Here is a 121,896-nt window from a genome sequence, read left to right on the forward strand (position 1 = left end):
AGCCAACAACAATAAATGTTAAGGGATCATAATAAGGATCAAAGTTTAAAAAATGTGACCTCTGCGGTCTCTACCAAATTATTCAGACAATTTCTGGTCTAAACATTTGAAATTTTACATAAAGGGTATTCAGAGATAGGACAAGCTTTTTAATCGGTTTGGGTCGAAAATTTGAGCTATCAATATATAAAAATATGTATGTATGTTTGTATGTTTGCCTAAAACTTTCGACAGAGGCGACGGGTTTTCACAAGATCAATATCGTTTGAAGCTCGACCCTTCAAACGACAAATACCGAAAAATTGGCTAAAACCATTAATTTCTTCACCCTCAACTGGGCACTTTTCTACAGGGGGGAGGTCGCTTTTTTTCGCCGATATTTTCGAAAGTCATCCCCTCTTTTCGATTATATAGCCTTAATTAAAACCTACGTCACTCCCGGTTTGATGGTGGTCGTAACAGTAAAGACGTCATGTTTTTTTCCCGTTCTTTTCCTCCTTCACGGTACGGGTTCGAGCCTGCCTTCCTACTACAACTTTTTTTTTTTTTGCTCAATATACACCTCTAAACACCCGGGCAACGCCGGGCTGAAATGCTAGTAGATATATAGATTTAATAATATATCCATGCTTAATATTGTTGTGGTGCGTTAAGGCGATGTTTCTAAGTTAACAATTTCAGTATTTGATCATATAGCAAAATAAATTCTATTCAGAATGATCTTAAAGAGAACCATCGCTTAAAAATATCCCAACATCTGGCGAATTAAATCTTAAATTAATAAAAAAATATTAAATAATGAAAATCAAAAACGCAAAAATCCAGATAAAATTTCAGCTGTATCAGCTCAGAAGTTTCCTGGAAAAACTAAGAGTAAATGTGGTATTCTGGTGACTAATCGCTACCATAATACTTAGTTCGTCGCACCTTATCATTATAAAGAGCCAAGCAAAATTTCAGACAGATCGGCAAAATGGAACGGACAGACAGACAAACTAACCGAAATATATGTGTGTGTAGACCAAAAGAAGATCTCGTAAATGAACGAAATTCTTTATATACATACACAAAGGCTATGTAAAATGAAAATATATTTTTATGAATGAAATATATGAGTAAATAATTATTACTGTTGATTATTTTATCTACAGTGATAGTTTTATATTGTAAATCCTTTATTATTTTACAGGTAATAATTGTTATGCAATTATAATGGAGCTGAACATGATATTTTTGTCTGTGTTCGATTAAACAATTATATTTGTGCATGCGTGGGTGCGTACGTAGGTGAGTGCACTTTGTTTATATATATATATATATATATATATATATATATATATATATATATATATATAGAGAGAGAGAGAGAGAGAGAGAGAGAGAGAGAGAGAAAATCAGAGAAAGAGAGAAAGAAAGAAACACCAGAAAAAAAAGAAATATAAATAAATACTAAGAAAGAGGGAGTAAAACAAAAAGAGTGTGATAAAATGTGAAACGGCCGAGAGAGGGAAAGATAGTTCGTTTGTGAGAAAGGGGGTGCATATAATAAGAGAGAGGGTGGGGATAGGAAGAATAAAGAGGGGGAAGTGAATGACAAACAACGCCAACGCTCAATGAAGTGCACATTTATTTCTCGGTCATTCCCTAATCGATAAAAGCAATTAACTGTGGCATTAAAGGCGGCCATACAATCGTCCGATGGGAAGCGAAACTTGGACGACCGGCAAAATAGCCTTCTTCTTATGCCAGTACTCATGCCGCGACCCAGCTTACTAAAAAAAATGGCGTAATGTTTTTTGTTGGTTTGCTTTATTTGTATGGTAAATATACAACGACATTTCTTGGATATATATATATATATATATATATATATATATATATATATATATATATATATATATATATCGAAATAAAAACTGACAAGGTCGACAAAACTGATTACAAGAGATTAGTAAGCGAAACTCTAACAAAAAATACAGAAATCGAGGAATCGTGATTTCGTTGATGAATTTAACATAGATCTGCATCCAGTTTGTTATAATGAAGTATTACCGTTCCATTACAAAGGAACTACTTCATAATTCATAATATTTTGTAACATTACATATGTATATTACCAGTGCAAAAGTGGATATTATCTGCAAGTGCCATAAGACAGTATTAATTTGCAACGACGAATAATGGACCAAACATATTCTACACACTGATTTGATGTAGCCATGGGATCACTAGATTCTGTTTTGTTGCATTTGGTGAGTCTTTGTATTTTATATAAGCTTTTGGAATCAGGTGTGATTAACATTAACAATATAGCACTCTATAGGGATGACGGACTGGCTATAATTAGACATAAAACTAACTCCAAAACTGAATGAATTAAAAATTGAGACCACATCAGAAATTAAAATTACTAATTTCTTATATGTTATAATTAACCTTAACTATGGCATATATAAATAAGAAAATTATGACTCAACATATGTTATTCCAATCAAATCACCTTAATCAATTATTAAACATGACCCAGTACTAATTAGCAGTAATTCATATACTGAAGAAATTTACAATAATGATAATTACACATGCAGCAATGCTTTAAAAACAATGGTTATGTTGACCACTAAAATTGAGTATAACAGCAGAAAAAATAAAAGCGATAGAAGCCATAAAAGTGTCTGAATTATCCCTCATTTAACTTACAAAATTGGACATACGTTTTTTAATCTTTTACTGCCGTATTTTTCGCTAAATTATCCTTTATATAAAATATTTGATAAAAAATACTTAAAAAAAACTTAAGTATAATTGTACAAATAATTTGGAGGAAGTAGTTAAGAATCATGAAAGCTAGATATAAAAGCTTAATAGTAGAATACACAATACAACAATAACGACAGTGATGAATGAGTGCCCGCTACAAAAAAAAAAATGCTTAACAAAACGTATAGTCAATTTGGGAAATACCACCAGCAAATAGTTCTAGTCTATAAAAATATTACATAGGAATTACTTGTACTGATTTTTAGGCTAGATATAGAACCATAAAAATCATTCATTAATCCAGAGAAGAGTAGGGCGTCATATGTATTGTCTCTTAGGAAAAATAATATAGTATCTGTAATAAGATGGAGCGTCTTGAAGAAATCCACCTGTTTTCTTTGTCTTCCTGAACAGTTAACAATTATTAAATTCCCATTTACTGATGCATTACTGAATCAAAAAGATTATATATATATATATATATATATATATATATATATATATATATATATATATATATATATATATATATATATATAAAGCTGAATGTGTGTGTGGGGGTTACGAATAGGCTCCTATATGGTTGACTATTTTGATTACTGATTACATATAATGAGGGAAGATGTATCGAGGATCAGGAATGAGTATGTTTTATCTGGCAGAACGGTTGTTCATAAAAATTGTGGGGTCTGCGTTCGTGCCTGCCCCCAAAGTATAGAAATAAAATATTAAAAAAAAACGTTTACAAGGGTTTTTGATATAGATGTACATAAGGATACTTTGATAAGTATGTTTCAACTTAAATAGGGATGGTATAATAAAATTATGGGGTCTGCGTTCGCGCCTGTACTCCATGGAAATATGGCACCAACTTTAACAAAGACTTTTCAGATCTATTTGCGTAAGTATACTTTGATAATTATGTTTCAGTTTGAAGAAATATGGTATAATAAAATTATTGGGTGTTCGTTCGCGCCTTACCTCCATAGAATGTAAATATGTCACAAAGTTTAATAAAGTTTTTTAATAGGAGTGAGGGTCAACAATAACACCTTAACTTTAATCTTAATTCACGTTAGCTTTTATTTATTTTTTTGAGTTGAATCATATTGTGTCGAATAAATTCACCTCATAAATTCACGTTCTTATTAAAGTGAAAGCCAAAAAGAAAAGTCGGAACTTTAGACAATTCTCGACACAAATTTTGCATAACTCTGTTTTTTTCCTTCCTCACTTGCACGTGGTACTCTTTCGAAAGTAGATAAATAATAAAAAATAAGAACGTTACTTGTTATCGTGTCAAAAGAAGGAAAAATCCTGCTCACGTGATTACATGTATTTTTAAAAACTTTTACATAACCTTTTTATTTTTATTTATATGCCTGTTTGAGCTTTTTTTGTCAATGTACTAGAAGGAATTCAGTTGATTATACCCCTTCTGCGTGTTCTTCACATTACAATAGTACAACCCTGAATCCGACGGCGCAATACTACACCGTTCAATACTGTAAAACTGAAACGAAGTTGTTCTGCTTGAAAATGATATCGTTTGGGGGCACTGAACCCATGGGCCAGAGGGCAGAACTGCCGATTATCAACTAGATGGTTCTCTGGTTCGGGATGAGTGCTAGTTTATCTGTACTGAAGAACTGTGATAAAGCGAAACAGTTTGTCTGTGAATAACAATTTTAAGCTGCCTTTCTTGTCGTAAATGATTTCACCCGCTGCTTGCTTAGCATAATGTGAAACTCATTGTTTGTAAAAGAAAAAAAAATCGAGCACTGTAAAAGCGGCGGCCACATGTTTATATATAGAGACATTTGATGATATCTTTCGTGGACCCCCATATCAAAGGGTAGAACCTGCCGACTACAAACTAGATGGTTGCAGGTTTGATCCCTGCTTCGGTATGGGAGCTGTCAAACTGCACTGAAGGACTGTGATGCAGCAAAACAATCTGTCTGTTGATGATTAATATATATATATATATATATATATATATATATATATATATTCTCTACAATTATAAGCAGAAATTGATACAATATTGCACATTGAAAGAAACGTTAACTCCACTCTCTGATTTAAAATGTTCAAAGTGCAAGTTTCTTAAACTGGGAGATATATAGTAACTTCTCTACAGTGCAATCTAGACTACAATGTATTGTACACTAAGTCGGTATATGGAGGCATGTAAAGCTTCTTCCCGGTACATCGTGGTGAGTCCCCAAGTAGAGCAGGCAATCAAACGAATGGGTTGAAAAATGGGCAATTTCACCGATTTTAACAGAAATAAAATATTCGTTGGTCCTAATTTAGTCCCGGGCAACGTCAGGTTTCTATGCTAGTGTTATATATATATATATATATATATATATATATATATATATATATATATATATATATATATATATATATATTGCCGTAGTCTCCCTCCAAAATGTGCGTAGGAGTTTCTGTGTTTTCTAATTTTCCCAGGAAATGCCGGGACACGGGTTTTGCTAGTTTAATATATTCGGGTCAAAGTACAAATTATATTTGAAAGCTGTTTCAGTTTAACGAATGCATTTTTTTTTCTTTTACAGAGCCAACCACAACGATTTTTTATGAAGTAATATGCGAATCGATACAATACAAAAATGTCCGAACCAATTTACGTTCCTGTGTCAGTCGACCGCTACCAATACTCAGCTGTCATTTTACAGACACCTTCTTCGGCGACAATCAAATTATTTGGCAATATGTGTATATAAGCTATAGGAACTCACCTCTAAGACGGTAACACATATCTTTCTCTCTCCCTCCCTCCCTCTCTTTCCTCCATCTCTCTTCTTTATTTATTTTATTTATTTTTGAAAAATTTAATCACCCCCAAACAAGGCACATTGCTACTAAGACGCAAGGGACTACTGTGAATTAAGTGACATAGTTGTAAGTATACATCCTAAGTAGGAAGTTACACGTAAAATGTTTGTTTGCATTTTATTTAAAATTCTGGTTTTGGGTAGTCCTAGAAGGTTCACTCTTCCAGGTCGTTGCCTTCTGGCAAACGTTGGTTTGTCGCACTAATCTGAATGAATAGACGAAATACAATTGTTTATAGTTATTTACTTTTTTTCCGACCGCAGGAAGATAGGTCGGAAGATGGGGAAAGTCAAGCCAGCACACATAAGAAAGGAGCAATCTATCATTTTTAAAATTGCTTGGGCAGCCCTGTTTGGAAGAAAATTTCTGTTTTTTTTATGATGAGGATTATATATAAGGAAAAATTAATATATCCATATTTTATATGAGGAAAAATTCATATTTATGCATATATATATATATATATATATATATATATATATATATATATATGCATAAATATATATATATATATATATATATATATATATATATATATATATATATATATTTAATTTGTCTTTACATAAGCAGTAATTTGTTGCTACACAGTCAGACAAATTGAAAATGCAACTTGCTCTACTTCCGTATTGAGCACTCTTGTATTAACCTCGTTATATTTCGTTAGAAAAATAGCAACCTCAAATTATATATATATATACACACACACACACATACATACATATATATATATATATATATATATATATATATATATATATATATATATATATATATATATATATATATATATATATATTTAGTCATCTTATAAGTTCTCCTCGGATATTAATTCTGTGCAATTAATTCCGATGAGAATGTCTAATGAAACTAAATATTTTACTGAAGATTGACTCTCCTTCTCAACACCAACATATTTCCATTTCACGCCTTCGGATAGCTTTCTAATACTCTATACTTATTACCAGGGTTGCGGAGTCGGAGTCGGAGTCGGAGGTTTTAGCTGGAGTCGGAGTCGGAGTCGGATTTCTAAATGTACTAAGAGTCGAAGTCGGAGTTGGAGTCGGAATTTTTTATCCGACTCCGACTCCTTAAGCCCCCCCCCCAATTTTTTTTTAATGGTTTTCCTGTTTGGTTTTACCAGTTGCACAATTTAGCAGTTTTTATAATGTCTTGTTCTTATTTTTTTAGATATATCATATTTTGTACTGTCCTGCAATGCTTCTACTTCATCAAGATATTTTGGTTTATCGGGTCACTGCAAATCTTGTCTGGACAGCTTTTTTCGCTTTGGTTGTGACGTCACACATGATCAATGAAAAGTCTGTCTTTGAGTGAGATCACTGTGGATAACAATCAGATTGTAATCCGAAAGTTATCCAGTTCCTGAATGGAATTTGGCAATTTGATTAGTCCAGGATCGACCCGGAATTACAATCTTATCCAAAAAAAAAAAAAAAAATGGGTATAAATCAATTTGTGTTGCCACCATGTGACAACATTGTATATGATTAACTAATCTAAACAAAAATAGCTGATTGTCGCTGAAACAGTGTATCCTAGTGATTTTTCTTTTCCTTCATTTTCGGTAGTTTATCACATTTTTCGTTAATAGAAATATGCTAGATTTTTGTTTTTGTTTTTGTTTTTCTTACAAATAAGTTTTAACATTTAAACATTTCCGTTCTCTTATTCTCTATTCTGCATCATGTTCGCTTTTTTTGTTGTTTTGTTTGTTTTTCCGATTTAAAAAAAAGTTATATTTAAACAGGGTTATTACGTTCGCATATTCTTTATTTTCTATTTTGTTTTGATTTACCCCCCCCCCCCCACCTCTAAACACCCGGGCAGTGCTGGGTACCCTCGCTAGTTAAACATAATTCTATGTTATTTATTAGTAAAAATGAATGCCTGAAAATTTTCTGACTTCAATAAATAGCTGATGTTTATAGCCTCAGCGCAGTCAACATAAAAGATCAGAATTTAAATATTTTTTTTTTTTTGTAGTTTAGGGTGTTGTCGTTTAGAAAAACATAACAATGTTAGAAAATATCGGATTCAAAATTCTTTAATTTTGGACCACTTTCCATGCAATGAGCCGAATATACAACTTTCCCGAGTCTAGGCAAGTTGATTTAAAATCGACCTACCCTAATACTGGTATGTGGAAGAATCTCAAAAACCCTACATATGTATTTATTTACGTTTTTATAGGTTTACAGAAATTGATTACTGAAATAAAGCAAACAATTTTTACATTTTGAATTAAACATCTTTTTTATTTGACAGATTTACAGAAATATATAATTTTGAAAATTAGTTACAAAACTTGATGCACCCACAAGATGGCTTCAAAACGTAAATCTGCCGTATTTGACCATTTTAACTTAACCAGTGATTTCAAGCATTATATATGTCAGTGCATAACAACCCGAGACGATGAAGAAACAACTTGTGGTGTTGAAATTAGTGCTTCTGGTGGTGGTACTATCAAAGGCCATGCTCCTACTCGTGCTTCTAACTTAAAAAGACATTTGGAGCGCTGCCATCCTAGCATCTTTAAACTTGTTCAACAGAAAGACAAAGGCTCATCTAATACACCAACCACATCAAAATCTAAAACTTTGATTACTGAAAAGAACCCTACCACAGCATCTCTTACAAGTTGTTTTGTTAGTAATAAAGTGACAATCTCAATGGCTCCAGCTGAATTAAAAAGGAACATCGTTAAGATTATTGCTCTCAACAGCATTCCCTTGAGATTCTTTTCTCGGCCTGAAGTGTTAGCACTGGTTGGTGAAGTGGCACGAAAATTAGGAGTGGCTCTAAACAGAGATTCCATAAAGAAATTAATTATTGGTGAATATGAGAGCAAAAAAAAAAAAAAACAGCTAAAGAGAAAACTAAGCAATAAGTTTGTATACTTGAAAATGGATGCATGCACACACCATCGTGTTAATTATTTTGCTGTTTATGTTAGGTATGTGGATTAAGGGAAAAATATGACTAAAACCTTGGCCATTAAAGACACTGAAGTCCAACATTCCAGTAACTTCTTAAAGGAATTGGTAAAAGAAGTGTTGCAAGACTTTGGCATTCAGAAAGACCATGTATTATGCATCTAACATGCTGAGTATGGTAAAAAAAACTGAATGAAAGAGAAGATTCTAGTGTTACAGAAGAATGTGCAGCAGAAATTCAGGAAGAACAACCTGAGCCAAGTCACAGTAGACAGCCAATTGACTGGGATGACTTAACAGAGAAGCAAGAGAATTTTAATTTCTTTGAAGGATTTGAGGAGGCACCAAATTCATTGGATGCATTTGGTGATGTAGCAGCCTGCATTTCAAAAATGAACACCAGCGTTGCTGTGTTCATACACACCAACTTGCAGTAAACGATGCTCTTAAAGAGTATCATTCCAGTTATCTGATGGCAAAAGTCAGAAGAGTTGCTATTTCAGCAAGAACTCCGAAGATTGATGACATTCTTAAAGGAAGAGCTGGAAAAGGAGCCATATTAGACCAAGTAACTCGCTGGGGTAGTACTTACAACATGGTAAAACGGTTTGTTGAATTGAAGCTTATTCTTATCGATATGGCAAACCCAGATGTCAGTTTTTCAGAAGCACAATGGATTCAACTTGAAGAACTGGAAGACCTTCTTAAGCTTCCTTTTCAAGTGACAAAAAAGCTTCAAGAAGAGGACCTCACTCCAGGAATGTTCTTGAAAGAATGGAAAATGTTAGAACATTCCTTATCCAGGCGTGATGCTTTGCTAGCAAGAATAATGTGCGAGTCAATGCGTCAAAAAGAAATACAACTGCTTCATAATAAAATCCTACTGGCTGGAGTATATATAGACCCAATGAATAGAGTGTTGTTATCTGACACTCAGAAAGATAAAGCGAAATCGGCACTTTGTGATCTTGCTGTGAAGATTTCAGGCTTAAATTCAAAGGCATCTACTGAAGATCCAGGCACTATTTCAACCACAGACTCAGAGGGAACCTGCGATGAAGAGGATTTTGAAAAGCTTTTGGATCAATAAGATCATAAAGCAAGGTCAAAGCGGCGTAAGCTACAGGAAACAGCTAAAACGTTATCTTCAGTGAATAAAGCCTTAGCAAGTTTCAAGCTAGACTTTCATGCTGCATTACAGCAAGTAGAACAACTAGATAGAAAGTCTAAGTTAAATGTTCATGAAGCTATAAAGCATTACTCTGCGATAGTGAAAGAATCTGCAATGTTGGCAGCAGCACTTCCTCCAACACAAGTGAGTGTTGAACGTTTGTTTTCAGCGCTAAGGCTAATCAGGACAGACCAAAGAGCTGCAATGAAAGAGAAGCTCACTGAAGTCATCTGGTTTTTGAGAGTAAATTATTAAATTCTTATTTACAACTTTCAATTCTATAATTATAAACAAAGCCTATTTTTTATGTTTACAAATAAGACGTTTTTATAGATTGATTTTTTTCCTAATATTGTGATAGAAGATTTATGAGAATGGACAAATGCAATAACAGATGAGTTTTTTCGGGAGAGGGTACAAAGGAAAAAGAAAATATATAGCTTGAAGTGCAACTCCGCTATTATAGATTTGAATATGCTGATAGGCTGGTAAATGATCATGAACATAAATAATACCATTGTGTATTATATATATATATATATATATATATATATATATATATATATATATATATATATATATATATATGTATATATATGTATATGTATATATGTATATGTATATATATATGTATATGTATATATGTATATATATATGTATATGTATATATATATGTATATATATGTATATATATATGTATATGCATATATATATGTATATATATATGTATATACATATATATGTATATGTATGTATATGTATATATATGTATATGTATGTACATGTATATATATGTATATGTATATATATATGTATGTGTATGTGTATATGTGTATATATATGTGTGTATATATATGTGCATATAGTTTGGTGAGGAGGGCGGCTAGTCTCCCTGGAGGATTAAAAACAAGACCTGCCAAAGGACGAATGAACTCTTTTTCTGGGTCAACGGCCAACTAGCACCGTGTATATTTGTGTGTGTGTATATGTGTATTGGGGTGGAGAGGGCTCCCGTAAGCCGTGGTGAAGGCAACCTTTCTAGGAGAAGCAAATCTCTGATTTAAAAAAGCATAAAGCGGAAGACCAGTACCCGCATTAAGCTGGTCTACAGTTTAATTTGTTGCTGGCTATCTTGCTCTTGCTTGTTGCTGGATCTCAACATTTTGAACCGAGAGAGAGACTTAGCTGTCGTACAAAGCTAAGACTCTGTAACATCATATTTGTATAGATACTCCCCCAGAAATTTGGGCTCATGGATTTTAAATGTCTGAGGGAGTGGCACTCGTCTGACAAGACGTTGCAATCATCATATATATATATGTATATGTATGTATAAATATATATGTATGTACGTATATATATATATGTATATATATGTATATGATATTTCAATAATAAACAATCTATGCTACTATAGCCCTTTATGGCTTTTTCCTGTTTTACCTTTGATCCTCATTCCATAAAGGCAATATTATCTTTTAAAATATTATTCTCTGTATAATGTCTTTATCCCCCTCTTCTGATGAAAAGCGTTTCGCTTCGAAATGCCATAGCCTAAAGAGGTTTCCCTATCCCTAAATGTTGTATTCTACTTTGAACTGATAGCATAATAAAATTTAATTGTAAACTTTTTATCCCTTTGTTATCTAAACTTATTCTATAAAGCTGGTTGAGTTTATATGTGAGTATATTTATCATGCAAGTGAATGTTAAACGTCGAAAATGATATACATGAAAAGTAATTATAAAATGCATGCTGAATCGATGTGGGAGGCTGGTATATGGATCTGCAAAATAGATTTTCACATAGGGTCAAGGAGTCGGGAGTCGGAGTCGGGAGTCAGAGTCGGAGTCGGGAGTCGGAGTCGGAGTTGAAGATATTAAAGGAGTCGGAGTCGGAGTCGGAGTCGGCATCCTAGTAATTCTAGGAGTCGGAGTCAGAGTCGGAGTCGGACTTTTACCATCCGACTCCGCAACCCTGCTTATTACATGCAAAACTACATTTCTTTATAAAATATTTCATAATTTATATCTCTACTTATATATAAAAGACACTTTTTGTGTGTATGTCTGTGTGTGTTCGTCCCCTATGGACTCCGAAACAACTGAGCCGATTTTATTTTCTAAATTTCCCACAAATGTAGTTCATGTGTCTGGGAACGTTTTTAGCTAGGTTTTATGCCAGAATGTTTCCGATAAGTATCGAAAATCGATCATCGAAAAAATTCGTTTAAAGAAGGAACAATCCGATTTTGACCCAATTTAACTCATCGCATCCGAAATGAATGTTTCTGTTTAGAATTGAAGCATGATAATTTACTTTTGTATTTTAAGCTTTTATTCAAGCCATCATATGTGAAAAATAATTTTATAAAATCAACAGTAGATTTTCTACAGTGCAATGTAGATTAAAATATATTGTAGACTAAATCACTACAATGAGGCATGTGGAGTTTTCCCAGTGCAGCACAGTGTGTCCCTGACTAGATCAGGCAATCAATCGATTTGATTGAAAAATTGACGATTTCATCGATTTCGATGCAAATAAAAGTATTGGAAGTGTGAAACATTAATCGATCCTTATTCTATCTTGGGCAACGCCAGGTCTCCCTACTAGTATCATATATATGCATTTAAGCTCATTTGATTTTTTATTTGATTTTATTGTGAAAATGAATTAAAATTTCGTCGTAAAACATGATAATATTCAAGGGGCATTTATAAAATGATTTGTGATTTTAAAAAGTTAATTATTCAGTCAAAGAAGATGGAAATAATCACTTGTCAGCTTATGGACAAGAATGTTTGAATGAAAGAATGTGTAGAGGATGGTTTATAAAGAATACAGAGATGGAAATTTCGACATGGAACATGACCGATCCAAACGTTCAGTTGCAGATTTCAACTCACTATTTACGGCTGCCTCACAATAATTCATGAGGTACTCATTTCTCATGCGTCATTGATCCCCATTCAAGTCCTGGCAACGTTGGGTCTTTCTGCTAATATATTATATTTCTATTAGTGTGTGTGTGTCAGTCTGTCTGTCTGTTCCACTTTTTCTCCAATCTGGTTGAAATTTTGTATGGACCTTTGTTATGATAAGGCGATGTGAACTTTTTATTATCGTATTCGTTTGATGCACAATAAGAGATTAAAATGTGCACAAATTTAACCAATTTATACAATTATCAATTTGGAATAGAGTACTCATTCAATCCTATGACTTTTGCTCGATTTTAACGGAGTAAAAAGTTTTGTATATATGTGTGTGTGTGTGTGTGTGTGTGTGTGTGTGTGTGTGTGTGTGTGTGTGTTTGTGTGTTTAGATAAAATAATAGTTTGATAGGTCAATAGTTCAGGGCAAATGATGCGTAAATATGATATGCGTAATTGATTTCCTCGTTCAAGTGTTGAATAAGATAAAATGTAAATCGAACAGATGAAAATAGCTAGAACTAAAAACGATGGGGAAATGGGCGATCAGTCAATCGAAAGCGACACATTCAATGATTAACTACTGTTGATGTATGGAAGCACCAACATGCAATAACAAAAAGTAATCGATTGCTGAAACCAATGTGAATTATAAAATAGCTTTTTTTCTTTTTCACTTTATTCATCTCTTCACAGGGCCAAAACCCATTCGAGTATCAAGATTAATGAAATAGAAAGATCGTCAATTAAAAGATGTAGAATCCAATGAGAAGACTGAGAAGCATAAATGGAATGAATTAAGTTTGATTATGAGAACGGTTTGTGACAAGAATCTGTTGATAATCAATTTGAAGATGATCTTGTTATAATTTGCATGGAAGCAGTTTAATAATGTGTTCCATGGATGAGAAGCCATTGCAAAGAAATTTGGACTCTCAGCACATAGAGGAAGAAACGGACTTTTTTTTTTTTCTTGCTTAGTTCATGCTTGTAGTTCTATGCTCGCAAATCTTTACTGGCATTTTCTGAAACAATGCGCTCAGTTGGTGGCGACCATTTTATCTTCAAGGACGAAATGTTCTTCACTCATTTGCATTAGAAGATTGGAATTGGTAAAGAAAGATTCTGCTAGAAATTTATTTGAAATAGAGGATAATTTCGCATTCATTTTATACTTTATTTCAAATATTATGTAATAATAATTATAATATGTAATAATAATTATAATATGTAATAATAATAGAAATAAAGTAATAGTAATAATAATTATAATATGTAATAATAATAATTATAATATGTAATAATAGAAATAAAGTAAGAGTAACATTAATTATATTATGTAATAATAAAAGAAATAAAGTAATAGTAATAATAATTATAATATGTAATAATTATAGAAATAAAGAAATAGTAATAATAATTATAATATGTAATAATAATAGAAATAAGGAATAGTAATAATAATAATAATATGTAATAATAATTAAAATATGTAAGAATAATTATAATATGTAATAATAACAGAAATAAAGTAATAGTAATAATAATAATAATATGTAATAATAATAATAGAAATAAAGCACTAGTAATAATAATAAGAATAGAAATAAAGTATTAGTAATACTAATTATATTATGCAATAAAATTATATTATATAGCAATAATAGAAAAAATTAATAGTAATAATAATAATAATATGTAAAAATAATTATATTATGTAATAATAATACAAATAAAGAAATAGTAATAATAATTTGAATATGCAATAATAATGGAAATAAAGTATTAGTAATAATAATTATAATATATAATAATAATAATATCATATATTATAAATAGAAATAAAGTAATAGTAATAATAATAATAATATATGTAATAATAATAGAAATAAAGTAATATAATAATTATTATAATATGTAATAACAATAGAACTAAAGAAATACTAATAATAATTATATTATGTAATAATAATAGAAATACAGAATTAGTATTAATAATTTTATTATGTAATAATAATAGAAATAAAGAATTAGTATTAATAATTATATTATGTAATAATAATAGACATAAAGTAATAGTAATAATAATAATGATATTATGTAATAATATTAGAAATCAAAAAATAGTAATAATAATTATAATACGTAATAATAATAGAACTAATGAAATAGTAATAATGATTATAATATGTAATTATTATAGAAATAAAGTATTAGTAATAATAATTATAATGTGAAATAATGATTATATAATGTAATAATAATTATAATATGTAATAATAATAGAAATAAAGTAATAGTGACGATACTTATATTATGTAATAATAGCAGAAATAAAGCAATGGTAATAATAACTATAATATATAATAATAGAAATAAAGAAATAGTAATAATAATTAAAACATGTAATAATACTCGAAATAAATTATTAGTAATAATAATTATGATATGTAATTAAAATAGAAATAAAGAAATAGTAATAATAATTATAATATGTAATAATAATAGAAATAAAAGGAAGTAATTAGAATTATAATATGTAATAATAATAATACAAATAAAGGAATAGTAATATTGATTATAATTCGATATAATTATAGAAATAATTTAACAGTAATAATAATAACATTATGTAATAATAATAGAAATAAAGATATAGTAATAATAATTATAATATGTAATAATAATAGAAATAAAGATATAGTAATAAAAATTATAGTATGTAATAATAATAGAAATAAAGATATAGTAATAATAATTATAGTATGTAATAATAATAGAAATAAAGAGATAGTAATAAAAATTATAATATGTAATAATAATAGAAATAAAAGGTAGTAATAATAGAAATGCAGTAATAGTAATAATAATTATAATATGTCATAATAATAGAAATAAATAATAGTTATGATAATCATAATATGTAATAATAATAGAAATAAAATAATAGTAATAATAATTATAATATGTTATAATAATAATAGAAATAAAGTTATAGTAATAATAATTATAGTATGTAATAATAATAATAGAAATAAAGTTATAGTAATAATAATTACATTATGTAATAATAATAGAAATAAAGTAATAGTGATAATGATTAAAATATGTAATAATAATAGACATAAATGGTAATAATAATTATATTATGTAATAATAATAAAAATAAAGAAATATTAATAATCATTATAATATGTAATAATAAATATAATATGTAATTATAATAGATATGAAGTAATAGTAGTAATAATAATTATATCATGTTATAATAATAGAAATAATTTATTAATAATAATTATAATATGTTATAATAATTATAATATGCAATAATAATAGAAATAAAGTAATAGTAATAATAATTATAATATGTTATAACAATGAAAATAAAATAATAGTAATAATAATTATAATATGTAATAATAGAAATAAAGTAATAGTAATAATAATTATAATTTGTAATAATAATGTAAATAAAGTAATAGTAATAATAATTATAATATGTAATAATTATTATAATATGTAATAAATATAGATATAGTAATAATGCAGTGTGAACAGGGAATGGGCTTCAAAGTATTGTTCTTTCTTTTTTGCCAGCGCTTTTCTGCGGCAACTTTCTTGTCACTTTCATTTTAGTACGTTCTGTCTGCCATTTGGTTCTCTCTGAAGCTGTCTGTTCCCATGATGATGGATCAATGTTGAAGGTATTGATGCTGAAATCTTTTTCTAAAACTCTGGCAGAATGCTTTGAACCTATTCCAATAGACAGTGAAGACATGGAAGAAGCACAGGGAGCAATCCGTGAGACCGCCTACAACAGTGATGGAGTGGCTTGGGCCAAAACAGGGACTCGTTTGATCAGAACTGCCGAGAGATTATGCAGTTGCGAGATGAGAAATGCATACAAAGCCCATATTGAAGATCCATCCTCCAAACCAACGAAGGACACATGGAAAATTTTGTGTAGCAGTTTTGTGTTGCTCTGTTGAAGCTTAGACTGATGCATGATTCTGCACTTAGCAAGAAAGCAGAAATTAAAATCCGTACAAATACAACCGATTTGAAGAAATTTTATGGTTGTCTCAGGGAAATTTATTGTCCAACCTCATCTGTATTATCACCGTGCAGACAGATCCACTATCCTCACTGACAAAGACATGATCCCGTGAAGATGGAAAAAGCATTTTAAAAGTGTATTAAACCGTCTTTCTATCACCAATAATGAGGCTATTGACCACCTCCCCCAAATGACTATAAACGATTAAATGGATGAACTCCCAACTCTCAAAGAGACTGAGAAAGCAATTCACCTGTTATCCACTGGGAAAGCACCCAGCTAAGATTCTATTCCAGATAAGACATACAAAGAGGGTGGAAGTACCCTGACTAAAAAACTCCATCAATTTTGCCATCTAATCTGGCAGGAATAGGTACTGCTCCAAAACTTTAAAGATGCCTCCATCATACATCTATACAAGCATAAAAGAAACCCCCAGGCCTGCTATAACCATTGGAGAATATCACTGCCATTCGATTGCAAGTTACTGGCCAGACTACTGCTGAATAGGCTCATAGTTCATCTGGAAAAAGACCTCTTGCCAAAGAACTGTGGACTCTACAAGGATCGTGATACTACTGATATGGTATTTGCCGCCAAGCAGCTCCAAGAAAAGTGCCAAGAACAAAACGTGGATCTATATTCCACCTATGTTGATCTGACCAAAGCCTTTGACAATGTAAGCAGAGAAGACCACTGGAAAATCATGACAAAGTATCAGTGTCCTAGAAAATTCATCATCATCATATGTCAGTTTCATGATGGTATGCTGAAAAGAATACAAGATGGTGGGGAATTCTTAAGTTCCCAGAAAAAATACTCGATCAAACCCAGATCTCCAACTTCCAACATAGACCCTCACTACAATGTCTCCTTCTCTAACATCAGGGGACTACGTTCCAACCTCCCAGAGGTTCAAACTCTATTACAGGAGACTAAACCTGATCTATTATTCTTAAGCGAGACCGGCATTGGACCGATTACTTCCATAGATGAGTTCATAATTAAAGGGTACTCTAACTTAACTTCTAAACCCGACACCCAAGATCGCCATGGGCATGGAGTATGTGCCTACATTAAAGATGACTTTCCATGTGGCAGGGACATCTCCAGAAAAGATCCTAATTTACTCTATATGTGCTTCAGGTTGCACTTACTCACACTACTGCACTTATATTTGCACTCTATCGCCCCTACAAGAGTGAAGTTACTATCTTTAAAAGTATATCTGAGAAAATTCACGTCTATAGAGATTTCAATGTACACAATGTGGAATAGTTAACTCACTCAAACAAAACCGATGACGAAGTGAGGTTCTGTCACAATTTCTCCATTGCTTATGACCTCACTGAGATTGTTCATGAACCCACCCTTGTCCCCGACACTGACGGCCTGTATGCAAGTCTCCTAGACCTTTTTCTCACAACTTGCCCTGAGCTATGTTCATCCTCCATTCTGTCTCCACTGGGATCTTCCGACCACTCTGTTGTATCAGTTAAGATATAAACGAAATATAATAGGTCCTCAGATGTATCTCTCCATAGTACAGTATATCAATACTCAATGGCTGACTGGGATAGCTTTTGCACTTATATCAGATCTACCTTTGCGTTTCATGTTTAAAAAGGATATGTCCTCTATAGTATCAGACCTGACGGAATGGTAAATTGTAGGTATAGACCGTTTCATACACTCGAAAAAATTCCAGCAAAAACCTAACAGCTAGCCGGGGTTCTCTCCAGAATGTGCTGCTGCTATTGCACACAGAAATCACTTTTTCCATTGCTTCCAATGTGATAAATATACTGAGACTAAAGCCGACATTAGGTCCGCCAGCAGCCACTGTAAAAAAGAAATAAAGAATGCGAGAGAGTTGCATGCTCAGTCCGTCACGTCCAAAGTAGGTGAGCAGCAGTTTGGTTCCCATCAGTTTTGGCAAATAGCAAACAAAATCCTGAACAGAAGCGTGTGCTCTATCCCAACTATCATCAATGGACCTGAGTTAATCTCGTCAGCATCAGACAAAGCCAAACTCTTTGCCAAGAACTTTGCAGCTAATTCTACACCCAATATTTCCTCCCATACTTACAAAACTGTTTAAACGTTGTTTTAAGGAGAATTGCTTCCCATCACCCTGGAAAATCTCATCAGTATGCCCTGTATTTAAGAATTAAGGTGATCGCTCATCTCCCTCTCAATACAGCATCAGACGAAGCCAAACTCTTTGCCAAGATTTTTACAGCTAATTCTACTCTTTATGACCACGACTGACAACCCTCAGTATTTCCTCGTGTATCTGAAAACACAATATGCGACATACAAATATCTGTACATGATGTTGTCAAGCTAATCAAACCTTGATTCCAGTAAAGCAACCAGCACTGATGCCATTCCAATTACAATGCTCAAAAAGCTTCAACCGGAACTAGCTCCCATACTTACAAAGTTATTTAAGCATTGTCTTAAGGAGAAATACTTCCCAACACCTTGGAAAATCTCATCAGTATGCTCTGTATTTAAGAATTCAGGTGATCGGTCATTGATTTCAACCATTACCACTGCATGATTGGCGTTCCCAAGTGGACTGTGGGCATTCGTTACACAGTCATCAGGAACTGTGGTCAGAAACAGATCTAGAAGTGATGCGTGTTGTTCTTGCTGGTCTGGGAAACGGGTTGGAAATGTAACCATTTGTGATAGGGAATGAGATATAGAGAAGTTATGTGTTGTGGTACCAGCTGCGTCTGTGTGAGTAGAAAATCCAAGCCAGTTGCTGTGAAGTCACCAAATACATGCACTTGTGCGCTAGTGTCAAGGAAAAGTGCTGTATCTATGCTGTCAGAGACTTTGTTTATTACGGTACAGTCCTGGGTTGAGGGAGAGCGGTAGAGAAAATAAAAGTAGCTAATGTTATGTTTCATGTTAAGTCTAAAGCACATAAAGGCTTGATCGTCCGATTCTAGTTTTCTTTCTCTAGTTAAGGGGAGGGTGTTTTAGACTCCAAGCCCGTGCATATGCCTGTCAGAGTCCTTACGGCAGAGTGGGAGATATCCAGGCATGTTAAAGTAGTTAGAGGGGATGGAGGAATGTAGGTTAGTCTCACTTAGTGCTAAGATATCCGGAGTGTTTGTTAGGAGAAATGCTTCAACATCATTTAAATTAGTTCTAAGCCCACGGATGTTCGTAAATGCAAGCCTCAAGGGAGGAAGCAGGTTGGTTTTGTTTGAGTTTTGGCCTGGTTTTAGCATAATTTTTTTTATTGTACTGTCATTTTTTTTTTTTTTTTAAGAGTTTCAGTTTAGGTAAGGAGTGCTGAACAAGTGGTTATGCAGAATACCAGACATGCAACACAAGCAGACCATCAGTTGACCTTCCTGCTTTACTGGAATCAAGGTTTTGATTAGCTTGGCAACATCACGTACAAAGGGTAGAATTAGCTGCAAAGTTCTTGGCAAAGAGTTTGGCTTTGTTTGATGCTGACGAAATTACCTCAGGTCCATTTATGATAGTTGGGATAGAGCACACGCTTGTGTTCTGTTTGCTAACTAATGGGAACCAAGCCGCTGCTCAGCTACTTTGGACCTGACGGACTGAACATACAACTCTTTCACATTCTTTATTACTTTTTTACAGTGGTTGTTGGCAATCCTAAAAGCAGTTTTAATCTGAGTACATTTGTTATGTTGAAGGCAATGGAAAAAGTGATTTCTGTGCGCAGTGGCAGCAGTACATTCACGGCTAGCTGTTAGGTTTTTGCTGGAACTTTTTCGAGGGTATGAAACGGTCTATTCCTACAATTAACCATTCTGTCAGGTCTGATACTATGGAGATCATATTCTTTTTAAACATGGAATGCAGAGGTAGATCTGATATAAATGTACGGAAGCTATCCCAGTCAGCCATAGAGTATCGATATACTGTACGATGAAGAGGTACATCTGAGGACCTATTACATTTCATTTTTATCTTAATTGATACAACAGGTCGAAAAATCCAAGTGGAGACAGAACGGAAACTAAACATAGTTTAGGGCAAGTTGTGAGAAAAAGGTCTGGGAGACTCGCATACTGGCCGTCAGTGTATAAGAATTAGATCCATTCTAAGATAGATCATTGCTGTTATATCTGGGGAAGTTCCACTCAGAGCACTCACTCTTAGCTTGCCAAAGTACAAAACTTTGCAATCCAGTGGTGGATGATCGCTTCCCTACAACCTTTCACAAATGTTGTTAGCCTCTCTCTATTCTCTTCTTATGTTCTCAACTAAGCTCCAGCTCCTGGTCAAACATTCACAATAAGAACCCGCCTGGCTACAACAAATACAGAGAACTTTTGTTTCTCTCCATATACCAAACACCAAGTTAAACTTCCATGAACAAAGTTTCTCTCCTAAAATGATTTTAAAAACGACAAAATTAAATAAAAAAAACATGAATAAAAATAGAAGTAAAAAGACTCCCGAACAAAACCGAGCAAAAACAGCTAGTAAATAAATAAAAAATGTACTGCAATAGTCATTTGAAACGTTTTAACAATATTAGAAAAATCCACCATTGCACGTGTACTGTTGTGTGAGTTAAGAGTTAAGCGATAATCTTATTTTATCAGTCGTATTTAATACTGAGGTAGGGGGGGGACACTTAACACAGCGTTAATCCAGCATCGATGAAACGATTAAATGACAACATATCCGATACATATGCTGCAGCCATGTGCAAATGAAAGTGCTCTAGGTCGTCGGTAATTGGATAAATATACTTGTCAATTTTTGAGACTCTACACCTTTTGGGACCTCATGGAATGTTATCTATTTATATCACGACTAAAATTAAAATCTGTTAAAGTGACCAATCCTTTGAAGAGCGTATCGTCTAGCATTGGAGTAAGAATCTGTGTCATGCTGATGGGTAGGTGATCCATTCATAAGCCTCAGAGACTAAGTTCCATTATAGAATGTGCATCCAGGTGGCTCTTCATAAAGCAAGAAATTGGAATAAAGTTCTGTCGCCTCTGGTTACATTTGCAACTAAGGTCATCATAAAGTTATAGAGGCTGTACCATCTTCGTAAGTTTCGTCCGTTTGGTTGGTCACTTTTTCAGTAGGAAGATCGTCTCAAATTGAATGAACCAACTCTTAGTGTTGATGAAAATGTAAAGTAGCAGATGTACTAGTGAGGTTAATAAAGAGATTGCCGGTTTGTCTCTCTACCATGTTCTCCGACCAATTGATGTGGAGATCACTTGTTGGATGAGCCTATGTACGTTGATTGGTCTTTCAAATTATTGAATCAAATGAGGTATATGTTGTTTAAAAACGTGATAGGGTGGTGGGCAAAGAAAGACGACAAGGAATTGAGTGGACTGTAAAAATATCGAAATCTTATTTAGCCATAAAGCACCATTACTGTTATTGGTCAGTCTTTGACATTGTAGTAATGTTGATGCTAAGAAGCTGGTCACTTAGCTTCTTCAACGATGAACATAACATAACATAAACAGCTGCTCGAGTCAATGGCTGGACCAATAATGTTAGTCATCAGCTGGACAATGTCACTGGTAGGGTTGACCATTGCAGTTGATCAAATCGCAACAAGTGTCCTGTTGCTCGAAAAAATAAATGGGATTGGTAATTTGTTACCAATCTGCTTAAACAAGGAATCAGATATAAGCTGATATCTGAAATGCAATATACAGGGTTTCTGAGAGTTGGAACAGGTCAAGAACAGATACTACACTTTCAATTATTTATTTGCAAATAAAAATAAAGTACATAGCTACTCTACACAACACATATAGACATATTCGTTGAAGCGGTGTTCTTTTATTTCATCATTTGTCTATCGTTTTCATTTTAGTAGTCACAACAATACCACATTTACTCTATGGGCTACCCTACATAAATTTTTCTTTTACACAGGAATCACCACTTATCAAGGCCAGAAGGCCACTCGAGGATAAGGGTTAATGGGTATACATTAGTCAATGTGATTATAGCATAATAATCATAAGTAGTGGATATTTTGTAAATTGGATTACTTGGGTGGTCGGTTCATCAAGCACTTGTTTATGTTGGACTTGAAGACAACCATATTGTAGTCAGCTGGAAAGCAGGCTAAAGGAAGAGAGTTCCACAGGCGTGTAGTTCTAAGATAGAAGCTTTGTTCATAGAATCTACATTTAGGTTTAGGCACAGATAAAAAATGTGGGAAATGATTGATAGTGGTTTTAGCTAGATGAGTGTTTTTTGTGAAAGTTTGGCAAGGGGAGACCATAGATTGAAGCTCAAATGAGCACTTGCCATGGAAATAATGAGAAAGCAGAGACAGGCCCGCAACATCTTTTCTGTGGAAAAGAGATTGCATGGAAGAGAAAAAGGGCATCCCTCACTAAGCTACAAAGTCTATTTTGAACTCTGTCAAGGCAGGTTAAGCTGCTTCTAGCAGCTCCTGCCCAGATGTGGCAACAGTACTCCATCCTTGGACATACTTGGCTTTTATATAGGAAGAGAATTGCATCAGGAGTGATATATCTACTGGAGCGGTAAAAGGATCCTACCATTTTTTCCAGCAGCCTTGGCAACGGATTTAATGTATGTGTTGCATTTCAGATCAGGAGTAAAAGTCAAGCCCAGAAGTTTGTCAAAAGATGAGGCTTTCCCAAGACGAGAGCCATTCATTTCAATTGATGCCAGATTCCCCATCTGGCATCAATTGAAATGAATGGCTCTCGTCAGAACGTTGATGATTTAAAGATAGAAGCTTTGTTTTAGATGCATTAAAAGTAACAAGCAACCTCTTTCTCCATTTTACCACATGCTCAATATAAGAGGAGAGATATGCTACCATAGATGGTAGTGTCATCAACATAAATGTCTACGAATGATGTAAGGATGTGATTTGGAAGATCATTAACGTAGATCAGGAAGAGAGTTGGTCCCAGTATGGACCCCTGAGGGACTCCAGCATTAATACTGTGAGCTTCTGATATTAGCCCATCAACTACTACTCTTATGAACCTATCAGAGAGAAATGATTTAATAATTGAGAAGGCATTTCCAGCTATACCATAGCTGGAGATCTTGTGAAGTAGACCTTTATGCCATACCTTTTCAAAGGCCTTTGATATGTCAAGAGTAGGAAACCTTCGTCGAGAGATTCGCTAATCCTATGAGATATAACTGTAAGCACATCTGCAGTAGATCTAGCAGAATAGAAACCATATTGCATGTCACTAAAAAGGTTATTTTCGCTGAGGTGGTTACCTACTTCGCTATTTAACACAGATTCCAGTAACTTATTCATGGCGCACAGGAGACTTATTGGCCTGTACTGAGTGGAAGATGAACAATCATCTGAATTCTTAATGATGAAATTTTCCAAGGTGCTGAGAAACATTTCTCCTTAAAACAATGCTTAAATAAACTTGTAAGTATGGGCGCTAGTTCTGGTTGAAGCTTTTTGAGCACTGTAATTGGAAAGCCGACTAGGCTAGTTGCTTTACTGGAATCAATGTTTTTGATTAACTTGACAACATCGCACACAGATATTTGTATGTTTCATAGTGTGTTTTCAGATACACAAGGAAATACTGGGGGTTGGCGACCTTGATCGCAAAGGGTAGAATTAGTTGCAAAGTTCTTGGCAAAGAGTTTGACTTTGTCTGATGCTGACGAAATTACCTCAGGTCTATTGATGATAGTTGGGATAGAGCACATGCTTATGTTCAGGATTCTGTTTGCTATTTGCCGAAACTGATGGGAACCAAGCTGTTGCTCAGCTACTTTGGATTTGACGGACTGAGCATACACCACTCTTGCATTCTTTATTACTTTTTTACAGTGGTTGCTGGCAGCCCTGAAAGCGGCTTTAGAAACATCTATTAGGTTGAAAGCAATGGAAAAAGTGATTTCTGTGCGTAATGGCAGCAGTACATTCTGACGAGAACCATGGCTGGCTGTTAGGTTTTTGCTGAAACTTTTTTTCCCAATTGTTTGAATTTAATGAAGAAGAAAACACATTAGAAAATCATCTGAACACTTTCTATGTCACTCATTGATTTCTAGTTTGTTTAGAATTGAAAATAAGCAAATTGATCTCTAAATAGTAGTGGAACAATAGTAAGGAAATAAAATTAAGGAGAAGTTAGAGATAGATGTATTCTTCCAATATAAGAAACAATTTAAGGAGACTGCAGTAAAAATTGGAGAATTGGTATCTTGTGTAATTCTATTACCAAAAAATGAAACTGAGGACAGAACTTTTTCACTCCAAGTAGCTATCTTAACTAGATTAGAATTTAACAGGAATGAAGCATGTTTCCCATACTCAGACAGGAAACTCGTATTCATACCTGGTTCTCTTTTGTATGCACAAGCTTATGTTGAATTTGTAGGATGTAATCTCTTTTTTAAAACTGGCGCTTAAAAAATGAAATTAGATCCTGATCAGAAAAAATTTGACCCCTGACAATCTCCTCAGATGCATTATTCCCACCAGTATTCTAGCTGTGGTCAGAATCGCGAGAAACATCATTTCCATCTATCTACATTATAATATATGTCATTGAGAGGTGAGACATTCCAAACCAATGAAAAGTACTGAAAATTGTAAAGATATTCCGAATCAGGTGCTCAACTGAAAATGAATCACACCCAATGATCATTCTAACAACTTCCTAAGTTGACCCTAAACAGAAACCTCCATTAAATTCTTGCATAGTTCATTTGTTTAAAAGCTCATTGGACCAAGGAAACTTTCTGAGCATCGTGTGACGCTCAGCAAAGAACAGTGATTACTTCTAGATTGAGCCAATTTTTATTTTCATCCTAATTCAGAGTATTTTGCCATGACGAATGTTGCTTTTTTAAAGTCTCACACCGTCAATATCTGCAACACAGAGATGAAACATCCAGGTCATGAAGTTCACAGATCATATCAATTCAGTTTGCAATCCCCTTTGATTCATTCAGATGGAATAAAAAATAGGAGGCATTACCTTTGGGACACCCCTAATACGTAAAAATATATAAACACATGACATACCTAACTTTATATGCATGTATATGTGTGTGTGTGTGTGTGTGTGTGTGTGTGTGTGTGTGTGTGTGTGTGTGTGTGTGTGCATATATATTTTCCATATACAGTGGTGCCAAAAAGAAAGTCTACATTTTTCAAAACTGCAAATTTAAGCTAAATTGAATGTAACTGTTTAAGCAACATGTACCTCATTTGATTCGCCTTTTATTTCTCTATAATTTATTTCTTTATATATTATAACACACACACACACACACACACACACACACATGTATATATATATATATATATATATATATATATATATATATATATATATATAATCAAAAACCTTGATTCCAGTAAAGCAACTGGCCCTGGCGGTATTCCAATTATAGTACTCAAAAAACTTCAACCAGAACTAGCGCCCATACTTACAAAACTGTTTAAACGTTGTTTTAAGGAGAATTGCTTCCCATCACCCTGGAAAATCTCATTAGTATGACTGTATTTAAGAATTCAGGTGATCGTTCATCCCCTCTCAGAATAGGTCAATAAGTCTCCTGTGCGTCATGAGTAAGTTGCTGGAATCCATGTTAAATAGAGAAGTAATCAACCATCTCAGCAAAAACAACTTTCTTAGTGACACACAATATGGTTTCCGTTTTGCTAAATCTACAGCAGATGTGCTTACAGTTATATATCATAGAATTAGCGAATCTCTCGACAAAGGCATCCTTTCTAGGGCAATTGCTCTTGACATATCAAAGGCCTTTGATAGGGTATAGTATAAAGGTTTACTTCTTAAGATCTCCAGCTACGGTATAGCTAGAAATGTCTTCTCAATTATTAAATCATTTCTCTCTGATAGGTTCATAAGAGTAGTGGTTGATGGGCCAATATCCGAAGCTCACAGTATTAATGCTGGAGTCCCTCAGGGGTCCATACTGGGACCAACTCTCTTCCTGATCTACGTTAATGATCTTCCAAATCACATCCTTACATCATTCGTAGACATTTATGCTGATTACACTACCATCTATGGTAGCACATCTCTTCTCTTATATTGAGCATGTGGTAAAATGGAGAAAGAGGTTGCTTGTTACTTTTAATGCATCTAAAACAAAGCTTCTATCTTTAAATCATCAACGTTCTGATCCTTATCTGGCATCAATTGAAATGAATGGCTCTCGTCTTGGGAAAGCCTCATCTTTTGACAAACTTCTGGGCTTGACTTTTACTCCTGATCTGAAATGCAACACATACATTAAATCCGTTGCCAAGGCTGCTGGAAAAAATGGTAGGATCCTTCTACCGCTCCAGTAGATATATCACTCCTGATGCAATTCTTTTCCTATATAGAAGCCAAGTATGTCCAAGGATGGAGTACTGTTGCCACATCTGGGCAGGAGCTGTTAGAAGCAGCTTAACCTGCCTTGACAGAGTTCAAAATAGACTTTGTAGCTTAGTGGGGGATGCCCTTTTTCTCTTCCATGCAATCTCTTTTCCACAGAAGAGACGTTGCGGGCCTGTCTCTGCTTTCTCATTATTTCCATGGCAAGTGCTCATTTGAGCTTCAATCTATGGTCTCCCCTTGCCAAACTTTCACAAAAAACACTCATCTAGCTAAAAACCACTATCAATCATTTCCTACATTTTTTATCTGTGCCTAAACCTAAATGTAGATTCTATGAACAAAGCTTCTATCTTAGAAATCCACGCCTGTGGAACTCTCTTCCTTTAGCTTGCTTTCCAGCTGACTACAATATGGTTGTCTTCATGTCTAACGTAAACAAGTTTTTGATGAGCCTTTCGACTTAAGTTAACAAATTTACCGAATTTCCATTACTAACAATTACTATATTGTCCAAATGTCTGTTGTACACTCTTTAACCCTTATCCTCGAGTGGCCTTTTGGCCTTGATAAATGGTGATGCCTATGTAATATATATATATATATATATATATATATATATATATATATATATATATATTTATATATATGAACCAAACGTTTAAGACCAATAAAAAATGTATTAGCCAAGTAAAGAAGATTATGAGTTAATCCGCACTTCTTTTAATGCAGTCGAGGATAATAATGCTTAATCTGTGTTAGTTCACATGTCTGAACCCGTGTCTGATCTTCTCAGAAGACAATTTACCTAATACAAAGTTTTTAGCCTATATAGTAAAGTTCTGAACTTATCAATAATCATGTTTATATGCATATAACAAAATTTTACAATAAATAAAATATTTGAATATGATCAGCTTAGGTATATATATATATATTAGTGTTGGGACGATTAATCGGAATCAGAATTGGGAATCGGAATCGGGAATCGGAAAAAGCGGAACTTTTTGGGGTATTGGGTTTTTTTTTGTTTTTTTTTTAATAAAAAATGAAACAAGCACAAATTGTTTTTTTTTTTATTAGAAGGTCTTTACAACATAAGACTGAGAAGGTCTACACAATGGGTAATAAATCTCATTTACAGATTTAACATAGATTTGCAGAGTTTATTTTATTTCATTTATTGATCATTTATGTAGGGATAACTTGCCTATTCCTTTGAAAACTTTTCACATCTATTCGCTAAGTGCCTATATGCCCCCATCCGAGGGAGGTCACTTGGTTATTAAAAGGTTTTAAATGCTCTGGACAGGGTGTTTACATTTCGTTGGTGCCAGCTGTACATTGGCAGTCTCTGTCATCGGCTTCTTCTGAAATAACTAAAGTTTTATGGCGCTTCTCTTTTGATGCAAGTGAAAAATATAGATGAAAATCTCCCGTTGAATAAAATACATAAAGAGAAAACGTTCTGAAGATTTTCTTAATTAAAAAGGAAATTATATCTACATTTAAACTCCCCAAAAAGAAGAATGGGATTGAGGCATTTATTACTTTAATTAACAGAGAAAAAAAGAAATGATAAACAAATGTTATATAGTGTTTCATTATTATTATTATTATTATTATTATTATTATTATTATTATTATTATTATTATTATTATTGTTATTGTTGTTGTTGTTGTTGTTAGGAAGTCTTATTAAAAGTGAGTCTTAGAGAGTCTTATTAAGAGAGATGTTGCGTTCTGTGTTCGTGTTATGAAGAGATTCATATATATAAAATGTTCATACTTAGAAGTGTAGTAGAAGCTCTTAGAGTGAGGAGACAGTGTTGAGACAGTCTTAGTGTTCACATTGTAGATATGAGATGTAGAGACATTGTATGTGAAGACATTTTAAAACACAGGATATATAAGACATATAATGACAATTTCACTTTACCTTTTGGTAGAATTACAACACAAAGACGACGTTTATAAAAACACATGATGATACGTTTATTTCTTCTTCGACCGGTCGGTGGTTTTCTTAGTCAGGAATTCAAAGTTTTACATTCTATGTTTCAAAGGTGACCGTCTCGCTTCCAGAAGTTCGACTGTCCATCTCTGGACTCCAGACTGTCGTCTCAGACTCTCTCTGCTTTACTCTAAAGTTTCTAACTATATCGAGAACTTCCCATTTTCCATGACGTCATACACATGTTAAAACATGTATCTTCTTTCACGTATTCTGGAAATGCGTGTCCAAAACATTTTCCTTTGTTTACAAAAGGAATTTTAACCTATATTTCCAGTAACCTATATTTCCAATATGTTAAAAACATGTTTATTAAATTATCCTATAGTTGCATTCCTCAATTCAATTTCATAACAGAATTGACAAACGCACATTCCTTTTCTTAAAACTATTTTATCTCTAAGCTAAACAATGATTTGTTTTTGCATTCCATTTTCTAATTCTCTCTCGTAATCTATTTCTAAACCTAAATTACGAGGTTCGAATTTCGTCTATTCTGTTTCATATTTACATTTAACTAATTCCCTATTTTTATACTTACATGAAAAGGGGACAGCCCTTATCATGTAACACAAATATGCAACAAATAAATGTAACCAAAAGCAAGACTCTTCTACATACCTGCATAATTTTTTGTTGTTGTTGTTTAAACTTCTTTTAAAGTGTGTTTTTAGTTTAAATCAAACTTAGTGTTTCCTCTTTAAGTTAGAATTTAAAAAATGGCTGCCCAGTAACCCCGGCAGAGTGACCTTCTATAACTGCTCAAAATTGAAAATTAAACAACCGCTGATGGAAACATAAATAAATGTTAACAATCGATCGAAAATGTTATGCTGTACAAGTATTTTGTTTAATTTTTATTTTCCAGTGATTAAACAAGAATGAAATGAGTATCGTTTTACGTTAATTTTATGTGCGAAACCGTTTTACTACACGAAATTTTAAAATACTTGTTTTTTTTTTCACCACATAATCATTTAAAAATATAGAATCCCATTTTGAGGAAGTGATTTAGCTAAAGGGTTAATATATTTGCTGTTATTGCTGTTGCTATCATTATTATTATTAGTAGTAGTAGTAATAGTAGTAGTAGTAGTAGTAGTAGTAGTAGTATCTGTAATTTGTTTTTCTTTTACACAAGTCAATCTAATAATGCATATAATTGTGAGAAAAAAATATGAACATTTTTTTCAAAGAGCGAAGGTACAGAATAATTAACAGAAATCCCTCCTAATCTTAAGAATGATTTTCTAAATAGTATGTTATTATGTAGAAACGCATTCTTAACATGGTACAGGCTTTATTAACTATTCTCTCCCTACACTGTTTTCTTATTTTGCATACCAATCGTGCATATGCATAAAAATGAATAAAATTTATTTTTACAAGAATCTTTATACATGTTCTAGCCAATAAACATAAAATTTTATATGAAAAACCATGTTTATTATTTAAAAAAAACTTATGCAACGAAGCTGAAGTTGATGCTTTCAATTCTAAAATAGACTAACTTTTTGATAGATCCATGTGCTGGTACGGAGTCACCAATTAATAGAAAAGGTAAGTGACCAGACTATATGTAGAAATCTTCCTATAATAAAAATAAAGAAAATACAATGACAACAGTAAATAGCAATCAACTCGTACACAACGTTTGTTTATTAAAATAACAATTTTTTATTTAAACCAAAATAGTTTTATGGGATGTTGATTACATTTTTTCATTACTTGTGATCTCCTGTGGCCATGAAATTAAATTCAATTAAAAGCATTTTGTATATTTTAAGCAGTATAGTTCATAGAGTAAATATGGTGTTGTGGTGATTTCTGAGGTGAAAATGATGGAAAAATTGTGAAAGAATTAAAAAAAATTAGTCAAGTTAAAACAGGATAGACAAGATGACTACAAAAGTAATGGCTGGAAATCCTTCACGACTGTGGCAATTGTTATTCCAAGCATATTTAACGAAGAAAACTTTGAATAAAATGTTTTCCAATCCCAGATGTCGTATTGACTCTCCAAGCTTAATTTACTTTGTTTTTATTAGTTTTTATAGTAAGCAAAATAAATATTTTAGAGTTCACTTGATTATTCAATATTACAGATTTTAAAAAGCTTTTTGCGCCTATTTTATAAACAACCATATGGTGCCTATTAGAGACTTCACAATTTAATATCAAAAGATTTTAAATTCTTGGACATTTTTCTGGCGCTACTTTGACCTTGATCTTGTCTGATCACCACGTCCTCTGAAATATTTCATGTTTCCTTATATTTTGTTTGGTTTTGGCACAAGTGAAAAATATAGATGAAAATCTTACAAGTCGATTAAAACCTTGGATAGAATATATAACGAGCAAACATTTATAAGTTTGTTAACTTACAAAAAAAAACTTCTATTTACATTTAAAATACCCTCAAACATATGAGATTGTACTTTTTTCGGCGATTATATGTAAACACACCGAAAAGTTTATTTAGAATTTTGAATGGGGGTTCAGTTGTGCATATAAATATAATATAAAATGATCCCATTTCTGCTACATTCCAACTTTTTAAGCAGTTAAGTAAATTTTACCACTAATTCTAAGTCCCATCAGCAAAATCATAAAATCACATGTAATTGCTATATTTTTCATATTACCAGACTTAGGGTTAATAGTAGGAAAGGAGCGTGGCTTTTATGACTTTTAACAATTACATATTTTATACTAAAGTTTGATTGGAACATTAATATTCCCAAGATTTAAAACAAATAAAATATTGTTTGATCAACAAGGTGTGATCATTTTGCATTAAAATTATATACGAAACTTATTGTTTGATGTTTTATTGTATTTTTACCACTAAATTTTTCAAGCTGTTTCTATGTAATCGCCTAAAAATGGAGAATCGTGTTTTCTTTTTCATGTGTATTGCAATATAAGTTGGATTTTTAAAAATAAACATGGTTTTTCATACATAATTTTATGTTTATTAGCTAGATAAATGGATAAGGATTCTTGTAAAAATTGATTTTTATTCTTTAGAAAAAAATATTTTCCTGGTATGCTAACAGAGATCTATCAAAAATGTTCATTTTGTTTTAGAAGCAAAACATCGACTTCAGCCGTTGTTGGACTTAAAAAATAATAAACGTGATTTTTTATGTGTACTTTTGTGTTTATTTGCTAGATAAAAATGTACAAATATTTTTTTCTGTAGAAATTTGTTTTTATGGCGGAATAAAATTTGGTGCACTGGTGTACATTTTGGCATACTTTTTGGCGTACCAAAATGGCAGATTAAAATCTGGCGTCCTGGTGTCCCAAAAGAGAATTACTGATTATTTTATGTTAAATATATATTTCAAACTGATCTTCCACTCTAAATACTAAAATGATTGCTTTTCTTTCCGTCAAGATTTTAAAGGGTTTCACACGTAATCATCTATAAAAGTAATATTTCTTCAAGAAGTGAACATTTTAACACGCTGGAAGAAAAAACGGGAAGACAGACAGCATCTTGAAATTTGAAATATAGACTTTTTGTCGTTTATTTTATATGCTCTGTAGTTATATCAAGCTTCATAAATTAAAAGATTGGTATAAATAAAGGGTGAAGTATAACTGAAAAAAAAAACATATCTTTCTCATATATATATATATATATATATATATATATATATATATATATATATATATATATATATATAGTTAATAAAATTGGTAGAAGTTCTTAAAGCATCATTTATAAAAATAAAAATTTTAAATGAACAGATAAACTGTTTTAAAAACGCCTTGAAGGTGAAAACTTTAACTGAATTTTACCAAGTACTTTATCCACTACGCCAGGACCCGAAACACTAAAAATACAATTGCAAATTACGTAGGACTTTTACCCAGTAATGGTTTATGGAACGAGAACATGATACTATTTCTGTTAGAAATTCCGTACAGATTCTCGAGTTCGACTGAAAGATTCCTGAGTTCAACAAGGTACACATGAAGAAGGTCGGAGATTACATGGACCGTAACGTTGTGTGATAATAGTAGTCGGCATAAAACAAATAATACGAATCATCAATCTTCATCTAAAACTTCAAAAATTATAAAATGTCTTTTTATGTTTTTCTATGAGTTGTTGTTCACCGAAACATTCTTTCCATTAATCAGATTCTTTTGATTTTACAACTAAATTAATGCGAGATAAATTAGTTTTTCAGTTTTATAGCATAATAAATTTTAACACCATTTAATGCTGAAACAAAATATTCATTATAAATGCTTCATTGTATACAAATAACTGAACACATCGTTAAGCGTGTTCATGCCTCACCCAATGGTATTTGTACATCGATACAAGAGATAAAAGCCAGTAACGAAAACCAATAAGTATTACATGAAAAGGAAATATTGATTTCTTGGGAGTAAGTATTAACTATTGTCAAATCTCAAAGGGAAAAGAAGTACAAGGATGAACTCAGATTGTAAATCGATTCAGAATAACATTAGTTGAACCCATTTTTTTTTTTTTTTTTGCTTTACCTTATTCTCACCAATGATATTAGTTTAACTCTCATACCTTACCTTCTTCCGTTTAGACAAGGTAAGGAATGAGAATCTGAGACTATAAAGAAACTTCACGTCAGCAATTTAAGAAACAAAGATTTTATTTGATACTCCACTCATCTAATTTGTGTGTTTTTCTTTTCATCAGAGTGTTCTATGCTGATAACTAGTCAGGAGAATATACAGGATAGAGCAAGATTTTCCAATCAAATTCTCTTAGGAGATCCTTGGTCAGTAGTGCTGTATAAGGACGAGCATTATCATGATGGAAGATAACTTTCTTTCTGTTGATTAAAGGTCGTTTTTGGCTCAACATGAGTGGGAATATTGCAGCAAAATATGACTGATGCTTTAATGATTTGAAAAGAAAAAGTTATAAATTAATCATGGTGATATGTTGAAGTAATAACAATATGCATAAAATAAATTACAATGCCACTTCTACAAAAACTTCTTGCACCAACCTAATAAATGTGCTAATATTTAAATGCAAAGTAAAAAAGGAGACAGTCTGGTTCATCTTCTGTTGCCAAAAAGAGGAAAGCGCTGTCAGTGTAGTCTTCAATGTAAACTTGTTAATTCCCCATTAAACCAAAGCATATTTGTAAGGTTTGACTTTGAAATAGTACATATTACGTTGTATCATAATATTGATTGGCCCAACAAAATTATGTGTGAGTGGAAAAAAGACAAACATCTGGGTGAGTGTGCTGCCAGGTGGCTATTTGATATTGTTTTAATGTATAGTTTTAAATAAAGTCAGGTGAGTCGGTTTGGAAAATTTCCAGGCTTGAAAGCACCTCAAATACATTATCATCTAATAACGGCATTGTATTGGAAAATTCAGAAAATTTATTGCTGATATGAAAGTATGTATAAATTTATGGCAGTTTCCATGTGTACATTATTATCACTAAAAATCTCACCAATGAAATTGTTAATAAAATTCAGTCTTTTCCGTAATTGTCGGATCTATTCTTTGCTTTCTTTGCCCTTGTTTGCTTTACTGGTTGGTCGAATGCTCTTCATCAATTCACTGTACATCTTTTTATTCCCATTGCTTTTTTCCAAGAACCGCAAACTTGTGAAACTCTCTTACCTATATTCTTGGTCTTTTTAAAACTAAGATCAATAGGAATTTCATGTATTTGTGTTAATCATCTTTCATTTTTTTTAGTTACTTACATCAAGTGGCTTCATGTCTTGTCTAGAGCGATTTCCATAATTAAAAGATAAATAAATAAATCCAGCTATATTTTGCACAAATAAATACAAGATAGACAACATCTAACTTATTTAGTCATGAAGATGAAGAAGAGTCTTTGTTTTATTACGGTTCAATAATATGGGGGAACACTTTGGTGGTCGTCTCATCAAGAAGATGTGTAATCCAAAATCGGCTTCAAACTCACCAAACCTTAACCTTAGATTTCTATTTTTATATCAAAGATAATGTCTATCAAAACAATCCTCAGATATTCCCTAAATTAAGGAACGTTATCACATTCCAAATCCAGTGTTAAAAGAGGTGGATGTCAGAATTATTGATAATCTTGCACGTTATAAGCAGGTGTGATTATCATTGGATGGAAATAAAAATGAGACGATTACCAAAGTGCCCCAACCGCCATTCCAACATTTAAGTGTGGGGAATTGCCTTATCATGTTGGAACTACTGTTCATCTTTCACAGCATTTATTTGTCTGCTCAAAGCTGTGCAAAACTTCTTAACAACTGTGGGTGTAATTTTTGCAGAGATCATCCTGTATGTGTCACCTATTTAGAGGCACTGCTTTTAGTACCTTGCAAAGTTAGTACATTGCTATAGGTATCTCTTTGTATGTTTATCTTTCTATATATAGCATCAATATTTGTTCAGATAGATATCTATTTTGTTTTGTTTGGATTATTCCAACTAATATTCTCACAACGTTTTTCCAATGTAACCTTCGACCTTCTTCAAGTGTATCTTGTTGAACCTTTTTGTTAAACTTGCGAATCTGTATGAAATTTCAAATGAAATTCCTTATTTAATCCACACAAGGACCCGTAGTGTAATGGATAAAGTGCTGAGTAATATAATCAGTTCTAAGAGACAGTCTTCTGAAGGTTGAAAGTTCGATTTTCAGTGTCAGTGATTTTAAGAATATGATTAAGAATTGCTTAAGACTTCATGGCTAATGGAATGAAAGCAAGTTACCTCCATGAATTAAATAGAGAGTGCCGTTTAAACTTCCAGAGACATTCACGAGTTTGACAGAAAGACTCCCAAGTTGGGCAAAATACTTTTGAAGAAGGTCAGAGGTTACATCAGCCGGAACAAACATTGTAAGAATAGCATACATGAAAACAATAAATAATCCAAATAATCCAAATTATCAATTCTCATCTAAAAAAAATTCTGGAACAAAATATTTGTATACTAAATAAATAAATTGTTTAAGAGTGATTCGATACTTTGTTGAAGACCAATAAAAATGTATTAGATTATCCGTCAATCCAGTCTTCTTTTAATCTGATTCATTCGAAGATAATAATGTATAATCCATGTTTGGTTCACGTCTCATCACAAGCGATCCTTTTCTCAGAAGACGCATCTACTTATTTGACCTATTTTTAAAATTGTTCTTGTTTTTCTTATACTCTCCTAAGATTACTTTATGTTTGTGGATGAACAGCGTGTATAACAACGTGTATTACTGCTAGGCTAGGATCACAGTGTAGTATATGTTCTGCCTAAGGAGGTCATCTTCCCAGGTATTGCCTTCTCTTTTTGAAAGCTAGGTGGCAAAGAGTTTATAGCCTTTCATCTCCTCTTTCTGAGGGGAAGTGTGTTCATTATGTGTCATGACAGACGACAGGCAATAAACTCATCCTTCCAGGGAAGGATGGCCTCTTGAAACTGAACAGACACTACACTATAATTCTTGTGACAAGGTTAGACAAAATTCAGTTTATAGTAGGAATCCAACTCCCTGTTTCAGATGCAAAAACAGACTTGTCAGTTCTAACACAGATGAAGAGACATCAAATGACAGATAATAAACAAACTTCCCCTTTGAAAATGACGAGATGAACCTTTTGTCAAATATCTTCCAAAATAAAGGAGTAATGCATGGGAAGAAAATATTTTGGAACAGAAAATATATTAAACTTTGATCCTAGCCACAAGACTGGATAAGAAATTCAGTTGAGAACTCTAATTACAAAATGTGAAACGTTCTCTTTATTTTCTTAATCGTTTTCTTGACTCTGCAAACTAGTTTCTGGGTCTCTTGTGTCAACTTCACTAACATCGATAAGTTAAGGCTTCCATCTGTATGACTTAATTAGAGGCAATTGGAAGAATCTATGTTTTTAAGATATATGTGTGTATGGGATGAAAGTGAGATGCTATGTTAATATGTGGGAAAGAGGGAGATTAGATGCTAAAGATCCTAGATTTGGAAATTTATTCTTTATCTTCAATCCAGCTCTTCAAATCGTCATTGGGGTGTTATTATTCTGCACACAATTTAAATAGTATTACTATGCAGAAACATTTGATTGGTTGAAAAACAACCAAATCTCATCTATATAATTATTATATGACCGAAGGAAAATAGATACCAAATACAATGTTAATCCCTTCTACAAATCTATCACCATTTTACATTTTGAGTGCTCTCAGATACGGTGTCATGCTAAAGTCATTCTTTTCATAGGTTATCAGAAATGAGTGTCGAATTTTCTATGTAATTGTCATCTTGAACTGAAACTTAGCTAAAACTGATACAACACTTTGTTCACAACCAATAAAAACAGATTAGCAAAGTAAAGAAGATTATCGGTTCATCTTTTAAATTCGATGTTAATAATGTTAATTCACATGTTTTAACTCGTGCCAAATATTACATATCTTCCTTTTTTAACATTAATATCATTTTATGTAAATATATATATATTTTATGTAAATATATATATTTTATGTAAATATATATATATTTTATGTAAATATATATATTTTATGTAAATATATATATTTTATGTAAAAATATATATTTTATGTAAATATATATATTTTATGTAGATATATATATATTATGTAAATATATATATGAGGGTTGTTCCAAAAGTAAAGTCTCCTATATTTTTTCACTGAAAAAGTTGAAGAGTTATGAAGGCGAGAGTAATGCTTGTAAAACGGGCAACCTTTTGTGTTCAAGAATTTATTTTTCAGCATAGTTGCAACCATTTTCAATGCACTTTTGCCAGTAATTTAATGACGTATCTCTGCTTCTGATTCACGTCCATGACAAGAGTTTTTTTCTTATTTTTATTTATTTTTTTTTATTACATTTTCACCCTAAACAAAGCAAATTGCCACTTTGGTGTACTATCAGGGGCAACAACAACTGGGGTACTATGTAGGGATTTGGGCAGCAAGATTTCAGTTCACGTTACACTTGAACTTCTGCACGTCAGTACTATTGGGGAAGCAGGGAGCTGGAATGGAATTCCAAAGTCTAGCGGTTCTGGGGAAGAACATATTGGAGTAGAAAGATCTTTTACATCTACGGATCTCTACAGTGTGGGGGTGTGATTTAGCAGCCTGTTGGGTTTGTCGAGGGTGCTCCCGTCATGGGGGCACAAGTGATTGCAGTTCGTCAGAGCATTCACCACTAAAATACTTGTAGAACAGGCAGAGGGATGCTACATTTCGTCGATGGCACAGAGGCTGAAACTTAGATGCCAATTTAGGGCCTATCAGGTTTGCAACTCTCTTTTGAACCTTGTCAAGGAGCGAGAGACTAGTAGCAGATGCACCAGCCCAAATGTGACAGCAATACTCCATACATTGGCGAATGGTGGCCTTATAGAGGTACAGGATACTTTCGGGTGTTAGTAGTTTTCTAGCACGGTAGAAAGAACCCACCTTTCTTGCAGTGGCCCTGGCAATGCCTTCAATGTAATTGTTCCAACTCATGTTTCCTGTGAATGTTAGGCCAAGCGGTTTGAAAGACATACTCTCAGATAAAGAGTCACTGGCCATTGCTATAGGTGGTAGAGAGGATTTCTTATAATTATTGAATGAAACTAGTTTAGTTTTGGTGGCATTAAATGTGACCATCTATTTTTGTCCCCATTCCACTACAGATTGGAGGTCATCCTCTACTGTTTCTGCCATTTCTTTAGAAATGTGTTCATTTGTCTTCCTGTCGTGCCTGTTATAGAGTGTAGTGTCATCAGCATCTCAGAGGCAATTTTGTCGGGGAGGTCATTTATGAATATTAGGAACAATAGAGGTCCAAGGATAGACCCCTGGGGCACTCCCGCATTTATATCATATTGTTTAGATGTACAACCGTCGAGGACAACCTGGATTTTTCTCTTATCTAAGAAGGATTTAATTATGTTAAGTATTCTACCAGTGATACCGTATGATCTAATTTTCCTGAGGAGACCCTCATGCTATACCCTGTCAAAAGCCTTAGATATATCTAGAGCTACCGCTCTGCCCTCTCCCGCTTTGTCCAGTGAATGGTATATGCGTTCAGAGATTACAGTGAGGATGTCTGTCGTGGAACAGGCTTGTCTAAATCCATATTGATGGTCGGTCAGAAGTTTAGCATCTGTAAGGTGCTGGACTAGAGCATGGTTAATTAAGGTCTCAAATATTTTGGCAAAAAGTTGGAGGAGGCTAATAGGGCGATAATTTGATGTGTCAGTCCTTTCGCCAGAATTCTTGAATACTGGTACCACAGAAGCAGTTTTCCAACAGCCCGGAAAGCAAGCTTCATTAAGGCATTTGTTGTAGCGTTTGGAGAGAACTGGAGCTACTTCGGCTATGCATTTTTTTAATAGCACAGCTGGGATGAGATCGGGTCCACATGCTTTTGAAGTGTCAAGGTTTTTATGATAGCATGCACCTGAGCAGGGGTGATTTTCAGATTGTCTAGCATAGCGTCTGTCCGCATAGGAAAGTCAGGTAGGGGGTGGTTGGAAGGGTCCAGTGTGGAGTTTGAGGCAAACCGACTGGCAAGCATATTAGCCTTCTCGGTTGCTGAGGAGACAACCTCGTGATTGTTGGTTAGTGGGGGAATTGTTGATTGCCCATTATTTGCTACACTGTTGTAAATTTTCCAGAAGTCTCGAGTTCCTAGTTTTTGTGCTTTGATGCGTTTTTTAGTGGTTTCCGTAAATTCTCTCTTAGCTGTCGCTATTTCTTTCTTAACATTATTTCTAGCTTCTATATACTTCAGTCTGTTTGAACTGGACTTATTTCGGTTAAATCTGTGGTATGCATGCTGCTTTTGAGCAATGGCAGTTTCACAAGTCAAACTAAACCATTGGGGAGAGTGGGGCTTACTATAAAATTTCCGCATGGGAACATGCGCTTCGATTGCAGTTTTGAACCAGTCAGTGGTCTCGTTTGCACACTGTTCAGCAGGGAGAGAAAAAATATTTCCCCATGGGGCATCTCTGATTAGTTCCCTGGTGGCTTACTAGTCAGCCTTTTTATAATATCTCGTTGTTTTGAGCACTGGCTCTTCAGTTTTGGCACTAGAGTTTAGGGCGATTTTAACCATTATCACTGCATGATCAGCATTCCTGAGTGGACTGTCGGCCTTCGTTATGCAATCATCGGAAACTGTGGTCAGAAACAGATCTAGAAGTTGTGATGTGTGTTGTTCTTCCTGGTCAGGGAAACGGGTTGGAAACGTAACAATTTGTGATAGGGACTGAGATATAGTGAAGCTATAAGCTGTGCTGCCCGCTGTATCTGTGTAAGTAGAGAATCCAAGCCAGTTTTTGTGGTGGACATTAAAGTCACCAAATACATATACTTGTGCGCTAGTGTCGAGGGAGAGTGTCGTGTTTATGCTGTCAGAGACTTTTTTTTTATTATGGTGCAATCCTGGGTCGAAGGAGAGTGGTAGAGAAAATAAAAGTAGCTAATGTTGTGTCGCATATTTAGTCTAAAGCACATAGAGGCTTGATCATCCGATTCTAGGTTTGTTTCTCTAGTCAAGGGAAGGGTATTACGAATGTAAACTCCAAGTCCGTGCACGTGTCTGTCAGAGTCTTTACGGCAGAGTGAGAGATATCCAGACATGTTAAAGTAGTTAGAGGGGATGGAGGAGTGTAGGTTAGTCTCACTTAGTGCTAAGATATCCGGGGTATTTGTTAAGAGAAATGCTTCAACATCAGCTAAATTAGTTCTAAGCCCACGGATATTTGTGAATGCAAGCCTCAAAGGAGGAGGCAAGTTGAATTTGTTTGTCCCTAAGCCTGGTTTAAGCTTATTTTTTAGATTGTACTGTCGTTATATTTTTTAAAGTGTTTCGGTTTAGGTAAGGGGGAGCTAAACAAGAGGTTATGCAGAGCTTCAGACATGCATCACAAGTAGACCATCAGCTGACCTTTCTCCAATTAGGATTGTGGCCTCAGGAAAGCCCACCGGGGATGAGTGCAGGGTCCTTTTCCATGCGCAACATGGCACTACAAACAACCCGATAATCTCACACTGTCAGTACATGCAGCAGATTTCCATATTTTTCATCATCATATATATATATATATATATATATATATATATATATATATATATATATATATATATAAAATATATAAATGTGATTTTGTGTGCCCGTGCATACCAAACTACTCTGTCAATTTTTAAAAACTACCAAACTACTCTGTCAATTTTTAATCAACAGACTTGAAACTTTATATATAAGGGATTTGAAACTGTGGAATAAAACATAATCGATTTGGTTTTTAGCCAGTGAAAATAGCTGCTAAAGGGTCAAAATTGAAAAAATTGGAGCTTGGTAAGTGTAAGTTGATTAAATGCGTATTCTATATGTGTGTTCAAATATACATTTATATGTTAAACTGCATTAATTTTTAACGTTCTGATATCTATATGACCTTATGTTGTATGGTAGCAAATATGCTGTGGCGCTAAATGTTTTGGTTTCAATTCTAGCTGATGGCACTCATTAACTTCTAAAATCATTACTATATATTGGGTACAATATAATATGCATATGAAATATGCATAAATTAAAATATCATATTAAAATGTATTCTGTGACCGGGCAACAGCGGCTGACCTGCTAGTATATATCAGAAATGATGAAGATATATATATATATATATATATATATATATATATATATACTAGTTGAATATACCAAGCATTGCCAAGTCGGAACATATTGCCAGATTGCCAGGCGATGGGCTTTGTTATATACTATTTATGATACACTGAATATCTTAACTCCTCTAACGATTTTCCTGAAAGTGGACTGCATATTGGATTAATGGAAGCATCGAATGGGAAATAACTCTCATTGCAAATAACATGTGATTATAGCCATCACATAAATAAGTCAGAATGCCCACTTAAATGCAATTGTTTGATCACATCTGTATAAAGCAACAATCACCACTAAAGAAAACAGAAATATAAATAAATATTATATTGGCATTGCTGGTAACACCTTCAAGAGGAGATTCTTCGATTATAAATGTTCTTTCAATAATCCCAAATATAAAAATAGAACATCGCTCACTACATACTATAAAAATTTAAAAGAGCAAAACCTGATACCAGTTGTGGAATGGGATATCTTTCAGAAAACAAGCACGTGAAAATCTCTGAACTCACCTTGTTACTTGTGTTTAAGTGAAGAACTCTTTATTACTAGGTTCATGGACAAAGACAAGCTCCTAAATAAAAAAATTAAACCTCAATTAGCTTTGAGTACTACAGATCCCACCTTCTTAGTAATTTTAATGCTGTCCTATAAAACTTATTTTAGCTATAACCATTGTACATCACTATGAACTGTTGAAAGAGCCAAGTTGTGTTTTTACGGTTGATCACAAATGCTTTTATTATACTACCTCCTAGTACCCCTGCACCTTCTGATAGACTCATATGAACTCCCTACAATCTCTGATCTCCCTACTAAATTTAAATTTTGTATCTCATTAATTGAATTGGATGCATACCTGACTTGTTCTTATATAAATTGTTTATAATAACGTTCTACCTATAACCTTATCTATTCTCATTTATTAATGTTACATATGTTACAAAGAAGCCCTATCACACATATTTCTACCCGACCTTCATTATTTATTCTAACCATCCTATATGCTTTTTTTCTATCCTTTATACTTAGTTATAAACTTTTTATCATTAATGTTATTTTTAATATTATCTTATTTATTTTTATTATTATTACAATTCCTGTTATTTTTATTATTGGCCCACAAAGAGCTTTCACACAGGCCATAAAGGATTTCGCTTTGAAACCAACTTATGGTATTCCCTGGAAGCTGAGTAACAACTAATCTCCCCAGATTTTCAGTACTCTCTACCTCTTTCGATAAAATTTGCAAATGAATTTGCATTATTGCAACAGCCGCTTACCATTGATTTCTCGCTAGCAGCAGCCATTTGTCTCCACTGAAGTTTGAGTGGCAATAAGCCTCCCCAAGGTATCAGTTCTCTTGGCATTTGTCCAGCAGAGGTTTGGTCAGCGCTCTCTCCTCAGTCTTTCCATCCTCCTTGAGCCTTCTTGACTATTTTTTGAGGGGAGGGGGGATTGGGTAATGGGAATGGGGATGGAGAACTCCAATATTCTTGGTTCCATGTGACCTACGTGTTTTGTTTCTGCAGTAGCTCGTCTGGCCTGCGCATGTGGCTCATGTATTAGTCTCTGCATTCAAGGGGTTTCCTTAATATTTCAGCTGTTTTCATTACTGTTGTCCGTTGTTGTTGTTGTTGTTATTATTATAATTATTATTATTATTATTATTATTTCTGTAAGTAATGGCGATGGAAAAATTAAATGCAAAACTAATTTTCCTATCTGAATTTCATTTGGTATCTTTATAACCTAACTCTTAAGGAAAATAGCTAATAACCTCCGCATACTAATATTTTTGTCTTTAAAATTATACTGCATTATATATGCTTTTGAATTCTCCACTTACTCCTAACGAATAAGTTTCTAGTTTTCATCTTTCACGTCTATTTCTTAACGAGCATGTCTGATTTATTCCTGGCTACTATTTCTCCACTTCGCCCACCGATATCTCCAACCCTTCCACGATCTAATTCTTTTTTTGTTTCTATAGACCTTCCTCCTTCCCTTCTGTGAGTCACTTACCTCCTTTTATCTCTTCCTAGTACCCCCCCCCACACACACACTGATGAGACTACGCCTTAGCAGTCCCCCTTTTTTACTTTTCTTTTTTCTTTCTTCTTCTACCTTTATTTTTAAGGTCTGGGTATATATACCACATGACACCTTTCTTCCTTTATAATATTTCATTTCAAGTATATAGAAATTTTTTTTTCTCTATTTGAGGACTGGTTTATTCTGTGGAAAACCCCCATTTATTAAGTCGCCTGACGAGGACTTATGGTTTTAAACGACTATCTTTTCGAAACATAAGCATATTCAGTGTTGTAATAATGTAAATTTATATATATATATATATATATATATATATATATATATATATATATATATATATATATATATATATATATATATATATATATAAGGAGATTTATTATCCTTTATCTTTATGCAAGAAGAATATTTAAACAAATATGTCATTATAATTTTTTTATTGACATTAAGTTTGCAGTGATCGTGACCCAAATGCTTATTGGCAATTTAGTGTGTATATATATATATATATATATATATATATATATATATATATATATATATATATATATATATATATACACACACATTTCATCTGTCATCCGGCCATTCACTAGCTCACCTGGTTGCAACCCTCTAGATAGAGACAATGGCGAAAGCCTGCAGTTGGTTTCAAGATCGTTCTGAGGCTGTCATTATCACCAAAGTCAGGTTCACAAATAAAATCGACAGAACAAATCATGAAGACAACTTGACCCAAGTTAGATGAATAAATCTCAAAAATGAAACTACTGTGTTATTTCTCCGCACCGTGTACATATGCTAAATAAAACGTGTATTTCGTTGAAGACCAATAAAAATTGGATTTGTGAAGTAAAGAAGATTATCAATTAATCTGCGCTATTTTTGATGCGGCGCAGTCGAGGATGATAATGCATCATCTTTGTTGGTTCACATGTCTCAACTCGTGTCGAATTCAACAGCTTAGAAGATCTTTTGCATCTCGTGAATTTTGTCGGATGTCGACGTCCTCTTCTACACAAACAGTAAACACACGGTTAGGATCAAACTCACCTTTGATCCAGGTAGTCTGCTTTCTAGTTGAAATGCTGATATGGTTCCGCCCCCACCCTCCACCGAGTGTAGTTAGTTATATGTTATGGTTCCACGGAATATGAGTTTAGGGTTAACTGAGTTAATGATTTCATTATCTTGTGAGTGGCAGAGGGGAGGGTCTGCCTATTCAGGAAGAAGGAGGGCAGCTCATTCAATCATCTCTAAAAGTATTCTATCTTTAAAAACTATTCTTCAATAAAACTTATTTGTTTTGATAAACATGAAATAGTTTTCAGACATGATGTAGAAGAGATTTGAAATTAGATTTCCTTTTCTTTTTAATGAATACTAAAAGAAACGTAGCCCATTGGGTGAACCATTTTACTCTGATTAGACTATTTGAATCGTATAAAATCATAAACTAGTCTCTTTCTGCTCACTCTTATTTACTCTCACTCGCTTGTGCTCCTCTTCTTCTTTATCTCTCTTTCTCTATACAGCTATAGTATTACTACTTGTTATGATATTTCCTTTCGTTTATAATGGACCATTTTGATCTTCTTTCCATTCTTTATTACGTTCGACTGTTAATAAGCAAAAAGAAAGAGGGAGAGAGAAAGAGAGAGAGAGGGAGAGAGAGGGAAAGAGAGAGAGAGAGAGAGAGAGGGAACAGAGAGTGATACAAGAGCACGTTGAAGTCAACTAACATGCAGTGAGAGAAGATTAAAGAAGTTATACAGAAATGAGATTAGTAACTTAGCTAATTAGAATGGAAGTTTAATCAAACATAATGCAATCCATAAACCAAAGAAAATTTTAGCATGTATTTTGGGTGATTTATGCAGCAAAAAAGCGTTAGAGAAGGAAGCAGATTCCGTAAGATAATAGACAGAAGCCTTCAAAGAAAACTATCAAAAGAACAAAAGCATGTTGAAATTAATACACCTTGAAAGTTGATTGGTCCCTGTATAACCAAATCACATCACAGGGGTTGCTCTCTAAGATAGAAAAGAAAAGTAAATGTTTATAATTTGTACAAATCATAAATAAATAAATATTGATCGATAGATTACAACACCCAAGTTAATCTTTATATTTTTTGATTGTTTCAGCAATTGAAAAATAAATTTAATTAAACCAAAGGAAACCAAAAATTGAGCTAAGTAATGAAACAATGATATAAATCGATTATTATACTAAAGCTGAGTAAATAAACATTTGTTTCTTTAAGGCTTTGTTTGCTCATATGCTTTAATGATCCACAATACGCAAATATTCCATGGTTTTGGGATTTAAGACATAACGAAATATTATAAGTTTATTTTTAATTCAATATCATGTTTATAAATAATATAGAAATAAGAAAACTCATTATTTCGTTTTCTCATTGTTATATGTATTTACAGTATGTACGAATACACCATGTAAATTAAATGGCAAAATAATCAGCAAACAACGCTGAAATAAGAAAATCACTCTTTTTCTAAATGCTCACAAATACATAAATAAATATTAGAGATTTTTTGAATCAACATGTAGTGAGAGAGGGGAAGAGAGATACATAGTAAATGATGGGTAAATTGTTCAGGTAATTACAATTTTTTATGGAAATGGCTTCAGACACTCCATGAAGCCACTTTATGTAAGGAGCTAACAAGAATGAAAGATTATTATTGCAGGCAGGAGTTGGCTATTGATCTTAGTCTTGAAAACAGTCAACAGAAAGAGAGTTCCACAAAAATTAAGTTTTTAGAAAGAAGCTACTGGAATAAGAAGCCGCATTACAATGAAGTATCAAAACGTCGAATTGATGATAGGTAGAAACTAATAAAGGAATAACAAATTCGCCCATGATTAACGCAGATGAGTTGGAATGTTGACGAACTGATATTCCATTTGACACACTTTTTAGTTCTCCAATCATGGATTTGATCCGTTTTGTATTTGACTCGCCATAAGACAAATGGCTTCTGGGACTACGTCCAAGATAAAATAGATGAAAATTATACTTAAAGTTATACATTTTATATGTGACTACACACATGTGAGGAATTTCATATTCTTTGCATGTAGTAATAATGTTCATTATCGTATCAACAATCTGACAAATACATAGAATATCCATTGGTTTTGACGGTTGTGAAGAAAACATGAATTAAGTTCATTTAAGTTGTTGTTCCATAGTTTAAGAACAGTTTGACATGATCAGAAATGAAATCCTAACACAGAATTCTTGTTAGCATTTGAAATTCATGCTAAGTAGTCAAACACTGAACATCACGTCTTTTAAATTTAAATGTCATGTCAATCAGAGACATAGTTTTGTTTAGAATTTATGACCATTTAGCAGGCAAAAGAATACCAAGTCACACGAGCACAACGCCATATATAGCTGTAAACAATTATCTTCTCTAGTCTAATACAAGGCTTATGATGCAGTGCTTAAGGAGATCTTTTGAGTAGTCCTTAAAGCAACATTTTTTTTTACTCCAGTAGTTCTCTTAGAGGCTCTTAAGTTGACCATGAACCTGGTGACACAAGTGGTTATCAGGCAGACAAGGAATATGTTCTGTCTAGCAGAGATATTGGTCAGGCCACTGTTGGTTTAGGTTTTAGTCCTATTTATGAATTCAATGTATGTAATTTGATCCTTCTTCGCTCATCATATTTTAAGGCAACAAATAAGAAACGTTCTCAATCTCACAATTCACACTTCTTTTATAAATCCATACTTTTGTACCATAATAGGAGAGTGAACACATATACATAAATTTATAAATGGAAATCTTGATGCTCATCATCAATTTTTGTTCTTAAACCCATTTTTCAGAGATTTTCTTTTTATGGCAATCATTACAAACAAGGCGTGAAGCCACTTGATGTAAGGATCTAACAAAAATGAAAGATGATTATTGCAAAGACCAATTAGCCTTATTCTTGAAATGCCAAGGTCATAGGTAGGAGAAAAACAATGAGCAGGAAGAGATTTCCACAAGCGTGCAGGTCTTGGAAAAAAGTTACTGGCATAGGAAACTGTATCACAACAAGTTATCAAAACAATGAATTTATGAAGACTACTAGATCAACAAATCAAACTTACTGAAACAAAAGAAGCAGGTAATAGATCAGACATTTCTGAAGAACACATGCTATAATAGTGTTTATAGAAAAAACTGAGACTAGCAACAAAATATCTGTGAGAGAGAGGATGCAGAGAAAAAAAAGAAGAGGTGGGGGGGATAAAAATGCAGATATTTTCTGCAATTCATCAATAACCCTCAAATGGGGCAGAGATTCATTAGTCCAAATATGAAAATAGTATTCCATACATGGTTGCTTAAATGTTGCCAAAACTTTACTGATGTGGTTTTTTTTTTATTTCAGCATCAAAAGATCAATTTATAATGAGTATAAAACGAAGGTAAGTGAAGAGTGTTGGGAGTGACACTTAGAAAGTAGATAATGATGTACTGCATCATGTTACTAATCATGTTGACATATTGGTAGTACAGGAACTGGTGTATCAACATGATCTCCAAAGTTATGTCGAACCTTGTCAATAACAGATGGGTGACCATTTAGGAATACCAGGTGATCTGGAATAAAAGTGACACCTTCCTAGAAAAACTAACGTTGTCAAAATTATCTCATCAAACAGGGATATACATATGACTAGGAACCGCTTGTATTCCCTAGAAACTTTCTTCTTGAAATAGGAATTCAACTCAACCTGCCTAGGAACTGCACATTCATCTACATCTTGCAGTTCATGATGGAAATGTTTTGTGTTGGGTTGAAGCTATTTTAAACCAACAAGGTGTCCATCAAGACAGTATAGGGTGGAGCCTGACATCATGAATGTTCTAAATTAAGATTCAATGCCGACCATTTGGACAATAGTCAGACATTTTGTTCTTATGTTCGGCAGAAAATTAAGATTATTTGTTTTTGTTTACATTATCAACTACTGAAAGAGCTCAATTCTTTTTTTTTTAATAAATGCTTTTTGCTAAATGAATAGCTCAACAAAGAAAATATACTCATCCACAGGTAGTTATTTTGCCCTCCATGACGCTTCAGTGTGGCTAGACATGGCACATGTTTTATGCTGAGATTTTAAACCTGTCAGACGTCTTATCCATATGTGATTATGCTTGCCACAAAAGTAAATGAAATTATGTTTGTGGCTGACGTGGAATGGACAATATTTTGTCAACTTGTGTAATTTTCACATAATAAATATAGACTTTTCTATGCCAGGATCAAAGTGTAGTATCAGTGTCAACAGCAACGATTACAAGATACCATTGGCAGGTACAAAACTGCCTTCACCTAATTCTGCCTGATGACCAGTCAACTTGCAGAGACTGTTTTTTTATAAACTTCAGAACTTTTCTTTCAAAGATGCTATATTGTGTATGTTGTCCATATTTAGATTTAATAAAATTGCCTCATGAATATTTACCAAGTCTTCGTTTTTTATTGCTTTGTTTTTGTGTTGTAACACGTTTCTTAATGTCACATTGATGACATTAACGTGCGCCAATTGGATTTTTTTTTCTTTTCATTTTTCTACAGATTTTTACTTTAAGAAAACAGTATTTACAATTTTTATAAAATTCCAAAAGATGATGTAAGATACAATGTAAATTATAGCATAATTTGGATGCTTTTCTTTTTACAGTGAATTCATAGGAAGTAAAGTCCATAGGAAAATGCCTTCATTTTTAGGAAACGAAATTCATAGGAAGATGCCATCGTTTTAAAAGTGAATTCATAAGAAACAAGAGAAGCATGCATGGTCCCCCGTGAGTGCACAGTGAAGGAGGCATGAAAAAATTACTAAGTTCAGCATCCCCCCACCACCATTTAACACCGAAAGTCCCCAGGGTACGTCAAATTCTGGTGAAAATGAACAAACAGTGCAGTTTTAGGCCTTAACATATGTAAATTTGAGTTCTGCACCATGCAAAAAAATAAATGATTAAGTTCATCATTTGCCCCCCCCCCATTTAGCTCCAAAAGTCCCCAAGGCCTTAACATATTTAAATTTGAGTTCAGCATCATGCAAAACTGCTAAATAGACATACACAGAAAATTTTGGACAAATATGGTAAAATAGTCCCAAAAATGGAGTGTTTTTATTAGCCCTAAAAGAGCCCCTAGGGCACACCCAAGGGTTATCGCAAAGTATAGACAAACAAAATTATATAGAAATCAGTTAGTTACAACTTTTCAGAAAATTTTATAAAGGCATCAATCAATTTTTTTAAATAAGCACAAAAGTGTCAATTTTAGCCATTTTAACCCAAAAGGCACCCCTAGGTGGACAACCCGAGTTTTCCTGGAAAATCTGTTCTGTTACTTTTTTACTTATATCATGTTTAATGTTTGTGCAAAATTTCATAAAATTCCAAGGCATAGTTATTGAGTAAAGTGCGGACAGACGAACGGAAGAACTGATGAACGGACGAACAGACAAGAGTGAATTTACAGATTCACCCTCCTTTTGTCGAGAGGCCAATAAAGTTTATAGGAGAGTGCCTTCAATTTTAAAATGAATTTATTAAGTACGAAAAGCTTGAAAGTTTTGGACGCTATTTACACCCAATTATTTTATGAATAGAAATTAAAACAACAATACCTTAACAAAATTAATTATAGTTTTATAACAATTTGTTTTAACAATTAAATGGCAAACCGATACCGTCATAATTAAATTCAGTTTTAAAATTCTATTTAAAAATTATTTGGTAAAAAAAATGAATAAATGAAAGTAAAAATACTCCTGGGGCACACCGAATCAGTAGAGTTCATTATGTAAATAGTTCATGTTTATTTGAATGTAGAAAATGCAGTGTTTTTCTAATTCTCAGGCAAAATTTAATCAAACATCAACATGTGATTCAAACGAATGCTAAAACGTAAATGGTTCTAATTGTTCCTATCTTTTCAATATGCTCTATTCGTCAATTCCCAAATGTAGCAAGTTTTAACATGAACGTGTTAACACAAAGACTTTTCAAATAATGGAAAATATTTCCAAGCTCCAGAAAGTAACACATACATGTGAAAATAATAAGCCAGTGCCAACTTAGAAATTCCTATAAGACCTGGTCAAGAAAATTAGTATTTGACAGATTTCAGCAGCCATATCTGGAGGACGCCAGAACGTACTTTGTTCAACCCACCCTCGCTGGAAGCGGGACAAGTTTTAAAAGGAAAGGACCCAATGACTCATATACCAGCTCCATCAACTCTATACACTCACTAACAAGAACAAGATAAAGAAACACACACAATGCCAACACTTACATACGTGTATTACTTACACATGCATATGAACATTTTGAATTGTCTAATTCAACTTTTTTCACCAAACACGTGTTTAACTATGAACTAACATGAAAATAACTTTTATATTCTTACATCTTGTATGAAAATGGTTTGTTATAAATTTCATTTTTATCAACTTTTTGCATTTATAAAACCCTGTGTATGTTGTAGGTAACACTTGCTGTAACTAAATGGTGGGCCGGGCAATGCCAAATGGCCTTGCTTACTGGGTTAGGAAGCAGTCAGCATCTGGGTGGTCCTTTTTGACACAAGTTGAGGGTATTTTACATTGTTGGATTTAACAGTGATGATGATGATGATGATGATGATGATGATGATGATGATGATGATGATGAGAAATCTGTGTTTTAACAGATAATAAAAATGACCCCCACCTGACAAGATGGATAGATGAAGGATCTAATTTGGAATCATAAAATGTTTTCAGGCTGTGAAAATTGGCACTTAAGTTTTATTTGAGGGACCACCAGAAAATCAAGTCAAGTAGGTAATTGTCAAATGGTCATTTAATTTGTAATTTGTAAGACCATCCCACAAGTGATGGTAAAAAATAAGGTAAAGACTAAATGGGAGTGGGGGGGGGAGGTGAAAGCACTGGGGTCCTCCTACTTTAGTGATGATAAAAGTATGGACTGAGAGAGAAGAAGAAAGGGAAAAATCCCTCAAAACTTGAGAAATTCAATCCTTTTTGAGATTGGTTTATGGAATATGGATATGGTTAGTGGAATAAAGTTCTGTTGATTGGAACGAGGCTAAGCCTAACTGGTTCTGAATATAATGAAAGGCAACAATAGCCTCGAGGACACCTCTGCTCGTCCGCTGGGAGACCCAGACCTTTGAGAGAAAACATATTTCACTTGGGTTTCACTCTGCTCCAACTTACTCAGTCCACATTGTGAAGAAACAGGCCCCTCAGACTTAGGGTTGTTCACCCCGACTTTACTAACAAAAGCCACCAGTCCCCCAAGTATTTGTATCTGGAGTCAGAAACGATCAAAATTTGTAACTACCACTGCATAATTATCTTGTTTTTGTTATACAACAAGCCGAGTTGTCGAGTTGTCTTTCTTTTCTTCCTTTGTTTTGAAATGACCTTTATTTTCCAGTGACGCTGATCTTGGAGACCAGAACTGAACGGATTGCACACTCTATCAAAAGCAACGTGGGGGGAGTGGCAATCTATGCAATCGAATCGTCTTATCAACCAGCACCCTCACCAAAGAGACAGCATAGTTCCAGCAGCCATCCGAGACCAGAGCAGACAAACCGGGTAGCATCACTCGCTGGACTGCAAAGTGGGAGTACATGCTACCTGGTGACCCTTCTATCCATTTTTCATTTTATTATGCATGCACGCCTGTATATTTCCTTCATTTCATCCTTCACTATTACATAACTTTTATAAACAGTTTATATCAAATGTTTATATTAAATGTTGGTGTTTTTATATGCATTTTCTTCTTTTGTTAAAGCAATGACTTTTATACTCAAATTCATATTAAATGTCAGTGTTGTTCTTGGCTAAACACAAAGACGCTTCAAGATGGCCTCTACCAAGGCCAGGGACCACATCACACACTATTTGCTGCTATTACTCATCTAAGCAGTGATCACTAGAAGATGTTGCTGTCGACTTGTTTTGCCTTGTGGATAATTTATGAAACAATTGTGATTTAACAGCATTTACAATTAAAACGATGGATTATCATCTTATGGATTATCTGATATATGTTAAGTCGTATTACAGTAGAAACAAATCTGTTGCACATGTTCGTACGTGTGTTTTATGCGAATCTATAAACTGATATTACATGTGGGGATTTCAAAAAAAAAAGGAGGGAGATTTTTGACTGATGAAAATTGCTGATTTGTTATGTTGTTAGGCATCGAGCTGTTTAACTATCTTTTCCATTCATACATTGATGCTATATTAAAAATGCCAGGAAAAAATGATTCAGCGTTTATACAATATGCCTCCTCCATTTTTTTTTTCTTTGCTAAAACAATGGTCCCTGGCTTTGGTAGAAAAATCTTGGATAACAATAGTGTCTTTGGGTATTGTCAAGAACCACACCAATATTTAATATAAATTGGGTATAAAAATTATTGTTTTAACGAAGGAAGAAAATGAAGAATATATATACATGTAAAAATGGAAATAAATGAAACATTGAGAGAATGGAAAGGTTGGGGGTTAGCAAGTTAACATGACATGTAGATAAAAACTGAGTAAAACAAAATTTTAGAACAATTTTAACATTTTTATACAAGTTATTTTCAATCAATTAATGTCCATTTATGCAAACACGTGTTTGGCAAAGAAAGTCGTGTGTAAGTAATATATGTACGTGTGGCAATGTGTACGTGCATTAGTTCACCTTGTTCTTATTAGTGCGTTCATAATTGGATAAATCTCTTTCTCTCTAGCTTTAGCTAAAAGTTATTTTCAATCAATAAAAGTTCATCGTGCAAACACAAATTCAGTAAAGAAAGTTGAGTAAGTAATCACAAATCAAAAACGTTCATAGTGTGAATAATATGTGTCTGCTGTAATATACATATGTGAGTATTTGGCAGAGTGGGATTGTGTATGTGTGCGTTTACCTTGTTCTTGTTAGTGCGTTTATTACTGTGTGCGAGTTGGTGAATGCTGATACATGAGTCAATGAGTCCTTTATTTTTGTAACTTGCTTCCCTCAGCCTAAAGGATGGTGATGACATTTTTTTAAATTCTCCGTGATGGTCGGCTGGTGTGTCTGGAGAAAACTGATTTTGTTTACCAGGTCTTATAGAATTTTTTAAGTTCGCACTGGCTTATTATTTTCACGTAGATGTTACTTTTTGAGCTTGGAAACGATTTTCATTGGTTGAAAATATTTTGACTTCACACGTTCCTGTGCAAATGATGAGGAGAACGAATCTCAGAGCAGAAAAAGAAAAAGAAAATTTAAGCCATTCTCTTTTTAGCGTTCATAGGAATCACTCTGCATCCAGTCGACGCATACTTACTAAATCCTGTTAAATATTTCATAGTTCAAATAAAATTAATCCAACACGTAAAATTTAATTTTTTTTGCGTATGAGTTGTTTCTTTGTTTATAATAATCTGAAAATTATCGGAGCCTTCATCAATGGCATGATCACAAGAAGAAAAAGAAATAAAAAAAAAAAATCAGTTGTTTCTTTTATAAAACATGTTTTAAGGGACAAAACACGTGTAGAATGCAGGGTTGTGGAGTTGGATGGTGAAAGTCTGACTCCGACTCCGACTCCTTGAATTCCTAGAATGCCGACTCGGACTCCTTTGATATCTTACACTCCGACTTCGACTCCCGACTCTGACTCCTTGAACCCTATGTGGAAATCTATTCTGCAGATCCATATACCAACCTCCCACACCTATTCAGCATTTTATAATTACTTTTCATGTATAACATTTTTTATGTCTAACATTCACTTGTCTGATGAGTATACTCACATATACACTCTACCAGCTCTATTTATTTATTTAACGTTAACTCCTAACAAGGAATATCACCACTTGGAAAAAAAGGCTACTTTTTGGGACCATGTCTAGGAAAGATTAGCAAGATGCCGGTTTATGTTACATTTAAACTTCTGCATATCAGTATGACGAGGAAAGCAGGTAGCAGGAAAGGAATTCCAAAGTCTTGCTGTTCAAGGGAAGAAACTATTAGAATAGAAAGCTTTTTGGCATCTAGGGACCTCAACTGTGAAGGGGTGAGATCTTATTGCTGAACGGGTTTGTTCAGAACACATTCCATTAAAACATTCACAGAGATGCAACATTGTGACGATAAGACAAGAACTGGAGGTTAGTTGATAAAGTGGGACAGATTAGATTGATAACTTTTTTTTGAAACCTATCAAAGATGGAGAGGCTAGTGGTAGATGCAGCAGCCCAGATGTGGCAACAATACTCCATGCATGAGCGAATGGTGGCCTTGTAGAGGTATGGGATACTCTCAGGTGTGAGTAGTCTTCTAGCTCGATAGAGGGAACCCACCATCTTTGCAGCAGTCTTTGCAATGTCCTCTATATATTTGTTCCAGTTCATATTGCCCACAAAGTAAAATATGGTAAAATAGTCCCAAAAAAGGAGTATGAAGGTAGAATTCTCAGGTAGGGTGTTATTTTTCATTGATATATGTGGTTCGAGAGGTGTCTTGTAATTGTTAAAGGAAGTTTTCCTAGCATTAAATGTTACCATCCATTTGCTTCCCCATTCAACTATGATCTGGAGGCCATTTTCTAATGATTTTGCCATTGTCTTAGATTTATGTACATCTGTTCTACCCTAATGCATGTTATAGAGTGTTGTATCATCAGCAAATATACCCATCTCGGACACAATATTATCAAGGAGGTAGGTTTTGAATATCAGGAATAATAATGGTCCAAGGATCGACCCCTGAGACACTCCCACATTAATGTTATGCTTCTTGGATGTATGTCTATTAATGGCAACCTGTATGCTTCTGTTGTCTAAGATGGATCTAGTTAAATTTAGTATATATCCAGTTATAACGTACAATTTAATTTGTATGTATCAAGGGTCACACCTGTGCCTTCACCCGCTTTATCCAGTACATGGCAAATGCATTCACAGATAAATGTAAAAATATATGCAGTAGGACGACATTGCCTGAATCCATACTGTTTGTCAGAGAGATTTGCTTTTGCGAGGTTGTGAACTAGTCTCAAAGATTTTTTTTTATTTTTTTTATTACATTTTCACCCCAAACAAGGCACATTGCCACTTTGGTGTAGGGGGCTACTATCAGGGGCAACAACTACTGGAGTACTATGTAAGGATTTGGGCAGCAAGATGTCGGTTCACGTTACACTTGAACTTATGCACGTCAGTACAGTTGGGGAAGCAGGGACCTGGAATGGAATTCCAGAGTCTAGTGGTTCTGGGGAAGAAACTACTGGAGTAGAAAGATCTTTTACATCTAGGGATCTCTACAGTGTGGGGGTGGGATTTTGCAGCCTGTCGGGTCTGTCGAGGGTGTTCACGTCATGGGGGCACAAGTGCTTGCAGTTTGTCAGAGCATTCAACATTAAAATACTTGTAGAACAGGCAGAGGGATGCAACGTTTCGTCGATGGGACAGAGGCTGAAGCTTAAATGCCAGTTCAGGGCCTATCAGATTTGCGACTCTCTTTTGAACCTTGTCAAGGAGCGAGAGACTAGTAGCCGATGAACCAGCCCAAATATGACAGCAATACTCCATACATGGGCGAATGGTTGCCTTATAGAGGTACAGGATACTTTCGGGTGTTAGTAGTTTTCTAGCACGGTAGAGAGAGCCCACCTTCCTTGCAGTGGCCCTGGCAATGCCCTCGATGTAATTGTTGCAACTCATGTTTCCTGTGAACGTTAGGCCAAGGAGTTTGAAAGACGTACTCTCAGATAAAAAGTCGTTGGCCATTGCTATAGGTGGTAGAGAAGGTTTCTTGTAATTATTGAATGAAACTAGTTTAGTCTTGGCGGCATTGAACGTGACCATCCATTTTTGTCCCCATTCTACTACAGATTGGAGGTCATCCTCTAGTGTTTCTGCCATTTCTTTAGATATGTGTTCATTTGTTTTCCTGTCGTGCCTGTTATAGAGTGTGGTGTCATCAGCATATATATCCATCTCAGAGGAAATTTTGTCGGGGAGGTCATTTATGAATATCAGGAACAGTAGAGGTCCAAGGATAGACCCCTGGGGCACTCCCGCATTTATATCATATTGTTTAGATGTACGACCGTCGAGAACAACCTGGATTTTTCTCTTATCTAAGAAGGATTTAATTATGTTAAGTATTCTACCAGTGATACCATATAATCTAATCTTGCTGAGGAGACCCTCATGCCATACCCTGTCAAAAGCCTTAAATATATCTAGAGCTACCGCTCTGCCCTCCCCCGCTTTGTCCAGTGAATGGTATATACATTCAGAGATTACAGTAAGGATGTCTACTGTGAAGAGAGGAAGAGATTATTGCATTCACAGATAAATGTTAAAATATATGAAGTAGGACGACATTGCCTGAATCCATAATGTTTGTCAGAGAGAAGATTTGCTTTTGCGAGATGGTGAACTAGTGTTTGATTAATTAAGGTTTCAAATATTTTAGTGAAGAGGGGGAAAGATTAATGGGGCGATAATTGAGAGGGTCTGTTCTTTCATCAGAATTCCTGTATATTGGTACTACAGAGGCCATCTTCCAGCTATTAGGGAAGCAAGGTAGTGTGGTGAGGAATAGGTCTAGAAGTGAAACCTGCTGAGGTTCACGATCTGGTAGGCCAGTTGGAAACATTACTGTCTATGTGAGGAAATGGGCTATAGAGAAGCTATTAGTAGAGCATCCAGCTGCATCTGTGTAACCTGAGAAACCAAGCCAATTTTTATGGTGGACATTAAAGTCACCAAACTAAGGAGAGTGCTGCATCTATACTATCAAAGACATGATCGATTAGAGTACAATTCTGACTTAAGGGAAAACAGCAGAGAAAAGTATAAGTAACGCAGTTATGAAATGTTAGTTGAAAGCACTTAAAAGCCTGGTCATCCGATTCAAGATTTTTCTCTCTAGGGAGGGTGCTACGAATATAGACTCTAAGTGCGTGCATACATTTATCAGAGTCCTTACGGCAAAGAGGTAGGTATCCTGTAATATTAAAGTAGTTGGAGGGGATTGAAGAGTGTAAGTTCGTTTCACTTAATGCTAAGATATCTGAGGAGTTTACTAAAAAGTAAGACTCTACATCATCTATATTACCTCTAACCCCACAGATATTTGTGAAAGCGAGCCTCAAGGGCAGACACGAATTTGTTTTGTTAGGGTGGTTGTCTGGTTTTATCGTGATATTTTGGGAGGTTGTCATTTAATTATGTTTTTGTTTAATGTTAGGTTAGGGAAAGAGTATTGAGCAAAGTGGGCCTGTTTTGATGCCAAGTATACACACGCAGTAGTCCATTAGTCAAGTCCAGCCTAAAATGTGTGGTCTCATGAAAGCCAACCAGATATAGCAGCAAGGTCGCTTTCCATGCGCGACATGACACTACTACTATCCTGATATTATACATCTGATGATAGAACAGCCAGTCTAAGCATTACCAAAGAGTTAGGGCTCCTGTATTGTCAGTCGGAAACAGCAGCAAGACAAACTGTCAATCAGTTATCCTCAACCTCTCAGACAAGACCGGCCCAAACAAGTCTAGTGAGCACAAGTGGCATGCAAGCAAATTTTCTCAGTTTCTGAGAAAAAGAAAGAAATTTAAAATAGGGAATAGGGGAACAGAGTTAAATGTCCTAGTCAAGAAATATGGCCAAGCACATGGTGACTCTGGTGAATCCCTGATATTGTACCTCTGGCCTGGCTAATAGGCAAGGAAGAAGTGTGAAAGCTCGCGATAGGAAGAGCCTATCTACTCCCTAAGCAAGTTACGTTTGCAAACCGGGAATTTTTTCGAGTCACCAGCTCCAGGAAAGGTGTCAACCATGAATGAGGAAGCCTCCCTCTCTCAGTTTTGTTATCAGAGTTTTCCTTCTCTTAGACGAATGATCCGACAAGATCTACGGATCCATCACACCGAGAGGGTTAACCGTGCAGCTGGTTTCTACACCAGGTATTTCTGTGCCCTCGCATGGATGAAGATATTGAATATCTTACTTTAAAGTTTTTCTCTATTCTTCATAAATAAGAGCAGGATTGGAGATAGATTCGCCTCTAACATTTACAAGAAATTTTATCTTTCAAGTACTGTGAGAAAACCAATCTGCTCTAGCAACTAATTTGTTTTAAAATAAATGAATAGGATAATAATAATTATTTGAATATGTAAGAGAATATAAAGCAAAGAAAACAAAAGAAATGGTGAGACTAGATCTACATAAAGAGGTTCCACACAACAGATATATAGATGCACTTAACTTGGTGTTCTTCGAGTGACCCATGTTGGTCGAGCTAAAAGAATTGGGGTGCAAAGATTAGTGTTTATTTGAGAGCAGAAAGAGAGAAATTTAAAATAGGGAATAGGGGAATGGAGTTCAATGTCCTAGTCAGGAAATAAGGCCAAGCACAGGGTGATTCTGGTGAGTCCTTGGTATTGCACCTCTGGCTTGGCTAATAGGCAAAGAAGAAATGTGAAGGCCTGCGATTGGAAGAGCCTATCTACTCCCTAAGCAAGTTACGTTTGCAAGCCGGGAATTTGTTCGAGCCATCAGCTCCAGGAAGGTTGCCAACCATGACTGAGGAGGCCTCCCTCTCTCAGTTTTGTTATCAGAGTTTTCTTTCTCTTAGATGAATGATCTGACAAGATCCACGGGTCCATCACGCCTGGTTTCTACACCAGGTATTTCTGTGCCCTCACATGGATGAAGATATTGAGTATCTTTACAGTTTTTCTCTATTCTTCATAAATAAGCGCAGGATTGGAAATAGATTCCCCACTAACATTTACAAGAAATTTTATCTTTCAAGTACTGTGAGGAAACCAATCTGCTCTAGCAACTAATTGGTTTTAAAATAGATCAATAGGATATTAATAATTATTTGAAAATGTAAGAGAATATAAAGCAAAGAAAACAAAAGAAATGGTGGGACTAGATCTACATAAAGAGATTCCACACAACACAGATATATAGATGCACTTAACTTGGTGTTCTTCGAGTGACACATGTTGTTCGAGCTAAAAGACCAGTGTCTCCACATTTAATTTATTTAATTAAAACTATAATTTTCGATTTCTTTATTAATAATTTAAAACAAACTCATTTACCAAAGGAGATGAATACTAGAAAAGAGATGTGTATTTCCACTTTTTCTATTGTGTATATACATATATTGTTAACTATTACTAATATATTACATATATTGCTAACTATTACTAATATATATACATATATTGTTAACTATTACTAATATATTACATATATTGCTAACTATTACTAATATATATACATATATTGCTAACTATTACTAATATATTACATATATTGTTAACTATTACGAATATATTACATATATTGCTAACTATTACTAATATATTACATATATTGCTAACTATTACTAATATATTACATATATTGCTAACTATTACTAATATATTACATATATTGCTAACTATTACTAATATATTACATATATTGCTAACTATTACTAATATATTACATATATTGCTAACTATTACTAATATATTACATATATTGCTAACTATTACTAATATATATACATATATTGTTAACTATTACTAATATATTACATATATTGCTAACTATTACGAATATATTACATATATTGCTAACTATTACTAATATATTACATATATTGTTAACTATTACTAATATATTACATATATTGCTAACTATTACTAATATATTACATATATTGCTAACTATTACTAATATATTACATATATTGCTAACTATTACTAATATATTACATATATTGCTAACTATTACTAATATATATACATATATTGCTAACTATTACTAATATATTACATATATTGCTAACTATTACTAATATATATACATATATTGTTAACTATTACTAATATATTACATATATTGCTAACTATTACTAATATATTACATATATTGCTAACTATTACTAATATATTACAAACAAATGACATGCGAGAAAATCTGGGAAAATAGTTTCAAGTGGGTAGATAGCATGGAATATAGAAATGGAATAAAATAATACAATAAAATAAATTAATTTTTTAGTAATATCTATTTTAAAGGCAGATTAAGGGATGGTTAAAATTTAAAGCTTTTTTTAAAATGCAAGTCCATCTTACAAAATTTCATTATCATATTTTATTGTATAACATGGGGAATAGACTCACCAGTTAAAATGAATTCAGATTAGAATGGGAGTTTGGAAATGTGGTTTAAAATACACTATAAGTGCATCTAAAAACACAAACTAAGTTTATAGAATAAGTTAAAATAACAAAGGGATGAAAAAAATTACAATTAAATTTTATTATGCTTTTAGTTCAAAAGGGACTACAATATTTTGGGATAGGAAAACCCTTTTAGGCCATGGCATTTCGAAGCGAAATGCTTTTCTTAAGAAGAGGGGAGTAAAGACACATATTATACAGAAAATAAATTTTTAAAAAGATAATATTGCCTTTCTGGAAAAAGGGTCAAAGGAAAAACATGAAGCTGTATTGAGACTAAAGCCAATTCTAGGACTGTAAAAGAGTAATAAAGAATGCAAGAGAGTTGTATGCTCAGTCCGTTAAGTTCAAAGTAGCTAAGTAGCGGCTTGGTTACTACTAGTTTTGGCAAATAGCAAACAAGATCCTGAACAGAATCATGTGCTCTATCCCAACCATCATCAATGGACCTGAGGTAATCTCGTCAGCATCAGACAAAGCCAAACTCTTTGCCAAAAACTTTGCAACTAATTATACCCTATGCGACTAAGGCCGTCAACCCCTCATATTTCCTCTTTTATTAGAAAACACACTATGCGACATACAAATATCTGTGCGTGATGTTGCCAAGATAATCAAAACCCTTGATTCCAGTAAAGCAACTGACCCTGATGGCATTTCAGTTATAGCGCTGAAAAAGCTTCAACCAGAACAAGTTCCCATACTTACAAAGCTGTTTAAACACTGTCTTAAAGTGAATTGCTTCCCAACACCCTGGAAAACCTCACCAGTATACCCTGCTGTTTTTAAAAATTCAGGTGATTGGTCATCTTCCCCTCAGTACAGACCAATAAATCTCCTGTGCGTCATGAGTAGTTGCTGGAATCCGTGTTAAACGGAGAAGTAGTTAACCATCTCAGCAAAAATAACCTTCTTAGTGACATGCAATATGGTTTCCGTTCTGCTAGATCTACACCAGATGTGGTAATGGTTATATCTCATAGGATTAGCGAATCTCTCAATGGAGGCTTCCTTTTTAGGGCAATTGCTCTTGACATATCAAAGACCTTTGATAGGGTATGGCATAAAGGCCTACTTCACAAGATCTCCAGCTACGGTATAGCTGGAAATATTTTCTCAATTATTAAATCATTTCTCTCTGATAAGAGTAGTGGTTGATGGACAGAAATCAGGAGCTCACAGTATTAATGCAAGAGCTGGTGTGAACTTAAACGGATTCCATGGAACGTGAATATTTGAAATTTTGCTGAATAAGGAAGCAATCAGTAAAATTCCTTACTATATTGAAGCAGGGGAAGAGAAGCTACCAGTAGTGGTAGCTGGACGACGTCCATCTTACGCTGGATATATGGAGAGGTAGGGCACCTCACTTTTACATGCCCTAAAAGGACCCAAACAACCCAACAGACACCAAAAAATAGGATATAGTATCACCACTAAATCATCTACTACTACTACTCCTGTTACAAGCATCCATGCAAGCCCAATTAAGAAAGTCACGCTAGACCAGTTTGAGAAATTATGCAATTAAACCAATGAATCTCCAGTAAAAACAGAAGAGTGGACTCTGGTCAAAAACAAGAAACCTTCATCCCCAAAGTCATATGCCCAAAGTCTGGAAAAAGAAAAAATTGACACAATGTGTACAAAAGACCCGGGAGGCAACAAGTTTAAGTTGCTAAGTAAATTAAAGGACAAACTTGACAAAGAGCGTAAAACTGGAAAAAAAGAAACCAAGCCTTTCCTCGACTCTCTCTTTCCTGATTCCTCCCCAACGAAAACCTGTTCATCCCCAACCAAGGCATTACCCCCACCCGTCACAAGCACACTATCGAAAAGAGAAAAAAAACTGACAACGCTTGTCCCTAAAAAAGAATCAGCACCCAAACCCTCCTCTTTCAATACTCCCTGCAATACCTCTCAAAATACCCCTCCTCCTTCCCTAATGAAAACTTACATGCCTCCCCCTCCTCCTCCCCCTCCTCCTCCTCCCCCTCCTACTTCCCTACCTCCTGCGACCCCAACAGAAAGGAAAAGACCATGAAGTCCCTCAGCTGAAGCTGAAGCTGAACCCCGAAAGAGAAAACTCCCGTACTTCACAGGTAAAAACGTTTGCAAGATAACACCGAAGCAAGAAGCAATGATGAAAAATCTCAATAGTAAAGACTATAGGGTACTTTATGCCTTCAAAACAGTAAAAAAATTAGATGTAGCTAACCCTGAAAACTGTAAGACTGCAAGAAGGCTTCTTACAGTTGTAAGGAATCGGGAAGAAGCAATTGGCATGATCCCTTGTTTCATCCTCGTCCTCATTACAATGGTTCCAAGAGTGACCAGTGAGACAGACCTCTCCTTTATTTGGTCCATGGTCACTGGAAGGACCTTGATGACTCCGCCTTGTACATAGTCTGCGTACTTGTTCTGGAGTAGCTCCTTGTAGTGCTGCAGGGACTTCTTCTGTTTGGGGTCCCCAGATTCCTGCTGTGTTGCTTTATTTGGGTGTTTTGGCTTTCTCTGGGCGATTCGTTGTTGGCGTTCTCTTCGCCTCCGGAATGGGGGAGTCTGTTACTAAGGCCGGGCATTCGTCGACTGTTTTGGTTTGGAGAGCACCCATCTACTAGCACTAGCTGCTCTGTGGGGCGAACTTTCCTTATTATGTTGGCATATTTCTTTGGACTCTTTGTGAGGGATCTTGTCCTGTCTTCGATATTCCCTGACCTCGAGCTTTGGCAAATGCCTATTTGTTTGCGGTGGCACCTGAAGATTGTTTGACCCATTTTTTCTTCCTCCTGCTCCACTCTGTCTATGACCATGACCTGTTGGGACATCTACCAGGGCCATCAGAAATACGTCTCCTTGCTGGTATTGAGACTTGGGCCTTCGACGGACGACACTGGAGTAGTACCTGGTGTAGTACCTCCCGACATGGACATTGGGGTACCACACCCGGTGGTACCCCCTGCCACGAACAATGGGGTGTCACCGGATGTGGCAACCCCTGCAACGGACAGACAGGACCCTGACCTTTACCGCCTCCAGGCCTAGCGTTGAGGGCGTCCCTAGCAGAGATCTGCCAATTTGGAAATAGAGGGACCTTCACCTAAAAAGGCACATCAGTCACTCCCTAGACCTGCCAGCTGCTTAAGTCACTGGACTATCTTAAAAAAAGAGGACAAAATAAGCAGTTAACAGTCCGAGATGGGCAAAAAAGAGTCACTGAAGGAAAGCTTTACAGACCTCACCACCAAAGAATGGGGTTGGTCCTTAAGAAGACAATGAAGAAACCCTTAAGCTTGAACACACAATTGCTCAAGTGGGTATATAGGCAGGTATATGGAAAAGTGATGCCCACTAACTTGATTGGGCCGAAACGGGCTGTATTCATTTGGAAGGAGTGATATCAGTGGTGTCGCTCCCTGCAAGACAAGCAAATGACTCTAATTAATTCCAGAACAAAATTTATGCAATCAAAAGTAGCTTGGGAGTTTGTTGATTTCATTTAGATTAATTTCGTCTAAAAGTAAAAACTCAATTGCTTGCAGTATTGACATTTTTTGAATTCCAACGTGCGTAGAGGAGTCGATGACGGAAAGTAAGGGAAGGTGTATGTGTTTGCTGAACCCAGATATGTTCATACGTTTAGTTGGCGTTAGCCTATTGCGTCTTTTGTTTAAGGGAAGAGAAGACGAAGAGAAACAGCGGGGGTGAAGAACAAAGAAAAACAAAGAAAAATGGAGGCCGCGATTTTGAAACTGTGACATATATATATATATATATATATATATATATATATATATATATATATATATATATATACATGCACGCTTGCGCGTACCACAATGGCCACCACTTATAGCATAAAGAATAAATATCTGGGAAAACTACTTAATTGTGGAAAATTTAAATGTGATATTCATTTCAGCATACCCGAAAACCTATACAAGTCGTCATTTTAAAGGAAAATATAAGGATGGAAACCAAATAAAATTTTACAAATATGGACAAATATGACAGCCACATTATATTACTACATGAAACATATGGAAAGTTATCTTTTCAAGTATTGTGAAAACTAGTTGCCAACCCAAATTATAAATGCGATATTCGTTTTCAGCACACTCGAAAACCCCTTGAAAACAAGTTTTTTTTAAGGTATGTTTTGCGTTGGTCTACCAAACCACAATTACCGAAAACAATCTAGAAAAAAGGAGATATCTTAATAATTCAAATTTGCGAGATTTATGGTGTAATGCCCAGGAATTCCTATTAATCGCTTACAATTGATTTTCTGTATAAAAAGAAACCTACTTAATCAATTTGCGTAATTTTTAAATTATGATTTTTTCATTTCGTCACGCACGGGTATGTAAATCATACAGATTCTTTTCTATTTTTTTTTTTAATGTAGGAAGAATTCTGAACAAGAGACAAATTGGTTTGCATTATCACAAAAAGATAAATTTCATGTTTTCGTCACAAATTTCGGTCATATCGATTTAATTTCCTTAAACCTAAGAAATTGTTAGCAATTAACCTTTAATTAAATCGAGGATTTTTGTAACGTATTTGTTTTAATTCGGATCACGTGTTATCAGGCAAAATACATTCTCATCGGTTTAGGCGAAAAAAAAAAAAAAAAACTTTATAAAACTATGTTTTCTTCGACTAGTGATCTCCCCTTTATCAGTGTAGTATAGATTAATACTACTCTGATAAAAGGGACATCACTCTAAATGCATATATCGGATTCTTATTGCCGAAAATGTCTCGAGTCGCTGCTATTCATGTTGTGAGCGAAATTGCCGGTCTAGCGAACCAAGTACGAAAACTTCTTCCATGTGTTAAAGTGATTGATGTTGATGTTAAAACAGTAACTGAAGTAGAAGAAACGGGTAAGGAAATTACAATACATTTGTATACAAGAACGCCATCATTTTAACCGAAACTTAAGAATGAGGCGTCAAATAGTTTTGAAAATATATCGTCAGAAAGTTTATTAACATTGTTTTATATTTAATCAATTTTATTAAATATTTATGTGTCAACGAAAATAACCTTTTTGTCGCTGTTTGTATTGCCACCCCGAACTTATGGCTAGTGTTGAGGTTAATAAAAACTTTGTCTCCTTGGTGGCAATACGAAAAACACAAAAATGTAAAATATACTAGTTCTGGGGAAAAAAACAAATTTTTTTTTTGTTTTTTCAACTGACACAAGAAATTTCCTTGAAAGCAAAAACAACGAAAGAAAAGCATGTTAAAAAAAAAAAAGGTACTCATGCACTTATTGATCCGTGCTGAAATAATAACGTTATTATTTAAAAAGCCATTCTTAACATGGGGATGGGAGGGTGTTTTGTACCTATTCTGCACTTTAACCTTACAATTGAATAATAAAAAAAACAAAAACATTGCAGTTAAATGGGCTGGTAAACAACAAAACAAAATAAACCAAATACAATACGCAACATTTCCGCTAGAATTCGTCACTGTCAACTTTCTCTCTCAACTTCCAGCACATGTTCTCTCCACTGCCTCTGCTAACAGCCATTTTATTAGAAAACTGACCCCATTTGCATACGTGTGTATTGGAAGATGAGATCTTGTAAGATTCCACAAGACTACACCTTATAAATCCATGGCTGCCATCTTTAATTTCTCTTTCTCTCAGATCACATCCGAAGGTAAGTTGTATGACCGCATGACACACACGCACACACACACAGGGGCGCTTTCCTCTTTGATTATTACATTCAACTCTACACTCCCACCCCCTGGTCTCCAGACCACACTATTTGGCATGGTGGACGTGGTCGTTTGTTCCGGGCACTCCTACGAAGGGGGATTGGCTGGACTACTTCATCTTCATTGGAGCTCTCAGAAGATGTGTCAGAACCATTGACATCAGTGTTGGGGTGTACAGTCATACCATCAGGCTGGACTTCATCTTCATCGGAGGTTTCAGAAAGGGGTGTTGGAACTGTCAGTGTTGGGGTTCACAGTTGTACCATCGCGGGGAACAGGACGGATCCACAGGTCATTGTTGGATGATTCACCATTACTGCTACTCGCTAACTGGTTCATATTCAGGACAGGCCGGATATCCTTCACATGGCATGGGGTATCATTGACTAGCACAGCTTGCTCACTGATGATGCCAGTGATTCGTCCTATTTGAAAGCTGCTGGTGCATCAATTATTGGGAGGCTTCACCCAGACAGTCCCCTAACTCATACGGCCCTTGGGTTTTCTGCCGATCAGGCAGACAGGCATCAATGTCCTTGATGCGCACTTGATAACAATGGATCGCATCGGTGGGTGTGCTTGCAGCAGTCATGCCATCCTTTGGAGTTGCATTATATCTATAGATTGCCTCTGTGATCATGCATTGTTTTCTTGCTGCGATTCTCTTCATGCTTTGATTGCACTGCTCTGCTATGCCGTTGCCACTTAATACTATGCACATCTGTGTCTGAGCTGGATTCCCCACTTGTCTATGAAACGTCTGAACTCCCCACTGCAGAAGGCCATGTCATTGTCTGTGAGGATTTCTTCAAGCGGCCCCCTTTCATAAAATATGGACTCTAATTCATGGATGATACTGGAGGAATCCTGTCTTATTAACGGGCGCCAGATTGCAAACCTCATGGGTCCACAATCGATCAGGGTGAGGAAGTGCTGGCTGCTGTAGTGGGTTATGTCCATACCCAGTCGGCTCCAAGTTGCGTCTCCTCCCAGCTGACCTTTCCGCCAGGGTGGGGATCGATTGACTGGCATCTTTGGCATTCCTTGACTACTGCTTTCACTGCACTTTTGGACACTGACAGATTGGACAACTGCACAAAATAACATGTCCGTCTCACTCCGGAATGTCCACTGAGGTGGTGTATCTTCCTGATTTCATCCGCCACCTCAATAGAGGCGGCACATAATGGTACTGGCTCGGATTTCTTCTTCATGGTGTCATACCATCTCTGTGGCACCCGAGTGAGCCTATCAGCAAGGTTGCAATTTGAAGTGACCAGTACCGCATCCACAGACAGGTTGTACTCTGTTACCAGCTTTTTTACAGTCTCCAACCTCCATCTGATCAGCATCTCGTGGGCTGTCTTAGTGCACACCTTTGTCTTGCCTGTCAATGTGTGTGATATCCAGTGGTACATGCATAGTGAATCTGTGTGTATGCATAATTTCCTGACTTTCCACTGGAGTGCCAGGTTGATACCTTTTATCACTGCATCGAGCTCTGCCATGTCAATATGAGCAGCGTCATTCGCCAGTCGCAACCAGCAGGCGTCCTCAATCGCAGCACCATTCTTCTCAAACAGCACACTAATTGCAAGAGAGCTCACATCCACCCACACGTTCAGTTTGTCTCCCTGCACGCACCAGTCTCCTTTGGCAGGGTCACCATGCAAACCAACTGATCGTCGGCTATTTCATCATCTGTGCTTGCCTTCCTTTTTATGATGCCTGTTGCCACGCGAGTCCATCCACACTGGTAGGTGCCCCACAAGTTTTTCACACAGGGAGAATACTGCTCGCCTCGTGAAGACATCGGGCACTTCAGGAACTGCAGTTCTGCGCCCTTATTTCAAAATCCTTCGCTCCTGTCGAACGTTCAGGCCCAAGACACGGACACCATTATCCAAACGTTCTGGGTCGTTGCACGTCAAACCAAACTCAACCAGTTTAGCCCTCACACATTATGATGACACAATGTCCTCATTCACATATATGTCATCAAGGTACGCCGATGTCCCATCTTTTATTGTTTCTTCCTGTGACAACACTATTGATGATGGTCTTCATTATTTGGGGTGCCATGTTCAGCCTGAAGCCTAGTCTGGTAAGGCAGTACCTCCTGCCAGCAAACACTACCATCTGAAATAGCCACATTGTTCCACTGATTCAGACCTGCAGGTATGCTTTTCTTAGATCCAGCAGGGACACATTGGAACCCTGCTGGCGCCACTCTCGTAACTTGCTGGCACAAACGTCAGCATCTGCTGTGAACGCATCAACATACGCGTTCAGTTCACGATAGCCCATCACTGGCCTCACCTTTGCTTTGTTGTGCTGAGCGACTACCATCAGCGGAATCAGGCGTTTGGGAGGTCCAAGTTTCTCATAGGGGTAGGGAATCAACCATCCTTGATCCAATCACTAAGTTCCTCTTCATATGCAGTTGGGCATATGGTACTCTGTTACCTCATTTCGCAGTTTGGCTGATTCGACTACTTCCACGCGACTGTCCAAGCCTTCTGCTGCTGGTCAAATTCGGCAATAAAGTCTGGCTGATCAATCTTCAAAGCAGCACACACTGGAACCTTCTCCTGGAACTGTACTGCCCCCGTCTGCGTTATGTGTGCACCACCTAGGGCTCTGATGGCAAAGCTCAGCGGTTTCTTGAACACTACCGGCGCTTCGATGTTAGCTGAATTTCCAGTTTTAGTGCAAATGTTCACAGCACTCACTCCGCAACATGTCCGCATCACTCCACTGAGGGTGGGTAATCTAGTAGTCTTCTTCTTTCAAGTACGGCAGAGGTCCGCACTCACTATGGTGCAAGAGCACCCAAGTCATGGAGTGCTGAGCACAATGTCTCATTGACGTAGGCCTGAATGGTTGGAAGTGCCTCATCTAATTTCTGTTTGGGGAAGAGGTCGACACTGGCACCTTGTCCCTGACCCCGTTTCCCAAACAATCTTGGGCTATATGACCAGTCTTATTACATCGGTAGCAGCGAATAGCTGTCAGTCACCACCGGCAGTTCCTTGCAATGTGGCCCTGGCTATTGCACCTATAACACATGACTTCACCACGCAGGCTGTCGTCTCACCACGTTTTTGGCCAACTAAGCCTCTGGCTGGCTTTGGGTAGGATTGAAACCGCTATCTTCAGACAATCCTCACCTGGAACTGTAGAGATTCAACATCTCTATCCACTGTGCCACGGGCCCCAACTGGCGATCAAGGTGGAATTTTTTTGGTCTTCCAAATCAACGTTTATTTATTATCTGATCTTCCATTGTCGGGTCCGTACCAAACAGCATATATTATTTAATCAATTAGAATGCTTATTGAGATGAGTATTTATTTATTCATTTATTTATTTGCAGACGATTATCCTCATCTTTTTAGTTGTTTCACAGCAACATTACAGCCAACTATTCCTCTGGCCTTCGTCAGGTGGTAATCACGACGGGGTAAGATCTCCAAATCTCCTAACTGCATTCTCAGCAATGCAATAGAAGGCAGTAATTGCTGAGAATGCAGTTAAGACCTTCAGAGTTCCTATCCCATCATGATTACCACCTGGCGAAGGCCAGAAAAATAGTTGGCCGAAATGTCATGAAACAACAACTAAAAGATGAGAATAATAGTTTGCAAATAAATGAAAAAATTATCTCAATAAACATTCCAATTGATTAAATAATAATTATTTTGAATTATTATTATGATATTAATTACTTTCCAAACATGAATATTTGACATTATCTTATGAATGAAAAAAATGGATGACACACAATTAGAAAAAGTTGTATCACTTCCATTTCCAATGTTACAATTTTTTTTTTTTTAAATACATGCAATGAATATTATATTATTAGACTGTTGTAAAGTCGTTGTCTAAACTCATAATTTATTGCCTTTGTTAACTATTTAATCTCCTGCACCTGATTTTGGTAAAAGTTGAAATTTCTATATGAGAAAAGATAGTAACGTTTTTTTTATTCACCTACATTGTATCTACTTGCCTTTGTGAGTAAAATCTATTCAAACTCTGCCTCTCTTATTGTGTCACCTATTAATCTTAATCTTAGGTTTCAAGATTTTACTCTAACCAAACAATCAAGATCATGCAAATAATGTTAAATTTATTCTCTCTCTTCTTTTATTACACATTTTCATTAAGATTTGTCATACTTTTTATCTACAAACATGACATAGCATATATGAAATGTGTCACAGAAATCGCTATCAACCTGCCTTTTCATGTGTTTGGTTTTATGTGGGGTTCCCAGCACTGATATATTTTGGGCCACTTTAAAAAAAAAAAAATGCCACATCTGTTTTGACACACACTTCCCTTGTAATGGCACACCAAATATCAGGAATTGACCCTCAAAGATCGAAAGCTCAAAATGGACAGGAAATTATGTAACATTACCATATTCCGTTATTAAGTGGTTAACACCTGACACTGTGTATATCGGGTAAATTAATGGGCATGCCGAATACAACTTATTGAGATGAAATATTGATTTTAGGTGGTATTTTTGTTCTAAGTAAACAAAGATTAAGAAGAAAATTGACTGTACACTTATTAAATTGAATTTCGTTGGAAACAGAAACTTTGTAACTTCCAGTATTTTATGCTCTCTGGGGTTGGACAGTGCATTAGATGAAATTATCATTACTGTCCCACTAAGAATGGTTGAAAACTAAAGGAAATAAAAAAAAAAGAAGTCAGAAAGGAAGGATAGGCAGATGACACAATGAACTTTCCGAAATACGAGTTTGTTTATTCAGAAAATAAAAATATAGTTGATTTCCATTGAATTCTGAGTTTATTAACTGTCAGATACAATAAATTTTAAATAACAATAATAATAATAATAATTGTTTTTTTAATAATAATAATAATAATAATAATAATAATTAACTGTCAGATACAATACATTTTTAATAACAATAATAATAATAATAATAATTATTATTATTTTTATTATTATTTATTGTTTATTATTTACCTTAATTATTATTATTTACTACTACTATTATTATTATTATTATTATTATTATTATTAGTGGTGGGACGATTAATCGGAATCGTTAATTATAAGAATCGTGTATTTTGGGAGGTATCGGAATCGGAATCGCATCGTTAAAAAATACCTTAATTTTCCGATTCCTTCATTATGATTCTTTTAGTCTGATGTTGAAAAAAAGAAAAAAAATTCCTGATATTTCTAACCGCAAGAGAGAAATAAAAAGAAACCAAAGAAATTCATTATTAACAGGGCAATGCTTAGTGCCCCTCCCTTACAAGGTTCATTCATTCAGATCTATTGCAATCAAAACTACAAAAGAGTTAACTTGAAAAGAAGTATGCAGGGCTCTACATTGCGAGTAAAAAAAACAAAACGCTTATCTTTTTGGCGATTGTTTTTTTTTACTGACAAATCTTCTAATACTGAATGAAAATGCTTTTTCAACTTATATTTTCTTAAAATAAAACGAGCAAAGTCAAATTATTTAAACAGTAAAAGGTTTAATAGAACAATATACTTTTTTTTCTTTTTTTAAAAGAAGGCTTTTGAAAGAAATATCTCTAAAATGAAATTGATCACGTTGTATTATTTCGCAAAGTTTTGACAGTAGTCGGCTTCTTTTGAAGTTTCAAAAAAATCGACCCCATACCTATCTCTTCCAAACCTAAAGTTATTAAATAACCCCTTCGTTAATTTAAGGGTAATTAATTCAATTCAGTCAAGTTCTTTTTTTAATTTCATTGAAATAAAATCCATCATTTTTTAAAATTTTTTTCTCCAGAAAGATAAAACCCTGAATTTGCTTATATTAAAAGCAGAATAATATAATCTTTTTTCTAGAATTTTAAATTGAAAATTAAAAGTGTTTTGCACAGTTTTTTGCCGAATGAAAAAGAAATTAATATATATATATTTAAAAGGTTTTGTAATCAATTAATTTTTATGTCTAAATAATATTTACGATTAATTAAATAATTTCATTTTAAAAAGTATTTATAAATAGAATTTTACTTAAGACTTATAGTTTAGCAATATTGAACCGCATCAACCATGTGTGAATTGAACACAGTCAACCAAAAACAAAATTCAAAAGAAAATGCATATTTGCATTTCATTATGTAAACTTTTATACATTGGTTTCAAAAATTAAATTCTATAAGTTTTTTTGGGTTTGTATTACTGTACACATAGATTCGAAAAAGTTGTCAAAAAACAAATATATAACAAATAAATGTTATCAAAGGCAAGAGAAGTTACTTTTCTACCAAACTGGATATATTTTTTGTGTTTTTATTCAATGTAACATATTTATTCAGCTCGAAAAACATGCAATGTTTACCGATGTATTGGACAATTCAAAATGGCGGCCGACTCTCTCTTAAACTCGGTAAGTTCGGGAAAAAGTGTTATAAATAATAAACTAGACAAAATACTATTAAAAAACACCGAATATGTCAACCTATGTCACGGTAATATATATTGAGCGAATTTCTAACAGTATTTTGTCTAGTTTATTATTTCCAATACATCGGTAAACACTGCATGTTTTTCGAGCTGAATAAACATGTTAAATTGAATAAAAACACGTGAATTATATCCAGTTTGGTAGAAAAGTAACTTCTCTTGCCTTTGATAACATTTATTTGTTATATATTTGTTTTTTGACAACTTTTTCGAATCTATGTGTACAGTAATACAAACCCGTTTTTTTTGTTAACTACCGGTTGATACAATTTACCGCCCCATCCCTTTATATTTTTTTCTTTTTGTCTTTTTTAGCGGATTATTTTCAATTAATTATCCAAATAAGTGACTAGCTTTAAAACAAAATTTAATAGTAAATTATTTGTTTACAGATAAACTGAATTTTCTAATATGGCCCAAAGTCCAAAAAAAGTCTTTTTGAAGTTGATGAAGATGATGAGTTGAAAGCCATTTGCAAAGTCTGTCAAATTAAAATATTGCGAGGAATAAAACCATCTAACATGACCACAACCAACATGTTAGAACATTTAACTATGAAGCATCCAAATAAATTGGAGGAGTAAAATAAAAAAGAAAAGGAACAAAAAATTAGCAACTAGTCACTCAGAGGAGTTTTATTAGTGAGTGTCTTTTTTTTTTTTTTGCCTACGTCACCATCTAGGTGTCACCAATTTTTTTAACCCTCCTTAACTTCAAAGAGTAAATACAATATATGCAACTAAAAAAATAATTTTTAAAAATGCAGATTCTATTCATGAAAAATTCTTTTAACTAGAAATTAAAACTTAGGTAAAGATAGCTGACTGACAGCAACAGGAGCACTGGTTAACTACTGAACCACCTGGAAAGGTGTGGGGGGGAGGAAAAAAAGGAAATTAAATGATAATAAATTATGATTACCGTCTTTGAAAGGCACTAAACTCCTAAAATTTACTTCTTTAAAATTTTAGGCGGCACTCCCCGGCGATTTTAAAGCACTCTCTCTCTCAAAAGATTTAATTTTTAAGTTTGGGAAAGATATATTTATTATAACCGAATTCCTGTATGAAGACTGGATCTACTTTATTGGACGTTAATTTGTGAGATAAGTAATTTTTCAATGTTTAATATGTTTTTAAAGTTTAAATTATCAATTAAATTTTTTTAATTGCGTTTATTTTTCAATTTATTTAAAAAAAACAGGGTTTTAAATGTATTTTTCAAGGTAACAAGCTTCGAAAGAAGTCTAATAAAAAAAATCACTTAATTTTTAATTTCGACAACCCTGAGAATTTAATTATTAAAAAAATATTGAAATGTGACATTTTTTTATTTAACATTTCTATTAGTTCAATTAATTTTCTTTCAATAATTCATTTCACTCAACAAACTTCACCATTTTTTTTTTTTTAATCTTTTTCTGTAATTTTGGTAATTATGTTTGCTCAATTTTATCTAGTATTTCATTTGTTTTTTATAGTGGTATCATTTTTATATGTGTTCCTTTGATATACCCTATTTCAAAATTAGTTTGGCTAAACTTATTCTTCACGTTAGAAACAACGTGTAAAAGCAATGAAAAAGTAAGAAAAAATTGTGAATTAGGGAGGTCTGAAGAACTGCCATCACAAATACAACTATCAATAGCCAAACAAAAAATCGTTTTTGAAATTCCTTTAATTGTAACTTTTCGCTTTTGAAATTCCTTTAATTGTAACTTTTCGCTTTTGGTATAAAACACAAAAACTTTCGATTAATGGTATTTCTCATATATGGTCGTTAACTTTGGAAAGGTTATTTTGTATCTACGGCGCCATGTCACATGGTATATTGTTTTTTTTTTTTTCATTACGCACGTTCATTTATAAATTATTAAATTAAATATTTATCTTTTTTATATTTAATTAGTATATATTTTCTTTCTCTTCTGCTATATTTTTTTTATTTAATTCATTAAATCTGTTAATTATGAGGACCAAAATAATGAATCATGTGTATTTATTCTCTAATTTTCTTGTTTTTGTTCTGTTATATAAATTCTATTTTATTTGTTTTTTCTCTGAAGGATAAATTCTATTTTCTTTGAGTTTTTTTTTCTGTATTCCAATTAAGTAAAATAAATTTTCTCTAAAATAAATTTTGCTAATTTTTCCGTTTAGTTTACTATATAATAATTTTATTTAAACCAAAACACGACGGTGTAGACATAAAATATCTCTTCCAAAGTTAGGGAACTACCGACCATAAGTATAAAACTACCTGGTATATTTCAAAACAATAATTCCCTAGGAATCGGAATCGGAATCGTACTTGGGATCGGAATCGTTAATCAATATTTTCCTGGAATCGGAATCGTATAAAAATTAGGAATCGTCCCAACACTAATTATTATTATTATTATTATTGTTCATTATTATTTATCTTAATTATTATTAATAATAAAGATGCAAAGAAATTTGAAGTTGAAAAAACACATGGATGATTTTAAAAGTTTTGTTGGAATTTTAAACTAACAAGAAAAATAGTATAGTCATGAAAAACCTTGCAAAACAACATACTATACATTTTATCTTATTTTTCAAATTTCTGCTAAATTACTTGACTAACTTTTTCCAACTTTCTGATTATCAAATGCCCATTATCAATTAATCAACATTATACAAATGAAAATCTTAACATACAATTACAGTTTACAAATTTCCCAATTAATTATATTTTAATTATTCTCTAATTTTATGGTTTAAGAATATATAAAACACTATGTACTATAACGTTTTCATCTTAAATTCTACACAATTATGCAGAATGTAGAAACTATGCATAAATAGAATTGAGCTTAATAGTGGAATAGAACCAATTGTCTAATAAGAAACTATAAAGAATATGAAAATTATATAATCGCTTACATATCCATAACTGAGTGTATTAAAACGTTCGTTTTAACAGTTTAGAAATAGAAAAAGTAGGCTTTTAATGTCAATGTCAGAGCAAGAAAAAAACCTCAACTTTATCAGTATATAAATTATAGTATATAAATTATAGTATATAAGTTTATGTTGTCATGTTGTATTACTGATGTTAATATATGTGTCCTTATTAAAGAGAATATCTCTGAAATATTTCCAATTTCCCCATATTTATGTATCACAAGAAATCAGTAACTGCTATGTATAAAATTGCTAAATATAAAATATTCAGAGAGGAGTTTGGTAGAGAATTTTTGCATACATGCCGACAAGGTCATTATGTGTGTGTGTGTGTGTGTGTGTGTATAAAATCATTACTATATATTGAATAATAATCAAGAAAGAATTGGGCTCTATAATAATATATAAGAAATCTACATGAATTAAAATATAATATTTGTGTATTTTATAACCGGGTAACGCTGGGCAGCCTGCTAGTACTTCATAGTTATGCTGCAGGATTTACAGTGGTGAGGCATTTCGATTTTTACTTTCAACAAGTTCTTTTAGGTGATCTGCGGTTGCTATACTTAGAGATAAAAGTCTTAAAGATAAGATGTCTAACTGACATGCATAACATGATAATTTGCGATTGACTAGTAAGTGCAATTATAAGAATTATCGGTTTATTGCTTTTACACATAAACAGAGATGAAAAAAAAAGAACTTGGAGGTTGACTATTTTTTTAAATATACTGTTTTATTGGGGGGGGGCTACAAATGTTTTGCTACGTGATAATCTTATGCTTACAACAACAGTTATAAACGTCTTAATTGTTTCTAGAATTCCATCGATTTAGATTTATTGGATTGGTGTCAAAATTTTAGGTTTTCAAAGGCGAATTTCAAGTGTCTTACACAGACATCATGATATATGAAGAACTAAATGAATACTAGATGAGTAAAATGAATTCTTTAAACAAAACCGTTTTGCACCGCTTTTATGTCTTCTCACGAAGATTAAAATATAATGATACTAAACCTTATGTCTAGAATCCTTATTTTAATTTTTATCAAAATCAATTACTTAATTGCTTAATTAATGTCTAATGACTATAGTTTAAATTTTATGCAAATCTGAAATATTTCAATTTTCAAATGGTGTGTCCATATTATGCCTTGTAAAGCCCTTCAAAAGAAACTGAAAATTATGGACTTTTTTTAATTGATGTTCAATAATTGATTGTTAAAATTTCACAAGAAAAAACAAAGGCATCGGAATTTAACTAAAAAGCTTCCACTTGTCCTCTTTACCGCCTTTGCATAAAACTAAACTAAACTGAATAAAGCTTACATTACCCATCTAGAAGCTGTTTCAAAATTCATGATGATCAGTTGATTAGTTTAGGAGTTAATCATGTACATACAAAAAACATGTAAGCATATCTAACTTTTAGATATAGATATATTTTGAAATAGGCCTATTTTAAAACAATGGGGTAATTTTACTGGTGCAATATGAATTGGAGTAATCATAGAATAATTGGAAGAAAGTGTTGATCAACACACTTTTGGAGTGGCAGGTATCATCAAATCTTATTTCCAGAAACGATTTCATTCAAGAGATCATATTCTTCATATTTGAGTGTCAACCAAAAGTTTTGATTCATTAAACAACAAAAGATGAAAAGATCATCATTTTGATTGATTGTATTTCTCATGTCTAAGATGAATATGCAAATATAAATTTCTTTTCCTTATTTTCCAATGCAAAAATGCAAAGAGGTTCTATACCAATTGACTTTATATACATTTGCATCTGTTTATTATCATATTTGCAGATGGAAAGAAGTTGCCGGAGCTGTTGAAAAATGCTGAAATAATATTAGCAGATCCATTAGTTATCACGAAAGCCCTTTACAATGCCCCCAACCTGAAATGGGCACATTGCACCTGGGCAGGTACGTAAAAGACTTACCTGGATTTCACAAGATTATTTACATTGCCCACATCTTGATTTGATGTTCACAATGTTTCGATTATTGTACTCCTCGTCCTTTTTCAGAGTCTTTTCACATAGTTGCAAACCTCCTGGAAATTTCCAACAGAATCTTTGTTCAATGAGATCATTCGTACGAGTGGGTTAAATAGTTTGAAATTCCCATACAGCATCTGAAGAAAACAGAAGAGTCTAACAGATAAAAGATGGTGAATATAAAAATAATTAAGATGAGGAAAACAATGCAAAACACGCAATGTATCATCTCCTCAACCTGTGCACAGACTTGACTAGGAGCAAAGTGTACTATCTGTTCTGATCATCATTTTTTCTGTCTTTGGTCATTGAGAGAAATATCCTTCTAGACTGAGGTATTTTTTATTTTTGTTTCAACCCAGAGTGCCCATTTTTTGTGGAGCTGGATCTTCTCCACATTAAAAACCGAACTTATGTATAACTCTTTTCTCATGATAAGGCAAGTAAATAGGAACACAAGCATTATTTGATATTTATCTCTTGATTAATGAAATATATATATATATATATATATATATATACAATGCCAGCAAAAAGAAAGTTCGCACTTGTAATTTTTCAAAAACTGCAAATTTAAGCTAAATTTAATGTAACTGTTTAAACAACCCATACTTCATTTGATCCGCCTTTTATTTCTCTATAATTTTACCTGTTAATATTTTACTTTTAATTCAAATATTCTAGTGTTCACGTCAATTTAAAAAAATAACTTCAAATTGATGAGGCAAAAAGAAAATCCGCAGCAACAAATTCGCTTAAAACAAGCTTAAATTATCGCTCCTTAATCAGTTTAAAATATCCACCAACAGGCAACAAAGCATCTCTAATCATAATTGTTGTTGTTACAGTTTATACATAATATTTAGTCCATATGCCACGACTTTCTCTTAGTGATCGTCAGGTGCTCATTAATTTCCACCTTTCTGGTTTATCCAATCGAGAAATCAGCTGCAGATTGAAAAGTGATGAGAAAACAGTACAAAAGACTGTGCAAAAGCACCAAACCACTGGCAGTGTTCATGATGCCCCTAATACTGGTCGTACTAGAGTTACTTCTAATAGGGAAGACAATGCTATCAAGATCTGCAGAAACAGATTTGAAATGGCTCCCCAAATCCAGCAACAGTGTAATCTTGTTATAACTTGCTCTCTTTCTACTGTCAAGAACAGATTACAGGAAGTTAATTTGCGAGGACATGTTGCAAGACGCAAGCCAATGATTTCTGTAACAAACAGAAAGCGCTGTCTGGACTTCATCAGATGCAATGAAGATCATGACTCCTCATATTGGTCAAAAGTACTTTTTAGCGACAAAAGCAAGTTCAATAGGCTAGGCAGTGATGGTAGGCAGGTACGTACGAATTTAATCCTAGGTGCTCAGTTTCAACGCTGCAAGGAGGTTCAGTTTTGGTGTGGGGCATTATTAGTACCAATGGTCCAGGGCCTATAGTTCGCTTGCAAGGTCGAAGTAATTCGATCAAGTACACTAATATGTTGACTGAGCATTTTCTACCCTACTTTGATCGGAATTTGAATGATAATCCCATCTTCATGCAGGATAATGCTCCCATTCACACAGCTGGCAAAGTCAAGAGGTTCCTGGAAGAGCATGATATTCCGTGTTTGGATTGGCCTGCACAATCTCCAGACCTCAGTCCTATCAAAAACGTATGGCATTACATCAAGCAACAGCTACGCAATGATAAAATTTCAAATTTGGAAGAACTTTGGACAAAAATTAAAGAAAAGTGAGATGGCCTTTCCCCGGAGTATTTCTGCAGTCTAATTCAAAGGATTCCCAAAAGATTGCAGGCTGTCAAATTGCAGAAGGGCATTGCTACTAAATATTTACTAGTTCATTGTGTTCCTGTTGTATTTGTGTTGCATTAATGTCCTAAAGTAACATTTAAATAACAATTTTCCATTGTGCAGACTTTCTTTTTGCCTCCTCAATTTGAAGTTATTTTTTTTTAAATTAACGTGAACACTAGAATATTTCAATTAAAAGTCAAATATGAACAGGTAAAATTATAGAAGAATAAAAAGCCAATCAAATGAGGTATAGTTTGTTTAAACAGTTACATTAAATTTAGCTGAAATTTGCAGTTTTTGAAAAAATTGCAAGTGCGGACTTTCTTTTTGCCACCTGTGTATATATACGTCTACTGAGATAATTTAAGCTTGATGACCTTTACAAGTAATATTTGAAATATTTTATTAAGAATTATACCTATCTATCTGCCCCCTTTCTTTTTCTTATAGTATTTATGTACTTCAAGTCTAGCCTTAGGTGGAAAAGTACATTTTTGGCTCTATGTAAACAGTTTTGGACCATTTCCTGCCTTTTATTTAGTAATTTGCCATTAGATACTATTGTATGGTATGATTATAGCATGCCTATCTTGGATTTGCTGGATTTATATTTTTCTGCTCTACCTAATATGGACCATTTCAATTTGTATTTCACATTATTGCTATGTTAAACCCCTTAACCACTTTACCAGAGTAGTTGATCTTCTGTTAGAATTGTTGTGGATGAGGACAGAAATATGGAAAAATAGAATTAAATAAGTAAATAAAAAGCAAAATAAATATGAACAATTAAGAATATATATATATATATATATATATATGCACACACACACACATATATATGCACATATATATATATAACTCAAATATGGTGCTATAAAAGAACATCTCCTCATTGGGTGAGAGTCTGATCAGTGCCAAAATACTCTATAAGTTGATTCTTCAATTTTTATTATTATTTTGCAAACCTTAAAATATTTCCACTTCTTTTCATCAACATGAGTTGTTTGGTGAATTTCCGCTATTCAACAAAACACTATATTTACACATGAATAAAATATGATTAAAACGGTTAAAGTAAGGGGAAAAAGACCGGGCAGATCTCTTTAGGCCATGACATTTCAAAGATATATTTTCTCGTTTTGGAATGATTACTAATGGTATATATATTATTTACAAGGTGTGTGAGTTATTTTGCATGAGTGAATTTTTCATGTTTGTAAGTTTAGAAAGTTATTAGTTCATTTTTTTTTATAAAATGAAGAACATGTCTATGTATATACGTTTGACTTCTTTTATCAATGTGAAACATTAAATCCAGTTATCAATGTAGTGTATATGTTTTACTGTTATTAGTGTGTAAATATGTGTAGCATCGATGTTGTTACCTTCTCTGTCTCTCTGTGAGGAAGGCAGAATGTAGTGTTCTCTCTTTTGACCTATCTGTGTCTTTGCTTTTGGTTGTATAAGGGAGCCTATGGCTGTTCTATTTATCAGAAAGCCAATTTGGTTTTGGTGGGCAAATGTGATTTAGACCAGCCATGTCAAACTCAAACTCCCATAAATGCTATAAAATCGGTTTATGTTGTCATAAATGGCCACATTCCTACAATTATAAGTGAAGACATTTAATAAAAATTATTGCAGAATATTTTTATTTTAATTTAGAAACATCTAATAGTATTCAAGAATACAAATGCAAAATTCCATATAGTTCAACAAAAAAAAAATCTTTCTTTCAATTTAATGAAAAATTATTGGTACAATTGTATCTGAATGTAACATCAAATCCTAAGCACATAAATTACAGTAGTTCAAATCAATAAGTATACAAACACTTTTCATGATTTGTCCAGTGGCTTGATATCTTTTGTCAATAATCTTTGGTATTTCTGTGCAGTTCCAAGTTTTATCAAAGATGACAAGTTATGCATTCTCTGAAAATTTTTATATGAATCATTGAATTTCATAATGTAACTTCTTTGATAATAAAAATAGCAATAAAAAAAAAACAAACAAAAAAAATATATCCGCGATGATCTAAATTTCTGATCAGTAGATTCAATATCAAAAAAGATTTTCTTAAAGTGAAGATAATTTTCTGACACTTCTTGTATTTTGATATTATCCTCTACCACTTTTTCAAAGTTGTTGCAACATGCAGCACACGGGCTGCATGTTTGCCATGATTTAAATTATGGCTATAACCGTAAACAGGTCACATGATTGTTATTGATTTTGTCTTTTTTTCTGCATGTACCAATTTTTGTGGAAAAATTGTTAGCTTTTTTTTGTATAATTTTTAGATGTGGCTTGTGTATTTATGCATACTTTATTGGTTAATAATTATAGAATTGAAAGATATGTTCAACCTATAAACCTTAACAGACAAGCAGGTAAATTTATAACTGTATGAGCTTTAAATAACTGACATTGTCCTGGGAGCTTTTTACTTTCATTGTCATTTAAAAGAAAACTTTACCTTTATTTTTCTTACCAAACGATTATATATTAAAACAAAACTAGGACTTTGAAAGTTAAATTTATAAATGTATTGGAAGTTATTGCATTGTTTTTCTTTAAAGTTTTAATTGAACAAACTTTTTAAGGTAATGTTGTAAAATTTATTCGATTTAAATAGTTTTCAAAATTATTAATCTTTTGGTACATAATGATTTAAGAGTTTTAAAGCCATGAATGACTTTCTATTCAACAGTTAAAACACAACCAATTTTTCTTTTTATAATAATTTCAAATGGTCACAAAATAATTTTTTGTGTGGTGGATTTAATTTGGCGATTTTTAAATAGGATTTTTAATAAGTTCTTGCACATTCGATTAATAATGATCACATGATCCTTAATAATTAATTTAATTTTTAAAGTAATATTTAACAAAAATTATTTGGTTTAAACAAACAAAAAAATAAAATAAATAAAGACTCTCAGACAGTGCTATGTATGCACAGTTAGTTGGATATAGATTTTTTTTTTCTTTTTAGGAGTGGACAGTATATTTAAAACTCTGGATAGCTCAAAAGTAAGTAAACTTATAACCACTTATACATCTATTATACATATGATAAGCAACAAGTTATTATATCAATTTTTCATGTTTTCGTTTACATGTTTTAATAACAAAATCTAAAAACGTTTTTGTTTGCATTCATTTTTACTGTCGTAATATATCTATTAACCAAAGAATCAACATGATGGTCGTTTTCATATGAAGTTGAGGATACATTCGCAACATGATTTTAAAACTGCATACAACTGTGCCGCGATCACACTTGATATTTGCATCATCAGTTTAGATAAGTTGTTGCCTGCATCAGATGTTGGTTTTCAAGATGTTGCAGCATTTAAAACCCTGTTTTTCTAAATTCACAAGAACAGTACCTGATGTCCTCCACCCAACATATGCATGCACACATGTACATGCACCTTAGTACTGTGCAAAATGATTGCATTGTTATCATGCGGTATAAATATTTCTTATTGCCTAAAGATGTTTGGTTTGTTTAATCATGTCACATTGAAAAGATTTGATGTCAGTTGCTGTCAAGTTTTGGTACTGTAAGGTCCCGGAATGGTGTTCAATCAGTAAAACCTCAAGGCTACGAAATATAGAGTTCTAGTAGTTACGTTGAATAACATATAATTAATGTGATTTCTTTAGATATTCAATTCATAAAGTCTATTTCTCAAATTGTTATTAGCTTCCCGGAAAATACCAGTTAATCTTGCTGATAGTTGATTATGATGATTATTGTTGTTTAGATAGAAAAATGTTATTGTTGCAAAAAGTTATGTTTTAGAAGAATAAAAATATTTACATTAAATAGCTCAAAGGAATGTTAACATAGGAATGTTAAAACAATAGTTGATGTATTTTGATTCTATGGTTATGTGAATGATGTATTTTGATTCTATGGTTATGTGAATGATGTATTTTGATTCTATGGTTATGTGAATGATGTATTTTGATTCTATGGTTATGTGAATGATGTATTTTGATTCTATGGTTATGTGAATGATGTATTTTGATTCTATGGTTATGTGAATGATGTATTTTGATTCTATGGTTATGTGAATGATGTATTTTGATTCTATGGTTATGTGAATGATGTATTTTGATTCTATGGTTATGTGAATGATGTATTTTGATTCTATGGTTATGTGAATGATGTATTTTGATTCTATGGTTATGTGAATGATGTATTTTGATTCTATGGTTATGTGAATGATGTATTTTGATTCTATGGTTATGTGAATGATGTATTTTGATTCTATGGTTATGTGAATGATGTATTTTGATTCTATGGTTATGTGAATGATGTATTTTGATTCTATGGTTATGTGAATGATGTATTTTGATTCTATGGTTATGTGAATGATGTATTTTGATTCTATGGTTATGTGAATGATGTATTTTGATTCTATGGTTATGTGAATGATGTATTTTGATTCTATGGTTATGTGAATGATGTATTTTGATTCTATGGTTATGTGAATGATGTATTTTGATTCTATGGTTATGTGAATGATGTATTTTGATTCTATGGTTATGTGAATGATGTATTTTGATTCTATGGTTATGTGAATGATGTATTTTGATTCTATGGTTATGTGAATGATGTATTTTGATTCTATGGTTATGTGAATGATGTATTTTGATTCTATGGTTATGTGAATGATGTATTTTGATTCTATGGTTATGTGAATGATGTATTTTGATTCTATGGTTATGTGAATGATGTATTTTGATTCTATGGTTATGTGAATGATGTATTTTGATTCTATGGTTATGTGAATGATGTATTTTGATTCTATGGTTATATGAATGATGTATTTTGATTCTATGGTTATGTGAATGATGTATTTTGATTCTATGGTTATGTGAATGATGTATTTTGATTCTATGGTTATGTGAATGATGTATTTTGATTCTATGGTTATGTGAATGATGTATTTTGATTCTATGGTTATGTGAATGATGTATTTTGATTCTATGGTTATGTGAATGATGTATTTTGATTCTATGGTTATGTGAATGATGTATTTTGATTCTATGGTTATGTGAATGATGTATTTTGATTCTATGGTTATGTGAATGATGTATTTTGATTCTATGGTTATGTGAATGATGTATTTTGATTCTATGGTTATGTGAATGATGTATTTTGATTCTATGGTTATGTGAATGATGTATTTTGATTCTATGGTTATGTGAATGATGTATTTTGATTCTATGGTTATGTGAATGATGTATTTTGATTCTATGGTTATGTGAATGATGTATTTTGATTCTATGGTTATGTGAATGATGTATTTTGATTCTATGGTTATGTGAATGATGTATTTTGATTCTATGGTTATGTGAATGATGTATTTTGATTCTATGGTTATGTGAATGATGTATTTTGATTCTATGGTTATGTGAATGATGTATTTTGATTCTATGGTTATGTGAATGATGTATTTTGATTCTATGGTTATGTGAATGATGTATTTTGATTCTATGGTTATGTGAATGATGTATTTTGATTCTATGGTTATGTGAATGATGTATTTTGATTCTATGGTTATGTGAATGATGTATTTTGATTCTATGGTTATGTGAATGATGTATTTTGATTCTATGGTTATATGAATGATGTATTTTGATTCTATGGTTATGTGAATGATGTATTTTGATTCTATGGTTATGTGAATGATGTATTTTGATTCTATGGTTATGTGAATGATGTATTTTGATTCTATGGTTATGTGAATGATGTATTTTGATTCTATGGTTATGTGAATGATGTATTTTGATTCTATGGTTATGTGAATGATGTATTTTGATTCTATGGTTATGTGAATGATGTATTTTGATTCTATGGTTATGTGAATGATGTATTTTGATTCTATGGTTATGTGAATGATGTATTTTGATTCTATGGTTATGTGAATGATGTATTTTGATTCTATGGTTATGTGAATGATGTATTTTGATTCTATGGTTATGTGAATGATGTATTTTGATTCTATGGTTATGTGAATGATGTATTTTGATTCTATGGTTATGTGAATGATGTATTTTGATTCTATGGTTATGTGAATGATGTATTTTGATTCTATGGTTATGTGAATGATGTATTTTGATTCTATGGTTATGTGAATGATGTATTTTGATTCTATGGTTATGTGAATGATGTATTTTGATTCTATGGTTATGTGAATGATGTATTTTGATTCTATGGTTATGTGAATGATGTATTTTGATTCTATGGTTATGTGAATGATGTATTTTGATTCTATGGTTATGTGAATGATGTATTTTGATTCTATGGTTATGTGAATGATGTATTTTGATTCTATGGTTATGTGAATGATGTATTTTGATTCTATGGTTATGTGAATGATGTATTTTGATTCTATGGTTATGTGAATGATGTATTTTGATTCTATGGTTATGTGAATGATGTATTTTGATTCTATGGTTATATGAATGATGTATTTTGATTCTATGGTTATGTGAATGATGTATTTTGATTCTATGGTTATGTGAATGATGTATTTTGATTCTATGGTTATGTGAATGATGTATTTTGATTCTATGGTTATGTGAATGATGTATTTTGATTTTATGGTTATGTGAATGATGTATTTTGATTTTATGGTTATGTGAATGATGTATTTTGATTTTATGGTTATGTGAATGATGTATTTTGATTCTATGGTTATGTGAATGATGTATTTTGATTTTATGGTTATGTGAATGATGTATTTTGATTTTATGGTTATGTGAATGATGTATTTTGATTTTATGGTTATGTGAATGATGTATTTTGATTTTATGGTTATGTGAATGATGTATTTTGATTCTATGGTTATGTGAATGATGTATTTTGATTCTATGGTTATGTGAATGATGTATTTTGATTCTATGGTTATGTGAATGATGTATTTTGATTCTATGGTTATGTGAATGATGTATTTTGATTCTATGCTTATGTGAATGATGTATTTTGATTCTATGCTTATGTGAATGATGTATTTTGATTCTATGGTTATGTGAATGATGTATTTTGATTCTATGGTTATGTGAATGATGTATTTTGATTTTATGGTTATGTGAATGATGAATTTTGATTCTATAGTTATGTGAATGATGTATTTTGATTCTATGGTTATGTGAATGATGTATTTTGATTCAATGGTTATGTGAATGATGTATTTTGATTCTATGGTTATGTGAATGATGTATTTTGATTCTATGGCTATGTGAATGATGTATTTTGATTCTATGGTTATGTGAATGATGAATTTTGATTCTATAGTTATGTGAATGATGTATTTTGATTCTATGGTTATGTGAATGATGTATTTTGATTCTATGCTTATGTGAATGATGTATTTTGATTCTATGGTTATGTGAATGATGTATTTTGATTCTATGGTTATGTGAATGATGTATTTTGATTCTATGGTTATGTGAATGATGTATTTTGATTTTATGGTTATGTGAATGATGAATTTTGATTCTATAGTTATGTGAATGATGTATTTTGATTCTATGGTTATGTGAATGATGTATTTTGATTCAATGGTTATGTGAATGATGTATTTTGATTCTATGGTTATGTGAATGATGTATTTTGATTCTATGGCTATGTGAATGATGTATTTTGATTCTATGGTTATGTGAATGATGTATTTTGATTTTATGGTTATGTGAATGATGAATTTTGATTCTATAGTTATGTGAATGATGTATTTTGATTCTATGGTTATGTGAATGATGTATTTTGATTCTATGGTTATGTGAATGATGTATTTTGATTCTATGGTTATGTGAATGATGTATTTTGATTCTATGGTTATGTGAATGATGTATTTTGATTTTATGGTTATGTGAATGATGTATTTTGATTCTATGGTTATGTGAATGATGTATTTTGATTCTATGGTTATGTGAATGATGTATTTTGATTCTATGGTTATGTGAATGATGTATTTTGATTCTATGGTTATGTGAATGATGTATTTTGATTCTATGGTTATGTGAATGATGTATTTTGATTTTATGGTTATGTGAATGATGTATTTTGATTTTATGGTTATGTGAATGATGAATTTTGATTCTATAGTTATGTGAATGATGTATTTTGATTCTATGGTTATGTGAATGATGTATTTTGATTCTATGGTTATGTGAATGATGTATTTTGATTCTATGGTTATGTGAATGATGTATTTTGATTTTATGGTTATGTGAATGATGAATTTTGATTCTATAGTTATGTGAATGATGTATTTTGATTCTATGGTTATGTGAATGATGTATTTTGATTCTATGGTTATGTGAATGATGTATTTTGATTCTATGGTTATGTGAATGATGTATTTTGATTCTATGGTTATGTGAATGATGTATTTTGATTTTATGGTTATGTGAATGATGTATTTTGATTCTATGGTTATGTGAATGATGTATTTTGATTCTATGGTTATGTGAATGATGTATTTTGATTCTATGGTTATGTGAATGATGTATTTTGATTCTATGGTTATGTGAATGATGTATTTTGATTCTATGGTTATGTGAATGATGTATTTTGATTTACACATAAGAAGTTTAGTCTGTCTGAAATGGGAGTTGGCAAATGAAAGTCAAGAGAGATCGTCAACGAATCATGATGGCTCTAAGCAGAGGGTGTGGATGATGATTAAGATGTAAAACTGAAGACAACGTACCTTTTTCAATGAAGTGAAGTATCGGAAAATGAAGGTTGTAAATACAAGCAAGACTTCTGTTGTAAGTTTTTTCCAAGGATCCATCAACGCATGGTCAACCAGATGGAAGTTATGTTTCCCTATTTTCTAATGTACATGCCATAGAATTGTATCTGTCTTTTTATTGTTGTTATATGTGAACATGCACACATACACAAAAATAGACTGTTATAAATATATGCATAACTAGAGACGCTCACATAAAATAGATGAGATGTAAACAGTAAATAGCCTCGTTTATGCATACGTTATATACATATACAGTATATATACACTCAAACACCTTTATAAAAAAATCTTTGTGGTTAAATAAAATTTGTAAGAACAAAACCCATATTTGATTCTGAGCTGTCATTTTTTTTTCGTAAACATTAACACATGTTCCTTATAACAACAACAAAAAAATGTGTTACAATTTAATTTCTTTCAAAATATAATTTATCCATCTTGAAGATTTTTAAAATGGATACAATTTTCAGTAGTGAATCAAATGGCAGTAGCAGAGCTGTGGTTGAAAAAGATAGAAGGGAAGTTTTGATTTTTTTTATTAATTTCTCTTTCCCCTCCTTTTTTGTTGCCTTGAAGAGAGAAGAGGCGGAGGATGAGTATAGTTTGCTTTATCTATTGAATTAATAGCAACACCAAATCGTACTTGCTCTATCAGACAATTCCTTCATTCACCATTAGTAGAGACAGTCAGTGAGCTTGGAGTTCAACTTGAGCATAATTATTTTTACTCTGAGATTTCAAATTACAGTATTAATCAGATTGTTTTGTTTCACTTTAATTTTTTTTCTGTAATCTTCATTATTAACGGAAATTAGGACCTCGAGCAATTTTATTACAGGCTTCAATATTTAAGTTTTGTAGAATACATTTTCTAGTGATCATTGAGTGATATATATTTTACTTCAATATTTTTTTTTTTACAGCCTCTTCCAGAATTTATTTTAACAAGGAGTGGACAAGGCTTTGGCACTTTGATGGCAGAATATGTAGTTGGACAAATAATTGCAAATGAAAGATATTTTTATGCAATTAAAGAAGACCAAAAGGAAAAGAAATGGAAAAAGTGAGAATTGCTTTTCATTTAATAATTAAAACTTTTATAAATAAAAAGTGACGTCATAAATTATCTCTCTTGATTAAGATTTTGTTTTTTAACCCATTTTTGCCCCAAACAAGGTGTATTACCACTTAGATGTAAAGGACAGGGGACTATTGGGAGTTGAGCAGCACATTATCTTTAAACTTCTGCATTTTAGTACAGCCAGAGAAACATTAAATAAAAAGGGAATTCCAAAGTCTTGCAATCACAGGGAAGAAAATATTAGAGTAGCATCTCGGGACCTCAACAGTTAAGGGGTGGAATTTTGCTGCTTGCCAGGTTAGTCGGGAGTACATACATCGAAGAGGCACAAGTGCTATGAGTTTATCAAAGCATATTTCATTTTTAAATACTTGTAAAACACAATAACAGTAACATTGCAGCAATAGAACAGAGGTTGGAGCTCTTATATTTGAGACTCTGTTTTTGGACCCTGTCTATGAGTGAGAGACTAGTGGTAGATGCACTAGTTCAAATGTGACAACAATACGCAATGCATGTATGAATTGTGATTTTGTAAAATTTTTACTCTACCACACCTCCTTATACCTCTTCCTTCATCCCCCATCTCCTCGCCCTATCTTTCCTTCCTTTCCCATCCCTCTCACCTCCTCTCTCTATCCCTGGTCAAGAAAACAAAGCACATACTACACTTTGATTCTAACCTGAACACTAAGAAAGTGTATTCCAGTTCTACATCAAACTCTGATGGAAAAGAAAATCACTCTAAATGTTGATCGCCTGCTTTCACAACTAATTTTGTGGTACTCTTGCAAAATTTGACCCAGATCCTCGAGATTTTCCATCAATTATGGCTTGGGCTTGACCGGTAATCACTGGATTAAGCCAAGCATTGTTCAAATGTTGAAACGCTAAATTTACATTTTTTTTGTTTGTTTCGGTGATAGAAAGCATTTCACAACATAAGCAGTATGACATCAATTGCGCATAATGTTGCATCTGAGCTGAAGGTGAATGCGTAGTAGTTGTGTTACAAATGGTAACACTCAGCAGCAGCAATAGCAACAAATGGGAAGTGACAGTGATTAAATGGCTAACTACACGGACTGACAACCTGGGTGTGCCAAGTTAGAATTCAGTTCATTAGACAGAAACACTTTCACTTAGGAGTGTTGGTAACCTTCACAAATACAAACAAAAATCATCTGATTCGTTCGAAAGGAATGAATGATGCTCAACAACAATAGTAGCAACAAGTGCTATTAGCATTGTTTGAAATATTTGCTTGACTTTTAAGCTAGGCATGAATTGATGCAAATATTTAACTTCAATTCTGATTGGTCTAATTTAAAAAAAACTAATGAGAGTGCAGATAGGGTCAGAATTTATAAAAGGGCGTGCTCACCATTAATCTTCCTTTTTCAGTCACCAGAAAGCATAGCTGTCTTAAATGCTATCCTAATAAAGAGTCAGTTGTTTACAAACGTCAAACACACTATGTATAAGATGCATGGGAATTGCATACTATTTTCTTCACCATGCACAGCTGGCACAAGGGCAACCTCATGATTCATTCAATAATGAATTAGTTGAGTTTCACACTATTAAACTCAGGTATTAACTTAAAATTGAATTCTGTTATCACACTGCCAAGATAGTTTATGAAAAAATGCAACTTCAAACTTTCCAAAACATGTAAGCAAAATTCCAAGATCAGTCGTTGTTGTTGGCATCGACCCTTTCACAGTTTCATTCGTACTCTTCTTCCAATGCCGGACAACCTTAATGACAATTGGTATAATTGCTATGCAGATTACATCTCCCATGTATCTTGTGACTTCAAAGGTTTTTTTCATAAGAATTGCAACCTTGTAGAACTCTCTTCCTGCTGACTGTTTCTCCTAATCTCCTAACTTATAACATTGATCTTTTCAAGATTAAGGTCAATAAACATCTCCTATCTTTGCGATAATCATCTTTCATTCTTGTTAGCTCCTTACATCAAGTGGCTTCATGCCTTGTCTGGAGCAATTTTCATTAAAAAAAGTTAATTCTAAGCCTTTTATGACAGGGGTTCTGGGAGGGGAGTGTAGACTCTGCTCATTTACTAACTTCTGAATTTTCTTAACCAATCTCTACTATCCCCTTCTCGCTAAAACATGAAGCATAAAAATTCATAAAAATATTTTGAAATATGCACACTTAAAATTTTCACATTATGTTTTTTTTAATTGACAAGAAAATTTAATGAAATTTGATGCATTTTCTTTTCAACATTAAAAATTCTTTATTTCAGTAAGAAGAGGTTAATATATCGTCCCTTGTCAGAACTCAGCATTGGCATCCTTGGGGTCGGGCAGATTGGTTCTGAGGGTAAGTGTATGAATAATTATGATATTGTACTTAAAATACAAATCCATATTGATTTTAGTTTACAAAATGTAGTTTTGGCCATTAGAATTAAATATAATATTAAAATTAGAAGGCATGTAAAATAAAGTGCCTAATTTAATAAAAAAAAAAAATTTCAATTATAAATAAGGGTTCTTCTTCGTTATTGTAACAAAATTCGAAAATTGAAATATTGAATTTCAAGTGAAACCAATGGTTCCTACTGAATTGTCATGTCGCAGTCATGAAAATATTCCAAAATTACGAAAAACGATAAGGTAGAAAATTAATTAATGAAAAGTTTTCAAAGACAAATAGCGAAAATTAAGTTTTGCTTAATTGGTCAAGATTTTCAGTTTTCAGAAAAAATTTACGTCCCTTTTGTTACGATTCAATATTTTTTCGATTTGTATAATATAGAAGCACTAAAATAAGGTTTTAACTAACCCTTTGTTCCTTGCTGTTCCAAACTTCTGTGATATGAACTGAGATTGCTGAAGATTTTTAAGATTGTTGCTCTGCACACACTCTCATCGCTACATATATCATCACTAGTGTACATCCTCTGGTAAAAATGACTGAAAAAAAAAAATTATGCTTTACCAGTGTTCACACTAATATCAATTTTAAGTCAGAAATTAAATTTTTAATATAAAAATTATAATTTCTTATAATCTAAATAAAAAATCAAACACCTACCGATGATTTTTTTTTTTATTTAGAGTGAAGAATTTCTTTCCAAATTCGTTTCGGACATTTGTATGATTATTTGCTTTCTCACTTCCTCTTATCACTTAAAATGGTTTCATCTGGAGTCAAGAAAAAAACAGGGTTTTTACTTAACTTTGTATATTATATTTATAGATAAATAAATATGCATTTTCTTTATAGAGTAGTCAATAGTAAAACTGAGTTAATCTCTAAGTTTTTTTCCCTATATATTTTAAGCACACAAAATCTTTAGTTTTGTGATTGAGTTATGTTTGCAAAGTAAAATCCCTTTAAATTGTTTAAAGATTAATTTGTAATTTGCCCGCCCATCTCTCTATTACTCTTACCCTCTCCAACTCTGTTTTACCCCATCCCCGCCTTATTTTATACAGTTTCTATCATTCTCACTTCTGTCACTCTTTCTATCTCTGTTAATAAAACTAGCAATAAAACTAACAAAAATAGAAATAGTCCATTATTACTAATTAACTTATGGATTAAGAGACAGGAGATATAGTGAACAGAATGAATAATTTTTATTTTTATCTTTTTTTTTTTTTTTTTTTTTAACTGGTTTTGCAAATTCACTTTTTTCTAATTCAAACAAGCTCGGTGTGTGACCAGAAGGTCGTGTGTGTGTGTGTGTGTGTGTGTGTGTGTGTGTGTGTGTGTGTGTGTGTGTGTATAATATATATATATATATATTTAGTAGAAATGGTAATTAATAAAAACTGAAGAAAGTGCTCAATACTGTTGTAGAGCAAATATGTTTCTGTAAAAGTCTGAGGAAGCTACAGACGGCCAAAAAAACGGCCGGGTAGCTGAAACAATAATGTAACTTAACAGAAAGATATGGTAATAAAAAATAAAACGTGTGTGTATATATATATATATATATATATATATATATATATATATATATATAAACATATACACACACTTACAGGAAGACCGATATTGCTTGGGACTGAATGAAGATCACAACCACGTACCTTTTCACAATAATTCCATTGTTTCATTGTCCTCTCCAGAAAATTGTATACATATGATCCAAGTTTCATAAAAGCAGTATTTATTTGAAGTATTAATGGGGTTATACCTTAGAAATTCAGGAACACTTCCACTTTGTTCTCTGGTGAATTCTACATAAGAATACACTTTGAAAATTTATGTATGTTCTCCAACCTTTCTTTCTATAGGGAACACACAAGCACAGGCATTGAGTTTATATATACACTTACACTCTTGACAGGTATTTTGGGGGGAAGTTATCCTCGTAATTTCAAGTTTTAACACATCCTTAATTTCAATAAAGAAATGATTTTCCTTTATTTACTGGAGTGATAAATTGAATTAAAATAATTTGATGAAGACTTTATGAAATTTTACAAAATATGAAATTTTCTTTTTTGTTATTTTGATTTAAGCTAACAAAGTTTTCTTTTTTATAAAACTTGATTAGTTGCCAAAATGTGTAAATCTTTTGGAATGACCGTGTGGGGTCTGGTGCGGTCAAAGCCAGAGACAAGGTGTGCCACTTGCCCGTACATTGATCATTTTCGGTAAGAAACTTTTTGTGTCTCATTTTAATTCAGAGTCAAAATTATTAAATTATTTGAAAAATACACAATGATTTTCCAATTTAATAAATGATGTGCACTTTTTTACTGATTTTTGCATAATTTTTGTTGAAAATACAATTTTTAAGCACATTTTTTTTGATGATCAGTGTGCAAAAATGTAAAACAATGAAGATGGATGAGAACTCGGATGTGGAGTAAATTTGGATGGTGAATGTAACAAGGTTGTTCAGAAGTTTTGTTATGTTGGTGATACCATTGGAACACATGTGGGAGCAGGTGCTATTGTGATTGCAACAGTTACAAGTGAATAGAATAAGTTTACAGAACTTCTGTCATTACAAGCAAACGGAGCGTTAGCAATGTCGACTAAGGAAACGGAGCGTTAGCAATGTCGACTAAGGAAACGGAGCGTTAGCAATGTCGACTAAGGAAACGGAGCACTAGCAATGTCACCTAAGGAAACGGAGCACTAGCAATGTCACCTAAGGAAACGGAGCGCTAGCAATGTCGCCTAAGGAAACAGCGCTAGCGATGTCGCCTAAGGAAACGAAGCGCTAGCGATGTCGCCTAAGGAAATGGAGCGCTAGCAATGTCGCCTAAGGAAATGGAGCGCTAGCAATGTCGCCTAAGGAAATGGAGCGCTAGCAATGTCGCCTAAGGAAACGGAGAAACGGAGTGCTAGCAATATCGACCAAAGGAAGAGCCTACCAAGCATGTGTACACAGTGTGATAATATATAGTAGTGAAACTTGTGTGAATTGAGTGCATGGTCTTCCTCTGTCAACTGACCTTACTCCTTCGACTATTCTACATCTACTAACTTAAAAACTCTCATCCATTCTTTTCAACATTGAGGTATTATATATATATATATATATATATATATATATATATATATATATTATATGTTCTGCATCTCTCTATACTGTTTAGATTTTATTTTCCTCTGAGATCATCAGATTTAAGTTGTCTTTAAGACTTGCATTATACACCCATCATATTATTCTTATATCATCTTTCTCCATGCAATACCTGTCCCCAACGCTCAAAGGTCATATTTCACTTCCATACCTCATCACACACTGCATACACATGCCTGATAAACTCTTTCATTGCTCTACTGATTAGTAATATCAAAAGTTTCCTGAATTTACTCCATTCACCCCTTTCCATTCATAACTTTAAAAAAAAATATCTATACTTCTATAAATTTGATTTTTTTTTGTGTATTGATATTAAAAACACTTTTTTTCTATTTATTTAAAAAGAAAATACAACTTTGTTATATACGGGTCATGAAATTGCATTCATTGCAAAAGATCTAGCTAATTTGCATATAATTTTAAACATTCATTTAATTAATTCCCTATTAGTCTTTTCAATTTTCTTATGGGACGATCACCTTAAGTTAACTAATATGTGCAATTATATTCATGCAGATATTCTATGTGATTTATACTTGCATAATATTTGCGTAAAAAGGTTATAGTAAACACAAACCTCTTTCTATATATATGCATATATATTTTTTTTAATTTTGTCTACCAAACTCCTCTGTCAGTTTTTGGTCTACAGACATGAAACTTAATATAAAGGGTATTCAAACCCCATGTAAAAACTTTATATTTGGGTCTTAGCCGGGGAAAAATTGGTGCAAAAATGTGAAAATTTAAAAATGAAATTTGTCAGGTGAAGTCGAACGATAGCTTTATGAATATGCATGCATTACGTAATAGCTATTGGTTCATTTTTTAATTTTTAGCCTTACAGCAAATATGTCTTCATAGCTCAGCTCTCCAAAGGAAAAAGTAAATCATAAGCTAAACGTTTTGGTTTCAATTCTCGGTGGTGATGCACAAGTCTTCTTTTTTTTTTTTTTAACTTTTTAAATATTGGGTCCAATGTAATAATAAATACAAAATCTGCATTAATCAAAATATCCTATTTAAGCATATTTTACGACCAGACAATTCCGGGTGATCTGTTGGTTTCTATTAAATATAAATTTCAATTATACTTTTAATAATTAACAATTTTTTTTATTTTTACTTTATACACACAAATATTTTATACTATATAAATTCCTGTCCAAATTCAAACAAAAAGACAAAATGGATTTTAAAAAAAATCAGAACTGAATACTGTATTTGAGTGTTTTTAATATGTATAAGTTTTTTACTGATGGGCAGGATATTGTTTTGAATGAATATTGATTGAAGGAATTCTTTGTTTTTAATTTCAAGATGGATGCTCATCTGTTGATATTTAAAAAATGATAATAGTTCTTGTTGCTGTTTAATAGAATGATGTAAGATGTACATTAATACAAAACATTTCACAAAGTTGAAAATGTTCAGTTTTTTATAAAGCTTTCACATTCATTTAATCTGTTTTGATAAAAATGGAGGACCATTTGAAATATTAAAATTATAACACTGATAATTTCCATGTTTTCATATTTTCAAAAAAACATTTTCTTTTCATGTATTAAATGTGAATAAACGTATCATTTTTAGCTGTGAAACACACACACACACATATATATATAAAATGAACAGTTTGGAAAAAAGAACTCTAACATTTGCATTTGAAACCAGTTAGAACTAGTGACTTGATAATGCTGGATTTCTAAAGAAATCACAGTTGAAACATGCACGCATATCTGTGGCCAATGCTTGTATGAATAAAGAAAATTATACAATACACACATACACATATATTTTTGTAGTCATTTAAAGTTAGAACACAAAATAATATTAAATAATTTTTTCATTAAATGAATAAAATCGTTCATGAAAATTTTTTAAAGACTTTTGACGTCCTTTTCAAAAAGAAATTTTTTTTTGTGCTCTTTTCATTCTGTTGGTATTACTCGCAAGGAGTATTCCCCTAAATATATATAATTTTGGTTGACAAGTGTTGAAAAATAAAGTCTTAATCTAATGCGTTTTGTGTCATTGGTGCTTTTTTGAATGGAAAGGAATGGTTACATCATTCTAAATATTATTTTTGTAAAATTATTTCAAGAAGTAAGAATAATAAATATTATTATAAAGGATGTTTGAATAATCATAATAATGTTATAAAAAATGTATGACGTCAAAAGTCTCGGAAAAAATTATTTGCTGTTCTAACTTTAAATGAGTTTGTCATCTTGATTTCTCCTCATTTGTCCCTCTTGATTTTATTTTAGTTCAATAGATGGCCTTTCTCATTTGCTCACCAATTGTGATTATGTTTGCAACATTCTGCCAAGCACTTCATCCACTCGTGGTTTGCTCAATGGAAACCTTTTAGAAGCTTGTAAAGAAAAAGTGAGTGTGCAACTTATTTCAATATTCATTCATAAATGTTCTTATCATCGCTTGAGTAGAAAATTCTATAAATATCCACACATATTTATCAAGAAGAAATGACACTTTGCTAATTTTTTTGCTTTCTGACCAAAACAAATATCTGCTAACAGCTCGTAGCAGTAATTCGTCTTAGCAACATAAACAACTGTTTTGTTGAAAGTCGCTCAATTAGTTGTGACATTTGATCTTCATAGTCATGATTTTTCCTCTCTGTTCCAGTGGTTGCAATAGATCATCTGTTTCTTTTTATCAGTAGTAAATACAAGACTAAACTCTACATTTTAATACTTTTCTCTTTTTATTTACAAAGAACTTTCCAAAAGTAATGCCTCTTATTATTTATCTTATTCGAATGGATCAAAAGTTTTTTGAAAAGGAATTGCAAGTGCATTGTTATGATGACTGAATTGGTTGTTTTATCAAGATTAGCTACGCATGGATGAAGTCTTTAAATTAATTCTCTGAGTGTGTCAAGTGTTGCTAAAATTTAATGTCGGAAAGTAAAAATATGTAAAAAAAAGTGGATGTGGTAAAGACATTTCATTTAATTCTCTGAGCATGTGGTGTTTTGCTAAAATTCAGTGTTGACAATATCATACATGGAAAGTAAAATACAATTAAAAAAATTGTTAAGAAACAAACACATTTCATTTACTAATATATTGTCTACAATAAACTATAAAAACAATGAACAAGACAAGTAAGGCATAAAATTGCACACAAAAATATATTGTTGCCATACAATAAAAATGCACAAGTTATTGATGTAAAAGATAGACTTATGTTTTCTCCTGGCATTTTCTCTATGAGAGCTAGATCCACTCCAAGATGTCGGACCAGAAACGAAGGGAGGAATCTTATCTTAATTTTTGACTACATGTTGGTACAAGAGTTGTCATACGATCTTGCATTCACAATGAGATTTAAGGATTTACTCTCTCTCTCTTTTTTTTTTTTAATTTCACTAAGGTAAAGGTATCATAGTTCAGAAAATTATTTATTTTAAGGGGAGATAACTCTTGTCCTTACATTTAAAAAAATACAAAAAAAAAAACATCTGAATTTCAATTATTATCCAAGTTCTCAATTTCACTATTTTACAGAAATCAATTTTTATTAATGTCGGCAGAGGAGACATCATTGAAGAAAAGTTTTTGATAAACGCGTTGAAGTAAGTAATTAAAAAAATAAAAGCTTTTTTATTTATATATTTTCCTATTGGAACATGAATATTAAAAATAGTTTTTTTGATTCTCAGTATCAAAAATACTTACAACAAAAATGTATCTAATATAATGCATGCATGATTTAAGATAATGCTGATCTTCATATGCTCAAATGAGAAATCCACCTAAACAAAGCCAATTCGCTTCTTCCCTTGTGGCTTGCATTCGCAAATATGGATTTAAAAGTAATCTAAATGATATCCTAGCATTAAGTGAAACTAACCTACATGCTTCAGTTCTAACTGCTTTAATAAGCATTAGATACCTTCCCTTCTGCTATAAGTGCTAACCCGACAGCAGCAAAATCCCACTCCTTTACTGCTGAGGCCCCTAGATGCCGGAAGACTTCTACTCTAATAGTTCATGGTTCCCAGACTGTACTAACCTACAGAAATTTAAATGTACTGTGAAGAGACATCTTTGTTGCTTAACTCCCTATATAGCCCCTTGTTAGACGTGATCCCAAATAGTAAACCCAATCTACATTATGCTTTGTTTATGGTGAAAAAGAATTTTTTTAAATCATTCTCAATATAATTAAAGTTTACATGACAGTATTTTTTTTTAAATGACAATGTAAAAAACAGAACACCTATACGCAATTTTTTTCATCTACATGGTTTTGCATCAAAAAATTTAGATTGTTCTATGTTTCTTCTGAAAGTCAAAATTTAAACATTCAAGAAAGATAAGGATGTAGTCCATGCCGACCAAACATTTACTCACACATCTGCCTCTAATGTGAAGCAAGCAACAATCTCAAACCCAATCTCAAACAGAACCTCAATTTCAGAAGCAACTAACCTAAAAGTAAATTTACAATCTGTCACAAATGTAAGAAAATGACAGTTTTCAGAAACAAGTATAATTTTTTTTTTTTTGCTGAAGGAAATAAAAACTTTTCTTTTTTCAAAAATTGTGACAATCCCCAATTTTATAATGTTAAGCGAAATGAGTGGCCTAGAATTCTTATTTCAGGTATTATGAACCAGTAGTGATCTGTTTACACAGAGGCATGTTATTGTCATAATTTTTGGCATTCAAATAAAATTTTTGAAATATCTTACACATTTTCTAGTATTATCAACAAGAAAATGCTCATTTCATTGTCAAATTATATAAATTGGGAATCCCAGCTTAAATGCTATATAGGTAGTTTTTAGAAATAGACGTTATATAGGCATTTTGGGTTTCCCATCGTTGATTTAGCAGGATCAGAGAAGGTTAGATTTGACACCCATCAAACTAAGCCACCTTTTAATGACCGTCGGGTTAGATGCACCGAAAATTAAAGGTAACGGAAATTGTGGTCGTAGTCTTCCGGTCGATGACCACATCGTCAGAGAGTTGGTTTTGGACTGCAGAAAATGCAGAGGGGAGATTAGGGTCCCTCCACAACAACCAGGTTTCGACATGATAGGCTTGCCTTTAATAAAAGGATTGAAGCTTCAAATCCATCTTGTGTTATCGATGCATCTGCAACAGTAAGTACCACTACCCACGAGATGGAGACCAGCGACAAGAAGATATCATCCGCTGGACAAGGCAAGCAGGTATGTATGATTATGTATTTGCACGTAGACATCGAGATCTTTCAAGGCAAGAACTAAGAGCATACACACACCCATATATGTAAGAACCCATAGACTTTAAAAGTACCCTTAGAAGTAAAAGAAACAGTAAAAAGAAAACGATTAGCAAAGTAAACAACTAAATAAATAAATAAGGATGCAAAAACCATTTCGGAAAAAATGTGCTGTTGTTGAGCTATTTTACTGTAGCATTGATTTTGTGGAACCAGATTAAATTTTGTTTTCTATGATGTTATATATATATATACATATATATATATAGGGTGTCCCAAAAGAAGCTGACGGATTTTAAATTTGATTAACTTCCTCAATATTTAAGTTATGCTTACCAATTCGCATATGCAGGTAGATGAGCCTCTCCGTGATATTTTTTAGATATAGTAAGATATCATAGTCTACTTATTCTAATTTTATTTACACAATTTAATTTAGGGTATGTTTTTTACAATGTCTAATTTTATTTATGAAAACTGATGTTACTCAAATGTCCACCTGGTGCTACCAGATCAGGCTGCCCTGTGGCTTCCTGAGACAAAATGCACCTACATTGACGTTTTTTTTTGTTTTCTGATCTTTTTTGTAAAACTTAATTATGTTCTGCAAAACCAAAAGCAAAAGCAACAGCCCCTCTCCCTCCCCTTTTTATTTTATTTTTTCCTCCCTACTCCCGGTCCTGGATATGACCTTAAACTATATCCAATGGTGAGGTCCGGCTTACGGGCTTTGGGGAGTGTGGAGCCACCTCTTAATTGCCATTGTTCCCAGGTCCACCCTGACCCGGAGTGGTAGTACCTGTTAGGGTCCCAACTATGGGTTAAATAGAAACAGATTTTAAAAAGGAAAAGAAACAACAAAAAAAAAGAAGAAAACAAATATATTCTATTAAATTTTTTTTTTTTTTTTTTTTTGCCCTGTCGGTAGGGCATGAGAACAAACCGACTGCCCCCCTGCAGAGGGTAAAAATCCCTCAATGGGGCAACCAGTCAGCCGTGGGTTGCTACCCGTAATGTCTTAAGACGTGATCTTGGTGATTGAGCGAACCTAGACCAGGATACATAGAAGTTTAGGCACCGCAACACATTACTTTAGCCCTTACTTCGACTAAACGGGCGGTCAGAGAGGCCCGATCCGACCAATCGGTCAGTCACGCCAAGCCCCACCATATATTGCCCATTCCAAAAACTCACTACTAACACAACACATCCCCCCCTCTCCCACAAATAACCCTACTCCCTAATATATGATGGAAAGCGGTGGCTGAGGATCAATCGATTAGGTGTGAATATCGATGACGAGGCTGTAAACCCCTCAGGATTGCTACAGATCCCATAGCAATATCAAGAGAGAACAGATAATCATTATGATACCACCAAAGTCGGTTATATCATCATTGTATCCCTGTGGAGGCTGGGTGAATGGGTTTCCCCCCATGCTCTTCCCAAATAGGACTCCGAGATGGGTGGGGAACAAAGATGACGAAAAAAGAAAACAAAATATATGGCTTATTCCTCCCAAAAACCACCCAACCACCCAAAGAGAACCCACTCTGATGTCTCTGACATCAGTAGCTCTGAGGAAGAGACGATAAAACCAAGGAACTCAACATTCGTAGTAATAGAATCAATAGAGGAAATTCCTTTGAGCAAACTATCACCTTTTAAAATTGAAAGAAATCTTAAAACTTTAAAACCAAAGTCTATTAAAAAACAATTTAACGGCAGCCTACTAATAGAAACCCATAACGAAGAACAAACTAAAAAAATATTGAAACTAAAATTATTTGAAAACATCAAAGTCAAATGCTACAGACATCCAACCCTAAATACCTGCAAAGGAGTTGTGAAAAGCCACGAACTTGCACTTTGTCCCTTGGAGGAAATCAAGACAAACTTACAGAAACAGAATGTGTTAGATGTTCGTAGAGTCCAAATAAAAAAAAACAGTGAGAAAATCGATACCAACACATATATACTAACTTTTGATTCCCTCACGATACCCAAAGAAGTGAAAGTTGGATATATGAAAATAAATGTAGAAACTTATATTCCAAACCCCCTCCAATGCTTCAAGTGCCAGAAGTTTGGACACCATCAAGATCGGTGCACACGATTACCAGTGTGTGGAAGATGTGGAGAAAGCGGCCCACACATTGACTGCAGAAAAGATTTCAAGTGTGCCAACTGCCTTGGAAATCATGGCGCTGGCTCTAAATACTGTGAAATATGGAAAAGAGAAAAAGAAGTGACCAAACTAAAACATACAAAGAATATATCCTACCCAGAGGCCAGGAAAATCATTGAAACTAAAACATATGTAGATGCAACTAAAAAAACTACTCCAATCAACAATCAAAATGGTCATATACATGTAACGGATACAACGGACAAGAAAATTGATGTCTTAAGCAAACTAATAAAGGAAATGAAAGAACTATTAGAAGAAATGAGGAAAATGAATAGTGCAATGTCTGCAACCAATCCAAGGATAATATTAAGTAAAGACACTACTGAACCACAAAAAGAAACAAAACCACAAACCATTTCTACAAAAACAACCGAACAACCATCAAACACATCACAAGCCAGAAAAGAATCAAAAATCCCCCCGGACAAAACAAAAACAAAAGCAGGAAAAGAAAGATCCCGATCTACATTCCAAACAGGGACTCCGACAGAAAATAGATTTGAGGGATTGGAGTCGATGGAAGTTGAACACAATTCCAAATGATGAATAAAATATTACAATGGAATATCAGAGGGATAAAAGCAAACCAAAATGAACTCACATTATTAATAACAAATATGAGCCCAGCACTTGTCTGTTTGCAGGAGACCATTCTGAAAGAAAATAATACCATCAGCATAACACACTACACATCTTACAACTACATAAATAAAGATACGGACAGAGCTTCTGGAGGCACATCAATACTCGTGAAGAATGAAGTCTCTCAAAGACAAATAAATATAAACACAAACTTGCAAGCAATTGCAGTTTCAGTGACTCTACATAGAACTATAACACTTTGCTCAATCTACATCCCTCCAAAAGATACAATCAACGAAACTGAGATAACTCAATTAATAAAACAACTCTCTAAACCCTTTTTTCTACTAGGAGATCTCAACAGTCACAATGTAATATGGGGAAGTAAAGAAACAAATAAAAAAGGAAAAGAAATAGAAAACATAATAAATAAAAATAATCTATGCCTTCTTAATAATCAAAACTACACCTATATGTACCCAGCAACAGGTACTTTCACCGCCATTGACCTTACCTTATGTGATCCTTCCATATATATGGACTATGATTCGAAAGTACACAATGACACCTGTGGGAGTGATCATTTCCCAATCATCCTGGAAAGTCTAAGTACTAGTACTGAACAAAAAACACCCAAATGGAACCTACATAAAGCGGATTGGGAAGACTTCCAGGAACAGTGCAAAAACCAATTATCGAAAAGAAAGATGAAGATGACCATTTGAACTACTTCATTAAAACACTCACAAACATAGCAAATAATACCATACCGAAAACAACCAAAACCAACAATCACAACAAACCTTGGTTCACAAAAGAATGCAGAACAGCCATCAGAGCTCGACGAGCTGCCTTGAGAAAATTCGAAAAGTACCCAACAAGCGAAAATCTGGATTTCTTCAAAAACAACAGAGCAAAAGCCAGACGAATCATAAAGGAATCCAAAAGGACAACATGGAGAAATTATATATCCAAAATTAATGTGAATACAAGGCAAAAACAGTTTGGAACATGATGAGGAAAATAGAAGGAAAGTGTAGTAGTACACCAATATCCCACATCTCTAAAGACAACAAAATATACACCGATCAAAAAGACATTTCCAATAACCTGGCAGATAATTTATCAAAAGTTTCATCATGTGACAGACAAACAGAGAAATTCAAAAAGATTAGAGAAAAGGAAGAGAAGAAGAAAATTCTATTTAAATCACAAAATACCGAAAAATACAACCAAATTAAAAGAATCGCTAACCAAATCCCATGACACAGCTACAGGGCCCGATGAAATTCCATATGAAATCCTCAAAAAACTTCCAGAAACCTCAATGAAATACCTACTTGAAATTTTCAATATTATATGGTCCAGTGGAAATGTACCTGAGACCTGGAAAGAGGCCACAATAATACCAATCCCCAAATCTGAAAACTCAAACATCCAATCCCAATCAAGTAACGTCTCAGATCCATTGAATTTCAGGCCAATAGCTCTAACAAGCTTCATTTGTAAAACCATGGAAAGGATTATAAACAAAAGACTAATCTGGTTCCTGGAAACAGAGAATCTTATTACAGAATTTCAAACAGGATTCAGGAAAAACCGAAGTTCAATAGACCACATAGTCAGACTTGAAACCTTCATCAGAGAAGCCTTTGTAAGGAAGGAACATTTAACAGCAGTGTTTTTTGACATGGAAAAAGCCTACGATACTGTGTGGAAGTACGGTGTTACAAGGGATCTGAAGGCGCTTGGACTAAAAGGCAGAATGCCAATTTTTATTGAAAATTTTTTAAAAAATGGACGGTTCAGAATAAAGGTTGGCACAGCTCTCTCGGACTTGAAGGAACAAGAGAATGGAATACCTCAAGGGAGTATACTGTCAGTGACCCTGTTCAGTATCCGAATTAACAACATTGTAAAAAAACCTTAACCCTGGGGTAGATTGCTCCCTATATGTGGATGACTTCCTAATATGCTGTAGATCTAGATATATATCTATAATAGAAAGGAAGCTTCAATTGTGCTTAAACAAAGTAATGAGATGGACGGAAGAGAATGGATTTAGATTCTCCAAAAGAAAAACGAAATGCATGCATTTCTGCAAACTAAAGAACATGCATAATGATCCTGTCCTAACCATGGAAGGAACGCCCATACCCGTTACTGACCAGTACAAATTCTTAGGGATTTTATTTGACAAAAAGTTAACATTCATCCCACACATAAACTATCTGAAAAAAAAAATGTAACAAAGCTGTAAATCTTTTGAGAGTGGTAGCACATACCGATTGAGGTGCAGACAGGGAAACACTCCTTAAACTTTACAGAGCACTAGTCCGCTCAAAGCTAGACTACGGTTGTTTCATATATGGATCAACCCGAACATCATATATAAAAAGCCTAGACCCTATTCACCATACTGGCCTAAGATTGGCCCTAGGAGCATACAGAACCTCCCTCGTGAACAGTCTATACACGGAAGCACATGAACCCCCACTAGATCTAAGGCGAGAAAAGTTAGCCCTTCAATATTTACTCAAACTGAAGTCTTGCCCAAACAACCCTGCATACCAATGTACCTTCTATCCTAAACATGAAGAACTCTTCAACATGAGAGGAAAAACTATCAAAACTTTCGGGCTCCGAATGAAGGAAAGCATTGAAGAATCGAAAATTCCAATCTCCAGCATTCACAACTTCATACTACCTAAAACACCCCCATGGACCATGAAACAAGTAGAAATAAAACTAAACCTAAACAAAAAGTCCAAATCTACCACAAACCCTATTGAATACCACGACGCACTTCAACATTTAAAATTAGGATATTCAGACTATACCTTTATCTACACAGACGGGTCTAAAAGCAACAATCACACTGGATGTGCAGCAACGTACCATAAAACCACAATCAAGAGAAATCTTCAAAATGAAGCATCTATATTAACTGCAGAGACTATAGCTATCGATCTAGCACTCAACATAATTTCAGAGGAAACCACCAAAAACTTCATCATTCTCACAGATTCTTTATCAGTCCTATTATCCATACAAAATCAAAAACAAGAAAATCCACTAACAACAAAATTAATAGAAAAAATCAATATCCTTTCGACCACTAAAAACATTATTCTTGTCTGGATCCCCAGCCATGTGGGGATCAAAGGCAATGACAGGGCAGATACAGCTGCAAAAAAATCTTCTCACCTTCCAACTGACAATTTTAAGATTCCACATACTGATTTTAGACCCCAGATAAAAGCATATATACAGGAAAAATGGCAACTGCGGTGGAGTCAGCAAGAGGGCAGCAAATTATACTCAATCAAACCTAGACTTAAGGAACGATGTCCGGACATCAAGAGATCACGCCGAGAAGATGTAATACTGACTCGGCTGCGCATAGGGCATACCAACTTTATTCATTCTTATATACTAAATGGAGAATCGGCGCCAGAGTGCATCCCATGCCAGGAGACACTCACAGTAAAACATATCCTAGTTGGGGGTGATGACCTCGCCCCAACTAGAAAACTATATTATACAGAAAGCAATATGGAGGACCTTTTTGAAAAGGTCAACTCAACAAATATTCTAGCATACCTAAGGAAAGGAAATTTATATAAGAAAATTTAAGGAAATTTAAAGTCACCCAAATATACACATCCATGTATAAATACAACATTTAATTTCTTAGTTAGATTTTATAAAAAAAGGGAGGAAAGGCTGAAAAAGTCCCCCCCCCAACAAAAAATAGTTAAAAAAAAAAAAAAAAAAAAGGACTCCGGCATTAAATGACCACATAGGTTGATATGGCCCTAATTTCCTCTATATTGCTTTTAAGGGCATTTATTGTGGCTGGTTTGTTTGCATATACCCGCTCTTTGAGGTAACCCCAAAGGAAGAAATCTGCACATGTGAGATCTGGCGAGTGGGATGGCCAATTTATCTCACAGCCACGAGAAATTATTTGGTTGTGTATTTCAGCCTTTTTTCTGGATCGTTTGGTTGAAGCTCTTGCACCAATTGAATTTTATATGGAAATTTTCCCTCTTCATGAAGCATTCTGTGAAGAGCTGATCGAGAGACCCCAATTTGACTTGATATCCTTCTTACTGATGCAGATGGATCCTCAGCCACACTCTCTGCTAATCTCTGACGATTCTCATCACTTCTTGCCGTACAGGGTCTACCAGATTTAAGGGGGTCACATACAGACTCTTGCTCATGAAATCGAGCCATTTATTGCATTGGGAGTAGGGAATTTCTTGTGTTGAGAGTTTTGTTGAAATTCTGTTGGAGTTTCTGATATTGACTTATTCAACCGAAAATACGACTCTACGATATATATTCGTTCCTCTGTAGTGTAACGACTCATTATGACTTTGGAAAGGTTACTCTAGATGATCTGAAAAAATAAAAGAAAAATATAAAAAATTAACAAAGTTATGAATTTTTTTTTTTCACCATCAGCTTCTTTTGGGACACCCTATATATATATATAATCTTTTTCTTATTTTAGGTCAGATTGGCTGGGTGGAGCTATTGTGGATGTTTTTAACAAAGAACCCCTTGATGAAGAATCTGAATTGTGGAGTTTGCCCAACGTGACAATCACTCCACATGTGAGTGCGGTTAGCTTCAGCGAAAATGTAAGCAATATACAATGAAGTACACAATTTCATATTTAGAAACAATTTTGAAAAAATAATAAAAACATAAAAGTTAAAATAATAAAAAAATTTCTAAAGAAAGAGACAAGGCAGGGAGCACAATATAGAGTGACAGCCCTAAAATGGTAAAAATTCACAATTGTTTCCGCAATTCAACCATATTTAGTAAAAATAAACTTTGGTTTATGCTTGAATTGCACATCATGTTTTAGTCATGATTGTCCAATCGGCTTTATTTTATTTCACCCTGTATATAATTAGAAATATAAGATGGGCAGATAAACCGCAGGCCTAACAGGCAGTACATTCATATAGAAGAACATGTGGATATGAAGGATGAAGATGAGAGAGTAAATCGAAAGATAGAAGAAGGGAGAAAGACAAAAAAGATTTCAAATTCCTTTAAAAAAAAGTTCAGTACTACCGTGGGGAATAGATTAAAAAAGGAAACTTTTTTTTAATGCTTTTTAACTTTACTAGACAAAAGAGTATGTGTGTGGGGGGAAACCTGTAGAAAAAGAGACCATGTTATATTATTTTTAAAAAAAAATTTCTTTCATTTGTTTTTCTTTTAGCGAATTATGTTTTTGTTTTGTTTTTTTTCAACAGGATTTTATTTTTACAGTACCGTTTGTTTATTGAAATATTAACTGAATCAAACTGTTATAAAACTATCTAATGAAACGGATTTCATCTAAAAAAAAAAATAAGAAGAAAAAGAAAGTATCTTTGTATTCAAAAGTTGTCTCCCTTGACTATAAGATATTTTGAAGAGTTATGTCCCTTTTATTTCAGATTAGCCGACATTTTGAATGAATGAAAATGTCGCAAAGCGATTACAAATATTACGACCCCATTAAATATATAATTAAAGTTATTTGTTGATCTATAAGAAGCTTTTATTCCATTCATTCTTTATATTTACAAACACCACCACATCACTTCAACTAGTGACGAAAATCGAAAGCCGTAAAAAAGGAATTTCTAAACCAATATTCTAAATATATAAGTACGGACAAAAATGGCGGGAAATAATAGAGGGAAATATTTTTGAAAGCCGGTATATCAATTTTTTTGTAGGTTTCCGACTACTTTTTTTTCTTTTTTTTTTTGTATTTGAAAGTTAATTTCCAAAAGGAAAAAATATTTGTACACGTTGAAAAAAAAGTTATTTTCACGGTGACATTCGGAAACTGATAAATTCAGCTAAACTTGGAAGTTAAATAAATTCCTTATAAAAATCCTTTGAAAGATAAATATTAGTTTTCTGGGACTATTTCAAAGATAATTAGTAAAGTGCTAATATATTAAATAAATAAATAAAAACATCCTGTTTGTACAAAAAATAGCTTAATTAGCCCCCAAAAGTGAGAAATTCTTGCTTCACTCAACCAAAGCAAAAGGAAAGTCGTCTAAACAAAACAAACGGAAGCCCAAAATGTTAGAAAGGCTGTCTGAAAATGACGTCAGTTAATAAAAGGGAAGTAGGGAGTGCTGGTCCCCCCCTCCAGCCGTGCATCTGTACATTTCTATGGTGAACGTTTGTATCATTTTTACCATTTTTTAATTTAATTATTTTTCTGTGTTCCTGCTTTTAAATTAAAAAAAAAAAAATTTTTTTTCAAGATTCTATAAAAATTATGTGATGCCAAAAGTTCCACATTCATCAGTCATTAAACAAGGAAAATATTAGAATCTTACATATAAAAATTATGCAAAACATGTAATCTATAATATAAATCTTACCTGTCTGTTTAAATGTATGTATGTATGTATGTTTTTCGGGGTCAATGGCCAACTAGCACCATGTGTGTTTGTGTGTATGTATGTGTGTGTTGGAGTGGAGAGGGCTCCTGTAAGCCGTGGTGAAGGCAACCTTTCTAGGAGAAGCAAATCTCTGATTTAAAAAACCATAATGCGGGAGACCAGTACCCGCATTAAGCTGGTCTGCAGTTTAACTTGTTGCTGGCCATCTTGCTCTTGCTTGTTGCTGGATCTCAACATTTTGAACCAAGAGAGAGACTTAGCTGTCGTACAAAGCTAAGACTCTGTAACATCATCTGTGTATAGATACTTCCTCAGGCATTTGTCTATTAAAATAGTCCTGTGGCGATGGAAATCATTTTTTGGCTCATGGAATTTAAGTGTCTGAGGAAGTGGCACTCGTCTGACAAGATGTTGCAATCATCATGTATGTATGTATGTCTGCCTAAAACTTTCGACAGAGGCAACGAATTTGCACAAGATCAGTATCGGTTTGAAGCTCAACCCTTTGGATGACAAATATAAAAAATTGTGTAAAAAAATGAATTCTTTCACCCTCAACTGGACACTTTCTACAGGGAGGGAGTCCTTTTTTGCCGATATTTTCGAATTGACTAGTGTTAATTTAAACCTACGTCACTTCTGGTTTGGCAATGGGCGCAACAGCAAAGACGTCATTTTTTTTTTCACATTCTTTGTAAATCTTTTTTTTTTCTTTTTTTTACATAGGCATCACCACATCAAGGCCAAGAGGCAACTCGAGAATAAGGGTTAAAGAGTGTACAGTAGAAATTGGACAAATAGTAATCGTTAGTAATGGAAATTCAGTAAATTTGTTAACTTATATGGAACGGCTCATCAAAAACTTGTTTACGTTAGACTTGAAGACAACCATATTGTAGTCAGCTGGAAAGCAGGAAAACAGAAGACAATTCCATAGGGGTGCAGTTCTAAGAAAGAAGCTTTATTCATGGAATCTATGTTTAGGTTTAGGCACAGATAAAGAGTGGGGGAAATTATTGATAGTGTTTTCTGCTAGACGGGTGTTTCTTGTGAAAGTTTGGTAAGAGGGGGACCCAAGATTAGAGCTCAGCCGCGCACTTCCCATGAAAATAACGATAAAGCAGAGACTCACTTGCAACATTTCTTCTGTGAGAAAGGGATTGAAGGGAATAGAAAAGGACATCCCCTACGAGACTACAAAGTCTATTTTGAACACTATCAAGGCAGGATAAGTCCTTTCTATTCTAGCAACTCCTGCCCAAATGTGACAACAGTACTCCATCCTTGGACGTCCCTGGCTCTTATATAGATAGAGAATTGCAGTGAGATATCTACAGGATCGATAGAAGGATCCCACCATTTTTTCAGCGGCCTTGGCAACAGATTTAATGTATATAGTTCCATTTAAGATTAGGAGTAAAGGTCAAGCCAAGAAGCTTGTCAAAACATGAGGCCTCCCCAAGATGAGAACCATTCATTTCAATTGATGCCAGATGGGGATCAGAGCGTTGATGATGCAAAGATAGGAGCTTGGTTTTAGATGCATTAAAAGTAACCAGCCACCGCTTTCCCCATTGTACCACATCAGAGGAGAGAGAATCAGAGAGAACTTGGTCATTTACAGTCTTAGATGTGCTACCATAGATAGTAGTGTCATCAGCATAAATGTCTACGAATGATGTAAGGATGTGATTTGGGAGATCATTAATGTAGATCAGGAAGAGTGTTGGGCCTAGGATGGACCACTGAGGGACTCCAGCATTAATACTGAGAGCTTATTTCTGCCCATCAACCACTACTCTTATGAACCTATCAGAGAGAAATGATTTAATAATTGAGAAGACATTTCCAGCTATACCGTAGCTGGAGATATTATGAAGTAAACCTTTATGCCATACTCTGTCAAAAGTCTTTGATAGAGTATGTCAATTGCCCTAGAAAGGTAGCCTCTGTCGGGAGATTCACTAATCAGATATAACTATAAGCACATCTGCTGTAGATCTAGCAGAACGGCAACCATATTGTGTGTCACTAAGAAAATTATTTTTGCTGAGATGGTTGATTACTTTTCTATTTAACACAGATTCTAGCAACTTACTCATGACGCACAGGAGACTTATTGGCCTGTATTGAGAGGGAGATGAACGATCACCTGAATTCTTAAATACAGGGCTTACTGATGAGATTTTCCAGGGTGATGGGAAACTATTTCTCCTTAAGACAACGTTTAAACAGTTTTGTAAGTATGGGCGCTCGTTCTGGTTGAAGTTTTTTTAGTATTATAATTGGAATATCGTCAGGGCCGGTTGCTTTACTGGAATCAAGGTTTTAGATTAGCTTGGCAACTATCATGTACAGATATTTGTATATCACATAGCGTGTTTTTTGATACAGGAGGAAACATTGGAGGTTAGTGGCCTTGGTCGCAAAGGGTAGAGTTAGCTGCAAAGTTCTTGGCAAAGAGTTTGGCTTTGTCTGATGTTGACGAGATTACCTCAGGTCCATTGATAGTTGAGATAGAGCACATGCTTCTGTTCAGTATTCTGTTTGCTATTTGCCAAAACTGGTGGGAACCAAGCCGCTGCTCAGCTACTTTGGACTTGACGGACTGAGCATACAACTCTCTTGCATTCTTTATTACTCTTTTACAGTGGTTGCTGGCAGTCTTGAAAACAGCTTTAGTCTCAGTATATCTATTACGTTGGAAACAATTGAAAAAGTGATTTCTGTGCGCAATGGCAGCAGCACATTCTGGAGAGAACCACGGCTGGCTGTTAGGTTTTTGCTGGAATTTTTTCGAAGGTATGAAACAGTCTATACCTACAATTAACCATTCTGTCAGATCTGAATACTATAGAGGACAACATCCTTTATAAACATGGAAGCAGAGGTAGATCTGATATAAATTTATGGAAGCTATCCCAGTCAGCCATAGAGTATCGATATAGTGTACGATGGAGAGGTACATCTGAGGGCTTATTACATTTAATTTTTATCTTAACTGATACAACAGAGTGGTTAGAAGATCCAAGTGGAGACAGAACGGAAGCTGAACACAGTTCGGGAAAGTTGTGAGAAAAAGGTCTAGGAGACTTGCATACTGGCCGTCAGTATCAGGCACACGGGTGGGTTCGTGAACAATCTGAGTGAGATCATAAGCAATGGAGAAATCATGACAGAACCTCCCCTCATCATCGGTCTTGTTTGAGTGAGTTAACCATTCTACATTGTGAACAATTAAAGTCACCACATACGTGAATATTAGCTGAAGGATAAGCAGATATGACGTCAATTTTCTCAGATATGCTTTTAAAGATAGTAACTCCGCTGTTGTGGGGGTGATAGAGAGCAATAATAAATGCAGTAGTTTGAGCTGTGCAATCCGGAAGCACATATAGGTTAAGTTAGGATCTTCTCTGGAGATAGTCCCTACCACATGGAAAGTCATCTTTTATATAGGCAAATATTCCATGCCCATGACGATCTTGGGGGTCAGATTTGTAAGTTAAATTAGAATATCCTTTAATTACGAGCTCATCTGTCCAATGCCAGTTTTGTTTAGAAATAATATGTCTGGTTTAGTCTCCTGTAATTGGGTTTCAACCTCTGGAAGGTTAGAGCGTAGACCCTTGATGTTAAAGAAGGAGACATGGTAGTGGGGGTCTACAGAAGTTGGAGATCTGGGTTTTAAATCTGAAACCCCTTTTAGCATAGATATGTCAAATCCACATTCCTCTACTAAACTGTAATAGAATCAAGTGTTAGCCTCAGGAAGAAGCCCCTTGATCTCTTCAAACTAACAAAAGTAAAATAAAATAAAAATAGTATGTTTAAGATTCAGGCAACCATCACACACTTTCTAGTCATCCATTACCTCTATCTTGATCCTTAACTCCGCATCCCCACCCTTTCCAAATCATTCCTAAATCTAAACACAGACTCAGATCCGCACCATTATTGTGTCTTATGCAAACAAATCTTATTATTTACAACATTTGACAGAACCTCCTGATATTAACTCCCTGTGATGAGGAAGATCTGATATTTTTATTTCAAAGTTTACTTTCGTATAAACTGTATTGCATGAAGAGATCTCTAGTTACTGGTAACTAGCTGAACAAAACATGATCATGACTGTGTAGCAGTATATTACTACTTATGTAAAAACAAAATAAAAAGTATATAATTATATACTTTTCAAACAACGGCATTACAAATATATATATATATATATATATATATATATATGAGCAACAGTTAATAAAATATGTTAAAAAAACACTTGAAAATGAGTTAAAAACATTTTAATCTGAAAAGGAAACACTAGATAAATGGATAGTCGTTAATCCGCGGAGTTTCAAAGAAATACTCTCCTTCTCATCAGAGGTAGGAATTAGCAAAATGCGGGATCGGATTTTGCATGCAGAAGTCATTTGATAAAAACAACAAGTAAGTCAAAGATCTTACTTGAAAACAAAATAAGTTAAGCAGAGGGAATATGGTAAAGAAAAAGGTGATTACACATGAATGGATAGTCTGGTGGAAGATAAAAATCCAGTGACGGTAAAATCCAAATGTAAAACTTCAAGAAAGTTAAATGAATTTCCATTTGTACAAGTAAAATCCAAGGAAATCCCGTAATTGGAAGAAGATGGTCCATAATAATCCAAAGGCAGAAATCGGTACTCCTGCAGTATTTTACCTACCGATTTCACGATCTTAGCCGAGCGTTGATCGACATCCGTCTGGAAACGCCGGAACATGGCGAGCGGTACGATACTCTATCAGCCAATCAGGGCGCTCAAACCAAACGTGCAGCAGACGAATAATTTTCATTGAAATTACACACATAGCGTTTCATTTCAGTTATTTTATTGTTCAAAGTAAAAAATACACAGCCTTTCATTTCAGCTATTTAATTTAGCGATAAAAAAAAGGAAGAACTATGAACCTAGGACTGCTGGAAACAACCTTGCACTCCACTGAAGCCGTCGTCGAGTTTTGCCTGGAGAAAAAATTAATTCCTACATCGGTCCGCCTGCCCAAAATGCCAGACACAGTGTGAATTTAAAAAAGGGACCAAGTAAAGACGGCTTTGCGTGGAGGTGTAGGAATACGTGTTGTCGAAAATGGATTTCGCTGCGACACGGGACGTTTTTCATGGCCTCCAAGCTGACCATAAAGTGATACTAAAACTGATATATCTGTGGGCCTTTGAGTTGGCTACAGAGAAGAACGTCCGCCGGGAATGTGGGATATCCTCATCTCATACTATAATCGACTGGAAGAACTTCCTACGGGACGTCTGCCTAGATTATTTACGCAGGCATCCTAGGCAGATCGGAGGCCAGGCCACACTGTGGAGATAGACGAGTCTGTCTTCAACCGACGCAAACATAACGTCGGCAGACTCGTCGAACCGCTCTGGGTTTTCGGTGGCTATGACCCCGCTGAGAAGTTTCTTGGTAACGGTACCTAATAGAAATGCTGAAACCCTCCTTCCAATAATTAAAAACCCTTTGCTCCCTACTTTGCCTCTACAATCAGTAGAAAATCTTCCAGTTGGAACTAAAGATAAACAGTAATTGTTGTCCCCACCCCTACAAACATTACTGAAAAAAAAAAAAAAGAAAACATTGTTGTTACTGTTTAATAACGTTTTGTTAAAACAAACAAAAAAAAAACATTGAAGTGTTATTACTGTTGCTACCCCCCCCCCCCCCCCCCAAAAAAAAGCTATCGGAAAACAAAATGAACCAAAAAAAAAATATTCAACAAAATAAATTTATTTTACTTTAAAAAAACTTACGGTAAGCGTTTGTGATTTATTTTATCCAAATTTTTTGTATTAATTTTATCCATTTTGTTGTGTGTGTAATATCTTTTCCTTGTAATGTTGTTGCTATTCACATACTTTTAGCATTCTTGCACCGTAGCTCCGAATTCTCGGCTTTCGTCGGCGTTAACGCTGAAAGCGTTCGTCAACGCTCGGCTAAGATCGTGAAATCGGTGGGTAAAATACTGCAGGAGTACCCAGAAATCCATGGAATAATTCACAAACATGTGTACAAGGAAAAAAATAATATTAATAAAAGAAAAATAAGATGTGCTGTTCACTCTACTTCCGAGACATAACTATAAATCATATATATATATATATATATATATATATATAAAGCATAAGTATTGATAATGTAGGCTATATTTACTTTAATTCAGTTTTCTGCAAAGCAGGGATCGAAGTTTTTTGTGAAAATCCAGAAGCCTCCAATTTTAATATGAAAATTCTTTAAATGATTTTGAAATTAAAAATTGTTTTCTCCAATAAATAATAATTTTTAATTGTACTTTTTCTTATCTCAAATTGATTGAGAAAATACATTTTGATTTTTCCATTTCAGACTGGTGCCTTATTTAAAAGCAATTACGATTGCTTCACACAAGGAAACGACTTACATTACAAAGTCAGCTGGGATGAAGCCTACTAAAACAAAATGGCGACGTTCATTGAGTTTTATGATGCTCTGTTCTAATTTTACTTACGGCTTATTTAAGAGATGATTTGGTTAAAAAACAAAAACAAGCTGGTGGAGGCATTGGGGTTAAATAAAAATAATTCAAAACATTTTGAAAGTCATGTCGAGTGTTAGGATACACAGCATTGCCACTTTTTAACTTTGTCACCACCTCTCAGGATGTGGAAGAGAGAAGTTGGATTTATGGAGGCATAAATATTGTATTGGTTGAGGTTGTTCAGCAAATCAAACTGTTCCCTAGAGATACAGTAGAAATCATCGATTACCACTATTCATACGGAGTCCATTCTTAAAGTGCATCTAAACCATTGGTTTTACTTTCTGGTGCTAAATCTATGAATGAAAAAGATAATCAAGACATGAACCATAGGTTGGAAATGGTGTTAATTTAGATTGTTAAAGTTAACCGAAACATTGTTCCTTGACGTAATAGAAACCATCAATTACAACTTTCCATTCCAGACTCTGTTTCAAAGTACACATGGGATTACAGCAAAGTCTTTGGATACACCATTTGCAAGGTTTTATTTTTTGGTGCTAAAATATAGATTTTTCAATTTAACATAAAAAAAAAGGTTAAAATTAAATAAAATGAATATGTCTATATATAGACTTAGTATGCACTTGTAATTGAGGTTAAAAATGTTAAAAATTGAAAGTACATTTAATTAAAAAAAAACACATTTGAAACAGAAAAACGATTTGAAACAAGCAAATGACAAAATTAAATAGAAACATGAAATCAACAACGAATCAAAGATGTTAATAAATAACTAGTTCAAGTCATGGTTGTGATAGAAGTGTTGATTGAATTTTAAAATAAAATATGAGGTACGTTTTGAAAGCCAAATTACAATGCAATATTATGAAAAATAAACAAATGCTTAAAATTAATATTTCGAAGTTATACTTCTTCCTCAGAATTTTATGAAATTTTGTCTTTTTTGTTTTTTCTTTCTTGCTATGTTGTTGAAAAAAAAAAAAGCAGTAAAAAATCGTTGTCTAAGATCCTTAAACACATTAGCCTGGTACTATCGAATGGCTAATACCATTGTTGTACAGATGGCATTATTAATTCTCTCTAGAGAATTAACTTGCTGCTTTTTTTTTTTTTTTGCGTGTTGTCTGTCTGCAGTGTTATTTTGAAATGCCAGAAGAATGCGTTGGCTAGCGTGATGTTAAAGTCAGGGTTGTGAATTCCATGATAGAAGCGTTGATTGAATTTTAAAATAAAATATGTATAAGATATGTTTAAAAGCCAAATTACAACGCAATACCCAGCATTACTCTATAATATTGCATTGCAGTTTTGTTTATTCTTTTTTTGTTTACTTTGTTTTAACCATTTGTTTTATTTTGGCCCAATTTTGATTAAAATAGCATTTAAAAAAATATCTTATCACATATTGGTTTTGTTTCTTTTATGTTTTTACTTTGCCTGGAAATGTACTCTGGTGGGTCTACACCGTAGGGATGTCTCTAAAAGTAATGTTATTATCCAGGGCATGGATCCACCAACTTCCAGGACCATGAGTTGCATTCTCTGATTTGAACATTGTTTCTAATGTTTAAGCCCATGTTGTCTAAGATCCTTAAACGCATTAGCCTGGTGCTATCGAATGGGTAACATCATTGTTGTACACATGGTGTCATTAATTCTCTAGAGAGAATTAATTAGCTGGTTTGGGGGGGGGGGTTGGAGAATTGGGATCGCCACTTAAATTTGAACACTTGGTAGAAAAAGTGAAAAAACATGTGAAAAAAATATATTTATTGATTTCAGCTCTTGAAAAACAAACCTCTCAAGTTAGTAGAGTTGAGCTGCATGTGTCGACTGGTAGTTCTTCCTTGAGGAATCAAAGGAGTTTTACTAACATGCTATCAGCTTACATATGCAAAAGTGTTCCTCTAAGCAATGGAGTCAAAAGGCCACTGCAGGGTGAATAAAGCAAAACCTCATGAGTTATGCCCAGTGCTTTTGAGGATGTGCTGCACATTGAAGATCTCATTTCGTCTGAATAGCAGTTGTACTGCTATTCAGACGAAAGCCACTATGACACAAGCATGTTCGAGAATAACAAATACCCTGGAACCTAGAGTAGAGCTGAATGCCTTGACTACCATGTTGATGAAAGTAATTTCCCTTTAGTTTCCAACCAGCAGAAAATGTCTTTGACGACCATGTTGTATTGAAAATGTGATGCAATCTTGCATGTCTTCAAACTTTAGGAGATAAGTCAGTGTTGCAGTTGTATTTCTGAGATGAGTCATGTCCATAACAAGAATTGGTAAAATGCTCTTTCAGTCGGGCTAGTCACCTGGTCAATACAGTCTTTAAAGTTAAGAGTCTTGCTAATACTTGCTTTAGTTTCCATCTTGCTTGTTTCACCGTTTGCTCAAATTTGTTGTAATCACCCAGGCTGCTGCATGTTCAGTCTCTTCAGCAAATACACAGTCATGCACACTTTAGTCAGCACAGATGGCATGCATTGCAGTCATATAATAATAATAAAATATAATAATACATGTACAACTGCTTAAATATAATAAATCAAAAAGTAACATCAGTTGTTGAACCTCGTTTCACTGCTGGTCTTAATGACCTCAAGTGGATAATTATTTGAATATTTTTGCCATAACCAACTCGAGGATTTAATGGGAAAACATATCCTATCTTTAGACCATTGTATTAGATGGCCATTTTCGATGAGGCTCAACCACTGATTGCATTAGAATGCGTCTATTGAAATGCATCCAGCTTTTCCTGAAAGTGAAGATCCATGTGTGATTCTGCTCCAGCTCCTGAACAACATATTACAACTTGCATTATTTTTTGCGTATTGAGTCATTCTTTTGTGTCAGCATTTTTGTTGTCTTCTAGTGTACAGAACTGTTTTATACAGTAATGGGAGGAGGGAGATTAGTTCCAAAATTCTAGAAGATTGTAGCGGCAAAAAAAGATGTCACAAGATTATTGTACCACCTCCTTTGATCAAAATGAAATACTTATTCAAATAATCTAGTTTCAGAATATAATATATAAGGGGTGTACTAATTAATTGGCTGATTAATTACTTTTCTCTTTCATATTAAATTTAAACCATTTCATTACGACCAAGTGACTCATCAAATAGCTTTGACACAGTAACTGCTAATTAACATTATTAGCTTTTTTACAAAATACAATTTCCAATTCTTAAATGAATATAATTAAACAATTAGATATGAAAAACAAATTGTAATTCTTTAAGTGAATAACTATAAAAGTTCTGCACCTGCTGCTGCTTTACTCCCTCTTCTGTTCTTACTGCCTGCCTCCTCTGCTCCCATAGTTTCCTCAGTATTTAGTTGAATACTTTGAAGTTGTAATGTAGAAATATTAGTTTCTCCATTCTCAGGACACAGCCTGTTCCTCGTAGTTTCATACACATTACCACCTGTACCAAAGAGCTTTTCACTCTCCACAGATGAAGATGTCGGGCTTAAATATTTTGAAGTCAGTTTACTCAGCAGTGATAAGGTATCCTGTATCTTCTTCCACCACTGAAATTGATCATCACCTCTTGCAAGTAGTTGTAAAGCTACATAATGGCCCAGTTCTTTTGTGCATAAGGGATTTACTCCTTTTGAATTAAGATTGTGATTCTTGTAATTCTGTTGTAGCTGCAGTCTCCAGGTTTGACTCAGATTCTACTTGATTTGTTACTGTAGACTTAATTGAAACTAATTCATCAAACAAACTTGGAAGAGAGTTTTACTTTCACTTTGATCTTCTTGATTCCCAACAGAGCTTGAAGACGTGTATCCTGCTGATTCAGCTTCATTACCATTAATAGAATGTAGAAGATGTAGAATCCAATTCTTAATGCATGTCATCCTTTCAAAACTTAAATTTGAATCTAGGAAAGTAGATACAACTTTTTATCATTTAGATAAGATGAAAATCTTGTTTCCATTGATCCATTGGATTGTTCAACAGTGGTAAGGATTCCACTAAAGTCAGAAATATCAGAATTAGTTGAGACAACTTCTGAAAGAAATAACCTCAAAGCTAAAATTGTAGGTATCATCAATATAGTCAAAATTCTGACTTGCTTCTTAGGTAATTTCTTCAAATGGACTCAATAACTCAATTTTTGAACACATCCACATTGATAAGTTGTTAAGGTAGGAATCTAATAGCACCCAAATTCTCCTATAAAAAAAAAAAAAAAAAAAAATGAACAAATCTCTTATAAAAAAAATTATGATTTGCGTAAATTATTCTGCTTCACAAATATGCCACGAAAAAGTCCTTTCTGATAAATGTTTACCAGATAAAAAATATTCTTATTCTGAAAAAACAGCCAAGTTCAATTGGTTTCAAAGTTGCCATGTAATTTACACATTCGTGCTTCTTGACCCTCAGCAGGATAGTGTATTCTGATGATTCTGCTTCATTATCATCAGTGAAAAGTAGATGTAGAATCCAATTCTAAATGTTTTTATGCCAATCTTTTAAAATTAATATTTGAATCATAGGTTTAGGAAAGTAGACAAGCACAAGTTTTTATCATTTAGATAATGGAAACAATTTTCATCCTGATAACCTGAATTGTTCAACAATGGTAAGAAGTCAGAAATACTAGAATTAGATTGAACAGCTGACAAAAATAACCTCAGAGCTAAATTTGTAGGTATTATCATTGATATGGTTGATGTTCTGTGACTTGCTTTAGTGATTTCTTCAAATGGACTCAGATTTTTCTGGATATTTTTTTTTTCAAACATATCCACATTGGTAAGTTGTTAAGGTAGGAATCTTAACAGCACACATTACAAGAGCTTTTTGTTGTTCTTAATTTAATTTCAGCTTATGTGTTCACATGAGTTTGTTTTTCCAGATTGATCTGATCCTGCATTTCAGATAATTTGCTGATAAAAAATGATTTAAGTGAAAGACTGTATTTTTGTTAGATGATGTCCTTACAGCCCGAGTTACAATGTATGATAATTATTCTTGATCACATTTCCTGACACCAGCAATTTTCTCCTGAATCCTACAATTAATATTAATTGTTGTAAACTATTGAAGATTTTATACTCATCCAAGACATCGTGTAATTCTTCACTTATTCTTGCACCCATATGAGCACCATGGAATGGAACAACATTAAGCACAGCTCTGCTCTGTTCAAAGTCATTTGAAAACCAATGACCTGTCTAAGAAAGCATTATCTGTTGTAGCTATCCAAATGTCTGTAATACAT

The 121,896-nt window shown here is 33.6% G+C and overlaps 1 protein-coding gene across 2 annotated transcripts; it reads left to right on the forward strand.

Moving 5' to 3' along the window:
* Positions 1–65,893: 65,893 nt before the first annotated feature.
* LOC145246808 (glyoxylate/hydroxypyruvate reductase A-like) lies at positions 65,894–117,541 on the forward strand. Of its 2 annotated transcripts, XM_080108625.1 has the most exons (10): positions 65,903–66,096; positions 78,192–78,311; positions 83,199–83,236; positions 89,910–90,049; positions 92,343–92,419; positions 94,611–94,710; positions 97,925–98,045; positions 99,191–99,258; positions 108,194–108,323; positions 116,513–117,541. In XM_080108625.1, the coding sequence occupies exons 1-10, from the start codon at positions 65,967–65,969 to the stop codon at positions 116,597–116,599; spliced, it is 1,011 nt and encodes a 336-aa protein (XP_079964751.1). In that variant the 5' UTR covers positions 65,903–65,966; the 3' UTR covers positions 116,600–117,541. The 2 variants fall into 2 exon arrangements, with proteins under 2 accessions (XP_079964752.1, XP_079964751.1); XM_080108626.1 differs by lacking the exon at positions 78,192–78,311 and having other exon boundaries at positions 65,894–66,096.
* Positions 117,542–121,896: the final 4,355 nt, after the last annotated feature.

This window comes from Euprymna scolopes, chromosome 24 (assembly GCF_053919585.1).
Source record: "Euprymna scolopes isolate OS-2025 chromosome 24, ASM5391958v1, whole genome shotgun sequence".
Taxonomy (NCBI): Eukaryota; Metazoa; Mollusca; class Cephalopoda; order Sepiida; family Sepiolidae; genus Euprymna; species Euprymna scolopes.

Coding starts and splice junctions, on each gene's coding strand:
- LOC145246808 (XM_080108625.1), top strand. CDS start 65,967: ATGTCTCGAGTCGCTGCTATTCATGTTGTGAGCGAAATTGCCGGTCTA. Junction 66,097..78,191: donor AACTGAAGTAGAAGAAACGG/GTAAGGAAATTA, acceptor TCATATTTGCAG/ATGGAAAGAAGTTGCCGGAG. Junction 94,711..97,924: donor CCGTACATTGATCATTTTCG/GTAAGAAACTTT, acceptor ATTTTATTTTAG/TTCAATAGATGGCCTTTCTC.